This window comes from Symsagittifera roscoffensis, chromosome 10 (assembly GCF_963678635.1).
Source record: "Symsagittifera roscoffensis chromosome 10, txSymRosc1.1, whole genome shotgun sequence".
Taxonomy (NCBI): Eukaryota; Metazoa; Xenacoelomorpha; order Acoela; family Convolutidae; genus Symsagittifera; species Symsagittifera roscoffensis.
The window spans coordinates 1,710,702-1,854,880 of NC_087071.1; the positions used below are offsets into that span (position 1 = coordinate 1,710,702).

The 144,179-nt window shown below is 36.0% G+C and overlaps 5 protein-coding genes across 5 annotated transcripts; 1 reads left to right on the plus strand and 4 right to left on the minus strand.

Annotated features, from left to right (window-relative positions):
* The first annotated feature begins 2,232 nt into the window (after positions 1 to 2,232).
* On the plus strand, positions 2,233 to 15,069 carry LOC134855530 (uncharacterized). The gene is made up of 6 exons (XM_063872074.1): positions 2,233 to 2,568; positions 6,290 to 6,522; positions 7,858 to 8,254; positions 10,982 to 11,367; positions 13,569 to 13,798; positions 14,661 to 15,069. The coding sequence occupies exons 2-6, from the start codon at positions 6,325 to 6,327 to the stop codon at positions 15,067 to 15,069; spliced, it is 1,620 nt and encodes a 539-aa protein (XP_063728144.1). The 5' UTR covers positions 2,233 to 2,568; positions 6,290 to 6,324.
* A 319-nt stretch (positions 15,070 to 15,388) lies between these two features.
* On the minus strand, positions 15,389 to 34,144 carry LOC134855334 (isochorismatase domain-containing protein 2-like). Its single transcript, XM_063871830.1, has 4 exons — positions 33,950 to 34,144; positions 30,444 to 30,587; positions 29,190 to 29,313; positions 15,389 to 15,760 (listed from the first exon to the last, which is right to left on the minus strand). The coding sequence occupies exons 1-4, from the start codon at positions 34,140 to 34,142 to the stop codon at positions 15,574 to 15,576; spliced, it is 648 nt and encodes a 215-aa protein (XP_063727900.1). The 5' UTR covers positions 34,143 to 34,144; the 3' UTR covers positions 15,389 to 15,573.
* A 2,598-nt stretch (positions 34,145 to 36,742) lies between these two features.
* Positions 36,743 to 107,996, minus strand: LOC134855104 (stromal cell-derived factor 2-like). The gene is made up of 6 exons (XM_063871489.1): positions 107,917 to 107,996; positions 85,144 to 85,238; positions 81,624 to 81,733; positions 42,997 to 43,130; positions 40,284 to 40,365; positions 36,743 to 37,449 (listed from the first exon to the last, which is right to left on the minus strand). Exons 1-6 carry the CDS (start codon positions 107,978 to 107,980, stop codon positions 37,251 to 37,253), a joined length of 684 nt encoding a protein of 227 aa, XP_063727559.1. The 5' UTR covers positions 107,981 to 107,996; the 3' UTR covers positions 36,743 to 37,250.
* Positions 76,833 to 81,541, minus strand: LOC134855103 (SEC14-like protein 2). The gene is made up of 4 exons (XM_063871487.1): positions 80,631 to 81,541; positions 78,524 to 78,645; positions 77,744 to 77,982; positions 76,833 to 77,306 (listed from the first exon to the last, which is right to left on the minus strand). Exons 1-4 carry the CDS (start codon positions 81,105 to 81,107, stop codon positions 76,885 to 76,887), a joined length of 1,260 nt encoding a protein of 419 aa, XP_063727557.1. The 5' UTR covers positions 81,108 to 81,541; the 3' UTR covers positions 76,833 to 76,884.
* A 2,788-nt stretch (positions 107,997 to 110,784) lies between the features above and the next one.
* LOC134855256 (SEC14-like protein 3) lies at positions 110,785 to 114,253 on the minus strand. The gene is made up of 5 exons (XM_063871721.1): positions 113,794 to 114,253; positions 113,279 to 113,388; positions 112,828 to 112,952; positions 112,115 to 112,353; positions 110,785 to 111,657 (listed from the first exon to the last, which is right to left on the minus strand). Exons 1-5 carry the CDS (start codon positions 114,155 to 114,157, stop codon positions 111,578 to 111,580), a joined length of 918 nt encoding a protein of 305 aa, XP_063727791.1. The 5' UTR covers positions 114,158 to 114,253; the 3' UTR covers positions 110,785 to 111,577.
* Between the last annotated feature and the right edge of the window lie 29,926 nt (positions 114,254 to 144,179).

The following is a 144,179-nucleotide window of genomic DNA, read 5'->3' on the forward strand; positions in this document are numbered from 1 at the left end:
TAAATTTCATTTTTTATTATTTTATATGGACATCATTGGGCATTCACTGGGCATGGGGTTAAGCTAGAAGAGCAAGTCCGTTCAACTGTGTTTTTAATTCTCAATTTATTTATAAAGTTTCTCTCTTAATTCACACTTGAATCTAGAACATACATTATCTATCAAGATTCAAACGATTTAACTTCGAAATCTATCAAGTCAATTCAGATAGCTTAGAAATATTCGTCAGGGCTTGAGTCTTTGAGCAAGTGTTTCAGGCGTTCAAACAGCAAATTACTGACAAAGTAATTCTAAAATCTTAAGTATATCAAGCAAGTCATCCAAAAGACGAAACTTGGCAATGCTTTTTTGAAACTTTTTTGAAACTATATCCTGGCAGAAATTTGGATTTGAATGCGCTTAATTTATCCTGAAATGGCTGAACTATCGATTTTCAAACCCCTGTAACTTGGTGAAAAATGATCGCATAAAAAAGCATTTTGAGCACAGGGCATTAATCAGTTTCAGGAGTTGAAAAAAGTTGGCCACTTATTTTTGAAGTCGCAATAAAAATATCAAAACTCATTCAAATGCAATCCCATCCCCCGTCTATTTCTATATGATTTCGTGAACGAAGAAGACGAATTTAAATCTCACTGTGAATGGTAAATATGCAAATTAAACTCATCAAATGATGCACCAGAAGCAATGAGGGGGCAGGTAACGATCCCATCTGAGTTGCAAAACGCTGCCCGTTGTATCGAACGAATTGATCAAAAATTGGAAGCAATTGGTCATACTAAAGTTGAAAAAGGTACCTCGAAAAAAGGTCTGCTTGACTTTAGATGGTTATTAAAAGCCCGAAGTTTTTTGACTCTAATTAAATTGAAAATCAGATAAATAAAAAATTTCTTACCTTCAGGAAAAAACATCAAATAAAAATTTTTTGAATCTTTTTTAGACGCATCGCATCGTAGGCGAACTGGTTGACAACAGTTCAAAATAAGGACGGCGAAAAGTCCGAAGATTTTATTGCAACTAGTCGATGAGGGAAAATTTGTCAAGTTCAGCTACCTTCAGTCATTTTTTTTTAAATGAGAATTCGTCGCAACGCAATTAAACTTTTTCAATACGGGTATAAACATTACATTATAAAAATGTCACCTAACAAAGAACGCAATTTTAAAATCTGCGCATCACTGAATCGAATTATTACAAACTTAAATTTCAAACTAATCTGCGCTTGCATTGCAAAAAAAAACTCCAATTTTTCGCCGGCTGAAAGTTAACGTTCTTCTTTTCAGTCATAAATGATCATCCGATGTATCAATTACGAGCTAGATCCAAGCAACAAAAATTAACTTTTCACTTCATTCAACTTCAAATTGTCATGAACTTCCGGCAGCCAAATGCTCGCTAATAAGAAATAAGACGAGGGAAAATATGTACTGAATTGAATTTACAGAAGGTTGTAAAATAGTTCCATAGAGGGTATTAGGTCAAAAATCATACTCAAATAATTTGCTACTAAAGCAAGGTCACTGTTTCCACACACGCAGATCAGCGTCTCCCAATTTTGATTTTTTGTTTCAATTTATTCTGAAAATAAAGATTCAAATATTCGATATATGTACAAGTTATTGAAAACTAAAAAATTCAATCACGTTTATTAGAATTTCATAATCAGAAAATTTGACTATTTTCGGGGGATTAAACCTTTTACAATATTGCTCATTAAATTATAATACAAAACTAACTGATTATGAATATACCTGCAAGTACATTCAGTTCTTGATTAAACAGAAAAGAGAAGTAAAAAAGACAAATAAGACTGAGTTATCACTATAGTCTTGAAAAGAGATTTTAATGAAATTTCAAATTCGCTTCAATTGATTGCATATTTTTGAATTAACTAAAAACTAAACATAATTTCTGCCCACAACTACAAAAAAATATTGGCCCAAAATTCTTTTCGGATTTTCCAATTTCAGCAAATAACTTTTTCGCGCAAGGCTACTGCAAAACAGACATTTTGAACAGGATAAAATTATGTTGATGAAAATAACAATTCAATCACTTTCGCTAAGCTGACCAATTAAGGATTTCTTGATCAATCTGCCGAGCGTGGCGATTTAATGAATAATTCAACGGAAATATTATTAGAAAAAAGTTCCCGCAAATTTAAGCTTCATGATTGGTTCTTTTTTCGCATTCAATTTTCATTTACCACCGATGAAGCTAGAGAGACCAAGAACAAATTATTCATTTTCTTACCAGCTATCAACAGTCATCAACACCAATTCAAAAATAATTAAGTTTACCTGTTTATTACAGAAAAATTACACATATCACGAAGATTAAAAACATCAAAATTATCTTTTACGTGGAACATAAAAACAGCAGAGCGAAATTGAACTAAAGATTAGCACAGAAACCATTCTTTTGTTAACTTTCAGACAACTCGCCTTTTGAAATCAACTACCTATAGCAAACTTTGAAGCTATAATAATTTTGGACTTAAGCAACTGCAGGACAACATTTACATAAGTGACACAAAAACTTCGAAACAACTCAACCATCAGAGGCAATGTAAGTTATAAAAAATAATCTATTTGAGAAATATCGGTTGTTTTTTTTCAAAACTGAAGTATTAACTGAGATATTTTCCAAATATAACATGTCAATTCTTCCTTAACTTTCAAATTCGATAGAAGAAAAAAAATTGCAAAAAAAACAATTCGGACTCTTGTTTGTAAATATAACTTCTGTGAGAATGGGATTTAACAAGAAAAAAGCAGCTTTCTTAAATTTTCAAATGAGAACAAATTTATTCATCGAAGCAGGAATAACTTTTGTCCAACTGGCTCATAAAACTCAGTGGACTTCAAGGTTAACGTTTCCAATTTAATGTTCCGACCACTAACAGGAACTTTATCTTCCATTTTTTTCACCCATAACCAGACAATAAATATTATACCCTTTGAACGGTGCTCTACTAACAAAATATTGTATAGCTAGGGGATAGAAGCAAAGCAATCGAAAAAATTACATCTAAAAACTTCAATGCATGTCTCGTATGACTTTCAGTTTCAGTGAGAAAATCAAGCAACGCAACGCCCAGAATGAAACTAGCACTGCAAAAAAAATTCAACCGAGCGGTAATTAGTCAGACAAGGCTTCGATAGACGTTCATTGAGTCGAAAAAAAGTGTCACAAGATATTTAAAGCTACAAAAAATTTACAAACAAAAGCTACTCCAAATTTTTACCCTCCCTAGAACAAAACCTCATCAAAAACTATTTTCACCCTCTAAATGACCATTAATAAAAACAACTTCTCCTCACTCGAATTAACCAAAGCAAAACCAAGGTAGTGACTTTCGATTTTTCTGTCATTGAATCTGATTTCAATTGCTGAAATATACGGCAATTTGTCATTTTTTATTGACTTGTAACTTCAGTTAATTACGGTTAATTCACATATATACCGAAATGTTGTCAATCAGCAAGCTACCCAAAACCGACCTGCCTCAGCACCCGGACGAGGCAGATATACAACTCGTGTCTGGACAATTGTGTCCAAGACATGACCCGGACAAAACTGTCCGAAATTCAAAAAGTGATTAAAACATTTGGTTCCCAGACAAAATTGTTCCAAAAATTGTCCAGCTAATTGCCAACCTAGATAACAACCGGATTATTTTCATAAAATTTTAGAATAAGAAGGATTAAATTGATAAAGCCGCCCACATTGCGAAAAAATTCAGATTTGAACTTCGACCTTTTGCTTTTGAAACCAATGACTTCACCGCTCGGCCGAACGCGCTTTGAAGTTTCAATTAATTTTTTTCAAAATTCGGTCTCCAATTGACCTAATATATGGTTTTTTATTACAAATACAATCAAAGGATATTTTTCCTTTTCTGCCCACCCCACACGAGCATCAACTTTATGGTCTAACGAGTGAGTTTACAAGGTTGATAATGAAGACCAAATATGTTTGTCATGGCCTTATTAGTATGCAAGTCAACTTTCATGACCATCGGACAATGTGAACAGTAATTTAAATTACAAAAACTTGCAGGTGGGGGAAAAGGAAAAAGAGCCGAATCTAACTATCTTTTAAATATCTCACACCACGCCCTTAAAAAGAACAAAAAACATCAGTAAACAAAACACACATGATTTTTAAGAAACTAACTGAAGCTGGCACATCCTCCGTTACTCACTCATTATCCGGCTTTTGTTGGTCTATTTTTAAATGGGTCTGTGTGATATTTCTTCAGGATTCATAATGAGCTTTTTTTCTTGTTGTTCCTGCTCCTGAAAGCTTAGAGGAACTGTGGATTCGGGTGTCGTCTTTTCCGCGCTAAACTAGGTACCAAAAGACGTCGGATGGAAACGATCGAGGTTTCCAGTAAACCCAAAATGTATAAATTATTTTGGCTGTTTCGTGATTTTTCAAACAAATGAACAATGATTTCTAAAGCTAATGGGGCAAAACTTTTCAAACCTAAGCCAATTCGAGAAATTGCATCAATAGGTAATTTTGATCAACCAGTATACATTTGGTGCGTATCAAGCAACAAATCAAAATTGAAAATCAATTATCTCATTATTCAGGCTATTGAAAAATGTTATTTTACATTTCGAAAACGAAATCAGAAAAAGCAAAACAGCCCTTAAATAAAGCAAAAACTACTCAACATGACTAAGGCTCCTAATTGCGTCCAGCAAAAACTTAAAATATCAGGCGTAGATATTTTGACTTGATCCACAGATTAAATGATTAAACACACGCAAAAAAGAAACCGAGGTTTGGACTAAATCAGAAGTGCTGCCATATTAAAAAAAAACTCTAGTTTAGATGTAAATGCGGTTTGCTTAACTATTTGTAGGCATAGAAGTAGAAGAGGGTCAAATCCCCCTTCGGTCTTAGTCGGAGGGTTTGCAATGTCATCCGCATCCTAAAGGTGGTAACGGCTACGGCATAATAGATGACACTAAATCCTCCTTCCTTCCCTCCCTACTAAAGCCCTGCAGTGAAAAAGGCCAGCAACACAAGAATAAACAAGAATCATATATTATACATTACATCAAAACATAACATATCATAAAAATAAACATATCCAATTGTTCAAGAAAGTCATGATATTGAAAATTCGAAGAAAAAAATTAGTCTTAGTGTATTTAAAAATCAAACATCAAAAGTAATAAAGGCGGTTAGCTTGTTAACTAATGCCTTTAATCTCTCTTATCGTTTTTTTAGAAGCCGGGGACTTGTTTGGTTTCTTAAATTCAAGCTAATATTAAGCTCTAAGAATAAATACTAACTCAAACTATTAATAAACATTTAATTTTAACTTTGAGTATTTAACCAAAAACTTTCATTGAATGTCAAATAATCAACGATATAGTTTTCCTTGAACTCATGCTGAAGTATTAACGATAACAATTAGTTGTATAATAATTTAATAATGTCTCTTAGATTCAAGCCTCACAATTTCTTCAGATAAAAGGGAAAAACTTGAAAAAAGCTTGGAGAACCAATTTGGGAGACGTCAAAAGAACTACTACATAACAACCAATTTGCAATTAAAATTTTTGAAGATCATACCATTTTAACTAAATCATTTATTTACGTTTTCCTTTCAATTAAAAGTTCACAAATTTATCCGTTTCCACTTTTTAAGAAATATTGATCTTTGTAATGGTATAACAACTTTTGCTTCTTTGATATTTTCTGTTCGGCACAAAAGTTCAAAAGTTTTGCCAAATTGTACTATTTTTTGTCAAACATATATATATTTTTTTCGTTCAATTTACTAATTTGGTTCGGTACGTCACAGTTCATATTACTAATTTAGTTCTTTTCGCCTAAGTAATTCATCCATAAACTCTTAATTTGAAGAACGAAAATAGCACCAAAAAGTTTTCCAAAAGACCAAGTAGACCCAAGAGTGATTATATCTTACTAATGATATTTGAAAAATTCCACGCCATTCGACTTGATTTCATTAGATACATGTGATCTAAGCTTCGCTGGTTATCGGTGCTAATAAGTAAGCTTTAATTACAAGCTTTTCTGTGATCTTGGTTGCAGTCTCAAGATTTAAAAACATTTTCGCACAAAACTATTTTGAAAAGCATCCCAAGGGGATCAAATTTTGCTGAAACACTCAAACTTTGGCTTTTACTAAAACACTCTCTTACTAGGCAGGCGGCATTTTGTAAAAAAAAAATGTGCCAAAAATTACGATTTACTCTGAAAAATTACATTTCGGAGCAAAACATATATTTTGACTTTCTAGTTACCTCGAAGACGAAAGTTTGAAACTTCGGCAAAATGTCATCAGACGGTATCAATTTCAACCTCAGCGTGAACTCGAATATTCTAGAACAACCCCCAATGACGTCACCGGGCGCGCGTGAATCATCAACTGTGGATATTTTGATCACGAGCCTCAAAGCAATTCTCGGAACAGTGGCTGCTATTCAAAACTTCACCATTTTTGTGCTGCTGCTTATGAAGAAAAAACGAGTCGTAAGTTCCGACCACAATTCTTCGATATTCTTGAAATTTCAATGAAAATCGAGTCGAGGAAAAATACACCTAATGAAAGATCCATTTATCAATCCCCTGTTCACAGTACTTAGAAACAAATCTATCCTTAGTTCTTAATTATATATATTTTTCAAATTGTTAATGAAACTTGTTTAAATATGTATCAATCTTATAAAATGCCCGTCAAATATTCTTTTTAAAAGGTCAATGCAATGTTATGAAGCTTGCATCACATATAATGCAAGCCATCCTCAATAATACAAGCCATCCTCAGTTAAACAAATATTTTGAAATCTTCGCCAAAAAAGTGGCATTCTGATAGTTGAACAGTGGAACATTTTAAAACAAACAGAAAATATTTCATTGGGAGCCTGTCGCTTTTCTGGCCTGGCCATTCTTTCTACCCCTTAAGACGCCTTCGAAACTAAAATTTTGTAAATCAAACGATGGACTCTTCAGGCTATCAAACTGATTCTTTTGTCTTGAACAAGCCTAATTATGTGATCAAAGCAAAAAAATATCTTTGTACCATTATGACTATTGTATCTTTTCAAATGATCGTGGGCTAAACTATCAAGCCGGTCGAAAGGCAGCGAGCGAGAAGATAGAAATCACTGCCTTTTTTGTTCACTGGTGATTGTGATAAAAGACTAAAAGGTTAAACGCCATTTTTACTATAACTCAATTAAGTCCAATAAACAAAGAGAGATCGTCTTTTTGCCTTGCTCTCGGGGGGTTGAAACAAACGGAAACCAAGCCACTTTTAAATTTGAAAATTGATCAAGTTTCCCTTCCAAAATTGGATTTAGAGGGAAAAGAGCATTGTCAATCAAAAATAACCAAATAAAGCACTGTGTCAAATAACGAAAAAGATCCGACCAAAACAAATTAGCATTTTCCGAGGAGTAATGAGGGTTCGAAAGCTTCAAATAGGCGAAGTGAAAGTTTCAAGTGAAAGCCCGAAGTTGGGCACCTTATTCACATACTAATTCTATGGGCAAGAAAGGAAATGAGACTACAAAAAATCCTAAATGACCCATAACTTTGAGCTAGCAATATTCAACTTACAATTACAAGGAACTTTTTCAACCCTTTTTTCATAAATTTACAAAAAAAAATTTTGAAAGAAATTTGTTTAAATTTTTGAAAATAAAGAATTGAAAATGCAACTTCAGTCAACAAATTATAAATTGGCAAACTTTTTTTAAAAAAAAACACTTCAGTCATGTATGAAGATGTAGTTATCTCGTTAATAAGATCAATTATAGTAGAGAAATAACAAATAACTGAGTTGACTAACTGAATATTTTCCAGGTGAGCGAGCTTCTGGTAATTTCAAATGCTCTTCTCGATACAATAATGGCAATTATATTCCTCATCAAATCTACCATGGTGAAACTTCTAATCCAACTCCCTCTAATCGGCCAGTGTATATTCCAATATTTCCTCTACACATTCCTAACAACCGCTTCTTTTTTCCTCATCATTTCAATCAGCATCAACCGCTACGTAGCTGTGCGACACTGTCACGACTACAACACCATTTTCTCCAAGTCAAGGGTTCGAGCCCTGCTCGCGACTATTGTCGTTCTCTCTTTTTTGCACAGTGTGGGGGAGATTGTGGTGTGTAAGGGCATGTGGCCTTGGTATGAAGACTACTGGCTCTTTTCACGCGTCTTTCTCGTCCTTTTGTGCTGTGCAGTTCTCCTTGGTAAGTTTATGACTCGGATCTACTTAACAAGACCCCCTCCCCCCTATGTTATCTCCTAGACAATCTCCACCCCTCTAAATTAAACATAAATATTCTTTAAAGATAAAAGTTTTGTTTAAAAACGCTTCACTAAAACTCCCTAAAAATAACGCGACCCAATTTGTTGGATTGCTTTGAAAGTTTCCCATGATCTTTGAAGCACTTAAGAGCTTTTTGACCAAAAGCTTCAACTTCACTTTAATGATAACTTACTAACAAATGTACTCAAATTGGATAAAAAAAGAAAACCGATAAGTGGCTAAGCTGAAAGAAAAACAATTATTTATGAATAGAAAAATTTAAGTGCGTTTTACATCGGGTCAAGTTATTCGTAATTACAAAAAAAACATATCTATAGACACACAGGCGGGCGGAGCTTCCCGCCGCTTGAAATACCAAATAAAATTAGCATAGCTAACTAGCCGACAGAAAATTGGAAACTGGAGCAAAACTGATATTTCATGGCTTATCCTTCTATAATAAGGCTGCGCGCTTACTTTACTCGCTCGAAATTAAACTAAAACTCAAAAATTCCAAACCGGTTTTTCTCGACACTCGGACAATTTTTTGAAAATTTTGTAATATCGATCGAAGCAGGATTGAAAAGGGCTTTAAAAAGATTAATCACTCCCATCAAAACGCTGCTTAATTGTTATAAATGGTTTAGGTTGAAAAATAAAACAAACTTGCCCGCTCGCTCATTTTATTCGCTCGAAATTAAAACTAAAATCAAAAAAATTCAAACTGATTTTTCTCGACACGAACTTTTACAAACTTTTATGACTTCGTTCTAAAAACGAATGTGAAAGAGCTTCAATATGACATATCTCTCAACCCATTCCGATGAATATATGTGGCGCCTAATTTTGCGTGGAAAACAACAAAGAAAAAAACAAAGAAATACAAAGTTCCTCTTCATTTTCAATGGTCGGAACGAACACTATTTCGAAATGCGTTCAAAGAATGTTTTTAGCTCATCAAATAACGCAAAATAAGTCGACTAAGCCGATATTATCTAAGGCGAAACCTTTCAAGCCAAAAGAATAGATACTGAAAATAGATCAAATCGCAGTTGGTAAAAATACAACCAGCAAAAAAAAACGACTTTCGAACGGCTACTAAAATGTCGACAAACTCAAAATGCGTCTGCAGATTAATGAAAGGACATATGTGGACGATTCAAGGATTCTGTTAGACAAGTTGGAAAAAATTTGATGTTTCGATTTGATAAAAACTTGCTTATAGCAAGAGAAAAGATCACACATCCTAAACAAAGTTGAATCTTAAATACCTTTTAGAACTGCTGGATCCCCACTCCACTAGACTTTATGTAATTTTAAAATTTTAAAAACTAATTATCTATTTTTTAAATGAGACTGTTAAAAGCTGAAACAGCTGAATTTTTCACAATCACAAACAGGCATGTAGTTAGTAGCTACTCTTTTATCTATCATAAATTTTCATAATTTTTTGATTTTGCCGCAAAATATAAAGGTAAATGTGTGATGTAAATCCCAACACAGTCGGCTTAAAGCTATTCAATACAATTAAAAACTAACATCTTAAATGAAAAACACTAAACACTTAAAGAAAAACTTAACAAGAAAAATCAAAAATTTACAAAAGCGATCTTAAAAAGAATTGCCGGTTTCTGGGCAAGAAGTTCCGGCCACTAACCTTGAGTAAAACAAAAGAAACAAATTTTTGAAATAAAAAACATTCAAGCGATATTTTTCCAGTTTCCAAAAAAAAATTGCTTCTTTTTTTCAAATATTTCAGATTCGTTTATAGAATTTACCATTTTTTTAACACTATTAAGAGCTGATGCCCTAATAGATTGCTTTAATTGTTGCAATCAAAATTTCCAGAAACGATTTTACAACGATTGAATCGCAATTCTTCTTTAAAATAACATTTGACTTAACACTATCTGCAATTTTTTAATGGTTCCGCAATTTGTGCGGAAAAATAGTTTAAGCAAACTTTTTAAGTTTTTGCCCATTTAATGGTCAAAACATTGTTTTTTCTAAAGACGTTCCGTGACACAAAAATACGTCAGACAAAACTAGTAGTCAATTAATTCCATTAGTGCGAAGTATTTAATCAGAATACGGTAAGAATCAAAGATTGTGAGAAAAAAAGATTAAAAGAAAAGTTTATTTATAAATAATTAACTTTTATACCATCAAGCATATTTCCCAGTAAATTTATTTGATCATTGTAAGACAATCGACAAAAAAACTCCAGGAAAAAAATAAAAGGATAAAAAATCGGAAATTAAAAATTATCGGAAAATGCTTATCGAAGAAGAAGAGTGACACACAATGTTTTTTAGTTCATAAACTGACGAAAAAAATTCAAATTAAGCACCAACGAAAATCGGAATTGTAAATTGTTTCTGAGGCTTCGGAGGCGCCATCTGAATACACCATGAGAGATGAAAAAATTAAACACACCCAAATTAAAAAAATTAAGAGTTCTTCAGCTCTTTTCAGAGAACCGATGTTGTCTTTGATTGAGAATTACATGAATTTTAGTTTTTTTATGGATTTTTTGGTTATTTTCTATTTATGCCAAGTAAGTAACACGGAACTTTCAATTAAAAGGCGAGGAGTAGCCAGAGCTTCAGCCGCTCTGCTTAAAACAAGACTCTGATTGTAAAATTGAAGCAAATTACCCACATTTTAGGGGTCTACTCCGCCATTTCCGATCAATTCTCACAGCCATTTTGGGCCCCGATGCTGAAACCTGTCCACTTCTACCGAAAACACGTCAGCTGCAACCGCAAGGAAAACTCAAAAGGGAAAACTCAAAAAGGCAACCACACTGAGCACAACAAATGTCACCTTGCAATGAAAACCAGCACTGAACCTTTACTGATTCCGAGAAAATGTGAAGAAACGCATGACATAAGAATTACGCTGTGTCCGACAACTAATGGGGCTGAGCATCCGACTGAAAGCTGCTATCCAATAGAAATACACTATGACGCAACATTGACTAATTATGCAACGCTCAAGGATTGCGCAAGACCAACTGATTACGCAATGTCGCCAGATTACGTTAGACAGAAGGTAAGCTTACATAAATACACTAATAGTCAAAAGAAATATCGAAATATTTAAATGATTTATAAAGAGATCGCTTGTCTAGCAAACAAAATTTCAACAAAGGAAAAATTTTTTAATCATTAATGGTACAATTCACGGCATTTTATGCATTGAGTTGGTCGATATTTAGTAGCTAACGAATCTTAATTGATATGTGGTACTACTATGATACAGTGGTCGCTTGAAAATAACCAAGTCCCTTAAGAATATGACGCCTAGAGCTATCTCAATTTCTTGAATAATTATGAGTTTGTCATTCACAAAAATTTCGCAGTATATATTCAAACAATTCTTGTTTCGTTTTTTCTTAGGATCTCCCCTCGCCATTCTAAAAACTCAAAATAAGTCCCCAAAATTGAGTTTGGACGATCAATAAGCAGGCCCCGAATTTAGTAATAACTAGCTTTCGTTGTTGACAAACCATTTCTGAGAAAATGGAGAAAATGAACTAATCAGAGAGACGCGCTTAAAATTAAATATTTCTGTTGAAAATTACCAGAAAACCAAGTTTTTTACAAAATAATACGCCAACATTGACATCTTCACCAAGGCCGTGATCATATGGCGGGGAGTTGATAAGATGCTTTAAACTACAAAAATGAAAATGTGGTGAGTGTTACAACGTAATACTTGGATGAAATAATTGGATTATCTCTCAGACTCTCTACATTTTTAAACAAAAATTCGTTGAAAATGATTGTTTTTTTTTGCTGTTATTTTTGAAAAAACGGGAGTTTGAATTAGCTTTTATTCAACTATTTCGATGGTTTTTAAGGAACCATTTAGTGAACTAAAACGTTTGTTTATTACTTAGCGAAAACCCGGGGCCTGTCAATAAGGTAACCCCGTTTTTCAAATCGAAAAAAAAACAAAAACTTCGTTAAATCGTAAATAATCGGGGCCTGTTTGTTAAATCGTAAAAAAAAACTTGAGGCGAACAAATTTCTTGATATAAACAATACGGACACCTTAAATTTTAATCTGAGAAGTATCTGACTCAAAAAACTTCGCGAGAATTTTGATATGAATAATTTATACACAAATTAGATTTCAAATTATTACATGCGAAAAGCATGCGGGACCTTTATATCCTAGTTGCTTTCTCGCGGGACCATTCTATCATAGTAGTTATTCGGTACAAGGTTGTTAGACGAGACAATAGTGCCGGAGATGGAAACCAATTTTTGTAGAGGTGAAATTTGATTCTACCCAATTTCAAAGCTTAATAACTTTCCTGCTAATTTCCCTCTACTTTTCAACTAAGGTTAGATACGGATCGTTTGTTTTCAAGGGGAAATACCTACACATACGAGCATTTCAGCTCATAACGGAAAACGGTACAAGTATGTTAGTTAGGTCTCAGGAAAAAGCAAATGTAAAAAAAAATGGGTCACGTAACTTTTTTGACAACTTCAAAAACGCAAGTAAACAAATGAGAACCAAGGTTTTTGAAGTTTTCAAGAACTAACCATTTTCATCGGGACTCGGCTTAATTTTAGAGACCCAACTATCATCCTTACACCCGAAAAACTGCTGATGTGACTCAGATTAAAAGCTACGTAGAAAAATTCCCAAATTGTCACAATTTAAATCTATATGTTACAAATCCAATGGTGATCTCCCACACAAAACTTAATATACTAAAGCTTCATTACTCTTATAATTATTATTATGATTATTGTTCCGACTTTCGATACGAAATTAACGGAATATTTGTGCTCGGGTGGGTTTTTTTTCTTCAGACAAATTTCGGCTTTATAACTAGCCATTTTTGACGGCATTTTTTATACTATTCAAAAGTCATTGTTGTCCTGAGCTTAAATTTGAAAAAGATATTTTACCTGTGATCATTTTTCGCAAAGTTATGGGGGTTTAAAGTTTGGCATTTTGGCCAATTTGGGACAATTAACGCGCGAAATATTTCGCGCTATTAACGGTAAGCGGAGATTTAATCCGTCTTAGAAATCGTTCCAAATTGGTTGAATGAAGCTTATTTGCCATAATTGATGTGTTGCTAGAAGCGAAATTTATTACTTTGTACTTTATATGGCGTGTGGGGGGATGATTTTCACAAAATATCTCAATTTTTTATCTCAAAATATCACAAAACATAACAAGACTGCTCCTGATACGAGCAGTCTTGTTATGTTTTTGGTCATTTTCAGGTCAAAGTTGTCGATCAAATTCAAGCAGCAGAGGAAGAGCACGACGGCATCTCAATTGGGCCCAGTCACTTCGGACTAGATGCAGACCCTGATAATGACCTTGACCCTGACTATGACATGGACATAGATGTGGACGCGATCAGTTTCGGAGGCTGCTCCCCCAGGGGGTCCAGGGTGGACGAGAGGGGAGTGAAACACGAGACTGATTCACAGAAGATGACCATAACTCAGTGAGTTCAAATTATTCAGATCATTTTGATAAGGTGAACTTGGCACCCTTGCATTATTATACCTGAATGCATGGCTAATGCAATCATCTCATTTCCCTCATTTCTTGAATTAAAGCTCGTATTAAAAACCTGTTTGTAATGCCATGGTCAATTAAAATCGAATGATTTGCTGAAAAAATTAGTGACAAAGTTGTCATAAAAAATTGAGTTAGTATCGCTATTATTTTAACCAATCAGAGTCGAGCAAGTTAATTTCTCTTTTCTTCAATGCACACTTCCGAATTAGGGCAAAAAAAACTTTTAATTATTCTATTAAGGTCAGCAAGGGAGACTTAACTTTGCTGATTAATCGAGTCTCTAATTAAGCTTAGTCTAATTCGAGTCTTAGAAAGTTTCCTCGTGTTTCACTCAAGTTTAAAATGACCGATTTGGGGGCATAATTAAATTGAGATTAAATTAGGTCTTGAAGATTTAATTGAATCGGAAAAATCTAATTTCATTTTGATGAGATCCAATTGCATGGAAGAAGAACGATTTCTTTGATTACATGCTCATTTAAGCGGAAATAATAGAAGAAAAAAAAACTAATTTATTTGGATGCTGAGGCTTGCAACAATCGCAGATACGGGACGACTTAACAAACTCATGGTAGCTCACACAATTAACAAAAAAATTTAAATTTTGTCCTTAAAAGGTCAATTAAAGTGCTCAAAAGTCTTTTTTTTCCTGGTTTTGCACATCAAGATTTAAAAGTTTTTACAGCATCTATTGGAACAAAATTGCAAATCGCACATTAAACGCAAATCATCTATTACTTTTAATTTGAAATTTGGTTAGTTTGAAAAATTAGTTTTTTTTTTAGAAAGGACAGCTCGGCCGACTCAGAGGACAAAAACCACCTGACAATCTCGATGAGACGGAGTGGTCCTTCATTTCGACCAATCAGAACAGAGAAAGCGAAACTAGCCAATCAGGCGGCCAAACGACAAGCTAGGAAAAAAACCTTCCAGAACCAAAAACACAAAATAACATTTTCGTTGTTTCTAGTCTGTTTGTGTTTCATAGTTATAATAATTCCGCAAACTAGCATCCAACTTATAAACTATTTCACTTCAATTCCCGTCGATCTAATTCTCAATATATACAGCATTACTGAAGTCGTTTATCTTATGAATTTTGTAATCAACCCTATAATATTTACATACAATAATGGATACCTTATGGGAAAATTTCAAAATGTGCTTGCTGTATTCAAAATCACCCAAAAATAAATTATACAAAAACTAAGCTGCAAAATTTTGCTACGAAATTAGCTTAACTCTTAAGATTACGTAACCCAAATAATTTCAATAAAATCGTAACGCATTTTAGTTGTAAACTCAAAGCGTTTCAGTTGTAAACTATTTGAGTATTTTTTGTGTGTGATAAAATTGGTGACTTAAAAATTTCTGTACAATTTTCTGAGCGGTTATTGTAAAACTTACTGCAAATCCCTTCAAAACAAATATTACTTCTAGATTTTAAATTCATGTTTCTTTAAATCTTCTAAATCTTTCCAATAAAAGAAATAGCATGAAAATAGTAGAAAAATACAACAAAACATCAAAATAGCCCCATCTTGTTTCAAAATCAAAATTCTGGATTACCATCAAATTTAAGGCACATTAAACTCATTAAAAAAATTAATGATCCTCATCAATACCAGAACAAATTTCAGGATAAAACTAGAAACATCGTAAGGCATTATGGGAATATTCTAGAAGAATCTAGATATTTCAATCTTTCTTGACTCTCATGTCTTCAATGTTACTCAACAGTGCAGTGTCCAAAGTCGGGTTCAAAATCAACTTCTGAAGCGATCGGAAAGCAGGATGCTTTGCGTCTTTACATAATTGTAGAATGAGACTTTCGGAAGTTGAAATAAAAGCTCCAGTTTGCATCAGGCGGTCCAGTCCAAATTTCCTGAAACAAATCTGATTGGCTGAAAAATATTAAGTGTAGTTAAGACCATTCATCCAACAAGGAAAGGACAAACATACGAGATGTACAGCTCATCACGAACAACTGTTGAAAGTGCTTTAATAAGATACCACAATTGATTCCTTCAGTTTTTTTGAGAACACTATACTTGGGAGAAAACAAACAAATCCTACGCCTCGTTTCTTCCGACATCTTTTAGGGGGTAGATCGAAACAAAGGGGTAGATCTAGATTCAGTCTCAAATATAGGCTAAAACTGACATATGTACAACAGAATTACTCCTATCAGGGCAAAGCGATACGTGTATAGCGACAGTTGGGACAAATGTCATGAATTTGAACTTTGAACGAACTATGAGAGTGTATTGATGTTCCACTAAACACACCACTTGGTTGGGTTTGAAAATAAAACTGGTAATTAAGTTTTTACATCGTTACATAAACGGGACCCAGAACGAGCCTAACATGCATGTTAAAAAGTTATAGTTACATCGTAAATATAAAGGTGGTCTAAGGACATGTTCCGAAAATGAAACTTCGAATTGATGTTCAGGCTATTTCTTTATTTTACTCTCCCATATTTTGCGTCTGGGAACGTACTGAGAAGTAAAATTGCTTGCCTTAATTCCTAATGGAACAAGACAGCTCGCATCAAGGCGAAGCCCTGAATATTACGACTGCCTTTCAAGGTCTTTTGAGCACTGATAACAAGAAAAAATTATAAGTAAAAAATTGAATCGAAAATATTTTTTTTATTTGAGTTTCTTTAAAGAAAATCATCCCCTCACACGCCATCTAAAGTAAACAGTGATAGATTTCGCCCCTAGTAACGATTTCTGAGACAGATGAAATCTCCGCGTACGCGTTAATAGCGTGAAATATATCGAGCGTTAATTGTCCCAAATTGGCCGAAATCGCAATCTACGCTACCCCCATAACAATACAAAAGATGATCACAGGTGAAATATCTTTTCAAATTTAAGCTAAAAAAAAAAACAATACCTTTTGAATGATATAAAAAAAATCCGTCAAAAATGGCTATTTAAAAAGTCGAAATTTATCGAAAGAAAAATACCCACCCGAGCACAAATTTTCCGTTACTTTCGTTGCGAAAGTCAGAACAACAAGACTGCTCGTATCTGCCGAATGTTCCACTGTCTTTTAAAAACTATGGAGCAGTAGTTACATGAAATCATTAAACGCAATAAAATCAGAAAAATTTTAATTGAAATTTGAGATTTTTTGTAAAAATCATCCCCCTCACGCCATATTAAGAACAAAATGATAGATTTCACTCCTAGTGACAAATGAATTATGGCAAATAAGCTTCCTTCAACCAATTTGAAACAATTTCTAGGACGGACTAAATCTCCGCTTACGCGTTAATAGCGCGAAATATATCGCGCTTCAATTTTCCCAAAATGGCAATCTTTAAACCCCCATAACTTTACGAAAAATGATCACAGGTGAAATATCTTTTCAAATTTAGGCTCAGGACAACAATAGTTTTTGAATGATATATAAAATCCTGTCAAAAACGGCCCATTAAAAAGTCGAAATTTGTCTGAAGAAAAAGACCACCCGAGCACAAGTATTCCGTAACTTTCGTTATGAAAGTCGGAACAATAATTTCTTTTGTCGCTTACGCTTTAAAATGACAAAAAATTTCTCACAATTTAATAACCCTATGTCGGTTTTTTTGTCAAAGACCCAAATACAAGCACCCACAATTTCACTAAAAATGATCACAAGAAGGATTTTTTAAATCTGGGAGTAGAATGTCAATACTAATTAGATTACATAAAAACAGTCAGAATGCCTAATTAGAAAGCTAGTTAAAAATTTTCTGTTAAAATGGCTAGTTAAAAAGTTAGTCAAATGGCTGTCTGGAGAAACAAAAGAATCGGTACAATAAAGTACTAGAAAAATCAGACAAACACGAAGAGATGAAAACATTTCGCAAAAAACAGCGTAACAAAAACTGAAAAAAAAACTTTTCGTTGGTTTTTTTGTCCATAAATCTAAACACATTCTCATCGGGCGGACGATATCTAAATTGAAAGATTGCTCATTGTTCATTACAATATAGAAGATGTCGATTGCCATTAGTCAATTGGTGCTTGGGTCATTTTTATAATTGGAAAATTTGTCTGGTAACTTTGACATGTTATCCTCCAACCGACACTCTACTAAAGCAAAGGCCTACAAACTACACCAAAACCATCTTTTGAGTAACAAAATAATTAAGGCCGAAACCCATAGAGCCGTAAAATTTCATGCTGAAATCCTCGCTTTAAATACAACTTTCTAGTCGAAATAACGTTACTTTAAATATATTTTCCATAAAAAAATTCACACAGAGGCGAAGTTGCTGTTCGCATACATAAGAAAAAATATGACCGATAACGCTACTGGGAAAACTGAATGAGTAAAAATTTGATTCTACAAAACTTCTTCAGTGACGAACGCCAAGTCGGTGTTAATATCCTTAGCATTGGCTGTACTTAATAGCTGTTTATTGATCAAAATGAACACATTTTGCAGCAACAATATTCTCGTCGCAAAAATATTTGTGACTTAGCCAGGAAAAAAAGAGAGTTCATTCTATAACACAAGCTTTGCTTGTGTAAGTATGGATAAAAGCCGAATTCGCTTTGTAAAATTTGCTTAAAATACAGCTTAGGGCAATTAAAAAGCCATTCGTTGATAGTCCTTAACATTAGTGGCAATTTGGTGCTAGCTGACTCCGGAAAAAACTCGCGTCTTGACATTTTGTTCCACTGAATCAAAAAGAAAAAAAAAGAGAAGAATGCATTATCTGCAGGCAGAGAAAAGTTTCTCTGTCAAGACAATGACGTGTTTTTTAACCAACATATAGACACCACAAAGAAATTTTATAACATATTATTCAAAATTTCATCTATTTTAAGCTGCAGTCGACATTTCAAAACTCTTTTAAAAAAAAACCAATTCACTTAACTAACCCCCGGGTTTCACCTATGGTACAGTCTCTCTACTTCAATTCAGTTCAAAATAATTTGCAAAACTATCAGATATTGATTTTAAATGCTTTAGAAAAATAAGTTTAAAAATCGAGTAGTCAAGCAAATTTCATTTAAAGGTCGCGTCGAAGCAATTTGTTTTTGTTTGTATATGTTTTTTTTTATATGTTAATGTACGCAAACAAAAACTTTTAAATTAAAAATTTCGCCATTTTGTTATTCTATAGAGTTCTGCGACATTCAACTTTCGCAACGAGAAAAAAATTAAGTTTCGAATATCAATATAACAAAAATTTGCTAGCGTTATTTTCATTTTTCTTAACCGGAACATACTTCAAGTATTCCAATTACCAAAGTTCCAATCAAATATATCTTTTTAATTTTTACAGCGTTTTTGTTCCGACTTTCGTAACGAAGGTAACGGATTATTTGTGCTCGGGGTGGTTTTTTTCTTCAGACAAATTTCGACTTTTTAATGGGCCATTTTTGACAGGATTTTTTTACATCATTCAAAAACTATTGTTGTCCTGAGCCTAAATTTGAAAAGATATTTCACCTGTGATCATTTTTCGTACAAGCCATTTTTGAGCCATTAACTAGCCATTTTTGACGGAATTTTTTTATATCATCAAAAAAAAGTATTGTTGTCCTGAGCTTAAATTTGAAAAGATATTTCACCTGTGATCATTTTTTAAAAGTTATGGGGGTTTAATGACTGCCATTTCGACCAATTTGGGATAATTAACGCGCGATATATTTCGCGCTACAAAAGCATGAGCGGAGATTTAATTCGAAACCGTTCCAAATTGTTTCAAGAAAAATTATATGCCATAATTCATTTGTTAATAGGAACGAATCTACCATTTTGTACCTTATATAGCGTGTGGGGTGATGATTTTCACGAAAAAAAATCTCAAATTTAAGAAAATGCATTTTTTTTATTACAATCAATTTTTTCATGTTATTACTGCTCCCTACTTCAGAGCTTAAAAGGCAGTCGGAACATTTAGGGTTTCGCCCTGATACGAGCAATCTTGTTTAACTTTAAATTTGAGTAAAATGAATCAGCACTGCCATACACCAAAATGTTTCAGCGATTCATAATTTCTATCTAGCCTTTTTGACGGAGTTTTTTATATCATTCGACAGCTAGTGTTGTCCTTAGCTTAAATTTGAAATGATATTTCACCTGTGATCTTTTTTCGTAAAATTATGGGGGCTTGAAGATTGCCATTTAGGCCAACTCGGGACAATTATCGCGCGATACATTTCGCGCTATTAACGCGTAAGCGGATATTTAATCCGTCTTAAAAATCGTTCCAAATTGGTTCAAGGAAGCTAATATGCCGTAATTGATTTGTTAATAGTAGCGAAATCTATCACCTACTTTATATGGCGTGTGGAGTGATGATTTTCACAAAAAATATCAAATTATAATTTTTTATTTTTCATTTTATTTTATTGCATTTAATTTTTTCATGATATTACTGCTCCATAGACCTTAAAAGACAGTCAGCACATTCAAGGCTTCGCTCTGATACGAGCAGTCGAAAATCTCGGTAGCTTATGAAAAAGTAGAGTGACTAAGATTTTATATAAAAAAAAGTTAATACCACTATTAGCGTTAATCTGCTCGACATAAATGAAAACTCAAGCTAAAAAAGGTGAAATGAAAAGTCAATTCAAAACACCATCAATTCAGACGGAAACAATAACAAAAAGCAACATATCGGCGGAGAAGAGATTCTGATCACAGAAAACAGGAATGGGATCAGGTTTTTGTATCATCAAAGTTTCAATTCATTGTATACACTTCGAATACACAAGAGCAAAAAAGGCAAAAAATAAATACGAAATAAGCCTTAAAAACAAAACGTTGGGATTCAATTCAAAAACCTCATGATTAAGAGTCACTTGCCTTAGCTATTGGGCCAAATTGACTGGCTAAAAAGAGATGGATGTTTGTGCAAAAATGCTTCCAGCAATAAATGCGTCGTGACATCATCAATCAGAAAAACACGCAGCACAGAAAAATATGAAGTTATCATATGTTTGTTAAACTGAAGTTGGCTTTGAAACTTCACAAAATAAACGCAAAGAAAAAAATTACTCGCAAATAAACTGTCAAAGGAAAAATGGCTTTGCCTATGAATGATAAAAGCTTGCTTCATGTTTCAAAAAAAAAACTAAAGACCCTCAATCAGCTATTTTATTCACGCTTTCTGGTTACTCTTTGATCTGTTCAATTAAATTCTATTTTAAATTCCTCAAAAGATGGGAAATGCTTTAACTCGCTTTAAAAATAGGGTAGACTTGCGACGGTATATTGGCATAGGGTAGATTGGAACATGAAATATGATAAAATAGGGTAGAATGAAATGAGATTGAGCAGAACAGGGAAAGAATTTCATAAAAACTCAGCTGTCATATTTCGTAATTAGCGTGGATTAAGTTTCAATTAGAATCCAGCCTTTCCCTCTTAACAACTAAGTTAATATAAGATAATGGCACATTAGTTCGAACTATTTTTAGCAAAACCGAATACATGATTTGAATTGTGGTGAACGATGATGAAACTGCTACCAATCCGCCTCTCAAACCTTAAATATTTCATGCTATAATAAATATGTTGTATTTGATTATGATTAGTAACTTATTGGTATTCGGATGTCAAAGCACATGCTATGAAAAAGCTCCCAAAAATGGCACCTATATTTGCGACTTAGGTTGGAAAAAAAGAAGGTTCGTAAAGGCATTAAAATGTGTGAGAGCATATATGCAGATATTGGATAATTTTGACTTTTTCTTGAAAAAAAAAACAAACAAGAAAAAATCACCAAGACTGGTATAAGATGAACCTAAAACTATTCAAAGCGAATATAGACAATTTTTTTCAGCCATGTATTAAATTTAAATTGTCATATAGTTATGAAAAACTTCAAATTTTACCAATACTCATTCAGTTCAATAATCTTCTCCTTCGCTTGTCGTGTGAGGTAGCGTATCACAATTCAGACAAATTACAAAAAAATTGATCAAGTTCTTTTTATTACGCGAATTACTCTCAGGTGTTGTTGTTGATCTTAAGAAATTAGCCAACGATGGTGTTTTATCTGTTGAGATATGGTTATTGTTCCGACTTTCGATACGAAAGTAACGGAATATTTGTGCTCGGGGTGGGTTTTTTTTTCTTCAGACAAATTTCAACTTTTTAACTAGCCATTTTTGACGGAATTTTGTTTATATCATTCAAAAGGAATTGTTGTCCTGAGCTTAAATTTGAAAAAGATATTTTACCTGTGATCATTTTTCGTAAAGTTATGAGGGTTTAAAGATTGCCATTTTGGCCATTTTGACCAATTTAAAACCATTAACGCGCGATATAATTCGCGCTATTAACGCGTAAGCGGAGATTTAATCCGTCTTATAAACCGTTCCAAATTGGTTGAACGAAGCTTATTCGCCATAATTGATTTGTTACAAGGAACGAAATCTATCTTTTTGTACTTTAAATGGCGTGTGGGGGGATGATTTTCATAAAAAATTTCAAATTTTAGAAAATAAAATTCTTTTTTTTTATTTAATTTAATTTTTATGTTATTACTGATGCTCCATAAACCTTAAAAGGAAGTCGGAACATTCAGGGCTTCGCCCTGATACGAGAAGTCTTGTTCGTTATGGAGTCCGATAGTAATTGGGTTTATTCTGACTTATCGGTTCTGTTGTAGTCTCTTCTTAATTAAGCTTCCCATCAAAATGCTTGAATTTATTGCTGCATTAATTATTGGTTTTCATTCTGATTTATAACCTAATCTATAAACTTAAATTTTATGCGCATAGTAATCGAGCTGTTTTCCGGTCCTGTATGAAGAGCTTTGCTTCAAATGGAATAAATTATACATTTGGACGACATATGCTGATTTACAACTCCATAAAGTAAGAACAACGTACTAATTGTAACTAGTCACAACAAATCCGCAAACTAGAAAAAAAGCTATCTTCATAACATGCACAATCTGTTTTTTCGTTAGATTTTTTTGGAAGAATTTTTAAAGTTATGAGCAATCTGCTTGCTTCTAAAAACAAATACATAAGTTCTATTATACTATGCCAGCTCTATATTACTAATACAGACTATACTGTGCATGACAAGAGGATAGCTTATTTTTTGACTACCTACAATTTGAAAGTTGCGAAAACGGAGGTGCGTTTCTAGAGAAACTCTTCTGTGCTCCGATTGAAACAGCTTTAAATAAACCTCACTTTACGGAAATGAAAAAATAACAATAGTCTGAAATAAACCATAGCATGCTGACATGGAAGACAGACTCCATTCCTTTGGGCCTGAAAACCCAGTTTGGAGTTACGGAGAATGACACACAATTCACAGATGCATTGGGCGGAGGGGGTCAATTTAATCTAAAAAAAAACAGTCGGGGTCATTTCTGAATCTCATTTAGAGACGATGGTATTAGATCATTGTAAGATAGAGGTGACAACTTGTCCCTTTCTTGAAACTCAAAAATTATGAACAGACCAGTGAATCGAAAAGGATGTTGAAAACTCAGATTCGATAATTTAAGGCAATAAATATTCCGTTTTCTTCGAAAGAGGGAACAATAATCCAAGACAAAATCCAACTGTTGCTGGCAGATACCAAATAGAAGCACTCAAGATACGAAAGACACCAACTATAAACTGAAATCAAACTAACATTAATTGTTCATATATGACAAGGATACATTCTTTTTATGTCGCTGCACTGAACTGCAGTGCCCTTTTCCTCTTCGATGTTATTAATTGAGGTACTTTCCGGCGTCAAATTGCTTTTGACTTTTACGGAGTAAGTTCAATCAACAACTGTGAAAAATATTCGCCCCCAGGGAAATATTGTCTGAAAACCGGATCCATAATTGAATTCATACAAATTGTACGGTATTAAAGGCTGCTTGAACTTCAATAACCTTTACAACTGACTGCCATTTTTGAAGCTCAAATTACACCAATTTGCGAAAACTGGATCAAATTTCCACACTTAATTCCACTGATCTGAATTAAAACGTTTTGTCCAACTGACTTGACTGTTGACGCAAATGTTTCCTCCCATATTAATTTTTACTCCTTTTGTTTTGAGCTCTCCCTTTGAAAAATCGAGATATGAAAAAATATCGTTGAACAAAGTCCAATTTTTAATAAAAATATTGAGTTGAAAAAAATTTGAGTTCACAAATACAGATTATCACTTAAAATTTGATGACGTAGGTTGATTACTACCCTGGACTGAAAAAGAAAAGCAAATAAGTATTCATAATCAATCCAACTTCTTTTTAATAAATTGATGTTAACTTCCGCAAAACAACGTCATTTTGATGAGATTAAGTGGACAAAAAACTGGCCTCCATTAGAGCGAAACAGATTATAATCTTAAAGAAGCAAGGTAATCCAAAACAGCCTTAAGCTCGTTCATTTAATTTTTTTCTGTTTTTGAATTTGTCCAAATATGTGTTCAACAGCTTTCTGCTCTGGCTTTCATGCAGCAATTATGCATATATCCAGTTTTTCCTAATCTGAGGTGCAAATCTGAGGATTCCAAATTTAAGGTGTAAAATATGGATCAAGTTGACATCCTCCCCCAAAGCATTCAAGACTCACCCCATAAAAAAATTTTCAATACCACGACAGTAGATTACTTTTGGCAGAGCAGAGCACATAATAATAAGAAGTGGACATCAAAAACATTTGAAAGGCTTTGAGAATGATTAACTTCCTGTTGAACTGTTTCTACTGATTTGCGATTTTAAATGACCCAATTATTTGGAAAAAAAAGGAAAAATTAGAAAGAGAGCCATGCTAAACATAAAACCAAGTGTTTTTCACAGATTAAGTTCCTCATTCCATAGAAGAAACAATGTAAATCTGAGGATCTTTGAACATTAATTTATTAAAATTATTTACTGTACCGGATTCATAAACAGAGTTTTGTCAAAAACGTCGTTTTTGCTATTTATGGCTTTTTTGACAAATTTCAAATCAAAACGAACGAAAAATTTGCTACTGATCAATTTATATGACTTTCAGGAAAAAGAACCACCTGATATAAAATATTGCCAGCCATGCGTTCAAAAACAATTAAACATAACGATGATTGACAAAGTCAAATTTTAAGGAAAATGATCATAAGAAGATGCTGCGGACTATCAGACCGGCTGGTAGCCAACCCAAAATATGTTTGCTACGGCGCAATTAAGTGACGGGCCTATCGATGGTCGCCCATCGAATATGATAGAGGTGGATCGCACACCGTAGGATGTTTCGCCAACCTTTTGCAACCTGGGTGACATGCTCACCGCTGGTGGAGGCTGTGATAGTGCAAGTGCTGCCCGATGTTGCACGTCCTGGGGTAGTTTCACGAAGCTACTCCCTGTTCCAACTTTCAGGCACCGGATTCATAAACAGATTTTTGTCAAAAACGTCGTTTTTGCTATTTATGGCTTTTTTGACAAATTTCAAATCAAAACGAACGAAAAATTTGCTACTGATCAATTTATATGACTTTCAGAAAAAAGAACCACCTGATATAAAATATTGCCAGCCATGCGTTCAAAAACAATTAAACATAACGATAATTGACAAAGTCAAATACCCAAAATATGTTTGCTACGGCGCAATTAAGTGACGGGCCTATCGATGGTCGCCCATCGAATATGATAGAGGTGGATCGCACACCGTAGGATGTTTCGCCAACCTTTTGCAACCTGGGTGACATGCTCACCGCTGGTGGAGGCTGTGATAGTGCAAGTGCTGCCCGATGTTGCACGTCCTGGGGTAGTTTCACGAAGCTACTTCCTGTTCCAACTTTCAGGCAACTCTCCTTTAGAACACGTTGAAAAGCGTACTTTTGTGTTTGATCAACGAGACTTCTCGGCACTGAATTGTGAGGGACCCAGAGTGTCAGATCTAGAACGACTCTGCTGAGGTGACCGTGCGATGATCCGTTAGATATCCGCTAGTGTTAAGCACGGTATTCATAAACCAGGCGCACTTCTTGATAAACTCGGCTTGTGACGTTATTAACGTCTTTCGGAGCAGACCCCTCGGATAATTTAGACACGTTGAGCGCATTACGTTCAGCAAAAAGTTCATTATAATGTCATTCACATCCTTTAGTTAGATTAGGGAGACCAAGAAAAACTTAGTTAGATTTTGTGAACAAGGATATCAAGGAACATAGCCGCAAGACAGACCGTGTTACACGGAGAGCCACAATTTGACAAGGACTGGTGCTGCCAACCCCAGGTGATTACGGAGGGAACACCCTGGTCTAAAATTGCATTTGTTGATGATATCCAACAGGGCCAATATCCTTTTTACTAGAATGAAACCCAAAAACATCTGCGAAGATAATTAAATATCTGCTCACTTCTTCTTGCTATAAAATTTGAGTCTCAACTTGGCATCACAAACTTTCGAAATCAGACAATATACTCATCTTTCTCGTGAAAAACAAAAATTTATAAAAGAAAAAATTTCCGTTCAAACAACATATAAACTATTTAAGCCAATATAACAGGCCGAAACCCTTATAGCCGAATAAACCTTGTACTAAAATACGACCAAAATTAAAAACTAACGGAAAAAATTAAAACTCAATTCCGCAATGTATCAACGATGCCCACAAAAAAAAGATCAGACAAACGTTCAAATCCCCCTGAAATTAGAACACACAACACTTCAATTAGCAACTGCTATGAAAAATGCTTCAGTACAAGCAAAATCCGTGCTGTGGCAACTAATCGACAACACTTGAGCCCAGGCAAGCAAATATCCGACAACACATCTTGAACAAAAAAAATTCAATTGAAGACATACTGAAAAAAACAAGGTCCGGTCGAGACTCGAACCCCAGAACTTAGGATCCAGAGGCGACGGCGTTACCCGTAGGCCAAATAGGAATGAGCCCGCAAGAGGTTCAGAGAATAAAAGAAGAGAAGAGAACAAAGAAAAGATGAATTTTTCGAATTAAACAAAAAAAAAAAGAAAAACATTAATCAAAATCAGAGTAGGTAAATTTATTACATACAAAACAATTTTCAATTATAGAAAAAATTGATTAAAAACCAAGAATTGAAAAAATTCCTGTAAAAGCGTACCATATTATATAAAAAATATTTGAAAAAAAAACAAAGTCGACAGAAATTAAGACGAAAACCACAAATTCGAAAAAAGGTTCTTTAATATAATTGAAAAACTAGTTGCTAACCAAAAATATCTAAACGATTGTTTTATTTGAAGTCGAGCATATCACCTTGTACGCTGTAAGAAATACGTTCCGTTAGTGCAATAACAGTTATGTGCAAAATTACTGGAACAAAGTCTAGTTTCCGATTACAAGACACTTGCTCTCGCAAGTAAAATGAAACTATTTAAAGAGATTGTTAAACAGTTGCTTGGGACCAGCAACCTAAATCTCATAAATCTTGTCGCTGAGGGTTTTACCATTGTATACCAGAGGTACGGGTGTGACACCTCTGATAAGACGTAAGACTAAACAGTTTTCAACTACTTTCAAATTTTTCCGTTTTTAAGAGGTTTAAGGTTTATTATTTTAAAAAGGTTAAATATTATAGGATAGGTGCCATCGGAGACCGGGGCCGTCCCTAAGAAGCAGTGACATAAAAAGCAGCGGCAAGCGTAAAATCAGGGGCTTTGGACTGTTGATGCTCCTAAGTAGGCTGCAATCAATGGATTTAATTGATTGAGTTCTTTGAATTTGGAAATAAATTAATAATTAAAAAATTTCTGTTAAAACTGAAGTTTCAAGAGACAGCAACTGATAGCAGCAAACGATAGCAACATAAATGATTCAATTAAAAAAAAACAAGTTGTTAACCTGATAAAAATATCCATTCCGATTTGATAAAGCTTGCTAATCGCAAAGCGTAAGCAACTTCGAAATATAGTCTGCCAAACTGAATATAGTATTTTTACGACACCCAAAATTATCAGTAAAAACATCAGTTTTAATCTTGAAATTTAAGTTTGATTTTGGGGAGACAAAAGTTCACTCGGAATACACTGAGAAAGGTATTCCTCGAAACATTCGTAGTCAGAAAAATACCATCTGTTCATTTCAGTTTAATAAAAATTGAATCTTCCTTTTGTTCTTCCATATACTATTTTAGCAACGGTCTCAGGATTGCAAACATCGGTCAAAGAAACGAAGAAGGAAAATTAATCAGATGAAAAACCCCATCGGACTTTTAGCAGACATTTTTAATTTTAAAGTAGACAACAAAGCTCACGCTAATCAGCCTGAAAACGCTGCCATTCAATTTTCTTTTGGGGGTATTCTATGAAGTGGAACAAATGTGCAAATTTTCTCGACCAGTCGACCTTCTTAAAACAGCTCAAAACTGACTGAGTTCCACTTTATTTCTAATGAGGATTTTAATTCTGAATTCTGATTGGTTATAACTTTCGGTCATTCTGGCATCGGGGGGATTCCCCCTAATGTGTTTGTAAAGCAATTGCAAGATACACATGAAAAGATGGCTACAATTTTAATTACCATATCTTGAAAAAAAAACTTGCATGTATTACCAAAATAATCCCCATCAAAAAATAAAATTTCAGAGCTAAAGCCAAAATCTTACAGACAGATGAATGGCTACTTTTGCTATTACTTTAGTATTTACAAGGATGACAGACTTAAAAAAAAACATTACTCCTGCTCGGGCCGTTTTCATATTCAGACCCATTTTACTTTTTCATAAAAAATTTGTGATTAAGAGTTATTTCAGACTATTTGAAAGATATCAATACTCTGAGCTCAAATTTTAAAATATATATATTTTTCGGGATTATTTTTCTTGAAAATATGGGGCTAGCAAATTTGCAATTTTCTATTAGCGTGTAACAATATGGCGAACTAATCCGGTTCAGAAATCAATGCAAATATTGAATTGATGCAAACTAATTGATCCAATTAAGATGTAAATATTATGTCATCCTTGTAAATATTAAGTATATGTAAAATATATCACTTTTGGTACTTAACATGCTGATCAATTAATGCACACTTTTTGCACCAACGTTGTCACTAAAGTGGGCACATTGAAATTTAAAAAAACGATCGCTTAAAACCACACTTGCAAGCTAACTTGTGTGACAACTATGCATCCCACTTCAATGACCGTCGAAGAGCTGCCATGCCCTAGTGGGGTAAGGCAAGTGTCTCTCAACACGAGGGTCGTGTGATCAAACCCCACTTCGGTCATGGTTGGAGGAGTCCCAATGTGGTCGACATCTTCGAGATTGGAATGGCTAATGCGAAATGAATAACACCCCCCTTCAAGGAAATTACACCACGGGGTCAAGGTAAAGAAAAACAACAACATTTCAGCCACTCGCCTGTCAATTAAACTTCTGGAGGAGACACAATCTGCAGCAATGTGTACATTGATATCTTTTTCTATCAGGTCCAGAGTCGTCTGCAGCACACACACATGGCTTTCGATCCCCGTCAGGACCACGTCTGTCGAAGGCGAAAACGAACAAAACATTATCAACGACTAACTACTTCAAAATCACAAAAATATATACTCGGCATTTTCATTAAAAAGGCATCTGAAGGTCATCTTAATATACAAACAACCGCACAATTTTATAGCATCAATGTTTTCGTTTTCTACCTTTTTTCCCGTTATTTTGTTTCTCATAAACTTGGCGAGTTAAAAAACATAGACAGCTTACAGTTTGAGAAAAGCAATGAACTCAAGAAAACAAAATAAACATCAACTTGCGAATTTTGAAGAAAACATAAAAACATGATTTAAAACATATGCCCTTAAAGCTCTTTGAATTTCACCCACACTTTATGTTTGACGCTTTCTGATGAAATTGCAAAGGATCATTAAGAGAACATTTTATTCTGCTGGAAAATCAAATATTAAATTCCCTATTTCGAAACAAGAAATCGATCACGTTTTTCGTGACCTTTACAATTATGCTGTTTGATAGTGGAGTGCTCCTTCCTTCTAGCAAAGGAAATGAGCTGAACTTAAAAAAAATCAAAATTCAAACAGCAAAAAAATCAAAATGAGCGTGAACAAATTTTTTCCTGAGAAAAAAAAACCAAACAAATCACTAGGACCGAAATATGAATGCTCATTACGTGCAACTTTTTAACCTTTTCGAGCACTAAGTCATTGAGAACAGAAATCTTATAATTGAAAAATTGGTTTTCAAGAAGGTAGCAGACTCGATTATTATTTACACAACTCATAACAAAAATATAACTGACTATCCAAGAACACCAAAATAACAAAATGTGCAATAGGATTGGCTGCAATATTGGTACCACAATAATGTTCTAGGCGCAAAAAAAAACAGCAAAAAAGAGCTTCGCTCAACAAAATAACTCAGTCTGGAATGTGGGGAAATAAGAGAAACGTACTAAGCTATGACAGTCTGCAAAGCCTTTCATAGATCCTCTGCGAATCACAGAAACGCCAATTGATTATTATTATTATGTAAAACTGACTGAAATTGAGACTATCATATTATGCATTATAGTTCTCATGTTAAATACATGCACTAATCTAACACTTTTCAAAGTTGTCACCTATTGTAATATTGCTTTCAATTTAGAAATTGATTTTCTACCTGTCAGCTTCTCGGAAGACGCAGTGGACGAATAACAAGAACTGTCCATGACAGTTGGAATGCACATGGAGAAAAGAGTCTTGTCAAAGTAGGTAGTGGATTCGGGCATCGCAGATTTCAATTCATCCACTGTGTGGCCTAATCCTAAAATAAGAACACATTTTTCCAAGAATACATTTATATAATGGGCGACATTGAAAACGCATTACCAAGAATTTAGCTATAATTTTCTTCAAAATAAACGATTGAAGAAACTGTGAAATCTTAAGAACTAATGCTTTAGAAGCAAATGTGATCACATTTCATCGACAAAAGTGCACACATTTTTCTACTTTCTATCAGGAAGGGGAAAAAACTCTTTCGTTGACCTTTTGTGCTCACAATTAAAAAAAAAAGTCGAGAAAAAATAAAGTCGCCTCAATATGCCCTGATAAACAGCAAAAAGTTTTAAAAAAGAACCCCAACTGAGTTTTGCTATGATAAACCCTGAAAATTCCTTCATGTCTGGGTAACGTCCCGTGAAGTTGATAAACTTTTTTGCATTCGGAAGCAAAAAATGGATGACTGGTCTGAAAAGTCGCGAAAAATTGGATGAAAAACGTTCAAAAAGTGTTAGTTTATGTGTCTTTAAGTTGAAAATTTAAGCTTTCTGTAAAAAATATTTGGTTACTTTTAGGGACCAGAAAAAAATACGACCCAAATATTATATTTCCTCCGCTCCCTGCTTAAGCAGGTACCAAAATTGGAAAGATTTGATATCTCTGCAAACTTGCCGAATGCTCGGATGGCAGAAAAAAACCACCTGGCTGAATGACGTACCAACTGGCCGAATTCTCGGATGGCCGAAAAAAAATAACACTCGAGCCCGGATAGTCAAAAAATTTAGCAGAAACGCAACGAAAATATCAACTTAGAGCGACGTCTGCAAGGAGCGAACGCTTGCTCTACTGCGCTTACATTCTGCACAAGAGTGAAACTGCGTGCTTCAAATTTTAGTTTCAAATGAAACCACTAACTTATTTTCAAATTCGCCCATTAACGAGCTAATAAAATGGTTAAACATATTCGATAATATTGAACCCTAGAACGAATTTTACCACATTTTCAATAGAGATTGTTCACAAGACTTGAAACTTTGAGAACATTTTAGATATTCAGAGTTTTAATTAAAAGTGCACATAGATATTAACAATTTAGAAGATAATGACATACCGCTGCTGTTGAATCCTTAAAACATTTGGGATAAACATGTTAATTAAAACACTGATTTAATGTCCTTGATTTAAAGGACACTAAATGAAAATCAGAGAGCGTCATCAATAATTGCGTCTCCACTTTACATTATGATAAAAAAAATAAGCATAAGAAACAACCGGGAAGTTTTTAATCAAGCAATTCTGGTTCTTAAAGAAAGCCATTGAGCTAAAATATTTGAGATTTCTCACACATTCTAACAAGAATACTTGAAATATAATTTATTATTTATAGTTTTCTACACGGAAGCGAAGCTGAGCTCTGTACCACTTGTGATACCACAATTACTGGATGAAAACAAAATGACGCTCAAAAATAGGCAAACAGGACTTCGAACGATGTTACAACTGAAAGTGGAAAAACGAAAAACAAAATTAAAAAAAAACAAATACTTTTTCCCGTTTAAATTTATCCAAGATTTTCAAAGGTTCTTTTGGGGTTGACTTTGGAAATTCAAAAACTGGTTCCAGATTCGTAACGATTTCAACAGTACTACCGGACATTTTAGGAAAAAAATCCATGAAGAAGCCGACAGAATTACAGCCGACAGCCAATAAGCCAATCGTTTTTGTCAAAAAATCATATTGGAAAAAATTTCATGTAATGCCCATAAAGATCCAGAAAGACTATAAGAGTAACTAATTCTAATAGGACTACATAATTTGGAAACTAAACCGACAGAGCTTGAGCGGACAATCATGAAGCCGAAAAATCATCAGCAGAAAATAAATACCTAAGTTCGATAATTACACAAAAAATGGTTTGTATTCTAGATATATCATGTACCAGTAGTACTACCTATCTACCAGTTTTTCCAGGCATGATGATATAAATAACAAGCAACCACGAAAACGCTCGAATGAGCCGATATAGTTCCGGCAGTTTTCATACCACAAGAAAAAACGAATGTTCAAACGAATGTTCAAACGAATGTTCAAACGAATGTTTGAGGCATATTCAAACTTGCCTTAAAAAATTCTCCTTGTAATATATCATAAGCACTCAAGGTTGAATTTTAATACAGAGCGGAAACGGGGCTTTGCAACACTTGCGATACAACGCAAGCAAAGCATTGCAAACTAGCGAATAAACAATAAGACAGCAAACAGCAATAACAAAAATGAACAAAAACAGTTTCGAAAATAGAAAAAAATTCAGAAAAAAAGTAAGAAACACAGCAACCAGCGTCAAACAAATCTAACATTTTTTTTAACGAGCGGCCATTTTCCGACAAAGCGTTCATTGAGCCGAAAACAAAAACAGCAAGAAATTGTTGACAAAAATTTTTTTGAGCGATTAGGTTTTAAAACATTGAACTTTTACAAGACAAAGTACCTGATTTATTAATCATTTATAATTTCACAGATACTGAAAAAAATTAAGGCCCGGCCGGAACTCAAACCACAGACGACCTTAAGGTACAGAAAAAACCACGTTACCTTTAGGCCAAGTGGTAAAAAGTATCAAAGTTGTTAAGATTCACTATTAAAGGAACTTTAATTTCCACTTCAGATGTAAGAAAAGTTGCTTACAGAAAAAAGTCTAGTTCCCGATTACAAGACACTTGCTATCGCAAAGAAAAATCCTTAGATTATTCAAAACAATTAACTCAAGGCATCGCTGAGCTTGTGATATTCTTCATTTCGGTGCTGGTACAGCTATTAGAACAAAATGACAGCTTCAAAAATTATACAAAGTTTGAGAATGAACTGATTATAGACAGTTGGGATTGGGAAGACGTTTTTGAGCTCAACGAAGCAGAAAAAATTATTGCTTTTTAGTAACTTTCTTATTTCTAGTTTTTAAAAAAGTTTTTGATTTCCGACAAATTTTTCAAGAACCTGCTATACATCGAGAAAACAAAAAAAATTATCCTGAAAACAACACATTTCGAAAAAGTGAAATTTCAATTCGTTCAAAATTAAATGCAATGGGGATTTCAGATTTATATCACAAAATGCATGTGGCCTTGTGCCACATCCAAATTAGTGGTAGCCAGCAACCACAAGGTTACTGGTTCAAAACTCACGTTCCATGCAATTTACAAAGTGAGCTCTTGTATGATAGCAACAGCTTAGTCAACATTATTATTAATTTGTGGGTTAGGCCTCCGGCTGAATAGCAAAACAAGATTGGATATAGCCCTGCCCCCAGTAAATTATAGCACCGCCATATTGTTAAAATCGCTGTGTAGGGGGGGGGGGGGTGGGCTATAATGGGAAAGACTCAATTTCCTATCTTTTCCCACCCACCTTTAGGATACTGTTCCGTGACAACAATCCTCATCTGCAGCAGTTTAGCCGCCTCCACCATCCGAACAGTGTTGGTTACAATCTCAGGGAAGTACTGGATGCTCTTCTTGAAGGCCTCTTGCATGTCACACACAAAGAGCGCAGTTGTGGTTGGGTTCAGTCGACCGAGAGAGCGAATAGCCGAGGACGCCATTTCAATCTGGAACAAACAAAACGCACACTATTTATAGCACCGAGTCATCAGTAGCAGGCTCAAATCAAGGATTTTTTCCGAGCTCTCAGAAAACACTATAATGGTCCTGTTTTGAGAAAACACGCCGTAAGCCCAAAAAGACAGGCCAATGACGATGTTTTCAGACACTTTGAGGAAAGTTTTACCTGTGTTGAATCGTGTTTTTTTAACCAAATAGTCAGCTTCAATGGTTACCGTACAATAGTAAAAAAAAAAAGAGGAAAGAATCTTTTCGTTGAGGGGTTCGATTCACTAAGAAAGTGCGATGGGTGTGGGGGGTGATGACAAATGTACTGATACTTAATAACTTCATCCGCTTAGTTTTTCCGCCATTGAAAATGTCTCGAATTTTCCTGAAATTCTGAGGTCACAGAGAACAAAAAAACACTGCATGTCCTTCGTTAGTCAACAATCTTGTTACGCTAGAAAATTGTGAACTTCTAAATAATACTGTATGCATATAAGAAGAGCTTTTTCATTTCCACCAAACCACAAATTTCCTCTTTTTCCAGTTGTTTTGTGTGTTATTACGGCTAAATGGGTGATGTTACGATGTAAAGTATGAACAACAAATCTGTTCACAATAGTTAGTTTGTTCACCATGCCAAGTTCCATTACATTATGACAATGTATAAGTAGTTTACAAAAATTGATATTTCTTGATATTTATGAGTTGGCGGAGGGGGCTCGGGGGGGGGGGGGGTAGGTTTAGGGAGGTTTAGAGGAAAAAGAGCCGCTGTTCGCTCGTGTAAAATGTTCTTATTTAAACCAAATGTATTTTACCCTTCTCTGTCGCTTGATCTTTTAATTTGGTACAATTTTGTTTCTATTTTCAACGTTGTTCATTTTCTATTTGACATCAAAAGGTACTTCTGATGCTTTTCAAGCTATGACCTCTCAAAGCTTTTTGATACTTCACAGACTAATGTGGACACTTCATTATTTTATGCATTAGTACCGAACCCTTGCGTCAGCAAAAATCACATTTGTCAAATTAGAAAAAAAAACTCAATTAACTTGACCTTAACTGTGTATGTCGAGGTCGTCTGTGTATGTCTGAAATTTAGACAACAAATGCTCAACAAACCGCAAAATCTCGAAGCCGAAACTACAACAGAATTACTTACAAATTGTACCACAACTATGACAATCTGTTATTAAATTACACAATCAAAGTTAGTTAGTTTTTTCAAGAGTATTTTACGTGAAGATTTTTAAAAAAAGTTAAGAAATTAAACTGCGTGAAGGCAAAATCATTCAATATTTATCAAACATTTTTTAGCAGTGCCACAAGCTATCCCAGTGAATATAACCGAGATAAAAATTGGGGGATTAACCGCAAATCATTGACCAATTAACAAATTAGCAATTGAAAAATGGAAAAACAGACAAAAAATGCAAATTTTTTCAAATAGTTTGAATACGTTAAAAATTCGAAGTTTTCTAACAGTAAAAAACACGATTACTTTAACTGTTGTTATTTAACAAGCCAACCATGAGCATAACAAAATTGATTTTTGGCTACTTCGAATGGTAATCTTACTTTCGGCTTGTTGGCCCTTCGGCTTGTTTAATTTTATTTGCCCCCGGCCCTAGTCAATGCAGGACAGACCGTGGGAGGGGGGATGTCATCCATTCCGCCGTAGACGGTCCCACCTTGAGGACAATTACGACCATCCATCAGCCATCTAACATACTTTGTATACTATTTATCGGAACTCGTTTGGTTTTGTAGTCAGTGACTTTTATAGCAACATATCATAGTCAGTTTCCGCAATCTGCCACTTTAATTCACCCGTAGAAAGACCTTAACTGACACATTAATTCACCCGTAGAAAGACAAATCATCATCTAATACCTTTGATTGGTGCCAATAGTCAAGCAAGCCTTCGTTTAATCTCGCCGTAAATTTTCCTTTATTCCTAAAAACTCTCCCTTTTTCCTAAATTGAACTGAAACGAAACCGACACTAATGTTTATTCCTATAATCATGCTGATCAAGAGCGGGTCAAGTTTAACAGCAATGACTTCAAAAACCAATTCTCAAAGAATTGAATTGTAGTCGGTTTTTTATAACCACAATATTAATAGGTTCGCTTTTACATGTTTTTAAAGGAAGGAAAACCAAACAACAAAAAAAACTTTTGAATCAATCATTTGCCCAAAAAATAGTACAACGGACAAGATAATGAAAATTTGATATAAATTGCACCAATTCATTTTCAGACTTTGAGATGAGGCTTCAAATATGTACAAAAACTGCTGCTATTTGGAATACTTGTAGTTTTAAACATTACAGGTTGACAACAAAACACACATGATACCAATATACCAAACACACGAGCATGAGTAAATCTCTTAAACGAACAGAGCGATAAATTGTCTTCTTCATCATCAGGCGCGGATCTAGGGTTTTCTCGAGGGGGGGGGGTGTTGCGGATTTTAAAAAAAGAATTCGAAAACTTTCACGACTTATTTTTAGCTCGACCAAAATTTCTGTGCCACCAGCAAATTTCCGAGAAAAAAAACAGGCCAAAAAACGCGTTTTTGGGCACTTTTAAGAAAATTTTGACCAAAGACTTGCGGTTTATCGGCGCGCGCTCCTCTCAAAATTTGTTTTTTTTTGGGCGCCAAAGGCTCTTTTAGAAAAGTTTCAAGGTCCGTCAGCCAAAAAGAGAGCGTCCGCCCCCTTCCCCCAAATCCGCTGGTGTTCATCATCATTATCATTAGCATGGTGTCCGGCGGATAAGACGACATCTTTGAAGACGACAACCGTTTACAACGTGACTTTAAGACGACATTATCCACAATTCTTCAATTGTATTTCTGAGAAATAGAAACAGCTTAAACTCAAACTAGTTCATTTTATAAGTTTAAATGCTCATTGAACGTCTTAATGTCATGTCGTCTCAATGTCCTGTCGTCTCTTGCGCCAAGCTACCATAATTATCTCTTATTTTATAATATTTTTTAGAATAGCACGATTGGACATGAAAGCAACGTGAACAAGTTTCAATAGCTTCTCAGATGAATCTCATCCAATCAAAATCTCTCAAAATAATTGACCAATCACAGCTCATCGTGTTCCTCTTCGTTATCTTCATCTGCTTCTCTTTGTTCATTGTACTTGAGAGGCTCATCTGACTCCTTAACAAACACTCCCTCTGAGCTTCTCCAGCCACACTTCCTCGAGTCTCTTTTCATGGCCGCCACTTCGTACTGGCCTTTGATTGGTCGACCATACTGGCTGCCAGTTATGGCCAGAAAGCTAAAACAACAAGCAGCACATAATTAACTATCCACTAATAAAGCAGATACAACACATAATTAACTATCCACTAATAAAGCATATACAATACATAATTAACTATCCACTAATAAAGCAGATACAACACATAATTAACTATCCACTAATAAAGCAGATACAACACATAATTAACTATCCACTAATAAAGCAGATACAACACATAATTAACTATCCACTAATAAAGCATATACAATACATAATTAACTATCCACTAATAAAGCAGATACAACACATAATTAACTATCCACTAATAAAGCAGATACAACACATAATTAACTATCCACTAATAAAGCAGATACAATACATAATTAACTATCCACTAATAAAGCAGATACAACACATAATTAACTATCCACTAATAAAGCATATACAATACATAATTAACTATCCACTAATAAAGCAGATACAACACATAATTAACTATCCACTAATAAAGCAGATACAACACATAATTAACTATCCACTAATAAAGCAGATACAACACATAATGAACTATCCACTAATAAAGCAGATACAACACATAATTAACTATCCACTAATAAAGCAGATACAACACATAATTAACTATCCACTAATAAAGCAGATACAACACATAATTAACTATCCACTAATAAAGCATATACAACACATAATTAACTATCCACTAATAAAGCATATACAATACATAATTAAATATCCACTAATAAAGCAGATACAACACATAATTAACTATCCACTAATAAAGCAGATACAATACATAATTAACTATCCACTAATAAAGCAGATACAACACATAATTAACTATCAACTAATAAAGCATATTCAATACATAATTAACTATCCACTAATAAAGCAGATACAACACATAATTAACTATCCACTAATAAAGCAGATACAACACATAATTAACTATCCACTAATAAAGCATATACAATACATAATTAACTATCCACTAATAAAGCAGATACAATACATAATTAACTATCCACTAATAAAGCAGATACAACACATAATTAACTATCCACTAATAAAGCAGATACAATACATAATTAACTATCCACTAATAAAGCAGATACAACACATAATTAACTATCCACTAATAAAGCATATACAATACATAATTAACTATCCACTAATAAAGCAGATACAATACATAATTAACTATCCACTAATAAAGCAGATACAACACATAATTAACTATCCACTAATAAAGCAGATACAATACATAATTAACTATCCACTAATAAAGCAGATACAACACATAATTAACTATCCACTAATAAAGCAGATACAACACATAATTAACTATCCACTAATAAAGCAGATACAACACATAATTAACTATCCACTAATAAAGCATATACAATACATAATTAACTATCCACTAATAAAGCAGATACAATACATAAGTAACTATCCACTAATAAAGCAGATACAACATAAGCCATTGAATTGCCAGTGTTATGCAGGAAAAGTGCCACAAAATAAGCACTTTTGTATTTGCAAGTTGTGTTAGACAAAAGCTTATTTGTAATATAACACAACTCTCGCGAGGTAACTTGTGTAATTAACATCGCGACAACTCAACTCGCAAAACTTGAACACATCGAACAATCGCAACGTCACATATGTAGATGGTTGAAAACGAATCATTGCTAAATAGTGCACACTTGCTCAGGAATAATCATTTGGAGCCTATTTTGAGAAGTCAAATGAAATTGCAGTTCTTTTGTTGCACAGGGTAATAGGGTTAATTTTCATCATTGAGAGGGACCTCGAAATTCATCTAATTGAACTTATTCTGGCATAGGATAAATTGGAACAAAACTAGAAATCTTACGAGGGTTGGAAGGCCCAATAATTTTGGCGCTGAACAGCATCGAACACACTCAGCCATGGCTGTCCTAGCGGTGGAATCCCTCATACGCGAAGGACCGAATGCGCGAAAATAAAAATCAGCCAATCAGATTTCAGTAATCTAAAATTTGGAAAGAAAGTAAATATTTCCAGGGACTGAGTATTGATATTAGCCAAAAACGACAGAAATATGCAAAAATTTCAAATTGTCACTGACCGCCGCCGAATTGGAACAAATTTTATATTTCAAGGGTTTCGTTATGAAACTTGCAAAATATCGCTTCATTTAATTCCTTTTAATTGAATGGCAATTATTTCTTTTTAAAAATTGACTTTCGGCTAATTTTGTTTTTGGTCTTTCGCTCACTAGTTTTTTTCGCTCATTCGGTCCTTCGCGCAAGAGAATAGCCCCCGTTCTAGCTGTAGTAGTAGTAGTGCTAGTAGTAGTAGTAGTAGTAGTAGTACTAATAGTACTAGTAGTAGTAGTAGTAGTAGTATTATAGAAGGAGTGCAGCCAGTATTTAGACAGCCGCGTATTCATACTCGTCAGTATTTAGACAAATACTGTATGAACCAATCAGAATCGACAAAAGACATAAATAATCCAAAATAAATCATAATTATTTATTAATTTCTTCTTTGTCTCGATTCTGATTGGTTGAAACAGTATTACTGTATGAACCAATCACAATCGAGAAAAGACATAAATAATCCAAAATAAATCATAATTATTTATTAATTTCTTTTTTGTCTCGATTCTGATTGGTTGAAACAGTATTACTGTATGAACCAATCAAAATCGAGAAAAGACATAAATAATCCAAAATAAATAATAATTATTTATTAATTTCTTCTTTGTCTCGATTCTGATTGGTTGAAACAGTATTTGTCTAAATACTGACGAGTCTGAATACGCGGCTGTCTAAATACTGATATGTAACCAGTATAGAAGTAGTTACCTTCCCGTGTCGATATGTTGGAACTTGACCACTCCGTCTCTCCTCCACAAGTCTGAGTCACACACCACTTTCCAATTGTCACCTAGACACACAAAAATACACAACAATTATTTATGATTGACACATTCGCATAAAACGACGTAATTCACGTTTTTTGCACTTCGCTATTGGACAAGGTAGCTTGTCTTCTTTTTCGCGACTTAAGTCGAATTAAATTAAGATTTCTGAAAAAAAAAACATTAAAAAAGCATCACGACCTAACGATCTATATATATAAAACGTTCATCGACTCCTAAAAAACCCGTCAGTTCTTTTTTTCAAATTAATTCCGCGAGAACAATTCAACTCTTGGATCGAGTGCGACATTCATTCCTAGACAACACATACAAACCAAATTTGCAAAAACTTAATTTCTGGAAATCTATCGTTTTTTTTTTGATGCAGTTTTGACATCATAAAACAACATGCTATGCCATCAACTTGAATCAAGTTCACATTAAAATTCTCAAAACCAAAACTACTTAAAACAAAAAGCATGCATCCGAATAAAAATGAAAAAATAATCAAAAAATTATACCAGAAAATTTTAACAAAAAAAATTATATCAGAAAGAAATACTTAGAATTCCTGAAATTTTTTAAAAATATATCTTAAGAACTCTGAAAACCTATCAACAACAACCCAATTACATCAAACTTATCAAATACGAAGTTGGAACGCAAAGATAAGAGGACTGGAGTACAACAGAAACAAAATTCAAAAAAGACGCCCCCCAGCTAAAAAAAATTCGACCATTCATTTTTTCAAAAAAAATCAGCACTGAAGAATCAAACTCATGAATCGCGTGCGACATTTCTTCGATGACAAAACATACAACTTCAAATTTAAACAATACGCTATGTCATACACTTGAATCACTTTCAAATGAAAATTGTCAAACCAAAAACACACAAAACAAATTAAAACTGAAACTAATTCCTTATTACAAAAAAAAATATTTCAGAAATTTGAAAACGAAACAATTCTCTGCTAACAGATAATTTGAATTAAAAAAAAGAAACCCGTCAAGTACACCGACAAAAACTGAAATCAACTAAACCGACACAAAAAATCAATTTACATCTAAAAATTTCAATCATCTGTAACTTCAGCAGCTCTAGACCAGCTGTTAAACTACAGCTGATAAACGTGCAAATTGGCTAGAAATGGAAATCTTAAAATTGGAGATCCCGTGAACAAAGTTATTTACAGGGTAAAAAGTCTAGTACCCGACTGCAATACCCTTGCTTATCCCAAGGGTAAAAATAGGAGCCATTAATTTTACAAATAAAAAAGAAAAAATCAAAATGTCTATCAATTGTAGTAACAACAACTTGCATCTGTATAAAGATTAAAAAACTGAGCATGATGCTACTTTAATGCAGCTATAACTACAGGTGCAAGTCAATTTGTTCAGCAAATTAACCTGAAAAAAAATCTATAATTCCAATTAATGCGCAGCCGTATTTCTTTTATTAGTCCACGATTGTTACCTAAATGAATCGCATTTCATGATTTAAAAATCGACATCTAATTATGATAGAAGAAAAACAATTTTTTATTTTAGTTTTTGTCGAAGTTTTTTTTTAATTTACCCTATTTACGCAATTTTTTTTGTCGGATGATTTAGTGCTACTTGCACAGCAACCAGCTTTCCCGTTCTGGTAAGTTTCTCAAATTCTATAAAAAAAAACAAAATAAATTCCATTAGAGTACGAAAATACTTGACGCCATCGCATACAATTCTGTCTACTACTCGTCTGTGTTTAAAGATGATCACTTAAATTCCCCCGTTGCTGCCTTTCTAATATTCTCCCAAGTCGAACTAATTTGTCAAAATTTTTCATATAAAATATGCTAATGAATTTCTGGCTTGAAAACTAAATTGTTATCAGTATAAGTTATTTGATGAGAATATTTTGAGAAAAGGTCAACCGAGGTTCCATATTTACTATTTGGTTCAAGTTTGCTGCAAAAAAGACACTTTCTATTCAAGAAGTGTCTTTTCTTTGCTGTCAAAATCCGTATTTGCAGCCGCTATTCTGTCAATTAAGCAACTCAAACCCTCATTTCAAAGCTCTCTTCCGAAGTTTTTTCCTGGGTTTGTCTCATTAGATTCACAAAATTGCTTCGACGTGCTAGCACCATTAAACTTGACGGGATGTCTGATTTGAAGTGTTTCTATGAAAGTTCAACATGAATGTTTTAAGTGTTTGTATATTTGTCACAAAGTATTTTGTGCGATGTCATGTTTACTTGTTTGGAGAAATTTAATTCTTTCAACCTATATGCGCGATCAAATATTGAATAAAAAACCCTATTATAATTGAACGATATTATAATTGAAGTGACGATATTATAATTGAACTCAAACCGTAATAGGTGATTAAATATGCGGCGACCTGATGCGTGCTTCAAACACAGTAGTAAATGAATTGGTTCAGAATTCTCTTGTTTAAAAAAAAAATCAGACTTCGAGGTTCCAAAAATCTTGATGTCTGATTTTCGTGACCAAATATTTAGATAATGAAAATTTTCTAAGACATCAAGGCTTTATTAAATCCGTTCGAGAACAATATCAAGTATAATATCCCACTTTTTAGTCATATTACAAGTAATCGGTATTACTATTAGTTAGAACAGCACACACACTCCCCCCTTGACCTATACTGACCTGTGTCCGTTCTCTCGTAGGCACTCACTTCCTGGTGTGAGTCAGTGAGGGGGGCTGAAAAGAGGTGTGAGTGGAGGTACTTGTCCGTGTTCATGTGCAACAGCCGCACCACATCACCACACTGCACCGCACTTCTACAACACACAACAGCAGTTCAAAACATATACTTAATTAGATATATCGGGATATTTAAATAGTTAGTGTTTTATTTATAATGACTGTCTCGAGGATTTAATTTAAAGGACCAAGTGCACTATCTCCCCCTAAATCAATTAAGGGGGGAGTTCACTTGGGTTGTTCACTTGGTCAAAAGTCAAATTTTTCAACCAATCAGATTTGAGCATAGTACAAGCAGGCCTTACTGCTTGAATAAGACATTTAATTTTAGAGGGAGATTGTTCATCTGGTTTATTTAGGGGCGAGAATTTTAACATGAGCCAATGTAGAAACACTAGCTGAATAATGCTATACTAGTATTACATAATCATGAGAAAAAATGTTTTTTTTTACTTATTCAGCCCAAATAATGTAAATTCTTAAGTCATTGTATAACTGGTCGTGCAAATAGTAGAAATGATAGTAATGAGTTAGGACTGGAGTGTAACTCATAGAGTAATTTCGGATAGGGTACACCGTCTGCTCGTCACGCTATCTTATTTTCGGCCGGATAGATTCGTGCAACTTCTTAGTCTAATACCGATCCTAATCTTACTCTTATACTATCTAGTCTCAGGTTGTTTAACTAGTCTCTGCTAGGCTCAATAGATCTAGGGTATACTGGTTTATTGCGGCTGTTGAAGTGCTCGGGAGAGTCCAACTAATTTCTAAGTTAAATTCAAATCTCTCTGGTGCTGAAATTACAAGTAACTTCAGCACTTACAAATAAGTGGGTTGTTAGTTAGATGGATCATGATTGGTTAATATTAAATACTTTACATTGGTAAAACATTTAATTTATCCAATCATAAAATATAGTTTAGATCAGGTTCCACCCATCCGGGTTTTACAGAGTTTTTTAGAACAGTTCTTTTGTAGTTCAAGGATGGATGATGGACGTTGGTATTTGGCGAACATCATTTTTCTTTTGTTTCCTTTTTGTTAAGGAAGTTCCAGGGATCTGGAATTGAGGACACAAGACGTTGTGTTCTTCTTGTGACAACGACTGAGTCTCTGCAACAGCATCAATTCTGGTTTCAGAATGGTTGGCTATGTCAGGTTTTTCTGTTCTTCGGAGAGAACTTCTTTTGTGTTTGATCTAGCTCGGGAATGGCGTGGAGATTGTGCGTGGAGGGGATGCCTGGTTACTCGGATCTGTACGTATACTTGAACATCGAGGTGGTCATTGGTCTAGTTCAATGAAGTCCTTTTCTGCGAGGTCAAGTCGTACTCTAAATCCTTTGAGTTGTGATTGTGAGCGGCATATCGATTATAGTTGGTCATTCTCTCTCGAGTGTAGTGAGGTCGTCTTGTCTTTTGATGTTCGTCCTTGGTGTTGTATTCTGATCTATATATTGCATCATGTGATTTTACATTTTATAAAACTTTTATTAATTTAATATTTTTTAATTATGATTTTAGTTAGTTGTTTTCACAAAAGCTTTTTGTTTTAGTTCGGTTATTTTGAAGAGTTACTCACCCTTGAGTAGCTCTTATTAAAAATAAAGGTGTGGTCACAAAGCGTGGATGTAGCACGGTGGGTTAGGCCGGCTATAGAGCATGCTCAGGACGTCCTTTCCTGGTGGGTTAGGCCAGGTGTGGGAGTATGATTTCATGCGGTTTTTATGAGGGGTCCTGTTATGTGACAACATTTTATGTTGGGTTTGTTGTGGTTTTACTTATGTTTTGTTGGTTATGTACTTTTTCCAAAAAGCAAATTGTTTGTGGTATGGGTTTGTCTTTTGACTTTTTTGTGTTTTATTATTTCTTTCTAAGACTTTGTAATAGTCTTCAAAAGAATAAATTATCCAGTTTTAAACTGGGTTAATCCGGTTTGGGTACCGTTGGTTTCCTTTTCTTAGTCATGCTGTTATTTTATGATTTGTGGTATTTAGTAAGCTGCGTTGGTTAGTTTTGTTTAGTATATGATTCCTTTCCAACCGGGTTAAAGGAAAGTTTGAAACTTGTTATTATTTGTTAGAGTTGTTGAGTGTGAAAACTTGAAACTGAAATTCATTATTTTAAACAATTCTTCGTGGGCGAGCTGTGCGAGTGTGGATAGAATTTCTGTGCGAATGAATGAAAATATCAAAAGGTTAGTACTGCAATTGCATTTTATTAATTTACTGCATAGAATTTGGAAATTTACTGCTAGTAATGGGGGAATTTTAAGATACAAATTTTCATCATATGTAGATTTACTGCTTTTAGGGGAAAATTTTATAAATTAATTTACTGCATTGGTATTATATTTATTTAATTGTTGGTGCAAAAGTTAAATAGGGTTTTAAATAGTTTTGAAGAAGTTTGCTATTTTTTATTTTTCTTTTGTGAATTTTTCAGATGATTGAAGATGAAGGCTAAAAATCTAAAGAAAACATGAATAAGGAATGGTGAGTTTTTCAATATTTTAATTAGTTAGTAATATTCATTTAGTTCATACTTACCTGTTAGTCGTCGGGGAAAAAACCGTGGGGGAAGATATCGTGAATTAGTTCTGAAGTTGTTAGTAGTTTAGCTAAGATGCGGATGATATTTTTAGTTTGAAGTAGTGGCCAAAGCAATTGAAGTGCCTTAATAGTGGTTAGTTCTTCAGTGCCTACTGCAAACTCATAAGGTGTGTTTTGGATTAAGTTATATAACTTGTGGTTAAATTTAGTGTTGTGGATGAATTCTAAAATGGGGATTTCTATAGGCTGTACAAACTCGTGCGGGATAAGGAAGGGTCGGGATTCTTCTGCGTTGAAGGTCTTGGTGATGGGGCAGAAAATATACATTTGGGTTATGGGGTCATAATTACGAAGAATACCATGAAGGTTAGTATTTTTGATACAATATGTGAAATTTAGGAAATACGGTGAAGTGTATTTTGAATTGATGAATTGAAAGCGATGGTGTGGTTGTCTAGAGGGTGTGTGGAGGTCAAAGTGATTTTGGATGAAACGATAGTAACTGTATGTATGTGTTTGTTTAGTTCGCAACATAATATCGTGTGAGCAGTGTAAATCTCTTTCGTGTGGTGCAAGGAAATGAAAGGTTAGTGAAAAGATTTGGAAGCGTTCTTTAAAACTTTCGTACGCTTGTGTGCTTGTTAGTGCTTCTGAAATAATGTGATCAAACTTTCGGTCGAAGATGTTTAGTGTAAATACATATGGTGTCTTGATGAAAAATTTCTCGGTGATTTGTGGGTTAGCGAAGCGATCGTCGTCTAAGAATTGATCTTGGTTAGCTCTGATGATGTTGTGATCATAGTATTCTAGTGTGTATTCGTTAGCTCTAGGTGCAGTGTGTATTTTTAGTGATTTTTTATATCCAACGTAAGTAAATTGTCTAGCGGTGAGTGGTGTAGTTAGTCGATATAGCATGTCTTTGTTTCGGTCTATATCAATGGATGTGTTAGTTAAAGGTAAGCAAAGAGGGTTAGTGAAATGATAGTATGAGGTCCAAGAGAGAGTGGGCATTAAAACGTATTCGTCTACAAAGTTGCGTGTTTCGTTAGCGTCATGAGGGGTGTTTAAGGTGTATTGTGGAAATGAGGGTAAAGTGATGGCTAAAAATTCTCTAGTGTTAGTATGTTGGGGGTGGTTGATGTATTCTCGGGCTGTTCCTGGTTTTGCTGGGAAAGGATGGTTGGGGAACTTTCTTTTAAAAGTGCGATAAGCTCTATTAGTGTTGAGTGAGGATTCAGTTGATGTGGATGATGGTGCTAATGATTCGGTATAATTTGAAGAGGGTGTAGGGGGATTGGATGAATTTGTAGTGGAGGAGATTTGGTTTATGGTCGGGGTGTTAAGGTGGTAGGGTTGTTGTTGGAGGGTAATAAAATTGTCTAGCTCTGGGGAGATTCGGGGGGTGTCTGGAGATGATTGGTCAGAATGGTATGAGGAGTAGGTTGGGGTAACTTGGGAAGCATAAGAGGGTGTAGGAGTGATTGGGTCAGGGTTATTTGATAATATGGGTTGAAAAGGAGGTTGAGAAAAATGAGAAGGGTTATGAAAATTATTGGATGGAGATGGTTCTGAGTCGGCAAATTCGTCGGGGGTTTCAATATTCGGGTTATTTAGCTGTGAAATGGAGTATAAAACTGAAATTTGTGAGTTAGTGTCGGAATTCATGCCTGATGTTACATTGCTAGATGGAAAATCGGGTGGCGGAAAAGCAAAAAGTGGTATTATTGGGATTGAAGAGGTAAGGTTGGTTGGATGGGAATTTGATCGATGGAGTGATCCAAGTTGGCGGCTCATCGTGGGCTAAAAAAATTATTATTTTGAGATTGAAAAGCGGTGGTATGGGGCTGTTCAATAATTTGTTCATAAGTATTATCATCTTGTGATGGATGTGTCATTATATGTTGGACGGGACTTTGTGATGTGGTGAGTCGAAAATTTGGATTATGTGTGATTGCTAAATTTCTAAAATTTCGCGGGGCTAGGGATAGTGGATGGTTATTTGGTAGGGGTGGTAATTGTGGTGCCGTTGGCTGTGGGTCGACATTGTTATGTTCTTCGTCGTATGTATTTTGTCGTGTTGTTATTTTTGTGTTATATTCTTTTATTTGTGCGTCTAAAAGAATTTTGTTTATAGATGTGGAAAAAATTCCAAAAAATCCTGCAAAGAGTATGCGTGCTACGCTTGCTTGTCTGTTTACTTGTGTGTGTATAGCACATGTATTGTAGATTCCTTTTAAGAGTGAGAAAAGAAATCCAATAAAGTTAAACATTGCGTATAAAATAGTCAATTTTTCTAAGATGTAGTAGGGCCATCCTAGAAAATCTAGGATCTCATTTTTGAGTGTAACAAAGCTAAAAATGTTAATTGGTGATATATCTTGGGGACGGTATTTTTCGCCGTTTAGATATATATAATCTTTTATGTCTTTAAAATATCCGCTATAGTCTTGCGTGTAGATATCGGCAAATCCTGCGGTTTCTGCAAGTTTGCGTAAGTTTTGGTCTATTGATTGTCTTTGTATAGTGTCCATTTGTGTTAATAATTCTTGGAATTGTTGTGTTCTAATGTGATGTTGAATATCTGATTTTGAATAGATTCCTATTGATTGTAAGTCTATATTTGGGTTTCGAGCAATAGCGCGAATGCTTTCTGGTGAAAATTTTTTGAGTGATTGCATTAATGTGGGATATGGAGTGAGAAGATAATATTTGTTTTCATCAGGGTTTAGTTGTACTACATTGTGGCTATTTTCTGATCCACATGGGACTGCGGTATCCCAGAAATATGTTCTTCGTGAAAGTGTATCCACGAAATGTACTTTATTCTTATAAAAGATAGGAATTCTTTTATAACATCGTTTATCTTCAAAAACGTATAGTGGTGATACTTTTTTAGTACAAGTATAAAACCATAAGATGTTTCCTTCGTAGTCTAAAAAATTTGATCTATTTCCTGATAATAAGTATCCTGCGTAGGGTATTTTTAATACTGCTAGTGCAAGTGATTGTAGTATTTGTGTTCGTTCTAATTCGCATAGTTGATGTAGTGTTTCTAATTCAGAGAGTGACATTTCTTGAAAAATGCGGCTAATTGTATAGTCTAGTTTCATATCCAAATGAATATCATAGTGGATATTACCAAAATATGTAGTATTCATTAGTGATAATTCTTGTAAGCGTGTGCTTCTGGTGTCATAAGGTTTTAGATGTCCACCAGGTTGTCCGTTGCTTTTTTCAAAATTAACTGGTATATAGGATGTTCCTTCGTTTAGAGGATGACCTGTGGCGTATGGGTCGATTTTTACTTTACCAGTGGTCATGTCGAATCCTTTTTCATATTCAACTAATATTTCAGAGTATTGTGTTCTGTGAAGTGGATTCCTGTATTTACATGCAAGTTCTGTTTCTTGATATATTTGAAAACGTGTCAATTTATTTTCTATATTGTCTATGTTTCGAAAATCGGAACTTAGTTTGCGTGATGGATGGACTTGTTCATATGGAATTGATTGTATGAAATATTTTTCGTGAAATTTTATCATACGAGCGTGTATTTTTGCTACTTGAAATGTTGTACATGTGTCTTCGGGGAACCAAACAATTGTTGCTTGTGTTCTCGTTGTAGGGTCGCAATATCCTTGATCATTTTTACAAGGTAGTCGGATTCCTTGATAGATCATTGTATTATCAGATAAATCTCGTGTGAGTTGTATTTTTTCGAGTTGTATTTTCCAATCGAAAAACATTATTTCTTGGTATCCTTTATTTTTTGTGTCTGCTTTGCAGTTTGATGGGTTATTTATACCAATGTGTGGTATCCAGTGTTTATCATGTAGGTCATAGGTTAATCGTCCGTGTGCGCCGTTATACGGGTATTTTTCGTCTAGTCTTATATGTCCTTGGTGTCTTTCAAGTTGTGATTGATGTACAGAGTCTGAAAAAACTTGAAAATTAACTAATTTTCTTTGGGAGTTTTTATTTTTTGTGATGTTTAGTCTAAGTAATTCATTTTTACAATCGTCGGGATTGAGATGTAAAAGACGTTCTATATTACTTTGGTAGAATGATTCATGGTCAAGTCGGTTTTTGTTTCCGTTCGAGACTTGTGAACAATGTACTTTCTTTTCGGAAAATGTTGCTGTGAATTTATAACCTGTAACTGTTGTTGCTCGGGCTTTTGAATAGAGTGTTGCTATTATATCTGTGGTTTCTATAGCTTGTGGTTCTGTTTCACATTGTGATACCTGATTGATTGCATATTTATGTAGTGTTTTTTGTTCATTTTCTTCGCAATCGTAATGTGTTACTAATAAATCTTGTGGTCCTGTACGAGGGGAAGGGTTTATATTTTGATTTGAGGTTATTAGAAAAAGGGTTTGGAGAAAAATTAATAATTTTAGAATATACATGTGTATGATAATCCTGAGTATGGATTATAAAATGTAATGTAACCAATTGTGTTTTTAGTGTATCTGTCGTATTTGTATATTACTTCAGTAGTTATAAACGGTGGTGGTAGTGATTGAGCTGTTATGTTAGGTGGATTTAATGGGTAGGGATGTTGGGTAATATTATTTAACTTAACTGTGATTTCAAATTTTAATTGTAAACTGTTTTGTTGGAGTATTTGAATATTGTGATCACGGATATCGTTGTGAATATCTTGGCGATATTGTAATCTATTAAGTGCCCAGTTATGAAGGCGGTTACTTTCTTGATGTTGTCCAAATAGTGGTGGAGGTGCTGTGAATGTATTCCAATCTAATCTTAAAGGAATATTTATTGATGATTGTTCTCGATATCTGGCGTCGAGATTATTTGGAAAATTTAAGTTAAAGGGTAGTGGTGAAAATTGACTTATTGATGGTGTTGATGGTAGTGATAATGTTTCTGGTAGTGATGAGGATGTTGTTGTATCCGTAGAAATATCTATGGGGTCATTGACTAAATTTGGTTCACCTTGTGTGAATGAATTTGTAGTCCAATATGGCAGTCGTGATGTTAGGTTTGGGGGGTTAAAGGGATTTTCACGTATCTGTTCAGATGTTGGTGTTGAACCTAAGTAGTCTGAAGGTAGACTTGAAGTGCTTCGTTGTGAAAAAAGTGTAGGAGTTTCTGGTGTGATACCAGTGGTGTTTTCTGGAGTGGTTTGTGTTGGGGATTGAGGTATATCAAAATGAACTCGGGGAGTTTGAAAATTTCTATTTCGTCGAGGATGTATAATTTGTCTATTTATTTCTGCTGTGTTTTGGTTTTGACTAAGGTTTCGTATTCTACTTAGTTCTTGTGGTAGTGTTGGGTAAAGATTATATGTTGGTTCACTTAGGGATGCTTGTCGTTGAACTGGTTCTAGTGGTTCAGATATACGAGCGTGCCTTTCTTCAAAGGTGTATGGATTGTCTTGAAAAGAAATTCGTGTAGATGTTTGAGGGTTTTGAGTAGTTGAAGGTGGTGTTGGATTATCTTGGGATGATGTCGGTGAAGACTGATTCTGTGACTGTTGGGTAGCAATTTTTGATGGATTTTTAAATTGTTACTTTAGTGAGAGGGTTTATGTTTATTATAATATTCTTCTAAAAAAAGAATTAGAAAAATTGTTGCTAGGGCAAATGTAATGATTGCTTTCTTTATACATTTACATATTGTCAAAATGAGGGATGATAGAAATGTTATGAAAATTACAAACAATAAAAAAATATCAGTTCTACTGAAAATTGTTCGTATCATTTAGACAAGTTGTTAAAATCGTACCTGTGGATATATTCAAGGGTTTTGGAAAGTTGGAGGAATAGTTCAATTATTGTGTAGAAAATTAAAAAAATGTTACAAAAAATTATTATGATTATTAGAAAAGATTCGATGATATCAAAAAGAAAGATTATAAAGACTTGAAGTATTGAAAAAAAATGTTTAAAATTGATAAATATTTGAGCGACTGTTTGAGAGAAAAGCATTTAAGAAATGATCTCTTTGTCGAATATTTTTTGCTGTTTGAGGCGATTTTCTAGTGTGGTCGAATTATTTATTAGTTTTTTGACAAGTGGGTTGAGTTTCGTAAAAAATTGTTGGGGGCAATTTTCATGGTGACTGGGAGGTCGTCTTTTTCTTTATTTTTGTTTGTCAAATGATCCGGGGTATGGTGAGATTTTTATACTTTAGGCTAATTAAAATCTTCATTTTGTGACTTTAGGCTAAGTTATCAAATTTGTTTTGGGGGTATTCGTGGTCTGAGTTGGGGAAATATTGTTGATCTTTGGGTTATTAGATAAGGGAGGGGTACGGTATTATGGTGATATTTATTTTAGCTGTCAAGTTGGAGTGGTTTGCTTATTTTTGACCTGGAGGTTGTAAAGTTATAGTTAGAGATGTGCCTGGAGTTCTAGATTATTCGTCTAATTGATCTTAGTTTGAGTTAGAGAAAGTGGCGGATTGGATGAATCCTATTGGTCTATTTTGAACTAGAATTATTGCGTACTTGTGAGCATGTTATTTTGAAAAATGGAAATGAAAAATGTTACGGAGGTTTCAAGATTGTGAAGTATAAAATTTTAAAATTACTTTTTAAATTCTACTTTCTTTAATATTTTAGATTGGGGGATGAACATTTTGTAGTTTTTACGTGGTTGATTTCGGAGTCTTGTTGTCTTTCTATGTTCTGATTTGTCTATTTCTTCTTGGGGTATTATTTGTTCTGTCATTTTTCTATTTTTTCTTTGTTTTGGAGATTCTTTATGGTTTTGTGTATTGTTTTTGGTAGCGATTGGTTTTGTGTTTTGATTTTCGGTGGGGTTATCATTTTGTTCTGTGTTTTTCAGATGTGGTTCGTTTTGAATAATTTTTAATCCTGTGAAAGAATATAATTGGGTTAATTCGCGGAGTGCGTATTCTTTTGGGTAATAAGGTAATAGGTTGTTTCGATGCTGAACGATTTCTTTTTTGTTTGAGTCGATAATTTTATATGTGACATCTGTGGGTTTTGCAATTATTTGATAGGGTCCTTTTCGGAGGGGTTGTAATTTTTTAGAAATTCCTTTTTGAGTATTAAAATTAGGTATTAAAACAAATGTTCCAATTTTTAAATCGGAAGCTGGTGTAAAACGTGAATTGATTTGTTCATTTATGTTTTGTCTTTGTAATAACTTTTTCGTTATTTTTTGGTAAATTTCATTGTGTTTCTTATCTCTATTTAAAATCCATTCGGTGTGTGTACCGGAGGCTAATTTAAGGATTTGTGGGTGATGAAAATGATCTTCATCGTGCGTATGTAATGGTAGGTTATAACAAATTGAGTCTTTATTTGGTTGACAATAACCTTGTGCGTTTTTATGGGAATTTGCTGTAAACATTATTGGTTTGCGTGGCTTTTGGTTGAAAACCATTTCGTATGGTGACATTCCTAAAGTTGTCGTGATTTGTGAATTATATGCTAATGGAAATAATTTTACATCTGCTGACCATTCGGTATATTTGGTATCATTTCCGTTGATGATACATCTAAGATATTCTTGTAGTGAACGGTTCATACCTTCGACTAAGCCGTTTGTCCAAGGTGCATGAGATGTACGTGGTTTGTGTTTAATGTTGTATAAATGACATAGTGTTATTATTTCATTATTTATGAATTCTGTACCATTGTCTGTGACTAAAATTTCTGGTAGTCCAAATTTTGCTATCCAGTGTTCATAAAGTGTTGTGTATGCGTAATAAGCGTTACAATGTGGTACTGGGTTAAGTGCTACATAATGTGTAAATGCGTCAACAATTACCATAATGTAGGAGTTTCCTTCTGATGAGGGTGAAATTGGTCCTTTAGTATCAAATGAGATACGATGATTAAAGTATAAACTTTGTCCTTTAAAATCTTGTTTTTGTGCTATTTGTTTTTGATTTGGGTAAGGTTTATTTAATTGACATACTATACAATCATTGCATAGTACTTTTATCCAAATTGGTGCATTTGGGAAGTAAAAATTTTGTATAAAATTTGAATATGTTTTCTCTGATCCAGAGTGTCCTTTAATGTTTTGTGTATGTGAAATATTAAAAGCTATAAGAATCATACTTATAGGGAGACAGGGAACTGTAGATTCATTAAGGTTGTACTCTAAAAGGTCTGTATTTTCGTTAATTGTTGTATTGTTAAACTTGCGAAAGTATCGGAGGAGTGTTTTGTTTCCTAGAATGGTTGAATCTGCTTTGATAGGTTTAGTTTTATATTTGTGCCATGATTTTAGTTGTCGAATTACTGGGTCAAGGTTTTGATATTGTTTCAGTGTTGAAATTGTAATTGTTTCTGTTGGGGGGAGAAAAATGTTTTCGATTTCTAATTTAGATAATGGTATTGTATCAAGTGGGTCGTGAAGGTCAAAAACTTGATTTATTGTGTATTTTGAATCATTTGTTTGTGGTCCTGATAAATTTATTTTATCAGTTAAATCTTCTTTTTCAATTAGTGGAAAATGGTCTTTTTTAGGTAGGTGTTGTTTTGTTCGTTTTTGTTGGGTGTTATTTTTTATCCATTGAGAATATGGAATTGGTTTAAAAGTTGATGTTCCAAGTAGGTCAACTTCATAATGATTATTTTGACAATCTAAATAAAGTGGGAAATGTTGTAAATTATTTATTTGTGATTGTTCAATATCAGTTTTTACTGCATATTTGCATTCTAATCGAGGTGATGTTTCGTTTTCTGCAAGGTAGAATTTTATATTTTTGGGTATTTCAACTGTTGTTTTTCGTGTAAGTAATTCAGGTGGTGTATTTCGACTTAAGGTGTCTGGTAATGCAAGATTTTTTCCTGCAGTCCAAACTATATGTAAGTTTGGAAATTTCATTAGAATTAGTTGAAATCTGTAAACTCGGTGGTTTGGGTTAGATTTCTGTGTAAAAAGAAAGATGATTGGTTTGTGGTCTGTGAACAAAACTGTGGGATGTTTTGATCCAAGTATCAGAAATTCATATTCTGTAAGTGTATATATTATGGCTGTACATTCTCTCATTAGAGTTGAGAGTCGTAGCTCTGCTTGAGTGAATAATCGAGAATTTGCTGATATGAGGTTCATTTTATTTGTACCATTATGTGATTGTAATAATGCTGCGCCGATGCCAAAGTTCGAAGCATCGCACATTGCATAAAATGGTTGATCAGGGTCTGGAATTGTGTTTGAAATTTGTTCAGTTAAAAGTTTCTTTATTTCTTCGAATCGTGTTTGATGTTCTGTATTCCATTCAAAGTTGTTTTGTTGTCTAAGGATGTTATAAAATGGTCGTAGGTATAATTGCATTTTATAAACATATTTACTTAAAAAGTTTAACATTCCAAGGAACTCTTGGATTTTCTTTTTATTTGTTGGTGGTTGAAGTTTTTGAATAGCGTCAATGCGTGATTTCAGTGGAGTGATTGTTTTTCTTTCTATATTATGTCCTAAGAATTTAACTCTAGTCAAAAAGAAGTGTGATTTATCGGGGGCGGCCTTCAGATTTTCGTTCTGAAGTATTTGGTGATATGTTTCTAAAACTTTGAACATTTCGTCTTTTGTTTGTGATTGCATAAAAACATCGTCTAAATAGGTGATTGCGTTTTTCTTGAGTATTAGTGGTCTAAAAATTTTGCTCATAAAGGCTGAAAATGCTGCTGGTCCTATGGATATTCCATAGAATAAGCGGTTGAATTCATATTGTTGGTTTCCGATAACAAATTGTGTTAAACGTCGTGATTGTTCATCTAGTGGCATTTGATTGTATGCACTATTCATGTCGGCGGTTGTGAAGTATTTGCCGTTTATTTTTGTTAAAATAACTTGTATTGGTTCAATGGGCCAATTACATTTTGATTCATCTATGAGTGAATTGAGGTATCTAGCATCGAGAACGATTTTTAACGATTCTCCTTTAGCTAGAATGATAACGGGGTTGATGAATGTGTTGCCTTTTGGTTGTTCTTCTTTATTAACCGGTGATATAATGTTGTATTGCTCTAAAATATCGAGTAATCTGTTTACTTTATCATGTAAGTGAATTGGTACTTTACTTGCTCTTTGTTTTTTGAAAACTGCGTCTGGTTTTAATGGGAGATGTAGTGATGAACTGATTTTGCCAACATCGAATTTTGATGTTGCATAGACTGATGAATATTGAATTAGCTGTTTGGCTAACTTTTCAAATTCGTCTTGTGTTATTTGTGAATGTTGGAAATTAAACATTGTTAAAAATTTCTGTTGGTCCTCTGTGTAGTTACTGATGTTGAATGTAGGTTTGAAATATGGAGTTTTTGTGAAATAATCCGTATTTCTGTTTTCGTTACTTATTATATTATTTATAGATAATTCTTCATTAAGAATTGTAGATTGGCAAATATCTAGTAATTGGAGTATATTATTTACGCGATAGGCTTTTTCGTGTATTGGTGATATTGTTGCGTTGGTTTCACAATATCCTAAAAGTCCTAATGGTAATGTTACTTGGTAAGGTGTGTTGTTATAGACATGTAAGGAGATGATATCTGAATTCGAATTTTTCAAATATTTTATTGAAGAGATTGTGATTTTGAAAAATTTATGAATCGGTTTGAATTCAAAATCTGACATATAAAAGTTTTGTTTGTTTTGTGCTTTATCATATTGGTGAACTTGTTTGATTGAAAAATTATAGATGTTTCCTGATAGTGGTTTCAGGTGTTTTCCTTGTTGGTTAAATATCGGATAAAATTTTGAAAAGAATGGTGGTTGTTTATTCAATCTTTGAAAAAATGTTAAGGATGTTTCTTTTGTTTTTGTATATTTATCTTTGATTAATATTTTACTGTTTAGTATGTTAATTGTTGGTATATACTTTGAAATAAATGGTATTCCAATGATATTATATTTAATATCGGTGATATGGAATATTTGTTTAAATGGCTTATTTAAAATTTTACTTTGTTCCATTGTTCTGGTAGGGAGGAGAAATAATTGGATTTTTCCGTAGTTTATCAATGTTGATCCTTGTGCTGTCGCTAGTTTGCTGGAGGTTTCAAGAGGTGTTAGCTTTGGGTGTAAGATTTTTATTTCATTCCATGTGGGAATGTTTATTATGTTTGATTCTGCTCCTGAATCAATTAAAAAATCTATTTCAAGGTCTGGTGGTTGAAATTCTTTATTTCTTGGGCTTTCTAAGAGAAATGGTATTGTCCAAATTTTTTCTTTGGGTTGTTCTTTTTGTATATTTTGATAAATGTGGTTTGTATTCAAGCATTTTGTTTTGGTATTTTTATTGGTTTGATTTGTAGTGTTTATCTCATTTGTTTCTTGCGTCGTTGGTGTGGAATTTATGGGTGTAGTGTAATGATTTTGAAGAATTTGTGATTGATTTTCATATATATGTGATGGAAAGGGTTGTTCATATATGACAGATTCATAGTCATTTTCGACTTTTATCATATTGATATCAAGAGTGTTTTCAGTATCACTTTCTGAATCTGATGATGTACAGTTTATTTGATTGAGTTGTAACGTATCAGTTACTGTGTCATCAATACCTGGAGGGTCTGATGTTGTTTCTGGGTTAGCTTGTACTTGATTGATTTGTCTTTGATGTTTAGGTGTACTGCTTCTGTGACGATTATTAGAGTTATTGTAGTGATTATTATTTCGGTGTGGTGATTGGGAATAATTTCGATAGCGATTATTATAACTTGGGTGTCGGTTTTGTGAATTATTTCGCGATCTGTTTTGGTAATTATTGTTTGGTCTGTTATAGTTCGATCTATTATATGAGTTATTCCTTGATCGGTTGTTCGGGTAATTCTGGTTTCGGTTGTTTGAATAACTTCTGTTTCGATTATAGGAGTAGTTTCTATTCCTATTGTATGATGAATTTCGTGATTGGTTGTTTGGATAATAGTTATTTCTTGATTGAGAATTAGATCTAGAAACAAATCGTTGTGTATTTGAATTTGATCTGGAGTAGTTATTTCGACTATTCGGTCTATTGTAGTGATTTTGTGATGAATTATACGTGTTTCTTCGTTCTGGTGATCTTCCTCTATAACTTGAGTTATATGGAGATTGATTTCTTGTATAGCTTGTATTGTTTGGGAGTGGTTTTCCTGAACTGTTGTTGCTGTATACATTTTTGTTTGGTAGGTTTTGATCTTTTTTCATGTATTGATAAAATGATTTATTTGGTTCTTTGTATTTTTGAGGTTTATTTTGACTATCTTGTTGTTTTTGTCTACATTCGGAAATACTATGTCCGTATCGTCGGCAATAATTACACCATTTTTTGAAAGATGGTTTGCCTTTAAAGTTCGGGTTCTTTTCGTAAATATTGAGTATTTCAGTGATTTTTTCAACGAGATCTGTTTCTGATTCTTGTATATTATTAATATTAGTGGGAGTCGTTTCAATTTTGTTAACGTATTGTAATTTCAGATTTTCCGTTTCTTCTAATTTCATTGTGATTTCTGCTTGTTCTAGTTTGTCTACTAGTTTTCTAAAATCTAAATCGGGTTCTCGAATTGAAGAAGGATGTGATGCTCTCTTTTTTATTGCTATTTTCCTTAATTGTGGTGTTAAGGTCATCATTAAGATTTCTGTCATCTTAGTGTTTTTATAGTCATGTGTATTTAGTGAATATGCTTTTCGAACTAGTGTTTCGATTCTTACTGCTATTTGCTTGATGGTTTCGTTTGGTAATCTGCGAATTTCATTACATAAAACTCTTTGTTGTTGTTTGTTTCTTTCGGAGTCAAACATTTTTGAAAATTCTTGTGTAAATCTTTTCCAGTTTGATTTTATTTCTTGAGGTAGTACTGAAAACCATTTTTGGGCTGCGCCATCTAAGGTTGTTTGTATCAACGCTGTGCGTCGATGTATCCAGTTTTGATGTAGTGGCGTGTTAATTGGTTCAGGTCCAATATTTAAAATTAAATTTGCTGTTACTGCATTTAAGTAATCTTCTACAGAGTATTCAGGGTCTGTTCCTGTGAAAACCATTAAGGGTTTATTTGATGTTATTGATGATCCACCCATAAGGTATGGATTCATTGTCATTTGTAATGATTCAGCTGCATTTGGCATTTGAGAAAAATTTGAAAGTTGGTTTCTTGTTATTTCATGTTGTTGAAGATAATACGGGAGTGGTATTTCATTTTGCATTTGTGATGGTTGATACGAGTGTGTAGTCATTGGATTTTGTTGTTGAATTGGTTGAAAAGATTGTATATTAATTGGATTTGGTTGTTGAATTGGTTGTTGATATTGTGCATCTATTGATTGTGGAGAAAAATTTCTATGGTTTGTACGTGTTTTCTGTATTCCTTGTCTACGATATTCTTGAGTATTTGGTGCAAATATATCTGGTTGTAAGAAATCTTCATCTGAGGATAAATAATCCATTTGATAAGATGTTTGTTTTTTATTTTTATTTTGTTGAAAAAATGGGTAATTTTCACTGCGATCCTGTGGAGGATTTGGTTGAAAATTTGTGGAATTATATTGGGCCGTTGGGTTATCCCAGTTTCGAGGTTTTGTATATTGATTAAAATTTCTTTGTGGTTTATAATTTGTTTTTGATGGATGTGTATAATTATAATTATGGTCTGCAAAGTTGTTTCTAGTGAATGTTTTGCGTGTTTTTGATGGTATTGTCATGGGTTTGTATGTTTGGTAATCCATATGTGAATATTTAGGGGCAACCGAAGGTTTAACGGTTGATTGTAAGGTTACCTGTGTTTGTGAAGGATTTGTATTTCTTGGTGTTGTTAAATTTGGGCGTATTGGTGAAATACTTTGTTGTGTAGTTGTTGTGTGTACAATTTCTTCATTTATGAAGTGTGATGGTGTCTGTATATCTTGTTGAGTAAGATTCCTAGTTCCATTGAGGTTTTCATTGTGTATGACTGTAGAGTTTAAACTATTATTTTGTGTATCGGGTAAAAATGTATTATAGTTTAATGGTGTTGCATCAATTGTTAATGGTATTACTCTTACATAATCTCTTATGTAAGATATTGTACCTATTGCTTGACTTGAGATTGATTGTGGAAAGTTTATAAATACGGGATGAGACCATTCGGGGTCCCAAACATAATCTGATTGTTCTGTGATAGCTGTATCATCGTTCGAGTTTTGGGGTCTAAAATTTTTTCTTGCTTGTGCAATTAAATCAATATTGTGTGTAAAATAATCTATTATGAACCATGCTAAAATTTTTTGTAAATCGTGTTTGGTATGTTGTGAAACGTCGTCTTTCGTGAAATTTTCTTTAATGATGTTTAAATAACTAGAGAGTAGTGTGATTTCATGTCGTACTCTTAAATGTTTAGATGTTTCTGTCGGTGAGACATTTGTTAATGGGAGTTCATTTTCTAATATCGAAATATAACTATATATTAGTGCGAAAACTTCATTGGTGAAAATGGAGTTTGCTCTTTGTGAGTTATGGTATTGTATGCTTTTTATATATTCTGAAAAAACTTTTGAAAATTCTAAATCAAGGTCGTCTGTTTGAATAGTGTATGTTCTATTATTATGGTTTGGGGAAGTGAATTCTATAGAGTAGATTCCATATTGTTGTGTTATGTTGCATATATCTTTTAGATAGTGATCTATGATTTGTCTTTTGATTTTTACATCGGGGAACTCTGTTTTACATGGACTGATTCCGGGTTCAAATAAATTTACGAGTAAATTTTGACAAAATATGTGTTGTCCTCTATCAGTATCTGCATCTACTATAAAAGGAAAGATTTCATCATCATCTGGAGTTTCGTCACCTGGGGTGTGCGTTGAACTCATTTTTTCGTTCGATGACTGTTAATATGTAATTATTAATGTGTCGAATTGGTTGATTCCAGTTGTATAGATGTACTGGTTTGTGTTTATACTGCTTTTTTATTCTTCTTTTTCCTCTTTGTGATGAATTTGAAGTTGTTTCTGAGTCAGAAAATTATAATTGATCGTGTTGTGGGTAATTTTTATCTATTGATTCTTTTAGTTTGTAGAGTTCGTCTAAACTGTTGGTTTCTGATTCTGAAAATGCGTTTCGATTTTTTGAAAATCTTTTTCGTGTTATTTGTCTTTGTTTAGTGATTATTTTTCTCTTTAGTGTTTGTCGTTTTGTTCGAATGTATCCAACTGTTTGTGTATGAGGTGTGATTACAAGGTCGTATTTTTTGTTATCTATTTCACAATTGTGTAAAACGATTGTTTGTTTATTCCCTAGGTTTTTAAATGACATAAGGTTTAGGATGACGGGTGCAAAAGGTTGTTAAATGATTTCTATTTTCCTAAACTGTTAGTTCTTACGATTTTTTGGTTAGCTTAACCTGGGTCTATTTGTTTAGGGTTGGAGAGAAAAGTATATCGATTCCGAAGAATGATTTTTACTTTCTCGTGACTAGTATAAGCTAAGGTGTTAACTTACTTAATCTTACTTAGGGGTAGTGATTGTGTTCAAGGGTTGGAGAATAGTAAATCGATCCACAAGGTTCAGGTATAATTAGAACGCGAGTAGTTCGTTAGATACTATTTTAAACTTACTAAGTCTAAGATTTATCCTGGGTCTGGTAAGAGGGGGGATCAAGTGAAGGATGAATAACCGAAGTTCTTCACTGTTTATCCTAATTTGAATGATTAGTTTTGTTTAAAAATTTCTATTAGTCTTGGGTCTTTAGAAAGGGTTGGGTAGTGAATCGACGTTTGAGGTCGTTAGACACTAATTAAGTGGGTGGGGGAGAACAAAGTTGTTCTGTTTGATCCAAGGATAAGCCTTGATGATCAAATTTAAAATGTAATGAAGTAGAAAATGATTTAAGATCCAAGGATAAGCCTTGATGATCTGGTTTTAAAATTAAGTGACTTTAAGTTTTAATGAGGTTTTAAATTTGTGTAAAGGAAAGATTTAGTATTTTATGATATTAGTGAGTTGATGATTGCTGTTATGTTTTAGGTGATGAAGCTGGAACAACAGGATGATTTATGATTACTAACCATTTATTGTCATGCTACTAATTTTTATTTTTATTTTCCAATAAATATTTTTCAAACATGTTTTGTATAATACTGCAGAATTTTAGGAAAACGATCTTAGATCTTTTTATCAATCGTTATTGTATAATATTAATTTTGTTTAGCGCCTGAAATGATTTTGAAGATTTACTTCAAGGTTTTATGTTTGCAAATGGAAATCTAAATTCATTGCAAGTAGTATTCGAAATATAAAAGTTTGTTCTGGCTTTTGCCGAACTATCATGTAACTATACGGCAAGTTTCTACTTTGTCGTATGTCGTCTTTGGTTCGATGTCTTCTTCCAATTCCGGGTAGTTCTATTATGGTTCGGAATATTGGCTCGGATCTATTGAGTCGGAGAGACATTTCAATTAAATTATTGTCGTATAACATTTTGTAAATGTTTTTGTCTAATTTCTAATCTAATTTTGGTTAATTCTAATCTAATAAGGTCTTGTTCGAGACTTATGGTCGCACCAGATGAGTTAGGACTGGAGTGTAACTCATAGAGTAATTTCGGATAGGGTACACCGTCTGCTCGTCACGCTATCTTATTTTCGGCCGGATAGATTCGTGCAACTTCTTAGTCTAATACCGATCCTAATCTTACTCTTATACTATCTAGTCTCAGGTTGTTTAACTAGTCTCTGCTAGGCTCAATAGATCTAGGGTATACTGGTTTATTGCGGCTGTTGAAGTGCTCGGGAGAGTCCAACTAATTTCTAAGTTAAATTCAAATCTCTCTGGTGCTGAAATTACAAGTAACTTCAGCACTTACAAATAAGTGGGTTGTTAGTTAGATGGATCATGATTGGTTAATATTAAATACTTTACATTGGTAAAACATTTAATTTATCCAATCATAAAATATAGTTTAGATCAGGTTCCAGTAATACTATTTCACTGATCTTTAAATTAGCCGATTGCCAACAAGGACGAATTATTCAGTCTATTTGAGCAAATGGGAGGTTGGTCAAAATGATTTTCCTTTTGAAACTATTTTCTTGTTTTTTTTTAATCCAGGACCAGGGTCAAAAGGTGACTTAAGTTTAATTTAATCAATCCACAAAAAATCTGCATTTTGGTCAATTCGATTGATTTATTTGTCTGCTAAAAATTGTAAACAGAAAATTTCAAATTGTCACTTGAATCTGATTGGCTATTTTCAGACAATCAAATTCAAGCACTGCTAGTTCCATTTAAAGAGCATGAAATTGAAACTATGAGCGGAATAATTAAAAAGACCCAAACTTATAACTGAACACATATTTGGTGACCAAACTGTTAAAAAGTATCAGATCTCTAACTAATTTTCATGATAATAGATTTGATTTGGTGAAATTTTCGATGTTTCAGTCGCATATGTTAAGCCATTGATTTATTTTATTATAGCGGTGGCAACTCGTTACTAGGTACCATAAAGGGGGGGCGAAAATACTTTAAGATTTTCAAAGTATCAATAAATTAAACGTTTAGGTTCGATCGAAGTTCCAATCGACGTCCAGTACGGTTACAACAACGCCTGCATGGTTACAAAAACCGAATACTTTCAAAAGATAGGCCGCTATTTAGCCAAAAGACATCTGAAAAGTGTCAATGAACTCAAAAAAGCAGTAGAAAAAATAACTGAATCGAATTTTTGTTTTTCTTTGCTTTTCCGGAGCTCTAAATTATTGAATATTTTTTAGCAATTTGATCCTAATTTATTTTAATTCATTGAAAAGTAATGTATTTGAAAGTAAATGACCGGGTACATAGAATAAAATATTTTCATCTTGGGGAAAATGATTTTGAAAAGCGGACTTTGCAATAACGCCAGCTTCATTCTGGGCTTAAAAACAAATTTTTCATATTTGAACATGGGTAAATTTCTCGAGCGAATAAATAGCCACCTGTTACATTTAATCACAAAATTTTATTTTTTTTCCTTTTAAATAAAACTACACAGACCGATTCAAGTATATACAAGTATTAATAAACTGATATTAATAAACTGATTATTTGATACGCAGTTTCAAATTAATCCATGAGAGCTTAAAAAACTAATTCTCACAATGAATATTTCTAATTTATTGAAGCTATAAAATCTGGTTTTCAAATGAATTCTATGGCGACATTTTATTAAATTCGTGACGTTTAATCTATTCATCTTTGCATGATGCTCAGAATCTCTAGGGAATTATACGGTGACCTAATGGTCCATTCAGTGTCCCTTTTGATTATTCAATGTTGGTTTGTAAATTCGTTGCACTTGAATTGTCTTTCTTTCTTTTTCTAATTTCAATTAGCTATTAGATTTGATATTGTCTGAGTCAAAAGCCAACATATGAAAGTCACAAAAAAACAAATTTTTTCCTAAAAATTAAAAAAAGACGTATAAAATAAAAACCGACATGTTGGCTAAGATGATTGTGAGTTGGGATGGTGGTCTAACTCATAGAGTAATTTCAGATAAGGTACACCGTCTGCTCGTCACGCTATCTGATTTTCGGCCGGATAGTTCGTGCAACTTAGTCTAATACCGATCTTAATCTTACTTTTATATCTCTTAGTCTCAATAGATCTAGTGTATACTGGTTTTGTTACGAGTCGGTCTCTTGGAGAAAGCAACTAAGTTGTAAATTAAATTCAAAATGCTCTGGTGCTGAAATTACAAGTAATTTCAGCACCTACAAATAAGTGGGTTGTTAGTTTGATGGAGTGTGATTGGTTAGTCTTTAATATTTTATAGGGATAAAATATCTAATTTATAACCAATAATAATATATAGTTTGGATCAGGTTCCAATTGAGAAATTCAGTTACTGCAACGTAGCTCGGAAAAAAGAGACGTGTTTTCAAATGGAAACTTCTAAGAAACTTTTTTCATAGAAAACCTAAATTACGTCAAAAAATAAAGCCATTAGAGAAACGAAAAAAGTCAAGGAGTGAAAGAAAAACAGAAAAAAGACGACTTTCTTCATGAAAACACTTCAACTTTAAAACTTCAAATGAAAATTATATGGCGTTTAAATTGTTTTAATTTCAAGACAAATTAAGAATTGACATTTTATGATAAAATTGACCCAATTTTAGAAAACTGGATCAATAAGTAGATATATTATTCAGCTGGAAAACTTAAAAAATAAAATCAACATTCAAAACTAGAAGTCGTTCAAGTTTTTTTGCGCAATTTCCGATGTCGTAATTGAAGAACGTAGTTTAGCCTTCTTATTAGCAACTGAAACTGAATTGAAATGAAAAAGAGATCAAAAGTCAAGACAGCAAAAAATCAAATTTAGTGTGATCAAAGTTTAAACACCGGCGAAGCTGAGCTTCGAGCCACTTGCGATACAAAACAAGAAAGCCATTCAGTAAAAAAAATCAGAAAATGTCAAAAAAACTAATTAAAATGAATAAGGCTAGTTTTGAATCAAATGTAGAATTAGCATCGAAAGAAAATTAACCACGCGGTAACAAAGCCGAAATTACCTATTAAGCCGAAAAAATAGGAAAACAACAAAGGAAAGCCAAAAAAAGTTCAAAAAAGTTTAAGACTAATAAAAAGTTACTGAGTCCACCTCGCCCTCAAAACACACACACATGCACAAAAAAAACTTTTTCGCTCGTCGAACGAAGCAGTATGAGGCCACTAGGCCGATATAATATAGGCCGAAACCTATCAAACCGAAAATAAAGGAAAAGAAAAAACAAAAAAATCATCAGCACCTATTTAAGAGTCTGAACTACGTTCAATGACTTTTAATATTTTTTCCCGAAAAAAACTGGAAAAAACGACCTATATAAGTGTCTTCACTACGTTCGTTCATAGACACTTCAAAAAACTTTTCGTCAAATTTTCAGATATAGGCTTGGCTTGACCGGCAAAATTGTCCGAGGAGTTGCCAAAAAGGGTACCAATTAGAGACCATTAGTGACAAGTCACGTTTCAGCCACCACGCAGTTAACTAGTGTCGAGGCAAGAACTCATCAAGATATTTCTTCCCTTTGCAGTTTTAACAATCTCAAAAAGCAGAAAGATCGGAAACTCTTGTCTTTTCAGACACATATCAAAATTGTCTGAATTAGTGGTCAAAGCACTTTTAGTTTGAAGTGCTCAGCGATATATTAAATAAAAAACATAACAATGTAGCTCGCTTGCTCAATTTTTAACATTTTCAAGCTAAGGTTAAAAAACATGTCGCAAGTTTTGTCAACTCAGCCATATGTTGCAAAGCTAACCAACACATTTAGCTCTACATCTACAAAATTTCCATTTAAAAAACTGCTCCTAATAAAAACGACTTCCTTGGGATATGTTAATGTTCATAACAGTTCAGATATATTGAATTACAGTTTTTTACTGGTATTCCATCCGGAACTACGAGAAACAATCAAGAGAAACAACGGAAATTGGAAGCACTCATTTCAATTTTCACTGTTTGCGTAAACCATAAGGAACACTTTGTATTTATAAATGTAAATTGTACATGAAACAGTAGCTCTATCTGAAACTAAACCATCTTTCAATTTATATTTTCCATCTATTTTTTCTCGGAAACAATTATTTTAAACTGATTGCAATTTTTAAAATTAATATTAACGCAATTACAAAATGAATATCTGGATTTGGGTGATCCTTTCATTAATCAGCACTATTTTTATCGGCGCTTTCTTCACTTATCTCACAGTTATAATTGATGACGCAAAGGATGACATAATCATGTTACGTAATCACGAAATGGACGAACCACCACCTGAAATGCCCAATTACGTAATCCGAGATGCACTTGATCACGAAGGCAGAAGGAGTTTAAGAACTCAAAACAGACCATCTTTCACGGGTCAAAAGAGACACAACACTTCAGAGGTCAACCGGTCTTCTCAAGGTCGATCTAACTTGGCTTTTGTCTATGAAGATGAGATGGATTCTTCAAAAACACGAAATCATCGGGTGCAAACCGCAGAACTGGATAGCCCAACGACCTATTCGGTGATCGGAACACATTTCATTTAGACCGGTTTTGGTGCGGTCAATGTCATCACTTAGTCTTCCAAGAAACAACTTCCAAAACAGTGGTTAAACAATCACTGCAACAAAACTTTAAGTTTGAACGCAATAGATCAATTTTAAACACAGATACTAACGTTTCTTTTAGAATTTTAATTTTTTTATAGATACAAATTTTTACAAAGCGCCCAAGCAGAGCTTCGCACCAGTCAATTCTGGTTGGCAAATTTTTCCAAAAGGTCTTCCCTTTCTGAAGGCTCCTTTGACGCCAATAAATCTCACACGTTTGTAAGAAAAATTGTTTCACAAAAAAGCGAAAAAAAGTGTAATTAATTAATAGATTTGTTCAATAGATTAATAAATTTCAAATCTGTACCACAATAAATACACTTGCCGCAATGATCAGCAACATTATACTGACACAAACTCAGACGTGAACCCACTTTATTTTCCGTTCTATCTAACATCTCAAACAAACATGCTAACTGTCCGTATCCTGTTCACTAAATCCAGGCAGCAGTAATTAATTGCCTTTTGATTTCGTCAACGCAACATTTATTAAATCCCAAAAGTTCCCCAAAAAATAACAGAAACAAATCAGAAAATCGGCAAATTTATATTCGAAATTTACCCTTCTAACGACAAAAATATTGGTCAATAAGCCAATAAAAACATTAGCCGAAATAATTAAGGTCACACAAGCTTTTGGTTCTTTTCGGTTACAGGGATCAATTTATCAATCTGTTAATTGAGCTTCTGTTTTCGTTCAAAACGCTGAGATTTCTTTTCGCTGATATTATTTTTGAAGATTCGATCATGAGCATCAAACTTTCAAAATGGCAAAAAATCTTTAACTGCCGTATAACAAAAAACCCAAGCTTTTAAGCACAAAAAAAACTAAATAGGAAATTACAAAAAATAATACAAAATACGGGAATAAAAAAAAGCTTTGAAATTGCTATGAAAAGCGCAAAGAACACAAAAAATAACCGTGATATGGGAACTAAGCTGACAAAACATGAGCAGAAAAACAAAAGGCCGACAAATTTTTTGAAACGAAATATATCCCCATTGAAAAAAAAAACATGTTTCACGTTTTTTTCTTTGAAAAAACGTTAACCTGCAAGAAGTCATGGATATCCCGATTTCAAAACAAGCCTAATAAAATTCAAATGTATTCTGCGTTGCTTACTCATGATTACACCACTCGATAGGCAGATAACTGGCATTTTTGGTGTTTTTCTAGGACGAGATTTTCTCATTGTTATGAATTCTGTAAAAAAATAATCGAGTGTTCCCTTCTTCAAAACGAATTTATTATTAAAATAAATGATTATAGGAGCTTTCGACGCTCGTACACATGTTTGATGATTAAAAACATATAACTTTCCATCATCTGTGTCCAATAACATCCCCCTACTTCCATTTTAGTTTTTTATAGAGAACACGCTTCACATTTAAACCACGCTTTCAAATGAAACCTATCACGTGTCACTTGTACGGTCAGAAAAAAGTATTTAATTGGTAATTAGACTAAGTGTCCCGACAATGTTTCCTTTATTTCCTCAGGGGACTTCGCATAATGGGTGTTTAAAGTTTCAAGCGCAGGAAATTGAATGTGTTTCCATTAGCATTTAACCTAAAATGTCATGGACAGACTTCATAAAATGAACCAGAATATCCCTCAAAAGAATCTAAATTTGATTATTTATGATTCTGGAAAGTAACTTCATAAAAATAGGACAAGAAAATCCCTAAAAACCAACTTCTTTGATAAATGATTTCAGATAGCAAACAAAAAATGCTTCCAAGAATTAAAACACAAGCTTAATAATAGTGAAACTATAATGCCTCGTTAAGTTCGAGAAAATTCCAAACAAGTATCAAAATAGAATTTCACATAAAAGAAAATTCTACCAAGTAATTCGATCCTTTTCGGAGTTACTTTCTTTAACCGCGACTCCAAGAAGCCTTTCTGTACTATGAATAAAAACAGGTATCAGCTCTCTTTAATCAAGCGGATATAGCCTCACACTATTTCAATTATCCAAAGAAAACTTATTAGCTAGCATTAGTTCACTAAGCCGATTAATTACAAACCGCAATCATTTCAGCCAAAAACACTTCTAAAGGTAAAAAAGGAAATATAAGAAGTCAACGTCAAAAAAACTTCAATTTGTCAGAGTAAATCAAAACACTAAAAAAATTGCTTCCAGCAAAAAACAACAATTCTGTTCTCCAACTATTCCCCTAAGGTACCTAGTAGAATTGCCACCCTTTTGCAAGAAGGGGAAATTAAAGAAATCCAACAAATCTAAGATATGCCAACGAAGCCGACAACTTAAGCAGACAAGTAGTAGATTGATAATTTTTTTGAAACAGAACATTTCACCTGAAGCAGAGCAGAAAAACAACAGGTATTGGTCTGATTCGAAACCAGATCTTTTGCCATCCAGAGCGTATTCATTACCTCCAGATTAATTGTGCCAGAGACCAGTTTTGAAATATTCTGACAAAGATATATACCGCGAAATACACTACAGCTTAAAGATCTATTATCACGATCCAAACAAGGATAGCCAGTTGTAGTCCAAGTAGCACAGAAGGTTCCGACCATATTCATACACGGAGGCGAAGCTGCTCTTCGCTAACACTAGCAAGAACACGACAAAAAAGCAGATTTATAAAGTGCAATAAGAAAAAATATAAATAAGCCTCACTTAGTAAAACTTTTGCTACGTGTCCGATTCGAGCCTGCTGCCTTGAGAATTTGAGTATGACGTCCTTCTCTCTCGACCACACGCGCCTAAAGATCGATGAACACTAGCAGGGAACAGACAAAGCAGAGAACAAATGCTATGAAATTTCCAATGCTACAGATCTTGATGATAGCAGAAGTGCCAACAAATGAGCACTTTTATTTGCGAGTTAGGTTGGAAAAAGAGTCATACTAAAAAAACTACGATCGCAAGTGTAAAAACAACATGTTCACACGTCACCACTGGGAAAAAAGGGGTAGCAACTAAAACTCGTGACAATGATTAAATGATTGTGACGGATACATAAATAACAAATAAACATCAAAATAAAAATGAAACAGGCAAAGCTGAGCTTCGCGCACCCTGCGATACAAAATTGAATAACTATGATTAAAAGCAAGTTAAAAATCTTTTTAAAAAATGGGCGAATAACAAGAGTTAGATTAACTCGCATCCAGAATTGAGTAATGAAAGCGCACAGTTTTATTCTGACACCAACTCATTTTGTTGTCAAAATCCAAAGTATAAGTGGCACTTTCCACCAACTCGATCGAATCTTGAATCAACTGCAGATCACTAGCTGCCTTTTTCTTCTCTTGCATCCATCGCACTATTTGGGATCCACTTGATAATGTTCCCTCCCGGTAAATAAACAATTAATAAACAGATTTAAAAAAATTGAAAAAAATCAAATTCCAGGATCATATGGGATTTACATCACTGAAGCATTTACGTTTTTTTTTGTAAACAGCTATATGATTGCTTAGGGGGCAAAAAAAAAGATTTATCTAGGGAACATTATCAAGCAGATCCCTTTTTCATCAGCAGCAGTTGACAAACTAATTCCAAAATTCACATCTCCGTGAGTGGAATAGAATCTATACGTCAATACTTGTCCCGCTTTCGCGTCTATTTCCAGGCCGTAATTCTTGCCCGGCGAGAGGATAAAAGACGCCCACTGTTTCGATAGTTCGGATAGGATCGAACTCTTGTAGAGAGATAAAGGTACTTTGGAGCCATAGCGGATCCACTCTTTGCAATCCGGGTCTCCGCTGGAATCGACTAAAAATTCCTATCACTATTTTTCATATACATTTCAGATAGAGAAAAAAAACGCTAAATTGCATTTTTTTGGAAAGTTAAGCACGAGATTTTAAGAAAAACACAGAGCAGCTCAGATGCAGATAATTTTTTGGAGGATAAATGGAAATAAACACAACTTCAAACCATTCCTTAATTATTTTTTTTCGAAGTAAATATACTTTAATTTTTATTTTTGGCACACTAAAACTAACTCAAATTTACTAGAAATTAGGATTCTCTTTTTGGTTATTAACTCGATAAGCTTATAAAATTGACATGATTGATACTAATTCTGCCAAACATATCTTAACTTATTTACGGAACATACCTTAATTTATATCTTTATTACGACTGAAAAACATCAAACAAAAGTATTTTTTACCTTTCGTGCCTCCGTAAGAGGCTGGTAGCTGATGCGCATCTATGTACTCCAGCAACTCTTTCTGCTTCCCAATCAACACCACCTTACATGACACCACATTCGAACAGACATACTGAAACTGAGAGAAGCAATTTCACCCAGGATTTTATTCTGTATTTTATATTTAGGATTTTTCGATCAGGAAGCAAAAAAATGATAATTTCACCCAGCATTGTAATCTGTAATTTTTATTTAGTCCTATTGATCGGAAAGCAAAGGGGACAAAAAGGCAATAAAAAGTTACTATGAACAGAATGAAGTTCAATGATCTAAATGAAAACAGTTTGAAAAAAGAAAAAATCAGACCGATTCATCTCGATATAGGACAAAAGGTTCAGAAAACTCTCATTGGAACTCGGCTCATTGAATCACGGCTGAAAAGACTTAATCCAGATATTATACTAGATCTTAATAGACTTTTGATTACAGTACTCAATTTGGCGAACAACGAATTCAGATTTCTTCCCAAATGCGAAGTCAGAACAAAAGATAAAAGTTGCCCAAATATGCTCCTAAACCCTAGATTATCTGTTCAAATGCGTCTTGACGCCACCTTTTCCCTAGTTGCTTCTGGAAGCAGTGGTCGAAACAGTTTGAAGCCGATGTCGAAGTAGCGTGAAATGTTGACGAACAGAAGTTTGTGCATGCGTTCCGGGTAGCACACGTCGAACAGTTGTTGTATCTTGCGAGCACGAGTCAGTTGGGACGCACTGGGTAAAAATTAATTCAAAAGTTCAGAAAGGCAAAAACTAAAAACAATGAAGAGGCTGCTGGAAAACAAATCGAAAACGAGTTTTCGCTAAAACTAGAAATATTGGAAAAAAATGCAAAAAAGCAGCAAACATTTCTGATTTTTGTCTCTTTTTGATACCAATCTTGAATCGAACAACTCCTTACGTCCGTTATTCGCAACATTAGAACTTCAAACATGGCAAATAATGGTTAAAATTATGGTAAAAACGTATGGTAAAAATGGTCGCAACTTTGCAACTTCAAACTAAGTAATTTATGCAACTTATCCTAAAATTAATTCGAAAAAAATCTCGACCCCCCCTTTTCGTCGCACCTCAAGTGTTCCCAGCCCAGATTCCTGACATCGACCACGACAGTCCACTTATGGACCATACAGCCATACACTTCACTCATCTGGTCCATGACTCTCAAGAGCTGCTCCAAGTTGAACATCATCTGAGTGCAGAACTCGTCGTCTGACATGGACATGGCGAACCCCTTCACAGTATTTAAGACATGATTTACGAGGTAAGCAAGGCAGTGCATTCAAATCAGTAAAAAAAAAAATTGTATCCAAATTATATTAAAAAAAGGTATTTCAAAAAAATGGTTTTTTAAGTGAACTGTCCCACTCCCCCCTTAATTCAATTTAGGCAGGAAATTATTCACTTGGATAAGCTAATCAGATTGTTTTTCAGGTAGTCACAATTTGGAAAATTGCAGTTGGACTTACTGCATGAATTTGTCGAATAAATTGACGGGCTGATCGTTAACTTGGTTAGTTTAGGGAGATATTGTTATAATTGATATTCTAATTTTACGTCGCAATTAATATTGCTTTTTTAAAACAAATTTCGACATATTTGCAAAAGATTAGAATTGAAATTCAGAGATTATCATGAAAATGCAAAAACCTAGAGGAACATGTTTTGGAACCAAAAGCTGCAGGTAAGCATTTTTTAAACAGAGGGTCAATTTTTAGTACTACTTCATTGCGGTATTTCTTGAAATGTTCAAAAGATACCTCAAATAGTCGACCAAAAATTGAAGGGGGAGGATAGTTAAAAAGATCTGAAAAAGACTGCTTAATTTCAGTTGTTTATTTTTTTACTGCACATGCCTTGACGTCCAAATTGCCCGGGAAGTCATATACAACTGGGTGTCCTTCCTTGTTTCTCCCCACAATGCCAGAGGGATAACACTGCGTGAACACTTCCAGGGGTTCAAATGAAGTCAAAAAGTTCGCATTATCCACGCCGTATTTTCTATCACGTGCGACGAAAGTTATAAATATCCGGGTGAAAAACGTCACCAGGTAAATTAACCGGAATTTTCGCTTAAATATTATTCAGATGCCAATCCATTACGTTCAAATAACACGTTAGCCGAAAATAATTATCCGAACAACAAAAAACTAACTGTTTTTTCCATAAGTTAGCATTGATTTGGTTTTACTGTCAAAGTTTTAGCGGTTCGCGGAAAAAAGTTTTATTATAATTAAAATCGGATATTTAAGTTAAGTCGTTCCTTCTATACGCCAACATTTGTTCATACATAATCACAGTCTCTTCTACATCCATTTTTCTCGCTCGCAAAAACCGAGACAAGTCGTAATCCGAATGAAACGACAGCACTTTGTCGGATCCGAGACGGGCTCGAAGTTGTCCAATTGTTACTTTTAAGTCGCGGTCTGTGATTTCAGGTACGAAAGTGTTCTTGATTTGATGGTTGAGGTCTAGGGGTATTCCTTTGGGCAAAAGAGTCGAAACCGCCGAGCTCATTTGAGTAATAAAAGCTTCCGAAGGCATTTTTGTTAATATAGTTGTCGAATAATTTAACAATAAACAGATTTTACAATGAACTTGATAATAATTTGAGAGTTAAATAATGTTTATAAGAGTTCGATTGATTAAAAAAACGCCACGAAGAACTTAAGCAAAAGGTCCAATTTTAGTTTTTAATTTAGTTACAGCTCAAAAATGAAAGATATCCTATTTACTTGAGAATGATACATTAACACTTTCGTGATCAGTGACAAATATAACGCAATCAATTCTCATATAATATTGTATACTTTAGCTTGACAGACAAGAACTAACTGTTGTCTCTCTACCTCTGACGTTTTCAGTTACCATAACACATCGATCTTATTTCCGGAATGGTCACACGAAATCAAATTTGCTTTCAGACGACAAGTTTTAAGGAACAAGATGAAAAAAATATATTCAAGGTTGAAACGGAGGTTTGTTTAAGCAGCGAACAGTAGCTGAACGCGTTCGTTACCTAATGGGTACCCCTTGGAACTATTTCATTACTTTTTCTCAAAATATTCCTGCACCGCAGAAATCTTACGCATCATGGAAACCTTTTGATGTTTTAGGAGACGTCAGAAAAACAAAATGATCCATCATGAAGGCTTGAACATTAAGAATGACAGACACTGAGGCAAGATTCTGTAAAGCTAGTAACAAAAAGTTCCTTCCAACATTTTTTTTATGCAGAGGCGAAGTTGCACTTCGCATACACATGCAAAAATATGACCGATATTGCTACTTGGACAAACTGAATGAGTAAAACTTTGAGTCTACAAAATTTTCTTAAGTGACACACGCCAATTATGACGCAATAGCAGTACCAGTCAATTTGACAAAAAAAATTACCAACTAAAATGCCTGAACTTATAGAGCGGAAGCATTTCAACGAGTATACGAAAAATTTCATTGAGAATATCCGACCCTGGCCAGGTTCGAACCCTCGTACTTTGTTGCGGTCTCCTTCCCTACCTCTACACTACAGATCCATGATACCCTGAATTAAAGTGCTATTTGTAATTTAATAGTCTGTGTTAAAATCCTTAGCACTGGCTGTAGTTAATAACTGGTTATTGACCAAAATAAAAGATGAAAGTCAGATTGAAAAAATTTGGAAAACGTCGAAACAAAATATCAGTCAAAATTGTTGTACGTTTGTCTCTAATAAAGTGCAGATAAAAACATATCAAAAATAAAATTCTCGAGATTGATGTACTACTAAAACAAACTGATTTTGCAATTTCCTGAGCAAAACAAGACTTTGAGTGGAAGTCAAAACATATTTAACAGACCGAAGTTGATTGGTAGTTTTGAATCAACTGTTTTTGATTAGCGCTTTTTGAGTAAAGTTACCTCATTCAGAGAAAATGGATCAATACGTAGTTTTTCTTGTCCGCTGGAAAATCAAAAGTTTTTTAACCAGAAGTCATTCACGTTTTTCGTGACCTTTTCATTTTACTGTTCTATAGTGTATTTGGCCGTCATTTAACAAAGGAAATGACGTGACTTATACACAAAGGCGAAGCGGAGCTCCGCATCACTTGCGATACAACGAAAGCGTTCCATTGCAAGCTACTAAATGGTCAGTGAGACGGAAATAAATATGGTTAGACGCCAATTGATCCGAAAACAAAAATACCAAAGGAACTGGTTGTCATAAAAAATAACGTTTTTTTTTAAAACATAAAAAATTCAACCTATAAGTTAGACGAGAAATGTAGTCACTAGGATTAAACAAGCTTTGAGTCTTTTGCAAGTGTTCACTAAGTCGACAACACGTGGTTAGACGACAATTAAACCAGAAATGTCAGAGGAAATTGTCATAAAAACAACTTTCAGCAATTAAAAAGTTTGAACTTTTAAATTTTCTACTACCAGCTGACTTGATTTAACGAAACAATATAAATACTTTTTCTATCCTTTTAACGATGCAAAAGAAGTTCACTGAACCAAAAACAAGAACCCAAACAATTTAGGCCGAAAAAATTCTAAAGGAAAAGAAAAACTCAAAAAACGGAAATTTTACCAGTCAGGTATAGTATTTTTTTAGGAGTTAATCAACGACACTTGAGATACAATGATAGCTGATTAACGCGAAAATAAAATGTGAAGTGGCACACGAGCCGACAAAACAGAAATAGATGTACTTCAATCCGACTAATCAATTTTTCCCAGGAAAAAATTTTAATTTCAGACACTGAAAAAAAATCAAGTCGCGGTCGGGACTCAACCCCCTGACTTTAGGTTTCAAAGGCATTTGCATAACTTCCAGACCAAGTGCGATGGGGCCTGGAAGTTGCTAAGGTTTGCTTATAAAGCAACATCAATTTCAAAAGTGAATGAAAAGTTGTTTACGGGAAAAAGTCTAGTTACGGATTACAAGATACTTGCTCTCGCAAGTATAAGTCATACAGGTTACATCAAAACACTTTCAGTAACAAAAAATATCATACAAAACACGAAAGTTTTAAAAAATGTGGTAACTAAGCCAACAAACCATAAGCAGACAACTCATAGGCCGAACACTTTTGATAATAATTTAGGTTTTAAAAAAACAGGGGCTGACTGGATTCGAGCGTAGTCCCTTAACCGTCTTTTAGTTTTCGTAACAATATTTAAATTTTCAAGAAAATGAGCATGTTTGCTGCAGACATGAATGCTGCACAAATGATTCAGTGATTGTTTAATTAGTTAACCCGATTCTTTCTAGCAAGCTTAAATAGAATCTATCAAACCACGAAAAATCAAATTTATTTCAAACAACATATTATGTTTAGACAACTAAACCGATCTAAGCTATGACCGATGAAACCCTTGAGCGAAATAAAAGGAAAAACACCGAAAGACTCTCTACAGCCTCTACACCATCTGCGAACTTTAAAATTAAAATAATGCAATTACATGCAGATGCAAAAACAAAGCAAGGATTTGGAAAAACTTCAAAACTTTTCAGCAAAAAGCGCTTAAAATTACGCTTTAATCTGGTAACTTATTTAATTCTACTATTAGGACTTGATAAATGGCATTCACGATGTTAAAAGAAAGCAAAAAGAGTTCGTGCTACGGGAGCTAAGACAACAAAAATTAACAGACAGACAGTAGCCCGAAAAAGCAGATGCTTTCCAGTTTACAAAAAAAGATGCCGAATTGACTCAAGTCCAGTTCTTTTTCATCTCAAGCATGGGTATTACATCTACTTCAATTGCATTAAATGTTTTGTAAAATTTGAGTAAAGCAAATTGGAACTCGTGTAACTTTTTAGCGATCGAAATCTTTCAATAACACTTTTTCGGGAAAAAAATTTAGTGCCCTGTTGCAATGTACTTACAATGATCAGAAAAAGTTTTCTACTTTCTTTCTGAGGAGCTTTAGTATCTTATGCAGCTCTTTAGCAATCTAGCGCAAAACAGCATTAGATGTGAAACTCAAAAACGTGGAAAAAAACTCGCTAATTAAATCTATATTTAATATAACTTAAAAACTTAATTTTGGTTCCACTAACTATCGTCTGCGTTACTTTGGCAAACTTCAATAGCGACCGAAATATTCACAGTTTTTAGCCATTTATTTTCGAAATAAAACACAAAATTATCACTTCTTCCAACTTCTACGGATCCTTCGACAATTTGCTTTTCAACTCCAATAGACTTTCGAGGCACATTCCAGACTTTGTCCTTTTTCCCTTGCGAAGATAGAATGAAAACTCCGAATCGAACCAGTTTCGAATCGGTGCAGAATTTGTACTTGATGACGTCATTTTGATCAGCCCATATTTCTATTTCGTGGTGGTTTCGAGGAGTGATTTGAACATGGCGCATTGAGGTGTCGCTCTGGATGAGGTTGTACTTGTACAGATTTGGGTTCACTTTGGACCCCAGAGAAATCCACTCCTTACACTCTGGGTCTCCGTTGGAGTCCACTGAAACAAAGAGATTCAGCGAAAACCAAACACACAAGGCATGCAACATTGATTCTCAGACAACAAAAAACTTTTCTACACTTAAAAAAGGAAAAGCACATGAAAGAATTGGAAAACAAACTTGTGGATATTTGATACTTTGTGGATATCTTAGCTTTTTTTAGTTAGCGTATTAAACTTTCAGACAATTTTGAGAACGACATCAATTCCTTGTTATATCATCTCCATACTATCTCCTTTTTTGTGACATTTAGATCCTTTACAAACATTTAAAACATTCAGGAAAAAAAACGTTTTTTGGGTCTAGTGATACAAATCGTTTTGTCGTTTGAACCTCTAAAAATACTAAGCCGACCTGATGTTCTTCGACAAAAAACGACGTTTCCAGTTCTTTTTTTATAAATAAATGAAAATGATTAGAAAAAAAGAACACACACCTAATGTTCCGCCGTATACAACTGGCAACTGATCCGCATCCACATAGTTCAACAACTCCCCCGTATTCTTAGTCACCACTATTTTCTCCCTGGTCGCTTCCGGGATGAAAGGGCGGAACAGTTTGTACCCTATGTCGAATAGGGGCGAGAGGTTCACTACTATCAGCTTGTGAACTCTCTCGGGATATCCGATGTCAAATAGACGCTGGATTTTGGCGTTCCTCGTCATTTGGGATTTACTGGAACGAATAGGGAAATTATTGGAAAATAAAGGGAAAATCAATTTACAGTTTAATTGCACAAATGGGTTTACAGAATTCGAAACGATTTGAAAAAGGATTTCAATGAACATAAATTGAACTACAGAACACCCACTTGATCTATACACACTTCAGAATATTTCACCCCTAATTGATATCAACATCAACATTATCACTGGGTTCTTTTGTGCTCTCTTTCTTGAACTTCATTTCTCGACTTGCAAAACATTTGCAGGAAAAACTCGCTAAATGTTCTTTGTTACAGGTCCCAGCAAAGGGCACATTGAGCTCTTAAGAAATATTAACGGCTCTTTTCCAGTTCCTTCTTCAATTTCTTTTATTTAAAATGACTTTTGATGTTCTAAACTGCTATAATAAATATCAGCGTGAACAAGTGAGCTTGTTTTTAAAACATTTCTCACATGCAAATTGATGAAGAAACAATTTTTTTGCAACTCCAACTTGTAGTTTTTCGAAGGAGGCGGGAAACTGATTAAGAGCCGTATTGACTTTGTCTCACCTGAAGAGGTCGAAAGACAGTTCTCTTACATCCACAATGACAGTCCATTTGTCCACTAGTTTCCCCTCACTCAGACTCTTGTTCTCCATCATCAACAGAAGCGACTCCAGATTCCACAAAATCTAAATTGAGGATGGAGATTAAGCTCGATTCGATTAAGAACTAATATAGCCAGCAAACAGTTGCAAAAGAATGAATGAACGCAATGAAACAAAAATACTGGTTTTTCAATAAAAAGTTTCAACTATCGATTTTCACAAAAAACCAATATGAGTTTAAAGTCCTTTCAATAATAAAATTAAATTACGATTGACACTTTCTTCATAAAAACTAACGAAAATTTAGAAAACCAAATTGATTTCGAAATTGGATAGCGCAATTTACCTTCCTTTAAGCAAATGAATTGGATTTCAATTTAAAAATGAATTGAAAGTCAAATCACAAAATATCATTTTTGATGTGAGCTAAATTTTTCCGGAAAACGAAAAAATCTAAACGACCGCGCATCTGCACATACTCCGATGAAAGATATCATTATCACAACTTGGACAAGAAAAAATACCCAAAAATCAACAAAAACCTTGAAAGATCCTTGAAAGTGTAAAATAACAATAAAGCAGCCGATTGCAGGTTTTTGAAAAATCGACGAAAAAAAAACAGTCGGTAAAAGGAAATGTTTTCTATAGCGCTTGACTAGGCCAAAATTGAGCCATAGAAACCGCGCAATTAACTATGAGGCGCAAGAAAAGTGGCGTCGTAATTCATTACACAGCACTGCTTGTTGCAAAAAAAAGGAACAAATGATAGCTTGAACAATTTTAGAGAAAAGTTTTTCCGTGAGATTTCTTTATCAATATCATTTATGGTGGTAGTTTGGCAAGCAGACCTCAGGAAAAATACCGAAATGAATAACCGATAAATAATTGTAGTGAAATGTGAAAATAGTATGCTTAGTAGAATACATGGTTCTTTTCCCCTTTCCCCCAACATTTCAAAATTGCTTAGTCGTTTTACGTGTGATTATGTTTGAACGCGTGATTTTACTATCTAAATATGAATACCACATGCATTCACAATAGTTAAGTTGTTCACCATGAAAAATTTCATTATACCATGACAAAGTAAAAACTCTTTAGCATGTTAGTGAAAAAGAGGAAGAGTACCGTTGCATTAAACCAACTTTGAAGCGACACAACGTGAACTGATGACAAAAGGCAGAAAAAATACTTTAGGTCTCAAGTTGCCCAACAAACTCCAAAATTCGTTTTAAAGCAGATCAATCAAAAGTAGAGAGAAAGGCTCTTAAGCTGGTCCAAATTTAACAATTAAATTAACACAGATTGGGTTAACCAGAATTTCAAAAAAAGGTCAAAACGGACGAAAAAGAGAAGAGTGCTATCGCTCATTAGATCAAATTGATTTATAATAAGACTATCTTTTATAAAAATTGAATTTTTTGCACATTTGTTTAAATGACTGTAGGCTGGAATGATCTATGATAGCGCTGGTGAAGTACACTTCGAGTCTCCACTTTTTGAGTTTCAATCAGAAATTAACGAAATTACATAGGGTTAACAGGAAGGCAAAGCTGCAGTTCGCACAAAAGCAAAAAAAAACAAGCTTTGAGGAAAAAACAAACCGGTTGGAAAAAAATTCAATTAAAAAAAATTTGTGAAATAATATCCAAAATAGAAAAATTGGAGACATCAGGATTCGAACTCGGACCGCCCGACCAAAAGTCACCTGTATCAATTTCTTAACTGAGGTCATGAATAAATTGCTTTCCAGCATTTTTCAGCACCGAAACAGACTAACTAAGCGGGTATAGCTGGATTATGCTGTTTAATTTACACGAACTTAAAACAGCCACAAAACTGTGGAAATAAACGTGCGAGACTGGTTAACAAAATAACAGATCTTATTGCACTACGTTTGCAAGCTCGCTTGCGTCACAAAAAAACTTGATAGTGCTATATTTTTCGCTATTTACTAGCTCCAAGATCCATTGGATGGGATGTGCTTACATTTTCTGCAAAAAACTTGCGAAACATTGCCTAACAAATCAGAACCACGAAATGATTATAAAATTATTAAATACTCAACATACCTGTTTTGCAAATTCGTCGTCTGAAATTGCCAGCGCAAAACCCTTCACGTCAACACGACCAGGAAAATCATAGACTATCGGATATCCCTCTTTGCATTTTCCCAGTAAGCCGAAAGGATAATGATTCATAAACGCCTCCAAAGGAGTATGAGAAAGCAGAAAATCTGGTTCGACCAATCCGAATTTCGATCTAATTTCCAGCATTTCATCGTACATCGAAACCGTTTGATCGAGGTTGAAATTTCTCGCTTTGAGGAACCGTAATAAATCCTGATTAGAATGAGATTCCATGACTTTATCGGCCAATAATTCACGGAACTTGATCACACAAGATAGTTGAGCTTCATCTGTAATTTCTGGATTCAGAATTGAGTTAACTTCTTCCGGTGATAATTTATTTCGGAGTTCAAGTTTAGTTTGAAGGAGGTTTTGGATATTTGATTTATAATCCCGCGCAAGTAAGTCCTTACTGTTCATTATATCGAATCAAAAAATCTTCGGTGACTATATTTTTTTAAATTTCTTTATAACTTTGCATATAACAAATTAAACGAGTTGGTCAAAACTCTCCTGACTTGATGACTACAACTTTAATTAAATTTATCAAAAAGAAAACTATCTGGTGATGGTTTTAAATATTTTGTAATAACTTTAGAAAATCACATCAGCGTGAAGGCAAGTCGTCAAACTCGATTTCTATCCAAAAATGGCACTAAAAACTTCACAGTTCAATGCAGTTTAGAGTCATTTATTGTATTATTGCTATTAAATAACAGAACTTACAAAGTAATTGATTACATTTACAAAATCTCAAACAGTTGAGAGGAATATTTTGAGCAAACAAACTGATTCCAACAAAATATTACGGAAGTTCAAGATGATATAAAGTTTGATTTGTTACAAAACAAGAGTAGAAATAAACATTAAACAAAACAGAAAGAGCATTAAAAAAATCAATGATGTGACTTGTGTAGAGACTACTCCTTTACTAACCCTCGTATGCAGGTGGGAGTGTTGTAAGCCTGGACTACTTGCCAGTAGCTGTTGGAGTCATCCTGGTCATTCACTGCAGTGACAGACTGTTGGCCACTCCCACTACCATACTACACAAACACACAACAACAATCGACTTAGAAGAAGTTTCGTTTCAGCTTAGATAGCGGAAGACTGATTATAAATTTGACACAAAGACGAAGCAGCACTTTGCAAACAAGCGAGATAACGACAAAAGTATCTCTTCAAAAATAAAAAAGAGAAACTAATTGCTGAGCCAACATACAGTTGGAAAATAGTCACCGAACGGAAGTAAACAGATAAAAATATATTGACTTGAGATTTTTTTATTCAAAAAAACAAGTCAATATATTTTTATCTGTTTCGAATTCCGAATTCAAAATTAGATGGCATTAATGCTCTTTGAATTTCTAGGCTAACTTATCATTGACAAAATTTTGGTAAAAGTAACCCAATATGAAAAAACTGGATCAATGGGTAAACTTTTTATTTGGCTGGGGAACCTGGTAATTTAAATAAATTTTCGAAATTAACAGTCAATCAAGTTTGTTTTTAGTGACCTTCTCACTTTCGCTGTTCGATAGTAGAGTTTGCCTTTCAATTAACAAACGAAATAAACTGACCTAAAAAGAATTCAAAAATCAAACCGCAAAAAAGTAAATTTGAGCCTGAACAATTTTAAAGACTTTACATTAAAAAAATAATCATGGCCTGTATAAATTTTCTATGCCGGAATCGAACCCCGACCTCGAGTGTAAAACTCAAACGTCCTAGCATCTACCCCATTATCGCTAGACAATCAAATACCAGCCACCAAAACTAGATACAGTGATATAATGCTAATGCAGCAAAAGAAAACCAGATAAACTGCGAATGCAGAGATGTATATCAGATATAAAATAAAAATTCTTTTTCAGCAATAAAAGCCTCCAAATGATTACTTTCATTTGCAGCTCGGGTAAAAACAAAATGACCTCGTAAAATAACACTACGCTATCCATGTGTAAAAACTACTACTTAGAAGATTTTAAGAAGACACGAAAAATTTGAAGCCCAGCGTTCAATTTAGATCAAACCGACAAGCGCTGCATTTTAATTTATTTACAAAGACGAAGTCAAGATTGGCATCACTTGCGGTACAACATAAACATAGAAAACATAAATGAGGAAAAATGAAGAAAAAAAAACAAGGTTTCGTGAAATTTTCATACAACTCGGTAGAAGTTCTTTTAGGCAAAGATCCCAGAAATTTGAATTTTAATTTAGCAACAACAAAACTTACAAAGAGGAAACAAGGTCGACAAGCTTTGAGCAGACACAAAAGGAGGCAAAAAAATAATAATTTAAAAAAAAAGAAATTCAAGTCCCCTGAAACTACATTGAACAACATTTGCAGTAACAAATTCAAGGAAAATTGCTTACAGAACAAGAAAAAAACCGCGATAAGTCAACAAAGCCAAAAATCTTTCTTAAGTTGAGCCGAATTTTTTTGGAAGTTGTCAAGTCCTCCTGAAACTACATTGAACGACACTATCAATCACACACGCATCATTGAAGCCCACAACCTTGAAGGAGACACCAGTTGAGCCGAAAAAAATAATGTGATTTAAAAAATTTAAAAGTTTTCATGTCTTCCCTGAAACTACATTGAACATTTGCAGTTGTAACTACAATGAAAATTGCTTACAGGACAAGAAAAGTCCTTGATGAGGAACTAAGCCAACAAAACTTGAGCAGACAAACGAAAGTCAGACAATTCAGTTTTTACCAGAAAACACTCAATTGCATACATACTGGAAAATAAAACAAGGCCCTGCCGGGACTCGAGCACCCGAGCTTAGCGTGCTAAGGGGACGTCTGTAGGAAAAATTGTTTACATTGAAAAAGTTCAGTTCACGATTACAAGACACTTGCTTTCGCAAGTGTAAAGAACGCTAATTTCTGATCGGCTGAAAAATTTTCAGGAATTCGACCCTCTTCCGACCCACAGGGTCACCTTTTTGCACTATTCTGAGAAATCCATTTTTTACTGATTGAACCTAAAAATTATCTCACGGCGCCAATATATACTAATTTGAATATTAAGGTGGTAAAGTGCGCCAAAAAAAGGCAATTTTTGCTCAAAATTTACCAAAAAAAGTGCCTAAAACTGCCTTTTTGGACTAATTTTATTCCAAAATTTGCCTGCAGCATAGAAAACATATTCGCAATAGGGTCTTGCTACTGATTTGGGAGAGCTCAGGGTAGAATTGAATCAACCCTTCGTCTATGTTTTCCTGATAAATTGATTTTGCAGGATTCATTGATATTTAATTTCTTTAGTTGAAGACTCGTTCATTTGCAACTTAATAATCCTTTACAACTATCTGACTTTTCTTGGAATTCAATTAACTTCTGCTTGCTGCAAACTGCCGCTTTTAGCGAAATACAACCTCCAGTTAATAACCATTCCTGAAAATATAAAAAACCATACTTAATTGGATTATGTAAAGTCACTATTTAGGCAAAAATTACGCATTAATTAGGTTTACAATTGCCATAAAGAAAATTACCAGATTAATTATACAAAAAAGTAAAGTGATGAATAGTTTTGAATCTTTTTTTTTACATGCGTTGTAAAACATTTATGTAGGCATTAATCACTCAACACTTGCCGAGAAACAAAAAACTTATTCTTTTCTGAAATAGTTGGATGTAATTTACAACTAATCAGGTGCGGATCTAGGCTTTTCTCGAGCAGGAGTGCGGATTTTAAAAAAAAATTGTCGATTTTTTTCTCCGCGCGCTCCCCCCTCGGCGCCACGGGCGCATTTAGAAGAATTTTAAGGTACGTCAGACAAAAAAAAGATATAAAGGGGACCCTTTGGTTCCGCATGGAGTCGAATTCCTGAGTGGAAAAAAAAGATCCATGGATGATTCCCTCAGGACTCGAAGGAACCCAAATTTACAACAGCCAATCAAAACTCGGCAAAAGTATGAATTGCGCCCAGTTTCATTTACTAATCGAATTAAATCCACATTTAATATCTGTAACTACAACTGCTACTGCAAATAACTAAACTTCAACCTAAGAGAGAAAAGAAAATACATACTAGGCTACAAATCGATGCGTATTGAACACAGAGGCGAAGCGGAGCTTCGCACCACTTCCGATACAATGCAAACATTGAAAAAAACATGTCGAAAAAAAATTAGATGCTGAAAAACCAAATTGTTTGTTAGTCTCGATGAAAAAGAATCACAGGCCCAGCTAAAGCTGGAGGTTCCTGGTCAGATTCTAACCCAGGACCTTTGACGTCTCAAGCATATTCGAAACCTCCATGCTAAATGGACCGGGAACGCATGAAGTTTGAAATCAATATGAACCAAGATACAAGTGATTCTGATAATCAAGTTGTTAACCCGAAAAAAGCCTATATTCAGGTTTGAAAAAGCTTGCTAATCGCAAGCCTAATCAAAATATGGAAAATGGTTCGCAAATAACCTTCTAATTATTTACCTTCACATCATGAGAGTGGAGTCTAACTGTGGCGTCGGCATTGAGAAGTTTCACTAGTGACCCACACGTCACATGTTGTAATGTACACAGGCTGCCTACAACATACAATAGTAATTTCAGAAACGACTCACTCAAAAGTATTTATCAAAGGAAACTTGTACGAATAAAAGTATACTTTTATGAACATTCAGGGTAAAAATTACTTGCGGCCAATTTAATCGAGAGAAACTCTCGAATCATACACTGGTCGACATAAAATATATGAGGCACAACAAATTTTTTTCAAAGTTTTTCGAGAAATTATTAAATTCAAATGGTTTCTCTGGGACTTGCCTTCAAACGATAATTTATCGAGAAACGATACCGAAGAACTTTGTAAACGTTTTCACTGTTTTTTTTCAAGGACTTAATTTTTCTACCTTGTTTTAGCCACCCTTCCTGGAAAACTTGCCATTTTCAGGTCAAAACTTTGAATAAAAGTAAATGATTAGCCATACACATAGTTTTTTTGGATCAAAACTGGTATTTTCAATCAAATTTATTAGGAAACAAAAAATACACTGGTGGACACCGTTCAACGCAAACTCAGGTTTCTACCATCTAAAAAGCTCATTATCAAGATCATTTAGGACACTATTTACTATGATTTTTAGCAAAGCTTCTTTAAAGATCCGCGCAAATGAGTTAGGACCGATGTGGTTAACTCATAGAGTAATTTCGGATAGGGTACACCGTCTGCTCGTCACGCTATCTTATTTTCGGCCGGATAGATTCGTGCAACTTCTTAGTCTAATACCGATCCTAATCTTACTCTTATACTATCTAGTCTCAGGTTGTTTAACTAGTCTCTGCTAGGCTCAATAGATCTAGGGTATACTGGTTTATTGCGGCTGCTGAAGTTCTCTTGGAGAGGCAACTATATTCTAAGTTAAATTCAAATCTCTCTGGTGCTGAAATTACATGTAATTTCAGCACTTACAAATAAGTGGGTTGTTAGTTAGATGGATCATGATTGGTTAATATTAAATACTTTACAGTGGTAAAATATCTAATTTATCCAATCATAAAATGTAGTTTAGATCAGGTTCCACCCATCCGGGTTGAAAAGAATTTTTTAGAATTGTCTTTCTGCAATTCAAAGGATGGATGATGGACGTTGGTATTTGGCGAACATCATATTCTTATCCGGTTTCTCTTGTTAGAGAAGTTCCACGACGCTGGAATGATGGATATCAATCGTTGTGTCTTCTTGTGACAACGACTGTGTTTCCCAACGAAATCAATCTGATTTCAGAATGGTTTGCTATGACGGGTTTTTCTGTTTCATGTAGAGAACTTCTTTTGTGTTCGACCTCGTCTGGGAATGGCGTGGAGATTGTGCGTGGAGGGGATGCCTTGTTACTCGGATCTGTACGTATACTTGAACATCGAGGTGGTCATTGGTCTAGTTCAATGAAGTCCTTTTCTGCGAAGTCAAGTCGTACTCTAAATCCTTTGAGTTGTGATTGTGGACGGCATATTGGTTGTGGTTGGTCATTCTTTTTCGAGTGTAGTGGGATCATTTTGTCTTTGGATGTTCGTCTTGTTGTTGCATGCTGATCTATATACTGCAAGGTATAATTTACATTTTATAAAATTTTTATTAGTTCAATGTTTTAGTTTATGATTTTGGTTAGTTGTTTTCACAAAAGCATTTTGTTTTAGTTCGGTTATTTTGAAGAGTTACTCACCCTTGAGTACCTCTTATTAAAAATAGAAGTGTGGTCACAAAGCGTGGATGTATCTCGGTGGGTTAGGCCGGCTATAGAGCATGCTCAGGACGTCCTCTCTGGTGGGTTAGGCCAGGAGTGGGAGTATGATTTCGTGCGGTTTCTATGAGAGGTCCTGTTATGTGATAACGTTTTATGTCGGTTTTGTAGTGGTTTTTCTTATGTTTCGTTGGTTGTGTCCTTTTTTCAAAAATCAAATTGTTTTTGGTATGGGTTTGTCTTTCGACTTTTTTGTGTTTTATTATTTCTTTCTTAGACTTTATAATTCTAGTCTAATTTTATAAGAATAAATTATCCAGTTTTGAACTGGGTTAATCCGGTTTGGGTACCGTTCTTTTCTTTTCTTAGTCATGCTGTTATTTTATGATTTGTGGTGTTTAGTAAGCTGCGTTGGTTAGTTTGGTTTAGTATATAATTCCTTTCCAACCGGGTTAAAGGAAAGATTGAAACTTGTTATCGTGTGTTAGAGTTGAGTGTGAAAACTTGAAACTGAAATTCATTATTTAAACAATTCTTCGTGGGCGAGCTGTGCGAGTTGGGATAGAATTCTTGTGCGAGTGAATAAAAATATCAAAAGGTTAGTACTGCATTTTCGTCTTATCAATTTACTACATAGAATTTTAATTTTACTGCTAGTTTTGGGGAAAAATTAAGTTACAAATTTTCATCATTATTAAATTTACTGCTTTTGGGGAAACAATTTATAAATGAATTTACTACATTTGTATGAATTTTATCATATTTATCTAGTGCAAAATATGAATAGAGTTTTGAAGAATTTTAACAAGTCTTTTATTTTTTATTTTTCTTTTCTGATTTTTGCAGATGATCGTGGGATGAAGACTAAAAATCCAAATGATACATGAATAAAGAATGGTTAGTATTTATTTCAAATTTATTAGTGAAGAATATGTATAATTTATACTTACCTGTTTAGTCGTCGGGGAAAAAACCGTGGGGGAAGATGTCGTGTATGATTTCGGAATTTGTTAGTAATTTTGCTAGTATGCGAATGATGTTTTTAGTTTGAAGCAGTGGCCAAAGCAATTGAAGTGCTTTAATAGTTTTTAGTTCTTCAGTGCCAACTGCAAACTCATAAGGTGTGTTTTGAATGAGGTTATATAATTTGTGATTGTATTTAGTGTTGTGGATGAATTCTAATAATGGGATTTCTATAGGTTGGATAAATTCATGTGGGATAAGGAAGGGTCTGGATTCTTCTGCGTTAAGGGTCTTTGTGATGGAACAAAAAATATACATTTGGGTTATGGGATCATAATTGCGGAGGATACCGTGAAGGTTAGTATCTTTGATGCAATATGTGAAATTTAGAAAAAATGGATAAGTGTATTTAGAGTTAATAAACTGAAATCTGTGGTGTGGTTGTCTTGATGGAGTGTGTAGATCAAAATGATTTTGTATGAAACGATAATATGTATATGTGTGGGTTTGTTTAGTGCGTAACATAATGTCGTGTGAGCAGTGCAAATCGCGTTCATGTGGTGCAAGGAAGTTGAAGGTTAGTGAAAATAATTGAAATTTTTCTTTAAAATTTTCGTAAGCTTGCATGTCGGTTAGTGCTTCAGAAATGACGTGGTCGAATTTGCGATCAAATATATTGAGTGTAAATACATATGGTGTTTTGATGAAGAATTTTTCTGTGATTTGTGGGTTAGCGAAACGATCATTATCTAGAAATTGGTCTTGGTTAGTTCGGATGATGTTATGATCGTAGTATTCTAGCGTGTATTCGTTAGCTCGGGGTGCAGTGAATGTTTTTAGTGACTTTTTATATCCTATATAACTAAATTGTCTATGTGTTAGTGGTGTGGTGAGTCGATATAGCATATCTTGATTTCTTTCTATATCGATATGAGTATTAGATAATGGTAGGCAAAGGGGATTAGTAAAATGATAATATGATGTCCAATGAAGTGTAGGCATTAAAACACAAAATTACGTGTGTCGTTAGTGTCATGAGGAGTGTTTAAAGTATATTGTGGAAATGAAGGTAAGGTGATTGCTAAAAAATCTTTGGTGTTAGTGTGATTTGGATGATTAATATATTCACGGGATGTTCCTGGTTTTGTTGGGAATGGATGGTTTGGGAATTTTCTTTTGAAAGTGCGATAAGCTCTATTAGTGCTATTTGATGATTCGGTGGATGTGGATGATTGTGCTAATGATGCGGTATAAGCAGAAGAGGGTGTAGGGGTAGGTGGGTTTGATGATTCTATTGTGGAAGAAATCTGATTTATAGTGGGGGTGTCAAGGTGTAATGGTTGTTGCTGTAGGGTGATAAAATTATCGAGTTCCTGGGAGATTTGGGGAATATCTGGAGAATTGGATGATCGGTCTGAATGAAATGAAGAGTAGGTTGGGGTGACTTGCCAAGCGTAAGAGGGTGTAGAAATAGATGGGAGTTGGTTACTTGGTGGGATTGGTTGAAAAGGGGGTGTTGAAAAAATTGAGGAGTTGGTTTGAAAATTATTGGATGGAGATGGTTCAGAGTCTGCAAATTCATCAGGGGTTTCAATATTAGGGTTATTGAGTTGTGAGATGGAGTATAAAACTGAAATATTTGAATTAGTGTCTGAATTCATGCCTGATGTTATATTACTTGGTGGGAAATCGGGTGGCGGGAAAGCAAAAAGTGGAATTATTGTAATTGGAGTATTGAGGTTGGTTGGATGGGAATATGAGCGGTGTAGGGATCCAAGTTGTCGGCTCATCGTGGGCTAAAAAAATTATTATTTTGAGACTGAAAAGCGGTGGTATGTGGATGTTCGATAATTTGTTCATATGTATTTTCATCTTGTGAATGATGTGTCATTATATGTTGTATGGGACTTTGTGATATGTTTGTCTAAAGTTTGGATTATGTGTTATTGCTAAATTTCGAAAATTTCGTGGGACTAGGGATAATGGATGGTTATGTGGTAGGGGTGGTAACTGTGGTGCAGTAGGCGTTATTTCTATATTATTATGTTCTTCGTCGTATGTGTTCTGTCTTGTTGCTATTTTTGTATTGTATTCTTTTATTTGTGCGTCTAAAAGAATTTTATTTATTGATGATGAAAAAATTCCAAAAAATCCTGCAAATAGTATGCGTGCTACACTTGCTTGTCTATTTACTTGTGTGTGTATAGCACATGTGTTATATATTCCTTTTAAAAGTGAGAAAAGAAATCCTATAAAGTTAAACATTGCGTATAGAATAGTCAACTTTTCTCAGATGTAATAGGGCCATCCTAGAAAATCAAGAATTTCATTTTTTAGTGTAACAAAGCTAAAGATATTTATAGGTGAGATATCTTGTGGTCGGTATTTTTCACCGTTTAGATATATATAGTCTTTAATGTCTTTAAAATATCCGCTATAATCTTGTGTATAGATATCTGCAAATCCTGCGGTTTCGGCAAGTTTGCGTAAGTTTTGGTCAATTGATTGTCTTTGTATAGTGTCCATTTGTGTTAATAATTCTTGGAATTGTTGTGTTCTAACGTGATGTTGGATATCGGATTTCGAATATATTCCAATTGATTGTAAGTTGATATTTGTGTTTCGAGCAATAGCTCTAATGCTTTCAGGTGAAAATTTTTTGAGTGATTGCATTAATGTGGGGTATGGGGTAAGAAGGTAATATTTATCTTCATCAGGGTTCAGTTGTACTACATTGTGGCTATTTTCTGATCCACATGGGACTGCGGTATCCCAGAAATAGGTTCGTCTTGAAAGTGTGTCAACGAAATGTACTTTGTTTTTATAAAAGATAGGTATTCTTTTATAGCATCGTTTATCTTCAAAAACATATAGTGGTGATACTTTTTTGGTACAGGTATAAAACCATAAAATGTTTCCTTCGTAGTCTAAAAAATTTGATCTATTTCCTGATAGTAAATATCCTGCTTAGGGTATTTTTAATACTGCTAGTGCAAGTGATTGTAAGATTTGTGTCCGTTCTAATTCGCATAGTTGGTGAAGTGTTTCTAATTCAGAGAGTGACATTTCCTGAAAAATTCGGCTAATTGTATAGTCTAATTTCATATCTAAGTGAATATCATAGTGGATATTACCAAAATAAGAATTATTCATTAGTGATAGTTCTTGTAAACGTGTGCTTCTAGTGTCATGTGGCCGTAGATGTCCACCAGGTTTAGTGTGTCCAACTGTAACTGAATTGAAAACTGTAACTGAAACTGTTACTGCACAACTGAAATGGTTTTGATCAACTGAAACTGTAACTGAAACTGAAACAGCCGGATGTTTTGAACTGTAACTGAAACTGTAACTGAAACCAACTCATTTCTACGAAGACAGATCTGACGAAGAAGAAAACTTTCCGAGTTTGTTCACTCCACCTCCATCTGCATCGCAACCCGAAGAAATAGCCGTTAAGCTTTCGGCCCAGTTTGAGAGCTATTGCGCGAATATCTCTACTTACGAACACATGAAACCGGGATTTGACATTGATCTCAAACATCACTCGGAATACCTTCACAAGTTTTGGCGCGACAGACTATCTACTGTTCCTGAGTTGTCTCAGTTTGCGCTTGCGAACCTGTGTTTCAGCGTCGCTGGAGTCGGAGTTGAAAGACTTTTTTCGGGAGCAGCCATCCAAGCGGAAGGAAGACTTAGAGTGCTGTCGAACACTGGGCTCCGTGAAAGAACAATGATTGCGAGTAACCGTGACTTGATTGAATGACTTGACTTTTGATTGAACTCGTTAAGTTTTTGTTTCTTTGTAAGTTTTGTTTTCAAATTCAACATGTTGTTTGATTCAATTTTTCCAACTGAAAGCTTCAACTGAAACTGTAACTGAAACTGAAAGAAAAAAACTGTAAAAACTGTAACTGTAACTGAAATGGAAAGACCCGGAAAATCAGAACTGTAACTTTAACTGAAACTGAAAAACAGACGAAAAGAATTCAGTTGGACACACTAACCAGGTTGACCATTACTTTTTTGAAAATTAACTGGTATGTATGATGTTCCTTCGTTTAGAGGATGATTTGTGGCATATGGGTCGATTTTTATTTTTCCAGTGGTCATGTCGAAACCTTTTTCGTATTCCACTAATATTTCAGAATATTGTGTTTTGTGAAGTGGGTTTCTGTATTTGCATGCAAGTTCTGTTTCTTGATAAATTTGAAAACGTGTTAATTTATTTTCTATATTGTGAATGTTTTTAAAATCAGTACTTTGTTTTCGTGATGGATTTACTTGTTCATATGGAATTGATTGTATAAAATATTTCTCGTGAAATTTTATCATTCGTGCGTGTATTTTTGCTACTTGAAATGTTGTACATGTGTCTTCGGGGAACCAAACAATTGCTGCTTGTGTTCGTGTTGTAGGGTCACAATAACCTTGATCGTTTTTACAGGGTAGTCGAATTCCTTGATAGATCATTGTGTTGTCAGATAAATCGCGTGTGAGTTGTATTTTTTCGAGTTGTATTTTCCAATCGAAAAACATTATTTCTTGATATCCTTTATTTTTTGTGTCTGCTTTGCAGTTTGATGGGTTATTTATACCAATGTGTGGTATCCAGTGTTTATCGTGTATGTCATAAGTTAATCTTCCGTGTGCGCCGTTGTATGGGTATTTTTCATCTAGTTTGATATTACCTTGATATCTTTCAAGTTCTGCTTGATGTACAGAATCTGAAAAAACTTGGAAATATACTAATTTTCTATCTGTGTTTTTATTTCTTGTGATATTTAGTCTGAGTAACTCGTTTTTACAATCGTCAGGATTGAGATGTAAAAGTCGTTCGATATTACTTTGGTAGAATGATTCGTGGTCAAGTCGGTTTTTATTTCCATTTGAGACTTGTGAACAATGTACTTTCTTTTCGGAAAATGTTGCTGTGAATTTATATCCTATAACTGTTGTTGCTCGGGCTTTTGAATAGAGTGTCGCTATTAGATTTGTAGTTTCTATAGCTTGTGGTTCTGTTTCGCATTGTGATACTTGATTTATTGCATATTTGTGTAGTGTTTTTTGTTCATTTTCTTCACAATCGTAATGTGTTACTAATAAGTCTTGGGGTCCTGTGCGGGGAAAGGATTTATGTTCTGATCGGAGATTGTGAGAAAAAAGAGTTGGAGAAAAATTAATATTTTTAGAATATACATGTGTATGATAATCCTGAATATGGGTTATAAAATGTGATGTAACCAATTGTGTTTTTGGTATATCTGTCGTATTTATATATCACTTCAGTTGTTATAAATGGTGGTGGTAGTGATTGAGCTGTTATATTTGGTGGGTTTAATGGGTAAGGATGTTGAGCAATGTTGTTTAATTTAACCGTGATTTCAAATTTTAATTGTAAACTATTTTGTTGGAGTATTTGGATGTTATGGTCACGAATGTCTTCGTGGATATCTTGTCTATATTGTAATCGATTAAGTGCCCAGTTGTGGAGTCGGTTACTTTCTGGGTGCTGTCCAAATAATGGTGGGGGTGCTGTGAATGTATTCCAGTCTAATCTTAGAGGGATATTTGTTGATGATTGTTCTCGGTATCTAGCGTCGAGGTTATTTGGAAAATTTAAAGGAAAAGGTGTCGGTGAAATTTGGCTTATTGATGGTGTTGATGGTAGTGATAATGTTTCTGGTAGTGATGATGATGTTGTTGTATCGGTAGAAATATCTATTGGATCATTTACTAAATTGGGTTCACCTTGTGTGAATGATTGTGTTGTCCAATATGGTAGTCGTGATGTTTGGTTTGGGGGGTTAAAGGGATTTACACGTATTTGTTCAGATGTTGGTGTTGAACCTAAGTAATCTGAGGGTAGACTTGAGGTGCTACGTTGTGAAAGAAGTGTAGGGGTTTCTGGTAATATACCAATTGGGTTTTCCGGAGTATCTTGTGATGGGGATTGGGGTATATCAAAATGAACTCGGGGGGGTTTGAAAATTTCTGTTTCGTCGAGGATGTATAATTTGTCTATTTATTTCAACTGTATTTTGATTTTGACTAAGATTTCGTATTCTAGTTAATTCTTGTGGAAGTGTTGGGTATAAATTATATGTTGGTTCACTTAGAGGTGCTTGTCGTTGAACTGGTTCTAGTGGTTCAGATAAGCGAGCGTGTCGTTCTTCAAAGGTATATGGGTTATCTTGAAAAGAAATTCGTGTAGATGTTTGGGGGTTTTGGGTAGTTGTAGGTGGTGTTGGGTTATCTTGGGATGATGTCGGTGAAGACTGACTGTGTGCTTGTTGGTTAGCAATTTTTGATGGTTTTTGATCTATTTCTTTTTGTGAAAAAATTTATGTTTATTGTAGTATTCTTCTAGAAAAAGGATTAGAAGGATTGTTGCTAAGGCGAATGTGATGATTGCTTTCTTTATACATTTACAAATTGTCAAGACGAGGGATGATAGAAATGTTACAAAAATTACAAATAGTAAAAAAATATCTGTTCTACTAAAAATGGTTCGTATCATTTAGATAAGTTTTGTGACTCGTACCTGTGAATATGGTCAATGGCTTTTGAAAGTTGGAGGTATAGTTCAAATATGGAATAGAAAATTAGAAAAATATTGCAAAAAGTGATTAAGATTATTACAAAAGCTTCAAAGGTATCAAAAAGAAATATGAATAAAAGTTTAAATATTGTTAAAAAGTTTATGAAAATGTTAAGAATTATGTTGACTGATCGAGAGAAGAGCATTTAAGAAATGGCTTCTCGATCGAATATTTTTTGTTGTTTGAGGCAATTTTCAAGTGTGGTCGAATTATTTATTGGTTTTTTGACAAGTGGGTTGAGTTTTGTGAAAAATTGTTGGGGGCGAATTTAATGGTGTTCGGGAGGTCTTCTTTTTCTTTGTTTTTATTTGTCAAGTGATCAGGGGTATTTTTGAGATTTTTATACTTTAGGCTAATTTAATATGGTCTTTCTTTTACTTTAGGCTAATTTAACATTTTTGTTTGGGGGGTATTTGAGGTCTGAGTTGGGGAAATATTGTTGATCTTTGGGTTATTAGATAAGTGAGGGTTATGATATTATGGTGATATTTATTTTAGTTGTCAAATTGGAATAGTTTGCTTATTTTTGACCTGGAGGTCGTAAAGTTATAGTTATAGATATGCCTGGAGTTTAACATCTTTCGTCTAATTGGTTTGTGTTAGAGTTATAGAAGGTGACGGATTGAATGAATCCTATTGGCTAATTTTGAACTAGAATCGTTGCGTGTTTGTCAGCATGTTATTTTGAAAAATGAAAGTTCAAAATATTTCAAAGGTGCAAAGATTATTAATTGTAAAATTAAAGCTGTTTTTGAAATTCAACTTTCTTTAATATTTTAGATTGTGGGATGAATGTTTTATAGTTTTTGCGTGGTTGATTTCTAAGTCGTGATGACTCTCTATGTTCTGATTTGTCGATTTGTTCTTGGGGTATAATTTTTTCGGTCATTTTTCTATTTTTTCTTTCTTTTTGAGGAATATTTTGATCTAGCTTTTTTATATTGTTTTTCATTGTAGTTGATTTTTTATTTTGGTTTTCGAGATGAATGTCATGTTGGTTTTTTGTTTCATTTTCCGTATGTGGGTTATTTTAAATAACTTTTAAACCTGTGAAAGAAAATAATTGAGTTAGTTCGCGTAGTGCGTATTCTTTTGGGTAATAAGGTAATAGATTGTTTCGATGTTGAACAATTTCTTTTTGGTCTGAGTCGGTGATTTTATATGTGACGTCAGTGGGTTTGGCAATTATTTGGTATGGTCCTTTACGAAGGGGTTGTAATTTTTTAGAAATTCCTTTTTGAGTGTTAAAATTAGGTATTAAAACAAATGTTCCAATTTTTAAATCGGAGGCTGGTGTAAAGCCTGAATTTATTTGTTCATTAATGTTTTTCCTTTGTAACAACTTTTTTGTTACTTTTTGGTAAATTTCATTGTGTTTTTTATCTCTATTTAAAATCCATTCGGTGTGTGTACCGGAGGCTAATTTGAGAATTTGGGGGTGATGAAAATGATCTTCATCATGTGTGTGTAACGGTAGGTTATAACAAATTGAGTCTTTATTCGGTTGACAATGACTTTGTGCATTCTTATGAGAGTTTGCTGTAAACATAATTGGTTTACGTGGTTTTTTATTAAAAACCATTTCGTATGGTGACATTCCTAGAGTTGTCGTGATTTGTGAATTATATGCTAAGGGAAATAGTTTTACATCTGCTGACCATTCGGTGTATCTTGTATCATTTCCATTGATGATACATCTAAGATATTCTTGTAGTGAACGGTTCATATCTTCGACTAAGCCATTTGTCCAAGGTGCATGAGATGTACGTGGTTTGTGTTTGATGTTATATAAATGACAGTGTGATAATTTCATTATTTATGAATTCTGTACCGTTGTCTGTAACTAAAATTTCGGGTAGTCCGAACTTGGCTATCCAATGTTCATAAAGTGTTGTGTAAGCGTAATAAGCGTTACAATGTGGTACTGGGTTAAGTGCTACATAATGTGTAAATGCGTCAACAATTACCATAATGTAGGAGTTTCCTTCAGATGATGGTGAAATTGGTCCTTTTGTATCAAATGAAATACGGTGGTTAAAGTATAAACTTTGTCCTTTAAAATCTTGTTTTTGTGCTATTTGTTTTTGATTTGGATAAGGTTTATTTAGCTGACATACTATACAATCATTGCATAGTACTTTTATCCAAATTGGTACATTTGGGAAATAAAAATTTTGTATGAAATTTGAATATGTTTTCTCTGATCCAGAGTGTCCTTTAATGTTTTGTGTATGTGAAATATTAAAAGCTATGAGAATCATACTTAAAGGGAGACAGGGAACTGTAGATTCATTTAATTGATATTCTAGAAGGTCTGTGTTTTCATTAACTGTTGTATTATTAAATTTTCGAAAATATCGGAAGAGTGTTTTATTTCCTAAAATTGTGGTATCTGCTTTTATGGGTTTAGTTTTATATTTGTGCCATGATTTTAGTTGTCTAATTACTGGGTCGAGATTTTGGTATTGTTTCAAGGTATTAAGTGTAATTTTATCTCTTGGGGGGAGAAAAATGTTTTCAATTTCTAATTTAGATAAAGGAATTGTGTCAAGTGGGTCATGGAGGTCAAAAACTTGATTTATTGTGTATTTTGAATCGTTTGTTTGTGGTCCTGATAAATTTATTTTATCAGTTAGATCTTCTTTTTCAATTAATGGAAAAAGATCTTTTTTATGTGAGTGTTGTTTTATTCTTTTTTGTTGGGTGTTATTTTTTATCCATTGTGAGTATGGAATTGGTTTAAAAGTTGATGTTCCAAGTAGATCAACTTCGTAGTGGTTATTTTGGCAATCTAAGTAAAGTGGAAAGTGTTGTAGGTTATTTATTTTTGATTGTTCAATGTCAGTTTTAACTGCATATTTGCATTCTAGTCGGGGTGATGTTTCGTTTTCTGCAAGGTAAAATTTTATATTTTTGGGTATTTCAACTGTTGTTTTACGTGTAAGTAATTCAGGTGGTGTATTTCGACTTAATGTGTCTGGTAAAGCAAGATTTTTTCCTGCTGTCCAAACTATGTAAGTTTGGGAATTTCATTAGAATTAGTTGAAATCTATAAACTCGGTGATTTGGGTTTGATTTTTGTGTAAAGAGAAAAATGATTGGCTTGTGATCTGTGAATAGAACTGTTGGATGTTTCGATCCAAGTATCAGAAATTCATATTCTGTAAGTGTATAAATTATAGCTGTACATTCTCTCATTAGAGTTGAGAGTCGTAGCTCTGCTTGAGTGAATAATCGAGAATTTGCTGATATAAGGTTCATTTTGTTTGTACCATTGTGTGATTGTAATAATGCTGCGCCGATGCCAAAATTTGAAGCATCGCACATTGCATAGAATGGTTGATTTGGATCTGGAATTGTATTTGAAATTTGTTCAGTTAGGAGTTTTTTAATTTCTTCAAATCGTGTTTGATGTTCTGTATTCCATTCAAAATTATTTTGTTGTCTGAGTATATTATAGAATGGTCTTAAGTATAATTGCATTTTATAAACGTATTTGCTTAAAAAATTCAACATTCCAAGGAATTCTTGGATTTTCTTTTTGTTTGTTGGTGCTTGAAGTTTTTAGATAGCATCAATACGTGATTTTAATGGAGTGATTGTCTTTCTTTCTATATTATGTCCTAGAAATTTAACTCGTGTTAAAAAGAAGTGTGATTTATCGGGGGCGGCCTTCAGATTTTCGTTCTGAAGTATTTTGTGATAGTGTTCTAAAACTTTAAACATTTCTTTTGTCTGTGATTGCATGAAAACATCGTCTAAATAGGTGATTGCGTTTTTCTTGAGTATTAGTGGTCTAAAAATTTTGCTCATAAAAGCTGAAAATGCTGCTGGTCCTATGGATATTCCATAGAATAGGTGGTTGAATTCATATTGTTGATTTCCAATAACAAATTGTGTTAAACGTCGTGATTGTTCATCTAGTGGCATTTGATTGTATGCACTATTCATATCTGCGGTTGTAAAGTATTTTCCGTTTATTTTTGTTAAAATGACTTGTATTGGTTCAATAGGCCAATTGCATTTTGATTCGTCTATTAGTGAATTAAGATATCTAGCGTCTAAAACTATTTTTAATGATTCTCCTTTTGCTAAGATGATAACAGGGTTGATAAATGTGTTACCTTTTGGTTGTTCTTCTTTGTTTACCGGTGAGATAATCTTGTATTGTTCTAAAATATCGAGTAATCTGTTCACTTTATCGTGTAAGTGAATTGGTACTTTACTTGCTCTTTGTTTTTTGAAAACTGCGTCGGGTTTTAACGGGAGATGTAGTGATGAACTGATTTTGCCAACATCAAATTTGGATGTTGCATAGACTGATGAATATTTTATTAGCTGTTTGGCTAACTTATCAAATTCGTCTTGTGTTATTTGTGAATGTTGGAAGTTAAACATTGTTAAAAATTTCTGTTGATCCTCTGTATAGTTATTTATGTTGAATGTAGGTTTGAAATATGGGGTTTTTGTGATATAATCTGTGTTTCTTTTTTCATTATTTTTTATATTATTTATGGATAATTCTTCGTTAAGAATTGTGGATTGACAAATATCTAATAATTGGAGTATATTGTTTACGCGGTATGCTTTTTCATGTATTGGTGATATTGTAGCGTTGGTTTCGCAATATCCTAAAAGTCCTAAGGGTAATGTTACTTGATACGGTGTATTATTGTATACGTGTAACGAAATGATGTCTGAATTTGTATTTTTCAAATATTTTATGGATGAAATTGTGATTTTGAAAAATTTATGGATTGGTTTGAATTCAAAGTCTGACATAAAGAGGTGTTGTTTATTTTGATTTTTATCATATTGGTGAACTTGTTTTATTGAAAAGTTATAGATGTTTCCTGATAGTGGTTTCAGGTGTTTTCGTTGTTGGTTATAAATCGGATAAAATTTTGTTGTCTGAGTATATTATAGAATGGTCTTAAGTATAATTGTATTTTATAAACGTATTTGCTTAAAAAATTCAACATTCCAAGGAATTCTTGGATTTTCTTTTTGTTTGTTGGTGCTTGAAGTTTTTAGATAGCATCAATACGTGATTTTAATGGAGTGATTGTCTTTCTTTCTATATTATGTCCCAGAAATTTAACTCGTGTTAAAAAGAAGTGTGATTTATCGGGGGCGGCCTTCAGATTTTCGTTCTGAAGTATTTTGTGATAGTGTTCTAAAACTTTAAACATTTCTTTTGTCTGTGATTGCATGAAAACATCGTCTAAATAGGTGATTGCGTTTTTCTTGAGTATTAGTGGTCTAAAAATTTTGCTCATAAAAGCTGAAAATGCTGCTGGTCCTATGGATATTCCATAGAATAGGTGGTTGAATTCATATTGTTGATTTCCAATAACCAATTGTGTTAAACGTCGTGATTGTTCATCTAGTGGCATTTGATTGTATGCACTATTCATATCTGCGGTTGTAAAGTATTTTCCGTTTATTTTTGTTAAAATGACTTGTATTGGTTCAATAGGCCAATTGCATTTTGATTCGTCTATTAGTGAATTAAGATATCTAGCGTCTAAAACTATTTTTAATGATTCTCCTTTTGCTAAGATGATAACAGGGTTGATAAATGTGTTACCTTTTGGTTGTTCTTCTTTGTTTACCGGTGAGATAATCTTGTATTGTTCTAAAATATCGAGTAATCTGTTCACTTTATCGTGTAAGTGAATTGGTACTTTACTTGTTCTTTGTTTTTTGAAAACTGCGTCGGGTTTTAACGGGAGATGTAGTGATGAACTGATTTTGCCAACATCAAATTTGGATGTTGCATAGACTGATGAATGATTTATTAGCTGTTTGGCTAACTTATCAAATTCGTCTTGTGTTATTTGTGAATGTTGGAAGTTAAACATTGTTAAAAACTTCTGTTGATCCTCTGTATAGTTATTTATGTTGAATGTAGGTTTGAAATATGGGGTTTTTGTGATATAATCTGTGTTTCTTTTTCATTATTTATTATATTATTTATGGATAATTCTTCGTTAAGAATTGTGGATTGACAAATATCTAATAATTGGAGTATATTGTTTACGCGGTATGCTTTTTCATGTATTGGTGATATTGTAGCGTTGGTTTCGCTATATCCTAAAAGTCCTAAGGGTAATGTTACTTGATACGGTGTATTATTGTATACGTGTAACGAAATGATGTCTGAATTTGTATTTTTCAAATATTTTATGGATGAAATTGTGATTTTGAAAAATTTATGGATTGGTTTGAATTCAAAGTCTGACATAAAGAGGTGTTGTTTATTTTGATTTTTATCATATTGGTGAACTTGTTTTATTGAAAAGTTATAGATGTTTCCTGATAGTGGTTTCAGGTGTTTTCGTTGTTGGTTATAAATCGGATAAAATTTTGAAAAGAATGGTGGTTGTTTATTTAACCTTTGGAAAAATGTTAGGGCTGTATTTTTTGTTTTTGTGTACTCATCTTTGATCAGTATTTTAATGTTCAAGATATTGATTGTTGGTATGTATTTCGATAGAAATGGTATTCCAATGATATTGTGTTTAATATCAGTGATATGAAATATTTGTTTAAATGGTTTATTTAAAATTTTGCTTTGTTCCATTGTTCTTGTGGGGAGAAAAAATAATTGAACTTTTCCATAGTTTATTAATGTTGATCCTTGTGCTGTTGCTAGTTTACTGGAGGTTGCAAGAGGTGTTAATTTTGGATGTAATGTTTTGATTTCATTCCTTGTGGGAATGTTTATTATGTTTGATTCTGCTCCTGAATCAATTAAAAAATCATTTTCAAGATCTGGTGGTTGAAATTCTTTGTTTCTTGGACTTTCTAAAAGAAATGGTATTGTCCAAATTTTTTCTTTGGGTTGTTCTTTTTGTATATTTTAGTAGATGTGATTTGTATTCAAGCATTTTGTTTTGTCATTTTCATTGGGTTTATTCACAGTGTTAATTTCGTTAGTTTTTTCTGTTGTTTGTGTAGTATGGATGGGTTCGATATAATAATTGTGAAGAAGTTCCAATTGATTTTCATATATATGTGATGAAAAAGGTTGTTCATATATAATAGGTTCGTAGTCGTTTTCGACTGCTATCATATTTATATAGATAGTGTTTTCTGTATCACTTTCTGTGTCTGATGATTCACGGTTTATTTGATTTAGTTGTAGTTCAGTATTTCCTGTATCGTCAATACCTGGGGGGTCTGATGTTGTTTCTGGATTTGATTGTACTTGGTTAATATGCCTTTGATGTTTGGGTGTACTTCTGTAGCGGTGTTTAGAATTATTATAATGATTATTATTTCTATGTGGTGATTGAGAATAATTTCTATATCGATTATTATAACTTGAATGTCGATTTTGGGAATTGTTTCGTGATCTGTTTTGATAATTATCGTTTGATCTGTGATAGTTTGATCTGTTATATGAATTATTTCTTGATCGACTGTTCGGGTGATTCTGATTTCGGTTGTTTGAATAACTTCTATTTCGATTATTTGAATAGTTTCTGTTTCTATTGTATGATGAGTTTCGTGATTGATTGTTTGGATAGTATTTGTTTCTTATGTTTGATTGGGAACTGGATCTAGAAACAAATTGTGTTGGATTGGAATTTGATCTAGAGTAATTATTTCGACTATTTGGTCGATTATAATGATTTTGTGAAGAATTTTGTGTATTTCTTCGTTCTGGTGATCTTCCTCTATAACTTGAGTTATATGGTGATTGATTTCTCGTGTAATTGGTATTATTCGGAAGTGGTTTTCCTGAGCTGTTGTTGCTGTATACATTTTTGTTTGGTAGATTTTGATCTTTTTTCATGTATTGATAGAATGATTTGTTTGGTTCTTTATATTTTTGAGGTTTGTTTTGGTTATCCTGTTGTTTTTGTCTACATTCAGAAATACTATGTCCGTATCGTCGGCAATAATTACACCATTTTTTGAAAGATGGTTTGCCTTTAAAGTTTGGGTGTTTTCATAAATATTTAGTATTTCAGTGATTTTTTCAACGAGGTCTGTATCTGATTCCTGTATGTTGTTGATATTTGTGGTATTTGTTTCAATTCGATTAACATATTGTAACTTCAGATTTTCTGTTTCTTCAAGTTTCATTGTGATTTCCGCTTGTTCTAGTTTGTCTACTAGTTTTCGAAAATCTAGATCGGGCTCTCGAATTGAAGAAGGATGGGATGCTCTCTTTTTTATTGCTATTTTCCTTAATTGAGGTGTTAAGGTCATCATTAAGATTTCTGTCATTTTTGTGTTTTTGTAGTATTCTCCCCACATGTGTATTTAATGAATATGCTTTTCGAACTAGTGTTTCGATACGTACTGCTAATTGTTTGATGGTTTCATTTGGTAATCTGCGAATTTCATTACATAAAACTCTTTGTTGTTGTTTATTTCTCTCGGAGTCAAACATTTTGGAAAATTCTTGTGTAAATCTTTTCCAATTTGATTTTATTTCTATAGGTAATACTGAAAACCATTTTTGGGCTGCGCCATCTAAGGTTGTTTGTATCAACGCTGTGCGTCGATGTATCCAATTTTGATGTAGTGGTGTATTAATTGGTTCAGGTCCTATATTTAAAATTAAATTTGCTGTTACTGCGTTTAAATAATCTTCTACAGAATATTCAGGGTCTGTTCCTGTGAATACCATTAATGGTTTGTTTGATGTTATTGATGATCCACCCATAAGGTATGGATTCATTGTCATTTGTAGTGATTCTGCGGCATTTGGCATTTGTGAAAAATTTGAAAGTTGATTTTTTGTTATTTCGTGTTGTTGAAGGTAATATGGGAGTGGTATTTCATTTTGCATTTGAGTTGGTTGATACGAGTGTGTAATCATTGGGTTTTGTGGCTGAATTGGTTGAAAGGATTGTGTATTAGTTGGGTTTTGCATTCGTATTGGTTGTTGATTTTGTGTATCTGTTGGATGTGGAGAAAAATTCTATGATACGTATATGGTTTTTGCACTCCTTGTCCGCGATATTCCTGGGTATACGGTGCAAAATTATCTGGTTGTAAATAATCATCATCAGAGGATAAGTAATCCATATGATGAGGTGCTTGCTTTTTATTTTTATTTTGTTGAAAGAATGGGTAATTTTCACTACGATCCTGTGGAGGGTGTGAATTAGTTTGAAAATTTACTGAGTTGGTTGTTGTGATTGGGTTATCCCAATATCGAGATCTTATCTGAATATTATCATTTTTTCGTGGGGGATAGTTTGTTTTTGATGAATGTGCGTAATTATAGTTGTGTTCCGCAAAAGTGTTTCTTGTGAACGTTCTGCGTGTTTTTGATGGTACTGTCATGGGTCTATATGTTTGATAATTCATTTGTGAATACTTTGGAGCAACCGAAGGTTTAACGGTTGATTGTAAGGTTACTTGTGTTAGTGAAGTGTTTGTATTTCTTGGTGTTGTTAAATTTGGACGCATCGGTGAAATACTTTGTTGTGTAGTTGTTGTTGTTTGGACGATTTCTTCATTTATGAAGTGTGATGGTGTTTGAATATCTTGTTGTGTAAGATTCCTAGTTCGGTTAAGGTTTTCATTGTGTATGACGTTCGAATTTAAACTGTTATTTCGCGTATCAGGTAAAAATGTATTGTAGTTTAATGGTGTTGCATCAATGGTTAATGGTACTACTCTTACATAATCTCTTGTATAAGATATTGTACTTATTGCTTGACTTGAGATTGATTGTGGGATATTTATGAATGCATAATGAGACCATTCGGGGTCCCAAACGTAGTCTGACTGTTCTGTGATGGCGGTATCATCGTTTGAATTTTGAGGTCTGAAATTTTTTCTTGCTTGCGAAATTAAATCTATATTATGTGTAAAATAATCTATTATAAACCATGCCAAAAATTTTTGTAAGTCATGTTTTGTATGTTGTGAAACTTCGTCTTTAGTGAAATTTTCTTTAATCATATGTAGGAAAGTTGAAAATAGTGTGATTTCATGTCGTACCCTTATATGTTTGGATGTCTCTGTTGTTGAGACATTTGGGATTTCGTTTTCTAATATTGAAATATAACTATATATTATTGCAAAAACTTCATTAGTAAATATGGAGTTTGCTCTTTGTGAGTTATGATATTGTATGCTTTTGATATATTCTGAGATTACTTTTGAAAATTCTAAATCAAGATCGTCTGTTTGAATTACATATTTGCGGTGATTCGGGTCTGGTGTACTGAATTCTATGGTGTAGATTCCGTATTGTTGTGTTAAATTACATATATCTTTCAGATAATGATCAATAATTTGTCTTTTGATTTTTACATCTGGGAACTCTGCTTTGCATGGGCTGATTCCGGGTTCAAACAAATTTAGGAGTTAATTCTTGCAAAGATCATGTTGTCCTCTATTATCGGGTGCATCTACGAGGAAGGGGTAAATATCGTCGTCATCTGGACTATCTTCACTCGGAGTGTGGGTGTTGCTCATTTTTTCGTTTAATGACTGTTAATATGTAACTATCAATGTGTCTAATTGGTTGATTCCAATTATACAAGTGTACTGGTTTGTGTTTATATTGCTTTTTTATTCTTCTTTTTCCTCTTTTTGATGAATTTGAAGTTGTTTCTGAGTCGGAAAAATATAATTGATCGTGAATGGGGCAATTTTTATCAATTGATTCCTTTGATTTATAAAGTTCATCTAAATTGCTGGCTTCTGATTCTGAAAATGCGTTTCTATTTTTTGAAATCTTTTTCGTGTGATTTGTCTTTGTTTTGTTATTATTTTTCTTTTTATTGTTTGTCGTTTTGTTCTAATATATCCAACTGTTTGTGTATGAGGTGTGATTACAAGGTCGTATTTTTTGTTATCTATTTCACAGTTGTGTAAAACAATTGTTTGTTTATTTCCTAGGTTTTTAAATGACATAAGGTTTAGGATGAGGGATGCAAAAAGTTGTTAGATGATTTCTATTTTCTTAAACTGTTAGTCCTTACGATTTTTTGGTTAGCTTAACCTGGGTCTATTTGTTCAGGATTGGAGAGAAAAGTATATCGATTCCGAAGAATGATTTTTTACTTTCTCGTGGCTAGTATAAGCTAAGGTGTTAACTTACTTAGGGGTAGTGATTGTGTTCAAGGGTTGGAGAATAGTAAATCGATCCACAAGGTTCAGGTATAATTAGAACGCGAGTAGTTCGTTAGATACTATTTTAAACTTACTAAGTCTAAGATTTATCCTGGGTCTGGTAAGAGGAGGGTTCAAGTGAAGGATGAATAACCGAAGTTCTTCACTATTTATCCTTATTTGAATGATTAGTTTTGTTCAAAAATTTCTATTAGTCTTGGGCTTTTTGGAAGGGTTGGATAGTGAATCGACGTTTGAGGTCGTTAGACACTAGCTAAGTGGGTAGGGGAGAACAAAATTGTTCTTTTTGATCAAGGATAGGCCTTGATGATCAAGTTTTTAAATTAATGAAATAGAAAATTAATTAAGATCCAAGGATAAGCCTTGATGATCTGATTTTAAAATTAAGTGAATTTAAGTTTAAAATGGTTTAAATTTGTTTAAGAAAAAGATTTAGTTTTTTAATGATGTTTAGTGAGCTTATGATTGCTGTTATGTTTAGGTGATGAAACTGGGACAACAGATGATTTTATGATTATTAATAATTTATTGTCATGTTACTAATTTTTGTTTTGATTTTCAATAAATATTTTCCAAATATGTTTTATATATTACTGCAGAATTTAGGAAAACGATCTGAAATTTTTTATCAATCGTTATTGTATATTAATAATTTTGTTTAGCGCCTGAAATGATCATGAAGATTGACTTCAAGATTTTATGTTTGCAAATGAAAATCTAAATTCATTGCTAATAAAATTCTAAATATAATTGTTTGTGTTGGCTTTTGCCGTACTATCATATAACTATATGGTAAGTTTCTACTTTGTCGTATGTCGTCTCTGGTTCGAGGTCTTCTTCCAATTCCGGGTAGTTCTATTATTATTCGGAATATTGGCTCTGATCTATTGAGTCGTAGAGACATTTCGATTAAATTATCGTCGTATAACATTTTGAAAATGTTTTGTCTAAATTCTAATCTATTTTTGGTTAATTCTAAGCTATTAAGGTCTTGTTCGAGACTTATGGTCGCACCAGATGAGTTAGGACCGATGTGGTTAACTCATAGAGTAATTTCGGATAGGGTACACCGTCTGCTCGTCACGTTATCTTATTTTCGGCCGGATAGATTCGTGCAACTTCTTAGTCTAATACCAATCCTAATCTTACTCTTATACTATCTAGTCTCAGGTTGTTTAACTAGTCTCTGCTAGGCTCAATAGATCTAGGGTATACTGGTTTATTGCGGCTGCTGAAGTTCTCTTGGAGAGGCAACTATATTCTAAGTTAAATTCAAATCTCTCTGGTGCTGAAATTACAAGTAATTTCAGCACTTACAAATAAGTGGGTTGTTAGTTAGATGGATCATGATTGGTTAATATTAAATACTTTACAGTGGTAAAATATCTAATTTATCCAATCATAAAATGTAGTTTAGAACAGGTTCCACAACCATCTATAAAAAGATCAATTTTGGGTTTCAAAGATTAAGCAGTTTTTTCGGTTTTGAAATTGTCACTTTTACCTTGTGCAGTAAGTTTTCCCAAAGATATGAAAGCTTCCAATATGAAAACGTCCAACAGAAAATCACGCTTATTGAACACTTTTTATTGCTCGATTGATTTACTTCCAACTGCATGAACAAAATAATTTGAATCGCTTTAATAAATTTGCAGGTGTAGAAAAGTGGCTTTTTCAAAACCATAAAAGTCTTTGAAAGCAAAAGTTGATACTTTTATTCAGGGGGCGGATCTAGGAATTTCTCGAGTTGAAGGGGGGAAGAGAGGTGGGAAGTTTCAAATATTTTGCTCCCAGAACACTATTAAGACCCTATTTTGTCAAAATTTTCTGCGCCGCGTTCAAATTTTGAAAAAAAAGAGGTCATTAATGCCGTTTTTGGGCACTTTTTGGACTTTTGTGACCCAAAAATTGAGTTTTTTTCAGCGCGCGCTCCCCATTAAAACTAGTATATATTGGCACCATGCCTTTAAAATTATATGGCTTTAAAATTTTTTAGGGTAGCATTGAAAATTCGCTGTCGGTATATGCGAAAATCGAAGTAAAAGTTGTCCCCTGAAGTAACTGAAGCACAACGTCACTGAAGTAAAACGCAAATTAGTGCTGAAATGTAATCGAATCTGCTTCAAAAGCGCTCACTTGCAAAGTTTCACAGTTCTTTTAAACATTTTTTATTTTCAGAAAAATATAGCTCAAGTTTTTATTGCATTTTCAATGTCGCCAAAAATATTTCATCAAAAAAAATCGACTTTGATAGAAAAACATCATTGAAAAGTAAAACTTAGATGTCATTCCAGTGTTTGGTTAAACTTTATTTAGATACTTCTCAAAATTCTGATTAGAATAAAACTTACTTTGGAAAACACTGAGTAACAACGTCAAGAATAACAGCATCGATCGGACTTCTGCAATCATCATCTATCTATAATATTAGAGTTACTAGCCTGATTAAAACTCTTTTCCGACGATCATAGACCGAGCGGTAGAGCAATATGTATTGCAACCCGGAAAGTTGAATCCTTCAGATTTTGAGACAAGCATTTCGAGTCGCCGACTAACACGAATAATGACACACGTCTTCATTTAAAATATCAGAACTCACTCGTATTACCAGTAGCCGATTGTAAGGGTTGCCCTTCAACTATTTTAAGATATCTATTTTTGGCTGACTGACCTTAGAGTTTTTCTAAAGCCGCCAATATAATAATTTCGAGGGGGAAACCCGCGCCGAAAAAACACAATTTTATGGGCAAATCTTTCCATAAAGTACCTATTAACGCCTTTTTCGGCCTGTTTTTTGAAATCCCCCTTGAGAAAATCTTAGATTCACACCTGCGTATTACACAAGCTATATCAACGGTAATGCCTAAACAAGTCACGGCAGCTATACTAAAATTAACTTAAATATTAGTCAAACTTGAAACAATCGAAACTGAAGAGTTTTTAACCGCTTATCTTTCAGAAAATTCAGATCGAAATAATAGATCGATTCCCTCAAACAACTTTTAACCCCTGAAATGCAAACTCATATAATTCAAATATTTCCCTGGTCTGAAAAACCCAATTGAACTTCGCTGAAAATACAGTAATGAGATATTGACACTTAGACATTTTAAAAACTTGAAAGAATTCTGCATCTCGTTGGAGCGCATAAGATAATTTCAGTTCTAAAAGTATTCGCGCTCTTTTGAATCCGTGGTTATCTTCAATTTCGTAAAGTGCAATTAGAAAAACTGATGTAATCAATGCCGAAGTTCTTAGTCAAAAAATAGCGTTAGGGCCTAAACTATCTATCTGTGAATACTTAAATCTCTTGTTTTTATCTGTTTGTTGATTCGTTTATTATTATATTTCCTCCCAATCAGCTGAACCGAAAACATAGCCAACAGAAAGTTGGGACAGAGTCAATAAACGCAAAAAAAATATCCACTTTTTAAAAAAAAAATTGAATGCTCGCATTTCATGGAAAAAATAGATGATCTTGAAGCTCTTTGAATTTTTAGACGAGTTTATTGATTGAACTACTTCACACAATTTGAGAAAATTGGATCAATAGGCTAACTTTTTTTATTCCATTGGGATATCGGAAAAATAAAATCCACTTTCGAAAATCTTTTTCAACAACGGAATGAAGTAAAAGTTATCAAAAGTCAAACAGCGAAAAATCAAACTTGAGCCTGAGCAAACTTGCATGACCAATATCAGAGTCCTCACAACGCTTATCGACTCTTACTAAAGCCTATCGTTTGTAGGACATGGTGGAAATTTTGAAGTTAGTCCAATAGTTTTTGGAAAAAAAGTTAGGTTGGACTTCATTTTTGAATAAAGCAGTCCTGAAATGGACTCAATTGAAACTTGATAACTTAGAAGTACTCAAAGCTTTCCGCACAAACCCAAAAATCAAAGAAGCTGATTAAACCTTTTGAAAATTAAACTAGCAAAAATTATTAAATCTAGCATTTAAGCCGAGGAAAATTTAAGTACACTCCCTTGCCGCCGAAAATCTTGATTCTTGTCAGCAAAAAAGTTTTCTGTATCTTTAATATCTGCTTAAATCTGGAAACGAGCTGATATAGCTGAGTTAAACTAAAATTAAAGAGAAAAATCAGTAGTAAAAAGGATATCAAGTTCTTTCGCAAAAGTAAATAATTTATCAAAAAGTTACACTTGCTGTTCCTGAAACAGACTCTCAATTTCGTTTCGACTGAGTAAGTCCATTAAAACTTAAGGTTTATACTACCGTTTCCTTTTTTGGTATTTTTGTACACAGGCGAAGCGGAGCTTCACATCATTTGCAATACAAAAATAATACAAGACTGCTCGCATCAGGGCAAAGCCCTGAACGTTCCGACTGCCTTTAAAGGTCTATGGAGCAGAAGTAACATGAAAACATAACGGTAAGAATAAAATTTAAAAATTTTTATATTTGAGATTTTTTGTAAAAACATCACCCCCCCCCCCCCCCCCCCCCCCCCCACGTCATATTAAGATCGAAGTGATAAATTTAGCTCCTATTAACCAATCAATTAGGGCAATTATAATCTTCCTTAAACCAATTCGGAACCATTTCTAAGACGGATTAAATCTCGCTTACGCGTTAATAGCGCTAAATTTATCGCGCGTTAATTGTCCCAAATTGGCCAAAATGGCAATCTTTAAACACCCATAACTTTACGAAAAATGATCATAAGTAAAATATCTTTTCAAATTTAAGCTCAGGACCACAATACCTTTTGAATGATGTAATAAAATTCCCTATAAAATAGCTAGTTAAAAAGTCGAAATTTGTCTGAAGAAAAAAAACCCACCCCGAGCACAAAAATTCCGTTACTTTCGTATCGAAAGTCGGAACAATAAACCAAACTATCAAAAGATTCACTGATTCTGTTCAGAAATTTGTTACCCTGAAAAAATACATGTTTCAAACTGATAACGTTTGCAAATTACAAGCAAAATAATTACCATCTCCTCTGGAATTTTTTTCCAAATTACAACTTCCATCAATCAGCATACCATAAATTCTAGACTTCTTAAAAATTAGACATACAAAAATCGATAAAATTTCCTGAATTGATAAAACGTTCATTTGAAAAAATTTCAAAACTCGAATGTAGCCAACTGATAAAAAAAATGACTACAAAATATTTTCCAACTTCTCATCAGAAAAATTCACACAAGTAGACTTCCCGTTGCTCTTATTACGGAGATTTTTCGGGAAAAATATGGGCATCAAAAATCGAATTTTGTTTTGAAATTATATATTTTCATTTCAAAAACATTATATACATTAACTTACAATTTACAACAAAATAAATTCTCTTAGTTACATTGTATTGATAAAGCACCAGAAATTCGATCACTGAAAACAAATAAATGAGGTTAAAAGCAACGCAGTCAACATTCAATTAAAACAAATTTCACTGACAACATAAATGATAGGGTCAACTTCCTATAACTCCCACAAAGGTTATATTCACATGATGTACACTCAATTGGCATTAAACTCATTTCCTAGCAATGTTCAATTAGCTCAGGGAAGATTCTTCGAGACATAATACCCGAAAAAAACTTAAAGCCAAATTGAAATTTACGATTCAAAAATTCAATGGCAATAAGTGTAAAAATCAGTCAGTTTGGATAGTTTAAAGAGTGCTTATTGGTCGAACATTTATGAGCGTTTGGTATTTCTGTCATGAGAATAGTTTTCAACTCAAGTCTAATCTATCAATTAATGCACTTGATTAAAAAACTTTCCATTCAATAACAAAAAAATCTCCATTCATTTTTGAAACTTGGTTGCTCATTATTTCAACCATTTCTGATGCGATCATTTTCTTTCATCACTGCGCTAGTATAGGGGTAATTGAATTTCGAGCATAAGGTTCTTTTGTTATTTGAATTGTTGCCAATTACGGTATTTTTGATGCTTGGTTGTTCCCCATTCGAACCATTTACTTGGGATGGATCCAATTTACTTTCAGCATATTACAACAGGTGGTACATGTTCTGTTCTTTTCATAATTTGTAGAGACTTTTGTCGACTATGGAGCCTCTTGTGATCCATTCACTGCATTCTGGGTCGCCATTGGAATCAACTGAAACAAAAAATGCTGAATAAAAATGACTGCTTCAAAAAACGAACACTTGAAAATACTTCCATCTTGAAAATACGAAATGATGAGTGGTCATATTTTTTGACAGAATTAGTTGAAAGAGCCAAAAAATCAACGAAATAAAGTAGTTAACAAAACCCTTATTCTTAGAACACTTGTGTATAACATGCAGAAAAAACTTTCTTAACACCAATAAAATATTTTTTTAAAATGTGACGACAAAGTGGGATTGAAGATATGAGAAGCTTCTTCAGGGAACTATATGTTTTACTTTCCATCATGAATTTTTACCCGAAATTTTCTTTAACTATCAAGACTCTTTCACTGTTCCAGCGATGCAAAAAAAATCAGAAGTTTATTTAATATTGGGTTCAAAATTTACTTGATGAAGGGGTTATAAATCGAAGGGTTATAAGACAATGGTTCCCAAATTACAAACCTTTTGTTCCCCCATAAACCACTGGGAGCTGATCGGCGTCAATGTAGTTCAACAATTCATTTTCACTCTTCAGAAGGAGAATCTTGGCCTTTGTTTCGTGAGCCAGAAAGGGTTTGAAGATATTGTAGAGAATGTCATACACGGCAGACACATTTAGAATCAGAACTCTTCCTCCCCTCTCCGCGTAACAGGCGTCCAGAATGCGCTGGATTTCACTGGTTCGTTTTATGTGGTTCTTGCTGAAATGAATAAGTTATCATGTTCCCACTGATATAATAAACGGCGTGCTATATAAAGGATACAGAAACAGACAGTGGCGGATTTAGGGAATGGGGGCAGGAAGGGAGGCCCCCTTCACGGATTCGACCCCCTGCCAACTCCCTTTGTACTATTTTGAAATATCCATTTTCTGACCCTCAAACTTTTCTAAAGGCGCCTTGGGCGCCAACAAATATAAAGGCGCAATAAGTGAGAAAAAAAAAGAATAAATGAGAGAAGAATGAGTACAAGTTGTTTACGAAAAAAAGTCTCGTTGCCGATTACAAGACTCTCGTTCCCGATTACTTTTTTCACTTGCTCTCGCAAGTGAAAAAAAAAAAATGCCCCGACAAAAGCTTACAAAACCAAAAAAACTCACATTGTTTTCACTGACACCTAAAAATTTACCAATTTTCAAATACTCAAACTAAGATTTAATGTATTCAATCGATTACCTGAATGACTCCATGACGGACAGTCCTCTCATGTCGACAATAAATGACCACCTGTCACACAGTCTACCCTCTCTTATACTCCTCAACTCCATCGAACACAACAAAGACTCCAGATTCCACAGCACCTGTGTAAATGTGTAGAAAGACACTTTATAAGTGTAATTTAGTTTATAGTTGACTAAAAGATACAAATAATGACCCAATTTGGTGGTAAAATTTTGTGTCCTATTTGCTCAAAAAAAGTATACGCTAATAATTCTGATAAAAATCTGAGCAGCTTTTGTCCTGATCACTTTCTGCATAATTTCAACCCAATTTGAGAAAAAGGCGTATAAACTTTCCAATTTTGTGAGGTTTGTTCTGATCCTTTAAATCAACACTCTTTTTTGGTTAAATTAGATCAGCTTCCAAGACCAATTCAAAATTTAAAAAATGGAGGAACATTTCTAACCTGAGTGACAAATTCTTCGTTTGTCATTGAAGAGTCAAATCCCTTCACATCAATCAGGCCAGGAAACTCATACGCAATAGGGTATCCATCTTTGTCATGCCCACACAGCCCTACATTTTTAGATGTGTCAATATTCATACTTAGTCCGTTTAATATAACGGATATTTTAAGTTTTGAAACAAATTTGGCGTCAAATCTCGGATGTTATGAGTTATGACTATGAATGAAAATTTAAATGCCTTCATAAAAATTTAATACGTTAAAAATTGATGACTAAATTGGTTTAAGAAAAGAGGGAGTTTATATGTGATTTAATCACAGCTAGAGATTTCAGCACAAATAGAATTTACTGATCAAATGTTATCTCGCTAAAACTTTCCAAAAAAGTTAGCACAATCACCAAAAATCATACAAATTGGGCCAAATGGATTTTATATCCTCGACCAAATAACGCCAAAAAAATTGAATTAGTTTACAAATTACAAATTGATCGCCTAATTAATTGAAACTTCTACCTATTGGGTAATGATTAGCAAAGGCATCCATAGGTTGATGCGCCTCAAAAAAGTCCGGTTTGTCCAAACCAAAACGGGTTCGAATTTTCAACATTTCTTCGTACATCGTTACTGCTTTGTCGACCTTCAAGTGACGGGCTTTCAGAAACCTCCTCAAATCGCAATCCGAGTGACGCTCCAAAACTTTATCGCCCAGTTTTTCACGAAGTTTAGCGATTCGTTCACGTAAAGTTGCATCCTCGATTTTGGGATTCAAAATGAGGTCCGCTTTTCTCAAAGACTCTTCATCCATAGTGGATTTCAGTTCTCTAAGTTCATGAACGTCTTTTAAAAGCCCATCTGTCAATCGCTTGAAAGTATTCATTACTGCAATGATATGATATTTAATACAATTAGCTAAGCTATAAATTGATTAGTTAGGTGATTCAAACTCAAAGATGCAAAACCAAACGTCATCACAATATCTGAAAAAGAGACAATAGTTTTAACTTGTAGAATTGAATATATCTATGCCTTTTTAAAAAAAGCTATGAAAACCTATACCATAATGCGCGCATAGGAAAAAACTATACTGTAACAGTGACCTCAATTAAAAAGCAAAAAAAAATTGGAAAAAAAAACACATCTAATCCAAATCGTTTCTCCTTTCATTTTCCAGATTTAACAATCTTAAATCCAAAAAAGACGACGATTGTGGTTCGCTTTTTTGAATCATTTCAAACAAAATTTTTTGGACAGAAAACAGGCTGAAACCAGCAAAAAAACTATTATTATAATAAGGTGATGTCGCATTTCATTTTAAACCATCCAATAAAAAGAAAAACTTATATTGGGAAACTCATGCCCTTGCATCTGCACCAAGATTGCTTAAAAACCAACCCTCTTACACTGACCACCGGAAAAGCATCTACAGCTGCTATTAAATTACCAAAGCTTCGCATCAAAAGTGTCACCAAAAGAAGTAAAACTATTTCATGTTCCGGCTTTAACTCTCCGACCTGCAGATGAGGAATTTCGCATCTGCGCCTCAGTCGCTTGAAAGTAAACTAGAGCTAGCCACCAATAAACTAGCAACAGATGCTATTAAATTGCCTATGGTTAGAAATATGCCGAAAGTGCAACCACGTGAAGCTTTTGTTGACTTAGCTTGTGGAAAAAAAACTGTTTTACGTATCGCGTTTTGTGTAACAGGCTGTAATATCCAGATCACTATTTCTATTGACTGATTTATATACTTGAAAAATATATTTTGAAACAAAAGCGAAGTGAACCGGAGCTTCAAATCACATGCGATGCCACAGAAAAATTTAAAAATAGCGTTGCAAGCTAGCAGACAGGAAAGGAAAGGAGAGTCACTAAGTCCAAAGAAATCTTTCGAAAAAACCACAGACAAAAAACTTCAAAATATTGACAGGAATGAGGTTCTATATGCGGAAAACACGTCCGGAAACATATTTGACGGAACTTAATTAAATTTCAAAAACAATTATCGAGCGATAAATAAAATTGTTGACATGAAAAACTTGAACTATAAATTCTATTCTGAGCGTTTTAACATTTTGTGTGATCCTCAGGAAAGCATACAAATTATGGTTCCCTCCAACGACCAAAAATTAGGTTATTAAGCCAAGAATATAAGCCGGGACCATTTAGGCTGAAACATTTTTTCGGCGGCAAAAAAGGGAAACATAAAACGTCAAGTCTGGTAGAATTACAAATTGCATCAATAAAGGAAAACAAGAAAGCAAACATAATAAAAGCTGCATACAGCAAAAAATTCGAAGATGTGGCAAGTCAGTCGACAAAACATAAGCAGACAAATAATAAGCCGACAATTATTTTGAAACGGAATATGTGGTTTGAAAAAAAACAAGTCCTGGTCAGCTTTAAACCCAGGACCTTTGCCGTCCCCGGCGTAGTCGTTAACTCGAGGCTAAATGTGGCGAAAAAGCTTAGTACTTTCAATTAATTAATAGACAAGATATCAAGTCATACTGTTCAACAAAATGTTAACCCGAAAAAAGTCTATGATCCGATTTCGATATTATAATGATAAAGACTTTATTCTTTCCGACAAGATATAATAACACTATGACAGTTACTACATCTGATCAAAATCAAATACAAAATTTGTTCAAAAAACATCCAAATAGAAGAAAAAAATAAGCGTAACGGCACTAATCAGCAATTTTACTTCTCTAAATTTGAAAATATCAAATCCTGGCCTTTGATTAACTATCAACTGGAGAAGAATAGGCAAGCAGCTTTCTTCTAGAATAGTCAATGAAAAACTATTCGACAGAGTGAGGCGAAAGAAGAAAGGTAGAAAAACCCAAGGTTTTCTCATGTTTTTTTTCCATCTGAAATAAAGCCAAAAAAAAACTTGAGTAGACACCAGTTGAGCAAAACAATGTTTTCCATTAAAAATTTTCAATAGAAGGCTCATAAAAACGTCGCATCCCCCCTCAAAAGACACGCATAAGAACACGAAACGAGGCAAAATAAGGCGACTAAAAATATCACACTAAATATACATAAAAATTAAGAAGCTATAAGAAAACCAAATATTGAGTAGATGCCAGCTGAGCCCATAAAATCGTTGTAAGGACGAACTGGAGCTTTGAAAAACTTTCAGTCTCGTTGAATATGTTTTTAGTTATTTCTTTGGTACCCTCACTGGATTTGTGTTTGAGTATTTAAGCAAGTTTGTTTGCGGAAGGTGCAGTAAGACTATTTGTTCCGACCATTAAAAATGGGGAGGAACTTTGTATTCGAGGGTTTTAGTTTTCCACGCAGAATCAGGTACCACAAACACTCATCAGACTGGGTTGAGTGATATGTGATTTAAAGCCGTTTCAGTGGTTTCCCGTTTCCCAAAAATTATTCTAGTGTCGAGAAAGACCGGTTTGAATTTTTTTATTTTTCCTCTAATTTCAAGCAAAAAAAGCCAGCTAGCAGGCTTAATAGTGCTTATTTTAAATCAATTACAATAGCTTATTCATGCTTAATGTCGAGAAAAACAGGTCAAATTTAAGCACCGAAAACTTAGTTTTAGTCGAGTAAAATTATTTTCCTGATTTTTTTTCAGCAAAAATTTGGGTTTTTTTATTTTTATTGCACTATTCCCAAGTTGCAGTTTTTGTTCAGATCCTTTTATCACACCACGCAGAAAAAATACTTATTTGAAAAATCTTTTTTGTAGTTGTTTTGTAAGACTACGGTCGGAAAAATTTGTGCTATTTGCACAGTAGCCGGCTATTCTTCTTCTTTTATACCCTTCGTCGCTTGCAAATTTCCCAATCAAGAAAAGGGTTCGGAAAAAAGAAGGGTATAGTATTAGTTACAATTAGCTAATAATAGCTCATTCTTTATATTAAATACAAACTATTTTCCCTTTTTAGACCCGGGTAACCCCATTGTGGTTAAAATTGAGTTGACTTTGACCCAATTCTTGAATTCCAAATTTTTCCGAACGACGGGGAACCCTTTTGCTCTGGAGGGTCCGACCTACTAGCACGGCAAAAGGTACAACTTGGTTTCAAAGAAACTATGGGAAAGGCTATTGGTCGTACAAGTCTACTATTTCCCGGCAGTCATGCTGTGCACCTCAACGAACCGCAAGTTGAATTTAAAAATTGAGCCATTTGAAACACGAACTTTCTCACAAGCAAACTATTTGGTACAGAGATGAACCCGAGCTTCGCACCACTTGCGAAACAAAACAAGAAAGTCGCGAAGTCGAAAACGTCAAAAAACGCGATCTGTCGATATGAACAAGGCTAATTTTGAGATAAAGACATGCCAATACAGTAGAATGTGAAATAGGCATCTAAAAAAAATTTACCAAGCGGCAACAAAGCCAAGAATACCTTAGCAGACACCCTTTCCAGTCGAAAAAAAAATCAAAAAGACTTATAAAATGTTAACATGTCTCTCTCCCCATTTCCGCTGAACATTGAGTTGGAATCAGACATCCACTGGACCAGAAAAATTGCGAACCGCATAGAAAACTATATATTAAGTATCGAAAGTTGGAAGTAGATGGTATTTTTCAAAGGAACTCAATCAATCTTGATTCAAACCAGTGGCACGCTTAACGTATAACTATTTATTGCGAGAAGCTGTAAATTTTTACCGCTTTTTTATTGTTGTTGTTGTTGTTGTTGTGGATTCTCAGAAATACTTCTGATGGGACTGCTCCCAGTTCATTTCTTCTTAAAACGTCTTCCATACATCCCTGCAGTTTCGACAATCACAAAACAGTATCCATGTGCAAGGATTCGCCTCATTGAATTTCGCCATTTGATAGGTCCACATAAAATTCAAGAGTCTGTTTTTTAGCCCCGTGGGATTGAAGAAATCTACTGTTCCAGGTAGATGATTGGCCACCCGAGACAGCCTGAAACAAAACTCAGCGCGAGCTTTTTCTGTGCGGACTTTTTTAAGGCTTAATGTCGGGCCATCATTTTGTCTTGTATTTGAGGCAGACTTGTTGGTTAATAGTCGTATTTGTAAATCGTTTTCACTGTGAAAAAAGCTCGATAGGTTCAATAGATTGCATAGCTGTATGAACATAGTAAGGGGCAATGTATTCGTTCGTTTTAACATCGTTAGATAATCACTCTCATAACTGTTTGTTACCCATTTTAGCGCTCTTTTCTGGAATCGTTCAAGTTTTGATAAATTTGCGCGGCATATATTAAAACACGAAGATGCAAATGTTAAAAGTGGTAAAACCGCTGACTTGTAAACACCCAATTTTACTTTCTGTGAAACCCCTTTTGCCACATTTCTTTTAGCAAAATAGAAAATCTGATTTGCTTTTTTCATTCTCGCCATTAGATGATTTGACCAGCTTAGGGTTTTATCAATATGTACCCCCAAATCTTTTATTGTTTCTACTGATTCAAGCATATGCCCATTGATTTGAATTGAATTTGAGTTTCCTCGAAAAATCAGCTCTTTGCATTTGTCAGGAGCCAACTCCATTTTGTTTCCGTTCACCCAATTTTCTAAAGCCGATATATCTGATTGTATTTCAAATTTGGATAGGCCCGCCGAGAAAAGTTTTAAATCGTCTGCATAAATGAAGGGAGTAGTGAATTTTAGCACTTCTGGCAGGTCATTTATAAAAATGCAAAACAGTAACGGCCCCAGCAGAGACCCTTGAGGAACTCCACTTGTAACTAATTTAGAAGAGGATGATACATTGTCACATTTTACCCACTGCGTTCTGTTTTCAAGATAGCTCGCTAAGACTTCCAAAAAACATCCCCCTACTCCAATATTCGCCACTTTTTTCAACAATTCAAAATGGGGCACTTTATCGAATGCCTTTGAAAAATCGGTGTAATAAACGAGCACTTCATCGTTCGGATTTTTATCCAGCGCCTCGTAAACTCGTTGTAAAAATGCTAACAGATTAGTTACAACCGACTTCTTTTTAACAAAACCATGTTGACTTGATTTCATGTATTTTTGAAAGTGATCGTAAAGTGGTTCGTACATGCATTTTTCGAGCACTTTAGAGATAATTGTTAATAACGAGACAGGTCTGTAGTTTTTTATTTGCCTTTTGTCGTCTTTTTTGTGTATGGGCGAAATAGCAGCACTTTTCCAGAATTTAGGTACACATCGTAACCTCTTGATATTTTTGAAAATAGCATTTAAAATGGAGCTCATCGGTTTAGCTAAACTTTTCAAAAAACAAGGCGGCAGGCCATCCGGGCCTTTACTTTTTGTTACATCCAGTTTAGTCAACAATTCTCGGATTTTGTTTTGAGATATGTCAAAATTTATGAGGGAAGCATTTTCGCAAGCAATGTCTGTTACTTTAAAATTCAATTTCGGCGTAAATACAGAGTGGAAAAAATTATTTAATTTTTCGACTTTTTCAGCTGACTCCTTATATTTAATACCATTTAATTCCATTTCACGCGGTAGGCTCGACTTCTGCTTTTTCAAGTTTTTGAAATGTTTGAAAATCATGTTAGTATTTCGAGAACTTAAGATACTTTCTTGGTACTCTACTCGTTCTAGTTCCATATTTTGCATTAAACTGTTTTCAAAATTCGTTATCGTTTCCTGCAAATGGGGAGTAGGCCTTGAGTCGAATTGTTTTCGCTTTGTTTCTAGAATTTTAATCAAATTTGAAGTCTTTGGACTCACCCAAGGTGGTAATTTTTGTCTATGCATGGTTCGTTTTGGAACAAAATTTGAAATAAGATTGTTGATATATTCGTACATTTCGTCAGACATTCTATCGATATTTGTAAAACAAATAGGTGAAAAGGGATATTTCTGCATATAATCAATCATGCTATCATAGTCCGCCGAGCAAAAACTATAAAAACTTTCTTTGACTGGTTTTTCGTCTTGAACATCTATTTCAATTTTCAGCGATATAGGTCTGTGATCTGTTATATCATAGCTTTTTTCAAAATTCGTGCAAATTTCAGCGAAACCCTCCAACCCCCTCATTAGAGCGACATCTAATATATTTGAACCACAAGTTGGAAATTCAATTATTTGATTCATTTCTGCTTCGTCTACTAATTCCAAAATTTCATTTTCATATATACTCGTGCTTTGGTTAATTCTCCAATCCGTTTGAGGGAAATTTATGTCGCCACATAAAAGAACATGATGATTTTTAATGGAGACAATCGAATCAAAAATCTTTTTGAAATCTTCAAAATTATATCTGTATTTGCTATCTTCTGGGGGATTGTATACGCAAAAAATCACGAAATTGAAATTGTTCACTTCTATTTGAACCGCTAATGCACATTCTGGTAGATCTAGATTTAGTTTATATGAATTAAAACAATCTCTTACTGCAATAAGAACACCACCGTGATTCGAAGTGTTACCTGTTAATTTGCGGTCCGCTCTATAAACAGAATATTCAAGTAGCATGAGTTCAGTGTCTTCAATTTGATCATTTAGCCAGGTTTCAGTCACTAAAAGTACAGATGCTGCACAATGAGATACAGCTGAAACAAATTTACTTCTTCTTTCAAATTTCAATAAACTCCTGGCATTCAACAGTACACAGTTTAGGTACATTAGTCATTCAGTGGCTTTTTTAGCATCAATGTTTACCAAAACATCGTCTTTAAATAATTGGAAGTTACGAATTTTCAAGCTGCTGGGTGGTACGTTTGCATTTATCAATTCACGTCTTTTTTGAAGGCATAAATTTTCTTTCTTTGAATCCTCATAGCTTAGGGCAGGCAATATAAAAAACCCCATAAAAAACCCCATATGGACTGATTTTTTTTCTAACGCTGCCTTAATGGTCAAAAATGGGAGTTCATCTAAACTAAAATTTATTTTCGAGGATGTTTTGATAAAACAAATTAAAGGGTCAAACTTTTAACGATAATGTCGATTTTCAGCTCCCTCCTCCGCCCCCCCCCCCCCCTCCATAAATTAAGTGCACGCTACTGGTTCACCCTCAATTAACATGACAGAAAGTTAACGATTTCTTAGCAACAACTAATCGTCTAATTTCTCCCAGATCACTCTTTGCCACGATACTGAAAAAGTCTCTTCTCCAATTGTTTCAAACAGTTCATGGTGCTCGTCAATCATCTTTTTCTGGTTTCCATCTAGTGTCCGGTTTATCACAATATGTTGATATTTTGGCAAAGTTTTGGCTCTGGGGTCATCTAAGATAGATCTAACTGTAATAACTAGTGAATTTTCCAGTTGAACAACAGTGGCAGCTCCAAAGAGAGATGGTGTAAGCTTGATTCTCGATATTGACCCATCTGTTTTAAAAACATGATTGTCGTCAAATGAAAAAGGGCCCACTTTGAAAGTACCAGTAAAGGTGAACTCTTCCCGTTCACGATTGTAGACGAGTCTCATTCGAGGAAGCGGAGCTAACGGTACAAGCCTCAAAAGAAATTTAGACACTCCTAACTTTTCACAGTAATCAACTGTATTTTCCAAAGACAAGCAACGGTAATTTCCCAGTAAATCAAAAGATCCATTGCACATTGTGAAGAAAATATTGGTTGCAATAAAATGAAATCGAAATTTACAACAAAGGTTCATTGGAAGCTAAATAACCACAATGGAAAACACCAGTTTGCTAGCTATAACATAATAAAAAAGCGAATCACCGTCATTTTACTACGACTTTAGGCAATCATTCATCAGCTATCTAAAACCATTATCATGCGTTCACCTTGATTAAGTTGTGCTATTTATTTTTTTCCTTTTTTTTTTAGAAAACTACTAGATCGAAAAATAAATTTTTTACGCAGTCAATTTCACTTCAGAGCCTGTCGGACAAAATAGTCGGACAAAGTCTGTCGGACAAAATAAATGACATCGTCTACAATGTAGAAGATGTTACAAAATGGCTAAATTTTTTAACGTCGTTCTTGTTTTTTTGGAGCAACCGAAAAGAAGTGGACGCAAACAGACCACAAGCATGAGCTCTTTGATAAATAAAAAATTCGAGCAAATGACGTGTCACTTCCAAAACCCCATCTCCAAGTTTCAAGCCCGCCTCTGAGTGACCTCGAGCAGAGAATAAAGTTAATAGTAAGCTCGATGAAGGAAATGTAAAGGGAGGAATAAGGCTTGCTACTTCGGATGACAAAACAGCTCCTTTTTCAACTGAAAAGTATCAAAAAATGTTGTCTAAGCACCCGCAGCCAGCCAAATTTGCAGCTCCAAATCCAGAAAAATTGGATAGTTTTTTCGTAACCGATTTCAACCTATACAAAGCGATAATGTCCTTTCCAAACGGATCAGCAGCAGGTCCTGATAAAATAGTTCCTCAAATTTTTAAAGATCTTGTTAGTAAGTGTGACCTTTGACCAGAATGTGAAAAATGCAATCTCTGCAGAGTTCGAATTTTTAGCAGCGAGCCTTCCGGATTGGTGATTATTAAGAATTAAGAACGTTATTGGAACGATTGGCCAAACGGTGAGGGCTGGAATATTCTGGTATTTTAAAATTTCAAAAATTCGAATTATGACGTCATATTTCTGAGAAACGTCAGAAACGGCCATTTTTGCTAAAACTAGAAAGAAGAACAGAACAAAATTAGCTGCGCTAACAATAACTACGAAATCGAGATTGGAAAACGACAACGAGTTACAGAGTAACAGAGAACACTCCGAGTTGCAACTATTGTGCTGCTACAATAGTTGCAAGGCCGTTGCGAACAATGGTGAAGGGTGAAAGACGGCCTTCCGGATTAAGAAGAGATCAGGATTAACGAGCTTGATCCAGCGGATTCATCAATCCGTGTGCCAGTCGGTCATATTTGGAAGTTTGACCTTGAGAAAAGCAAAAAACACTTGATTTTGGAGTGAAATTTAATTTTTCAAAAATTCGAATGGAGCCTGTCATGCACGATTTTCTCGCGATAACTGAAAACAGAAAAAGAGAAGTCAGAACAATCGAGTGACAATCGCGGGAAAGTTGCAAGATAAATCAGAAGGAAATTGCTATTCGCAATTTCCGTCACAATAATAATCTAGAGTAGAGCTGTCCTATTTGAAATAGAAGACAGAGTGTTCCTGAGAACTGGACAATTATCCAACTAGTCAACTATTCGAACTGGACCAGAGTGAACCTTCGGTGGAAAGGTGGACAGCTTGAGTGTCCCAATGGTTCACATAAAACTACATTCTAGAGTACAAACTTGTTCCTGTTGTTGAAACTGACAAACATTAAACTCATTTGGTTACATTATTTAACTCTTGAGTTGCTTACCGACTTAATTACTCCCAATTCTTGAGCATGCTACAATGTGAGTACCAATTTAAATTTCTAGAGTGTGTTTTATAATTGTTATATTGAGGTAAGGCGAGTTTTAGGTTGATCCATCTGAAATGGATCAAAGTTCCACTGTCTAAGAAAAAGTAACTTAACGGATTGTTCCGACCCGGTTTTTAACGGCGTTCATTTATTTTGGGTATCTAGAGACCTAAGTATGGGGACGTTATTATTTCTAGAGTGGGGGGATATTTTGGTAGTAGCCTTTAAGCGGTAACGGGTCGTAGTCTCATGTCACAAGCGAACCGAATTGGCTCCGACTGGTTTGAGGTGGAAAAACACAAGAGATAGTGTCCCTGACTCTTGAGCCAACGGTTTTAGGGCCTATTTTTCTTAAGCCTCATGTGTGACTGCAGTAGACGAATGTTACATAGTGTTTTTATGGCGCTCCTGGGTGTTTACGACATCAAGACTACGGAGTCGAACCCACTTGAGACAGCTTCGGGCTACTTGCCCATTCTAGAGTACCGGTGGTACGGTTCGACAGGAACGTGCAAACCTTCCGGTTGTACCGCGATAGCTTTTTAAGAAAACGCGAGAAAACTTCCTGGTACGCTCTCCGAACGAGGCTTAGCTAACCGAGTAAAGGGGGGCAACTAGGGGGACAAAAACACGAGCAAAAAGACAAAAAGCAAAACAAAAAACCAAAAAAGGAATAGAAAAAGGAACAAAAACCATAAAACGAAAAAAGACAGTGACTTTGACACCAGATCAGTTGGATCAAACCTTTATTTTAATTAAATAGTATACCCATACTGTTTTACAAGTTCGATCGTTTCGATCAACCTAGCAATTTAACTCAATAACCTTAATAAAGTGCCCGAGTGTGGGGCGTTGTCAAGGGTTTTCAGATAGCTTGGAACTTAGCTGGACCAATAGGAGACTTGACTGGAAGAGCTGACCAGCCGAGTGGGAAAGTGGTTCAGGAGCACTTGAGCTGAACCAATAGGAGACTTGACTGGAAGAGGTGACCAGCCGAGTGGGAAAGTGGTTCAGGAGCACTTGAGCTGAACCAATAGGAGACTGGACTGGAAGAGGTGACCAGTCGAGTGGGAAAGTAGCAAAGAAGGATTTGGGCAGTTCTAGAGAATTCTCAAGTTGGGCAGAACGGGTATCGTTAAAATCCACATTACATTATAGGAGATAAGTGTAAAATTGGATAAGCGAAATCCCCCGGTTTTGAGGAACGTTTTTACTTAAGCAGGCCTGGAAACAGGTCTACGGTTTTCTCTTGAGAGTTTTAGCACCCGGCGCTTAAGGTAATTTTTAGGCTTAAGAAGGGGGGCTAAAAAGGGGGAGGTTAGAAGGGGGGCTGGTTAGGTTAGAGGTTGGCGGTTGTAAATTGTAAAAAGGGGGGAAATTAGAGTAACTAATTAGCCGACATCGTTGATTTAGTTACATTAGTCATTAACACGCGTTGGTAATAATAGGTGGATATCGAAACTTGAACTCGAGTTAAGGAAGGTACCCTGGTCGGATTGGTAGGGGGGAACGGACGTAGACAATTCTGGTGATACCCAATAAGATTATTAGTTGGGGGGAGGAAAACGCGTGGCAATTAGGTACCAGACATTTTTTTTTTCGACAAAAGGTAGACATTGGTCACCTTTGAATTTTAGGTGGGCTCATCTTTCTGTTTTTATTACTTTTTTCTAGCTTGGATTTTTTGTTGCATTTTGGTGAGGATTTGTGTTTAGTTTTTATACGAACAGGTGATCACAAGATACCTGCGAACAGGTTTTGGTCTCAAGTTGCTTGGAACTTTGAAATAGAGGTAACTAAATAGAAATAAGAAAAAAGGGGGTCAGCATTTGGCTTTTAAGAGAGGGTTTTTGGGAAAATTTTACTAGAGCTTGAGTGGTGCTACAAGGTACAGTGAATCAAGAAGTCCCCATAACGAAGAAGAAAGAGGTCCCACCGCTCAGACACTTGTCAACAGTCTTGGGACAGTGCCAAAGAAGTCTTGGGACAGAGCAGTCTTGGGACAGTGCAGTCCTGGGACAGTGTTGGACCAGAACAGTCTTGATACAGTCTTGGGACAGTACGGTCTTGGGACAGTGGTCTTGGGACAGTGGTCTTGGGACAGTGGTCTTGGGACAGTAGTGTTGGGACAGTGTTCTTGGGACAGTGGTCTTGGGACAGGGGTCTTGGGACAGTGGTCTTGGGACAGTGGTCTTGGGACAGTGGTCTTGGGACAGTGGTCTCTGGACAGTGGTCTTGGGACAGTGGTCTTGGGACAGTGGTCTTGGGACAGTGGTCTTGGGACAGTGGTCTTGGGACAGTGGTCTTGGGACAGTGGTCTTGGGACAACGGTCTTGGGACAGTGGTCTTGGGACAAGGGTCTTGGGACAGTGGTCTTGGGACAAGGGTCTTGGGACAGTGGTCTTGGGACAGTAGTCTTGGGACACTAGCCTTGGGACAGTAGTCTTGGGACAGTAGTCTTGGGACACTAGCCTTGGGACAGTAGTCTTGGGACAGTAGTCTTGGGACAGTAGTCTTGGGACAGTAGTCTTGGGACAGTAGTCTTGGGACAGTAGTATTGGGACACTAGCCTTGGGACAGTAGTCTTGGGACACTAGCCTTGGGACAGTAGTCTTGGGACAGTGGCCTTGGGATAGTACTCTCAGGACAAGGGTCTTGGGACACTGACGGAAACTACTGGGACAGTACCGAACAGTCTTGGGACAGTAGAAAGAAGCCTGAGACGGTACAAAGAAGAGTAGGGACGGTAATTGGAAGTCTTGGGACGGTATAAAAATTGAAGTAAAATTACAATAAGTGTTTTAAGACAGAATTAAGACAGAACAAGACTAATTGGAACCCGGTACGGTTGAGACCACAAATAAAGAAAGTTTCTCGAAAAGTTTAGAAAGAGAACTGGAACAAGGTTTTTACCACGTTGCATATTTCTTTTTAATAATTTTTCCTCGAAAGATTTTATTCTTAGATTAGAATTGTGTAAATAGTAATATTGTAAATAAGAGCAATTGTAAATAGAAATAATGAGACGGAGTAGGTTACCGGTGCTAGAAAAAATGTCAAGTGGATCAAACACGAAATATAACTCGTCGCTGCGCGGAACGACATCAAGGGGCCCAGGCAAAACAAAAGATAACTTTTCAGTTAGCTGGTCAGCACGAGGAGTAGCACCGAGAACAAGACGCGAGAAGAAGCGAAAGAAAAACAGGTGGAGCCCACAATCGAAATCGATCTAGAGACACCAGACCAGAGCGTAGATGAAGTGGAGAAAAAGACAACGGAATCCACACCGATGCCCCATATGGAAGATCAAAATCCAAAAACCGTGGAGTTTTCGCCGATAGACGCGTTGGAAGACACAACAGGCAATACCCGAGAAACGGTGAAAGACGACTCTCAAGTAAAGAAGACATCTTTTACAGAAAAGTTGGCGATGATGAACGGAATGAAATCGAAAGACAACACGGCCGAAGAATCACAGACTGGAAGAGCACGAACATTTGGGACAGTGAGCACGAAGGCGACAGAAGCCGACCCAAAGGAAGAACAAGCCAGAACAGAAGAGGCAGCCGAAAACAAGACAACGGCTGTTCATGAGACAGCTGCTCTTGAGCTTGGCGACCTGATGACAAAGCTAAATCAGATCGACAAAAAACTAAAGTATAGTGAGGAAGATAGAGACTTAATACGGAAAGAGTTAAAATACAACAAACACGAATATCTGGATAGTTATTTTAACCTGGCTAAGGCGACAGACGAGAGACTCCAGCAGATGTCGGACAAGGTAGATGCCACCAATGAAGAACGAGATAAGAACATCAAAAAAGATATGCAACAGTTGAAAAACCGATATGATGATGTCAACAGCCAATTAGGTAGCCTGGAAAAAAGAATGGACATAATGAACAGGAATCAGGCCGAAAGTTCGTGTGCAATACAGGCGAAATTGGATGCAATCTTGAGAAATTCTACCTCACAAGAAAGACCGGCAGTGGATCGCACGCAAGGCACCGGAGTTGACTTTGTGGAACCACAAGGGAACAAACGGCAATCGACACCGTTGCCTTTAAACCGGGATGCGGTAAGCATAGCACCAACGGCTGCGAAAACAATCATGAAAAATGGAGCATCAAACACAATGAGTGGCCCGGGGGACTAAACAGCTAACAGCAACGCAGGTCCGGATGCCATGACGTGGGCAAGCACTTGGGAGATGATGAACAGGACTCTAGAGGCCTTCGCCACGAGGAACACTGACTCGAGCGATAGGAGAGACGGGAAATCAAGAAAAACTTTCAAGAAGCCAAAGGAATTCAAAGACGACTCCGATGGATGCATCGACACTTGGGTGGAAGTGATGAGATTACACCTAGAGCAAAATAACTTAAATGATGAAAGACAAGCATGCACAGCCATACTCAGCAACTTAGAAGGCACGGCATTAAAATGCGTGGTTGCAAAGAAAGAAGAAGAACGCGATACCGCGGACAAGATCTTCGAAATATTGCTGAATCGATTCGGGTCAGGCATGAAGGGTCACCAAGCGATGATGCGATTTGAAAAGAGAAGGCAGAGGGACGACGAGTCAATAGATCGGTTCCTAGATGACCTCGAGAGCTTGAGAAGGAGGAGTGACCCAGAGGAGTCGACAAACAGAAGGAACTTTAGCATTGCCTCGAAGTTCATTGATGGGGTAAAAAGTGATGGCTTAAGGACAATGTTAGCAACATACTACACATTGTCGAAAGACAGCGCACCAACCCCAGAAGAAATGAGACAGAAATCAAGGGAATACATGCTGATGAAGCCCAAGAAATACTCATATTCAGAAAACAGAAACACGCAAGGGGGAGGCCAACCCCAGAGGTCATCATGGTACAAACCTAGAGATGATATGGACAAGCGCAGATCATGCGCGAACTGTGGGTCGGCGGATCACCACGTGGCTGACTGCACAACATACAAACAAGGCATGAAGAGCCTAGGATACGCACCGGATGAGGAGGACATGAGCCAGATGGAGGAACACGAGTACTATAATGGCTTAATCATCAAGATAGGCGCTAGATGCTTCTTCTGTAAAAGGGAGTGGCACTTCAGAATGGATTGTCCCTTGTTCTGGGAAGCGGTCAAGGACCAGAGTCACCCCAAACATAATTGGCATTAGCGGCGGTGCAGAATCAGCGGAACAGGCAAAACGAGTTTGAATCGAGGAACTTAGTAGCACCAAGCACGGAATTGCCGACGAAGACAGTGAAAGCAGTAACACATGTTAATGTTGCGATACAATCCGCGGCCGGGAACTCTCTAGAGATAAATTATAAGAAAGCGGCGACGGAAGCAATTGCCAAAGGGAAACAGGATCTAGCTGCAAAAGAAATAGAGCAACGACTAAAGCTGGAGATCGAAAGACAGAATTTTAACGAAGCATTAACCGGATCGAACCCAACACCAGAGGCTATACCGGGCTCAACAAAGACCGGGAATTGTAACACTGTAAAAATGGTGACGGGTAAGCCATTTGGCATATCGAAAATCGGGGCAAGAATAATGTCGATAATCACAGTGGGCGGCCACGAGGTAACCAGAAACTTGAGCGAACCGAGCGACCAGACAATAATGCACATTGACGTGTATGCAGATTACTTGAGTGGCATAAGCCCACAAACGACTTCTAGAGCGCTGAGAGCACTACTCATGAGAGGGGGCAGCAAGTCGGTACGTGTTGATAACAGATATACTGAAGCTTATGGTCCACACGAGGTGATGCTAAATATAGATGGGATCAACATCTATACCAAGACGATGATAACATGTGACGAAGACCTAATTGGGCAAATCTATGTAGGGAAAGAAGAGTTGAAAGTGAGATCGATTGGACACTGCGCCATGCTTGAAGAAGATGCAATGCACATCGGGACGGAGGCAGATGTGACAGGGCACGTGCTAGATATAAGTGGCAAAAAGACTCAGTTGCGTGGGTTACTTGATACGGGAGCAGTCTTGAGCGTCATACCAATCGAAACTTGGGAACGGATGGGCTTTGACAAAGTGACTTGATAGACTCGAGAATACGGCTGTCAGCTGCCAACAAAGGGGCCCTTCGGGTGCTGGGCAGGACGCCGATAATAGCCCTCAATTTGGGGGAACGTAACCTGTGGATGAGCTTTATCGTGGTAGAAAACCTAGATGAATCTGACCAATTCATTTTGGGCAGAGACTTCATCAGGAATTACGACGTGACGATTGATCTAAATAACGCAATGTTCAGGATACGGAACCCGGATAGGAGGTACGCAATCAAACCGGTAAATTTAATAATGGCAAATGAAAACAAAGCACCGGTATTCTTGAGTAGGAGGGTGAGGCTATAAGCTAATGAAGCGGCAATCGTAAGCTTGAGGATGAAAAATTACAATGAACTAAGTGACAACAAACTATAGTTCCGAATCCTAATAGTCAAAGTGCTGCTGTTTTAGGAAGATCATTCTCGATAACGAAGAGCGGCCTCTGCGTCAGTGTCTTGTTGAATACCCTTGATATACCGATCACGATACAGAGAGGGAGGAAACTGGGATATGCTTTACCGGTTAAAACTCGATATGAAACGATTGAGAACTCAAAACAAAATGAAGTTGTTGATTGTCCCAATCACAGGGACAAAATTTGTATCTTGAGACGATTGCAGAAAATAAAAGATTCTTCAGGTCTTATTAAATCACTTAAGTCAGAAACGGACGATGGGCTGTCGAGCTGTTCGAACTTTCCAGAGCGACCCACACTAGATGAAATGCAAACTGATAAACCGGTTCTGCCGGAGATTGAACATTTGAAGGGCAAACTGAAAGATGAACAGCTCGAAGCCATCAAGGACGTACTAGAGCGGACCGAGGAAGTTTTTCGAGGCATAAGGCGGATATCGGGTGTTGTAATTTTGTTGAGCATGAAATAGAACTTGAGGAAAACGCGGTACCACACAGGGAGGGGGCGAGGCGCATGACCCCACACAAATCGGACGCGTGTAGAAAAGAAATCGAGACGTTACTAGAGTATGACATGATAGAACCATCCAAGTCACCGTGGGCGTGTGGAGTAGTGATGGCCAAAAAGAAAGGCGACCAGTTGAGGTTTTGTTGTGACTTTCGATACCTGAACTCCGTCACGGCGAAGGATGCCTATCCCATACCTAGAATTGATGAGAGCCTCTCGAAGTTAGGTGATGCAAAATTTTTTACGACTCTTGATTTAGGCTCGGCCTTTTGGCAGGTACCACTAAGGAAGCAGGACAGGGACAAGACAGGGTTTGCCTGCGAGTTGGGTCTGTTTCAATGGAAACGGATGCCATTTGGACTTTGCAATGCCACAGCCACGTTTCAGCGGTTGATGGCACACGCGCTGATAGGCGTGACGAAGAAGTACGGCAATCTGGTAATGTGCTACGTGGATGACGTGGTAATAGCGACGCCAACACTGGAAGACCACATTGAGAGACTTGACGAAGTGTTTGCATGCATGAAAAGGTCGGGGCTAAAGTGTAAACCATCGAAGTGCGAGATACTCAAGGACTCAATAAAATACTTGGGCAGGATGGTAGACAAGCACGGCATCAGACCTGATACGGACGCCGTGGAAGCGGTCCTAACCTGGAAGTCACCGAAGACAGAGCACCAGTTGATGAGCTTCCTAGGTTTCGCTAACTATTATAGAGAATTCATCAAAGGCTACGCGGACAAGGTATACCCGATGCAACAATTAATGAGACACAAGGGCAAGAAGTTCACGTGGAACAACGCAGCAGAAGGGTCATTCCAGAGAATAAAGAAAGAGCTATGTGAGGCACCAGTACTGGGTATGCCGACTGAGAAAGGGATGTACGTGCTGGACACGGATGCGTCGGTAGTCGCGATTTCTGGGATTCTCCACCAAGAACAAGAATGGAATGGGAAGACAGTCTTGAGACCAATAGCGTACGGGAGCAAAGTCCTGAGTGACACGGAAATGAAGTACGGAGCACCGAAAGCAGAGATGTTCGCGGTGGTTACCTTTTTCGAGAAATACAGGGCATACCTGGGCAGTGAGCCATTCAAGTTGCGAGTAGATAACCGAGCACTGAGCTGGCTGAAAACGTACTCAATGGACCAAACTTACATTGGGAGGTGGATAGTTCGCCTGGACGGATACAACATGATAATTGAGCATAGAACACGAGACAAACATCAGAATGCCGACAGCTTGAGTAAGAAGACGGAGTTCTATGAGAGACAAGAGCAAAGAGAGGCAGACAGACCTGAAATCAAAGATGTTTTCTCCTTCATGGACAAGGAAACGTACGACAGTCTTCCACTCACGAGATGGCTGGACAAGTCAGGCAAACCGATAGAAGATCATCCTGAATTACCTAAAGAACCTCCAGAGAAGACCATCATGCAGAAGAGCAAAAGGATTCCGATAGAGATACTACTCAAGTCGAAGATCGTGAAGGAGACGCTCAAGGCAAAAGGCTATGATCTTAACCAGGTAGAAGCAGGAACTGCACAGATAGATGATGACTTAATGAGGTTGCTCGAGAAACTATCAGATGATAAGCCCGTGATCCAAGAGAAGGGTCAAGAGGAACCGGAAGTCACTATACTTCGGAGAAAAGAGACAGTGAACGATACTGACTCCTCAGGAGGAAGCGTCACTGACAGCAAAGATGTCGAGCGGTCACTAGTTGACAAGATCCCCGAAAACATTCTGGAGCAGACCAAGGTTAGGAAAAAGAGAGTGACGTTCAAAGAAGATACAGGACACCTGGGACTAGGTCAAGAGTCCGGGGAGCGTTCCATGTTCTCGGAAGAGGAAACCGGACAAGGAGAATTATCCGAGGAGCGTGAAGGATGGGATGAAGACTCGGATGAGAGCAGCGAAAACCAAGACAGTCTGTGCATGATATTGGCGGAAGAGAAGACAAGGCACCACGACAGGGAGTTATAGACGGATCCATCTTCAGGAACATACAATATGGACATACAGGAGATGCGAGGTGGTGAGGAACTTGAGAAAATTGCGGTTGCAAGGAAGCCATTCAGGGAACTATCATGCAACTCAAACATCAGAACGAATCTGGTGCCAGAAGATGATATGAAAATCGTGAAAAGGATGATATGCGTGAAGCTGAGCGACGACATCCACAAACCTGGTGAGATGAATGGACAGATCATGGCGCTAAAGGAGCATGTCAAGGCGAGATACAGGCTGTCAGACCTAATAAGAGCCCAAAAGAATGACAAAATGACTAGTAACCTCTCCAAATGGATCCAGACGGGGGTCAAGGAGAACGGGGAACTCGAGGAAGACAGCTACAAGATCTTGAGCCAGTTCTACAAAGAAAAGAAAGACTTACTCTACCACACAGCTGATGGGGTGGTAGCATGCAAAAGGAAAGATGAGGAGAAGATATTACACAAACACAACCTCATCATACTACCGCAATTGTATCAAACGGAGGTGCTTTTCAGATCGCAGGACCAGATGGGACACCAGGGGATAGATAAAGTACAACAAAGGATACTTCACAGGTTTGATTGGCCAGGAATGAGAAAAGCTTGCGAGAGATGGGTGAATGCCTGCCTGGCATGCCTCCAGGTGAAAGACCCAAGGAAGATGAAGTTTCCCCTCAAGTCTGTCGAGAGCTCGGAGTTCAATGAAGTGGTGCAGATAGACCATCAAAAAATCTGCATGACGGAGTCGGGATATAACCAGATACTGGTTATAATAGATCACTTCACAAAGTTGGCGGAAGCGGTTCCGTGCCAGACAGCCTCGGCCGAGGAGACATGTGATCATCTGATAACGCATTGGATATCGCGGTATGGTTGTCCAATGACTTTCCAGTCGGACAACGGCAAAGCTTTTGTGGGGGACTTGACAAAAGAGTTGATGAAGAGATCGCACATTGCTCAAACACACTCGACAACCTACCATCCACAGACCAACGGGTTGGTAGAGAGACAGAAAAGGACACTGGTAAACATGTTAAGGGTATACTGCTCAAGATACATTACGGACTGGGATAAATACCTGCCACAGGTAGTAGGGGCCTACAACAGTACACAGCACTCAACGACGGGCATCAGTCCCTTCATGATGTTGACGGGCAGGGAGAGAGCAATGCCTCTGACATTCTTTTACCCGGAATACGAAGGGAAAAGGACGTCGCCTCAGGCATACGTGAAAGAAGCGATCAAAAGACAACAGGAGTTAAACGAGCTATGCAGGAGGAACACGGCGCAAGCGCAAATGAGGCAACGCAGAAAATATGACGAAAAAATATTACGAGCGAAGCCATATGAAGTGGGCCAATACGTGTGGGTCTTCCAAAATGTCATACCGCCCAAGGGAACAAAGAAACTACTCAAGAAGTGGAGGTGACTATTCATGATAACGGAAGTTCATCAACAAGGACGGTTCTATCGCTTGAGTACTGGGCGAGCGGCACATTATGAAAATCTGAAGCCTCACGTCCCGTCCCCGGAGGATTGGTGCATACCGAAGGACATGGAGGGTCTTGAGTACCTGGTGGTAGAGCCAGCGTGTGAAGTGAATGAAAAAAGCACCAGAGAGAAAAATGATGGTAATGAGAACATGAGTTTGGACGACAATGAAAAGGTAGGAGTGGAGTCTGATGCAGGATCATTTGTAGAAGAAGACTGGATCGACCCGGAGCAAGATGAGGTGCCGAAGTGGATGGAGCCAGATCGACCAACACCAGCGGAAACCAGGACTGGCAATCGTAAACGCACCGGCATGAGGTACAATAGGTACGGGGATGACTTCTTGATCGATAAGATACAGTCAGACGAATTGGGCGAGGAACTACTGAGTGCAGGCGAACTGGAAGCCGAAGAGGAATGGCAGGTCATTGACAATGGTAGACACTATCCGCAGGAAGACTACTCGACGCCAGAACTGGAGACGGATCTCGAACAGAGTGAGATAGAGAGGAGGGAGAACACGAACTTGAGGATACTAGAGTGGATGCGCGACGTCAAAGACGAGAGCCGCGAAGGACAAAGCATTCAACAAGTCGATGCATCAGCGGCAAATTACATGAAGGCAGAGGACCCTCTTTTCGGATGGACGGCAACAGACAGGCCACTGGACATTCCTCAGGACAATTTAGACCCGACAACATCGACGGGGACGTCGATAAATATTTTTGTCCGGGGAGTGGGGGTAGGACTTACCCACACCGACAATTTGATGATAAAGAAGCTCAAGGAAGTGAGAGAAACAAGCGAATTGGAACTGGAAGAAGAAGAGCCAGAGCCTACCATAGGTCGGAATTTCAAAACGAAATTTGAAATACCCAATGAGTACTCAGAAAACATCATGATAACGGATAGCGACTTCATCCTGTCAAACAGGACTAGTGCGATCTGCATCACGACGGACATGAGTTTCAAATCAAGATTGGAAGCTGACTTCAAAAGAGAGTACCAGAACGTGGAGTTTCTGTTCAGACAGAGACCAGGACTGAGAGGGATGGCAGCGCTTCCACCATCAGTAGCACAAGTCCCGGGCAAATATCTGTGCTTCCTAGTGACGAGGGTCAAGGACAGGAACACAATCAATCCCGAACACGTGATGTTGGCGCTAACAAGACAACGAGATTTCATGATTGAAAGAGGAATAACGGAGGTCTCGATGCCGGTGTATGACCCAAACAGGGGCAAACTGAGCTCAAGGGAATTGTACGCTATCCTACACGTAGTCTTCGCGGAAACTGAAGTATTGGTGTATCTGCACAAGAAGGGGTGCGGCTCAGGTAAAGGGATCTTAAGACGCGATTGGCATGACAATTAAATATTAGAGGAACTAACGGTGCTAAAACATAAAATGAATCTGCATGCTTTTAAGGAAATTCCAATTGAATTGTTTTTAGTGGAATAAGAATGATAAGATTTTAACCATACTGGTAAAAAGGGGGTCTCTAGGTTAGGAACATGTCATGTTAAGTTTTAATATGGTTTCTGTTTTCAGATCAAGTTTGAAAAACAAAGTTGAAAATCCAACTATACTCAAGCGAGAAACAGAAAGAGAAATCTTGATTGAACTCGCGATAATCGGCACCTACAGCAAGTATTTGCAAGGGAACATTTCTAGAGAATTCTTGAGTTGGGTAATACTTGAGTCGGTTAGGTAATTCTTGAGCTGGTTAATACATACGTCGGTAAGGTAATTCTCGAGCTGGTTAATACATACCTGTATACATCCCGAAGTCACAAAGAATGGCAGACAGATTCTGGAAATCCATGCCCGCGGCCCTGAAGAAGCTTACTCTTGATGAGCTGTACAGACGCCTGAGGGACCTGGATTATACCCAGATAGACGAGAGAATGGCGGTAATGCTGAATGCCATCCTCCAGTTGGAGGACCAGGGTGAATGCAGGGAGTCTGCGACGGAGGCTGTCTTGATGATCGGCTACACCACCGAGGGAATATCAAACCAAGAACAGACCAGATGGTTGTCTTGGAATGTGGATGGAGGAGTGAGGGGCTTTGACTTGGCAAGGAATCCTGGCCTGAGTAACAACACTGAATATGGCGCAGGGGAATTCCCACTACCAGCTAGGCCAACAGCAAGACCTACAGGCCAGGGCTCGAGTAAGGTGCCGTCGATGGCGCGAGCGCAACAGACGACCGAGGCATATCCGGATCTTGGCGTTCTAAAGAAAGAGCTCGAGAAGACGCAGAAGGAAAGGAACAAGGCGAACCTTGATCGGGATCAGGCAAAGCTGGATCGGGAGAAGGTTCAGCTGGAAAGGGACCAGGCGGTCAACGAGCGAGATCAGACTCTGAGGTTGCTTGAGATGCTAAAGGTTGAACATCAGCAGGAGCTAAGGGTGCGGGAGAATGCCGCGAATTGTGAACAACTGAAATCGGAGTTGGAGAGGATAGAACAACGACAACGCGAACTTGACGCACAAAAGGGAGCCAGGCCAAAGGAGCGAGTGGTTACCAGCTCGAGGCCAGAGTCACGCATGGAAGTGGATGAAGCCCCCAGGGCAAGAGGACGGTTCAACCTTGACCGCGAGGCCCGAGAACACATGAGTGAAGGGCTGAAAGTCTGGATACCTAACGAAGCAACGTCCTCCTTGCGTAGCCTAGAGACGCAACCCATACGCCCACTGATGGATGTGGTAGTGCCGGGATATACCCCAACCTCGACCTCGAGTGACAGTCAGGTGAGCGGCGGCTCATCGCGTCTGAAGGAGCTGGGCGAGAAGTTGCGGCAGAAAAGTCGTGAAAGTTCGGCAAGGCCGGAGCTTCCCCCAACTTGGAGGGAACAACCGGTCAGGAGCGTCGTGATCTCGAGTTATAAGAAAAACACAGAGAAGAGGTACCACAGGCACAATCGGCTGGATTGGAATGCGGAACAGAAAGCCAGGAGGGACTGCTTTCATGATGCGGCCTGGGTGGAGTATCTTGCGCCACCCCGTGTGCCAGAAGGTGCGGTTCACCTAATCATAGGGGACAGCCTGGTGCGGGTGTTGACCCGGATCCAATCGCACTGGCAGACAGGAATCTTGAGTTTTGCTGGAGCTGCCACGCCACAGATGTTGGCAACGCTTGAGATGCTAGGGATGACTAAAGTGTACACGATGACCCTGATGATCGGGACTAACGATGTATCAAGGGGAGAAGCGAGGAAAATAACGAGGCTGCACGACAAGATGAGCTGCCTTCTTGAGGAGCTGAGGATCCAGATGGATCCCATCCTGTTGACAGTATGTAAGTTCCCTTACAACATGATGTTCGATCAGCACGCCTTGGAGATGAACGAGAAGGTGCGGAACCTAAACAGGGTGATCCGAGAGATCCACTTGAAGAGTGTGCTCCCTGTCAGACTGTTGGACGTGGCGGAGCGCATGGAGCAAAAGGGATTCCCTGAGGACACCTCCAATGATGGAATCCATTTCGATAGACCGAGGGGAGCAGAGTGGCTGAATGACGTCTTCCAAGAACACATAAACACGCTAGAGGCGGATCTGCTAGAGACAGCCCAATTCACATTAGGGCCACCTCCGAACCCACCATTCCTTGCCTCAAGGGCCTTGTCTGGTCGCTTGGGACCGAGAGTTGACGTTAGAGACAGCTCGAGGAGCAACCAGGCCAGATTGCAGAGTGCCACGCCAATGGAGTCTGAGGAGGTGACGTCATCAACACCTCCAGGCTCGGCGATATCCTCAGTGGTAGTGGCAGAGAGCAAGCGGGAAAAGAGGTCTATGGAGACCGCTCGCTTGAGATATCCTGAGAAGGTGAAAGGACTGGACCTAGAGGGTTTGGAATGCAGGCGAGAATTGGCGGAGACTCTGGGTATGAACGAGTGTCGCACGAAGACTTAAACAGACATCATTGCGTGGACTGGTTGAAAGCTCATGAGGCGCACTTCTCGAGAACAAAATTGATGGAGACCGCGGATCTGACCGGAATTCCCACAAAAGCGATCATGGGACCCATTAACTACAGATCTCTCAAGCTGCTGGGGAGTCCTGGACTCATAGCAGAACCCCCCAAACACCGAACGAGCATCGCCAGGATCAGGTTGGCGACCCCGGCACAGTTGAAGGTGGTGGACAAGCTGCTCAATCCGGGGGAATGGAATTGCCAGATGCCGCTTACGAAGGCTCGAAATTGGCGGAAGATCCCAGGTACGGGAAGCCCTGTGGGAGCACCCAGCTGGCCAAAACCTTGGCAGTTTACGATAGAGCAGATCCAGCTGCTGCGAGAGTAGTCATTGTGGCGGGATCAGACTTCGAAGGGACGTCTCCTAAGTTGTTCTGGCCGGAGACTCTGATATACTCTTTGCCAGGAGCTGAATTAAACCAGATGTTAACTCTGGTGGTGGCAATAAAGTCGGAGATGCCCTGTGAGCCTGAGCTGCTATTGTTTGCAGGAATGAATGATCATCTGCACGCGATGGGACTTCTTGAGCAGCTGAAGGGCAATAAAATTCCGACATCGAGGAAGATATGGGAAGCCATTTAGACGTTGTTTGCAGCCATGAATGAAGTGCAAGAGAATGTTGTCTCGAGATTTGGATCCAAGACGAAGGTGGTGTTCACCACATCCCCTGGATACGCGAATATGCCACCCGCCCTACAATTCGTGTACGCGGTCTTGATCCTAGTAGCAGAGGGGAACGAATGGCGGATTCTAATGGCAGCCCCCAATCGGGAATTGGAGCCATCGAACCTGAGGCTCCGCAAGTCAGAATTGGCAGCGGCATGGGCGGACATATCTCATGCACTGAGGGGCTTTTATGGACTAGCCGACATCCTGATCGTATTAGACGAGGTGCTCTTGCTAGAGATATCGAACTTTGCCAGGCAACTTAAGTTCAGCCCAGTCATCGGGGACGATCACCCGGCGATAAGCCAATTGACGGCCAGCTTGTGGTTTCGGAGCATGGAGGTGAAGATCACGAATTCCACCAGCAAGTCTAGAGGTCCGAGTAACGAGAGAAAAAATGTGGCCGACACGGAGAAGCAATTAGAGTCGATGAAATATCGCTTGACGCAAGAGAATGGCTGGTGGCCATTTTTGACACAAAGGCTGGAGAACGCCACAAATAAGACGAGGGAGGAAGCACCACCCCTCGTGAAACAAGTCTGGAGTTTTCTGGAGAAACAACTGGAGCTGGCCGAAGTAAGAGACATGACGGTGGCTAGATTTGTCTCGGCCGCCAATGAAGTGACGATTGGAGGGTTCTGGAGAGAGCACTCCAAGGGTGAGCTGAGGACTAGAAGGGATCATGAGATTCTCAAGTTCATGAGTCCTTGCTGGGGGAAGGAATTCATGGCAGGAATGTTCGGCACCACAGCGACTATCTTTGGAGCCTTCGTGCAGGAGATACTGGGCATGCCAATCAGCCTGCTCTTGGCTTTGTATCTGGTCTACCCCAGATACTTGTTCAACATGGGCCCAGCGTACATGTTTAGTCGAGGAGTAGAGACACTCCGAGAAGATGGGTATCTGGCACTATTACTCTTGACCCATGGGGAATTGGTGTCGTTTCATCGATTGATGGAATATGGGGAGCCCCTGTCTATGGGGAAAGTCCACTCGAGCATCGAAACCTACTACTACAAGTGTGCCGCGGGGTTGAAGACGTTGTTAGGGCAATACCTCATGATGCAGAATCGGCACATGACGGGTGAAGATAAAAATCCAACCTCGAGAGAAGAATGGAACAAGATGAATGGAGGGATGCCTCTGTTGACGGACCTACGCCTAGCAATGAGGTCGGACCCGATGGGGATAATCCGGGGTCTAGAGGAGGTGGTGACCTGCATTTATGGTCCAGCAGTGACGTACGCATTCCCAGATCCCCTGGTAACAACGTATCGTCACTCTGTGACGCACTTGAGTCTTATCAGCATATGGATGGGACGGCGCTCAATTGGTGTCAGCAGGAGGTGCTTAGAGCGCAAATGAGCAACACGGTACTCTTTGGAAAAGTGAAAGATGCCGAGATGATAGTGTACAACTTCAGGGGGCAGATGCAATGTAGAATGGGAGGCAAGCGAGAGGGCCCCATCGAAACGTATCCCAAGTTTTGGAACTTGAACCCATTGACGGCAGACGGACGAGAGATCTTGAGGATTCCTGCTTGGAAGGAATGCTTTGCACTGGACAAGAGGGAGCTGGAGTCCATACTGGAGAAAGAAATCCTGCCAGCCGCCATGCCTGAGTTCCCGATAGTCAGGAGGATGACCTTGGGAATGAACAGTCCCTTGGTAATTCCCTCCATAATGGCGAGGATGACGACGGAGGAAATGCAGAAATATTTCACTGATGGCTGGGACCCCCTGTTCATCGGCTACACGGCGGCGGTCTACTTCCACACTAGCGAGGCGAAGATAAATTCGTGGACAACGCAAGCGAAAAAGATGAGAGGTTCGCAGCCCCCCGGATATGAGGTGGGAAAGGTCTTGAGAGCTCTTGAGCAGGAGGGACTAGAGAACATGCTACCAATATGGGATGATGGCAGGATGATCATGATGGAGGGGCACGTCGCATTGGTGGACGACATGAAATTTGCAACAAGAAAGTACAGGGCACCCTATGGCTTAGAACAGGTGGAAATGAGACAGGAGGGAAAAGAACTAGATGCAGCAGGTCAACTGCACGTAGCCCTGACGGAATAGAAGAAATTGGACCCTGCGACACCATCACCACTGTCAGTGGACACGCCTGGAGACAAGAGGAGTGGACCCGTGGAGGACCGGTTCAAAAGAATTCTCGAGAGAAGGAGAATTGAGTCAGAAGAAGAGAGTATGGATGAAACCCTCAGTGAAGCCGGTGAGGACATGGAATTGGGGAACACGCCTGAACCAGGACCATCAGGGGAGGAGCTCACCACTCAAGAGCTGTTGAAAGACTTGAGCGAGGAGAATTGGGCAGATACTGCCACTCCACCTCTGACTCCGTCCCCCCCGGAAGAATCTGGAATTGCCATTGGCAAGCGAGACCTCCGATATGGGGATGATACTCTTGAGCTCGGAGGAAAGGGAAAAGAACACTTTCGAAGAGAACAGGGACATGTTCCTGGGGTCTCTGAAGGACGATGCTTGGCAGGAGTTCTTAAAGGAATTCAATCAAGAAATGGGCAGCGAGACGACGCTGGACAAATTCAAGAAGGGACCGTGGGACACAGTCGTAAGGTTTGGAGAACCGCTTCTGATAGGATCGGGCCCGGATGAGAAGGCGAGAAAAGAGCTGCTGAACAAGCTGATAGAGCTGAGGAATTCACGATCGAAGACTAGAGAAGAAAAATGTGAGGACAGCTCTACTCTGAAACAAAAAACTGTAGATAAAATAGTTGATGATATAAAAAGGGACAAGGTTGGGACTAGTAATATGATTAAAAGTACTAATATCCTTAAGGCTCGAGCAGGGGGGAGGCAAGAGTTGGAAAGATTGGAGGTAGACAGAGAGGTCGAATCAGTGATGATAGCCACAACACCCTCAAGCAGAGATGTGAAGACTCGCAAGAGGAAGAGAGAAGTGGAGGGATTGGGTAGTCCTTCAGTGGATGCTGTTTCGGAAGGAAACTTGAGAGAGACGGCGCCCATGGTTTTGGCTCGATGCAAGACGGCGGCATACAAGAGCAGCACGGAGCTCAGAAGACCACTCGAAGTAGAGAGCGAAATAGAGGCTTCCACCAGTTCGACATCGGAGGAAGACTTCAAGCCTCAGAAGATAAACGTGAAGAGAGGTTCAACGAACGGACAGACATGGTAAGTGGATGTCGGCAAAGAATGGATCTCGAAGGCACACCAGGCCACGGGCAAGCAAGTGACGAGTGATCCACTGGAGAGGAACAAGACGAGGAACACCTCCCGGACATGGTGGGTGGCCCTCGAGACATTGAAGGAAATGAAGGACTGCTTGAAGAAGTTGGACAGTGGAGTAGCTCGCAAGCGACGCAATTGGGCCACCCAGCAAAAGGCCGAGGTTAACAAGATAGAAATGGCGAATCAGCTGAAGAGGTCCTGGCAGAACTTGTTGAAGGATTATTTTGAAGAGGCAATGAGGACACCCTCATCAGCACCGCCATTGATGGCGAATCCCTTCGTTAGAACTGCAGGACAATTAATGTTCACCTGGTGTCTGGTGGGAATAGAGTTGGAGACATTGACCTCGTATGACAGGCTGAAGTTGGGAAGCAAGAAGCTAGATGTGTATCAAGCACTGATGCAACACGTGGCCATGGACAATTCAGGCTTGAGCCTGGCTAGGAGGAAGGATGCCACATGTTTCTTGAGATGGATAATGTCAATGATGTCTGATAGCACCATCTTGGCATGCCACCAGAGAGCAAGCGTAAGTAAAACCATGGAGAAAAGAGTCTCAACGATCATCTTGAACGTGTATCAGAGTACAGGAATAGAAAAGGAAGATGGTTCCAGACTATCCCTAGAGAACCACAGAAAGCTAGACGAGATACGGAGGTTTCATAATAAGAAGTTCGAAGAAGAACATGACGATCACCGTAACCTGGCCTCGTCAGAACAGTACTCGAGACTCAGCGAGAAGGGGGAATACCAATACGTGTCGGGAGTGATGGGAATAGCCTACAACCCCTTCTTAGACTCAGAAACTGGAGGCGCTCACAGGAACCACGAGGTTGCGGAGCTACTGAAGTTTTGGACAGAAAGTGAAGTGCAAATAGTTGCGGAGTGTTACGCGAGAACTACGGTGAATATAGCGACAGCTCTCGGATTCTTCTCGAGAATGTGTAGTCTGCAGTCACTGGAGAGGCTAGAGTCTGAACACCATTTAGTGACGGCGTTGAGCGTAGAATCATGGCCTGGGGTGTTGCAGGTGACTCAAAAACACATCCGGAGCTGGAAGGTTGGTCTCGAGGCGGAAATGGGGTTTCCCATGAGCGAAGCTTATGGCCTGCCATTGAACGCAAAATCCCTGATAGGGTCAATGATGGTCAACTTGTGCGGAAGCCACTACCCACTGCACATGGCGATGGTGGAAGCATCCAGCCAGAGAGTACTGGTGGACAAGGCCTTCTCAGTGCCCAAGTGCGTGAGGTTGGCTCGGATATCGCATCACTCGCACAAGTTGTTGAGAAAAATCAGAGGGACAGTACCGAAAGAGTTGAGAGATGACTTGAGTGAAATATGGGGAGAAGAACTTTTGAAGTTGGAGAGTGAGAACACAAGCGATCACGAGAGACAAAACGTGATCGGAAAACCTGTGGGAGGTGCTCCAAACATGGAAGATAACGACACGATGCATGAGAAAATGATAGAGCTTGAGCCTCTCTTGGAAGCCTCGGGGGAGCGTAACCTCAGGAGCATTGAGATCACCCATGGAGAATGCCCATGCCACTGTTTGGCACAAACGGTGTGGTATCCAGATCACAAGAATCTTTGCCTGGTGTGGGCTATGGAAGAAATTCGGTCGATCGGACTACCGGATCACCGGCAGAAGGTGACGCTCTTGGTAGTGAGTACGATGCTGGCTCTGAGATGGATAGAAGAGAATATAACGAAGTATCGGGAAGCAACGACGCCAACGGCTGAGTCAATACGTGCGATAGACTACAGCAGGAGACTCGAGTTGTTTGAGACTGCGTGCAAAGTATTCGCTATACCAACGGAGGTCAGGCACGTATGGAGCCGCTTGAGGTACTTTCCATGGTTTCGAGCGACACTAACGTCTTGGTTATACATGACAACGAAAGATCACATGAGAAAGCATCAGAAGGAATATCGACAGTTCCAGGCCGAGATCGGGCCGGAAGCTTTCAAGAGACCCCTGTTAACCCATCGAAATGCGATCACGACAGGATGGAAGAGAGTGGGTAAAATGTCTAGAGACAACACCAAAGCGAGGAAATCAATACTAGAGGAAGACTTGGCGAAGAACGTGAGCTTGAGCCTGCACAACTCCTTTTGTTTGAACCGGGAATCTAGAGTGAAGGCACTACCGAACCAGGCAAAGAGGTTGCAGGAGCAAAGAGAATGGATGCGATCCTATAAACAGCTGAAGGCCTTGGAGGAGATCGTAATTAGCTCCGATGATGAAGAAGAGCT

Excerpts from the sequence above, each read along its gene's own strand:
- LOC134855530 (XM_063872074.1), top strand. The coding sequence starts at position 6,325 with ATGTCATCAGACGGTATCAATTTCAACCTCAGCGTGAACTCGAATATT. Across the intron at positions 6,523-7,857 it reads TTATGAAGAAAAAACGAGTC|GTGAGCGAGCTTCTGGTAAT; the intron begins GTAAGTTCCGAC and ends AATATTTTCCAG. Across the intron at positions 11,368-13,568 it reads CAGATTACGTTAGACAGAAG|GTCAAAGTTGTCGATCAAAT; the intron begins GTAAGCTTACAT and ends GGTCATTTTCAG.
- LOC134855334 (XM_063871830.1), bottom strand. The coding sequence starts at position 34,142 with ATGGCGTCCTCGGCTATTCGCTCTCTCGGTCGACTGAACCCAACCACA. Across the intron at positions 29,314-30,443 it reads GTCTTCCGAGAAGCTGACAG|ACGTGGTCCTGACGGGGATC; the intron begins GTAGAAAATCAA and ends CGCCTTCGACAG. Across the intron at positions 15,761-29,189 it reads TCCAGAAGTTTAATTGACAG|GAAATTTGGACTGGACCGCC; the intron begins GCGAGTGGCTGA and ends GATTTGTTTCAG.
- LOC134855103 (XM_063871487.1), bottom strand. The coding sequence starts at position 81,107 with ATGAACAGTAAGGACTTACTTGCGCGGGATTATAAATCAAATATCCAA. Across the intron at positions 77,983-78,523 it reads CTGTCTTTCGACCTCTTCAG|TAAATCCCAAATGACGAGGA; the intron begins GTGAGACAAAGT and ends TATTCGTTCCAG. Across the intron at positions 77,307-77,743 it reads TGTATACGGCGGAACATTAG|TGGACTCCAACGGAGACCCA; the intron begins GTGTGTGTTCTT and ends TCTTTGTTTCAG.
- LOC134855104 (XM_063871489.1), bottom strand. The coding sequence starts at position 107,980 with ATGATGATTGCAGAAGTCCGATCGATGCTGTTATTCTTGACGTTGTTA. Across the intron at positions 81,734-85,143 it reads TCCACTCTCATGATGTGAAG|TATGGTAGTGGGAGTGGCCA; the intron begins GTAAATAATTAG and ends GTGTTTGTGTAG. Across the intron at positions 37,450-40,283 it reads CAACATATCGACACGGGAAG|CTTTCTGGCCATAACTGGCA; the intron begins GTAACTACTTCT and ends TTGTTGTTTTAG.
- LOC134855256 (XM_063871721.1), bottom strand. The coding sequence starts at position 114,157 with ATGAATACTTTCAAGCGATTGACAGATGGGCTTTTAAAAGACGTTCAT. Across the intron at positions 112,953-113,278 it reads ACGAAGAATTTGTCACTCAG|GTGCTGTGGAATCTGGAGTC; the intron begins GTTAGAAATGTT and ends ACATTTACACAG. Across the intron at positions 112,354-112,827 it reads TCCGTCATGGAGTCATTCAG|CAAGAACCACATAAAACGAA; the intron begins GTAATCGATTGA and ends TATTCATTTCAG.